We start from the raw sequence: 144,179 nt of genomic DNA, 5'->3' as shown, positions 1-144,179 counted from the left end.
AATACTAGAGATGAATATAACTCTGTTCCATACCAGTCTTCATTTTATATTAGAGATTTTTTATTTTATTGACAGCAAAGGTGATCTTTAAAAGCACTAATCATTTCAAATGTAATCTTTGGCAAATCAATATCCACTTTTCATACTGTACATTGTAATGTGGTGCCTAAATTCTCTTCAAATTCAATTATAGCATTTAAAATGAATAATTCAAGTTTTTAGTTGTTTATTTTGAATTTATTTAGACATAAAAACCTTAAATATCTTAAATTTTTCAGTTATCTGCTATAACTTGAAAATGATAGTCAGCTTATCGGTATCAGCCAAAATTTGTATATATGTGCATCTCTGTCAAATACATTCTGATTTATATACGTATTACAAACATAAAATAATTAATGCAAATATTTTTGATTTCATAGAGTGCTAGGTTATTACTAGATATTGCCAGTGTTTTCCTTATATAGTTTATTCCTCTTGGTAGTGGGCTGAGGCTTTGGCGTTCACATATCTTCTGAGGTTTCTTTGCAGATTTAAACCCTTTTAACCTCAGGCTGTTTTTAGTAGGCAGTGATGGAAGTCTACTGATTGCCATCCGTTGAGAGAGAGAGAGTGGGTGACAGCAGTCTAGATTAGCATATTTCTGAAACCCAGCTAGAACTGTAATTTCCAACCAAGCACATTTTCAAGGCTGTCTGAGAGGACAAAAAGAACATTTCTTCTTCTGAAAAAAATTTCCATATCAACAGCTGTCTGAAAAGTGGCTGCCAGACTCACTGTTGAGGAAAATAACCTGCCACTATTGATTTTACAGAACAGCATGATCGCCAGCGGTCTGTCGTGGGAAAATCTGCTACACCCTCTCTATCAGAAATACAAGAACCACATCACATGGGGAGACCAAGACCTCCTCAACATCATCTTCCACTACAATCCAGGTACAAAGATATGCTTGCACAAAGATATACTTGATTATGATGAGTAAGATTAGACAACACAAGCAAAAAATAATTTAGTTTTTTTGGACATGTACCATGGTGTTTTTAAAGTATCATTGAAGTATGTTGTAAATACAATGGTATGTATCAAAATACCTTGTTTTTTGGACAGGCACTATATTAAAACCAGGTTTTTGGATATGTGCCATGCCAATACCATTGTATTCTTTGAAGCTCTTAAAATATTTTGTAAAATACAGAGGTATAGATAACTTGTTTTTGGTACTACACTAATTGTATGCTTCGAAGTCCCATTTATTAATTACATCTTAAAGTACTTTGCATTGTCTTATAAATGCCATGGTGCATGTCAAAATACTTTGGTTTTTACCATGTTTTTAGACATGTAAGGTAATAATACTATTACATTTTTCAAAAGCTGGTACATACTATGGTAAATATCAAAATACCTCTGTATTACCATATTTTTTTAAATGTACATCTTTAAATTACCTTGCATTATCTTGTAAATGACATGGTGCATTTCAAAATACTTTGGTTTTACCATGTTTTTAGACATGTAAGGTGATAATACTATACATTTTAGCTGGTACATACTATGGTAAATATCAAAATACCTCTGTATTACCATGTTTTTGAACATGTAATATGGCGCTAATAAGTATTATGATATTAGCATATGTGATATCATCACTGTACGTTACACTGGCACAGTAGAAAAAAGAAAGGGAACGTTTTTCAGTGCATCATTTAAACTCTCATATAAACCTGTCTACTTTCTTTGTTTTTGTTGATTTGCACTCTACATTGTTACAGCACTAATTTAATAGATACTGACAGGTGTGATAGATACTGACAGGTGCAGTAATTAAAGTCTCTAAATTGGTGAGACATTTGGCAAGGGTAGTGCTTGTTTGACAACTGTAATGGTACAGGCCCAAAAGACTACAAACACCTACAAATAGAAGAAAAATGAAGATTCTCTGCACAAGTGCTGCGTAGATATGCTATTTGCAGTTTGGATAAAACGTTGAATATTTTTCTTTGTGTCTACAGAGTGTCTGTACATATTTCCGTGCCAGTGGAACTACAGGCCAGATCACTGCATGTACGGAAGCAATTGCAAAGCTGGTGAAGAGGAGGGAGTGTCTATTCTTCATGGTAACCGTGGAGTGTACCATGACGACAAGCAGCCCGCATTTAGAGTGGTTTACGATGCCATACGTGAGGTGAGACATTTTCAGGAGACATTTATAGGATAGAACTAATAGAATGGCTGTCAGATTGATGACAATTATATATGTACACTACCATTCAAAAATGTTGATGTTTTTTAAAGGGAGCATCTTATGCTCATACAGGCTGCATCAAAAATACAATAAAAAGCATATTATTGCAAAATATTCTTATAATAAAAAAATTAAAAAAACTGTTGTCTATTTTCATACATTCTTAAATGTAATTATTAATGTGATGGCAAAGCTGAATTTTCAGTAGCAATTACTCCGGTGATCCTTCAGAAATTATTCTAATATGCTGATTTGGTGCTCACAAAAAATGTCTTATTATCAATGTTGAAAACAGTTTAATATTTGCTGATTAATAACTGCTTAATATTTTATGGAAACTGAAAAATGTTTTTTAATCAGGATTCTTTGATGAATATTAAGTTCAAAAGAACAGCATTTATTTTAAATAGGAATCTATTGTAACATTATAAATGTCTTAACTGTCACTTAAAATAAAAAGTATTAATTTCTTTTAAAAATATCTTACTAGAGAGAGAGAGAGAGAAAGAGAGAGAGAGAGAGAGATTATACACACCCGCATTAAAAATGACAAAGATTAAGATTAAAAAGTATAATCCATTTGTCTTTGCTTGCTTAGGCCACTAATTCTTCAGTGCTAACAAAACAAATCCTGAGGGTGTTGAATCATATGAGAATAAATAGAAGTGTTGCAATGTGCATTCAGAGTGCAGTTTACTTGAATCTCTCCTTGAAGGCTAATAGCAGGAAAGCGTCTCCCCACGAGGAAGCCTTTTGTATGGTTGAGTCACGTGGGCCCCTCTGCTGTTCAGAATTCAGTCAGATATGTGGACCTTGTTCATTGTGCCTCCACAATACCAAAGCTGTTCCTCACACTTGTATTTTATCTTCTCTTTCAGTATCCCTTTGAGGAGAACATGTTCCAGTCTTTGTTTTATCCTCTGCAGACTAAGTTCCTAGACACAGTTAACACCCTTTGTGGAAGAATACCACAGGTGTTCCTCAAACAGATCGAGAAGACCATGAGGGTTGTTTATGAGAAAAAAGTGGTGCGCCATGTCCGACTGCCACATAAGAAATGAGCCTCAGCTGCATTTCAACATCGTAAGGAAGAGTCTCTGCCTGCTTCTTGGATCAAAGTGTTTTTGTTTTTTGTTTTCATTGAAGATGAGCAATGCCAGAACCAAGCTGAATTTGGTCCATTAGGCCCAGTATGAGCTTCATGAGCCAGCGGAGTTGGAGATTTAAGCAGGAATGAGAAGCAGTTTTGGTCTGCTGGAGGGAGATGGAGATAGAGATGTAACCAAATGCATTGAGTGCCTCCAATTGCGGGTTATCAACCATCTGATTGTTCCTGAAAGAATATGAGGGACTCGTTGGCAAAGCTGATTTCAGCAAATCCAAAAATATGGATTCAGAGCTGTTTATTTACAACTGTGTTGTACCATTTTTCAGCATCTAGTTTGTCATCATGTCTAGTATTACAAAATTGGAGCATTTGTGTCTAAGTACACTTTATCTGATTCTTGTACTTAAGTGGCTGCACCAATTTGTTTGTGCATTCTGCTACTTAATAGCATGTGATAACGCCTTGTTTTCAAGCCACAAAAATGAATGTAGCATGCAGAAACAACCAAAGAGAATTAGCCTGTCAGCCTTTAGAACTCAGCAAGAGGTACATTCAGTTTAGGCACAGCCTTAATGGTGGATGTTCACACTGTTTACATTGAAGATGACTTGTTAGTGAGATTAGAAAGGAGTCTGATATATATATCGTATCACAAAGCCTTTTTTTGAGAATTCCAATCAAGTCAGGTGTCCTGTATTTTGATGTGACAGGCCTATTCTGATGGACATAATGAATTTGATGTTGAATATGTGGCAGAATGTCGTTTTAGGATAACCTGCTGCCCAAAAGGTCTAAGTGGTTAAATATATTTTTTAGCAATATTCTGTCTGGTCAATTACAGAGAACACATTTGGCTGTTTTATTCTGTGCTTTGTTATTAGGAACTTTTGCCATAGTGGGATTAAATTAAAGTAATCATTTAAAATAAAATACTGCCAATTAGAAAGGTTTGTACATCATGACAGTATAATATGAATAAAAACAACATTATAACAAAACCGTAAAACAATACACAGATGTACAGTTTGCAGTTAATTGCACTTTTTTAAACAAATACTGAGTTTGGAGAAAGTAATATGAAAGTTAAGTTAAAAATGGCAACAAGGTTAGTTTAACAAAACAAACTCTTTGGACCCAGTATGATCAGTTTACCCTTTTTTTTATTTTTTTTATGTTACATTCTAAAATCATTTTAAGTTTGTGTAATCGCAGCCTTTTAATTTGTTTGTTGACTTTGTGTGGAAGTACAAACATAAAAGGGAAAGTGTGTTGTAAGTGTTTTGATGTGTGTTTTGATGTTCATTTAGCACAATGTGCTTAATTAAATGTGTGACCAGTTTCCAGCCTCCTGTCACTGGTCTGGGATCAGTGATGAGATTTATTTAACTGGAAACTCAGGAGACTATTATACATCTCATGTTATCTCTGTGTCAAGAGATGCACCAGCGATGGTCAAGTTTGAATCAAGTGTGTTTTTCTGTCTTTCTGAATGTCTTCTATTATATGTATTATTGTCCTTTTATACAGAAGTGTGTATGTCAGAAATGTAATAAATAAATAAATATGCATTTAATATTAATTTGACTTTGTCTCACAATTCTTTTTGCATTATATTTATGTTATAAAAAATCAAATTTCAATCTATTGGTCAGACAATATATGTTTATGCAAGATTTAGGATTACTTTCATTAACATTTAAAAAAAGATATAAACCATTAACATTGTCACTGTGTGATATTTTGGTGGGCTGGTGGTTACTATAGTAAAAAGTACATTCAAATTCCAGAGCGAGATAATACTTTAATACTTGTTTTTAAATAAATAGGGAGATGAGCGTTCAATTATAATTATAAAGAGGCAAATAATTCCAGTCAGACTGCACAAGACATTGAGACTGTTCCAAACCGTGAGCTCCCCTCTTTCAATGCATTTATGGATATACACTTTGCTCGGAACGCACCTGTTGTCCTTCAAAACTATGTCTACGTAGGCAGCTCACTAAGTTTTTTTTTTGCACATCCACAAAAACACTAAAATTACGTTTAGGTAGGCAGCTGGCTGGATTTTGAGGCGCAGACAGCTGGGACTGATCTCTATACCACACCGGCAGTGACGTCGTACTCGCCGCCATATTGAAATGTTTCCCCTGTCCTCTTCTTCACTGAGCTCAACAGCAGCCATCAGCTCACGATTTTCAGTTGGAGACAGGGACAACAACACAGACATGGAGATAGACACTCTTCTGGAAGCTCTTAAAGGTACCCGATTGTGTGTGTTGAGGTGGTCTGCGCGAGTTTAGAGAGGAGTTATATGTGCTTATGAGCTTGTAATGTGAGTTAGCTCATGTTAGCATGGCCTGTGGCTAAATGGCTTTTACTGTTTTTCGAGGTCTGTTGTGTGTTACGAGTAGATGAACAGGTTACATCCTTATGCTTTATGACTTCTGTAATATTTGCCTAAAAATGACGGGATAGTTAAGGAATACGTTAATAAACAAGACTATTTTTTGATTGAGATAACTAGTTAACGTTAGTGGTTTGGCATGATATAGAGCTAATTCAAGTATATTACACATCGGTTTATCCAGGGTTAACTCCAAACTAGTGAATAATTTAATAATAAAGCCTGATTCTTTATTATTTTCCTTTTATAACGTGATTTTTGGGGCATTTATAATAACTAAAGTTGCACTCTGAACTCTACGCTTAGGCTATAGCGTAAATAATCATAATCATCTGCGTAAATAATCATAATCATCTATCTTTGTGTTTATGTGTCTATGTGTTTGCTTATTGTCGTATAGTAGTGCAAATAGTTTTGGTGATTAAATGTCATAGGCTAAAGTTCAGATTTATTGTACCTGTATTATCTCTTATATAAGTGTCAGGAAAAGGATTTCATATTTTCTCATATTTTTAATGAAAGTTCAGGGCTGGGCTGGTTATAGTTATTCTCTTGAATGGTGCCATACAATATCACACTTGGAACTTGAAAGTGAACTAAAGACTAGAAACCAGATGTTAAGGATACATTTTCTCATAATTTTCATAAAAGCATGCATGTTGTTCCAAGACTATTTTAGTTATTTTCTGAGTGCTCTAAATAGCTGTTGAAAAGAAAATGCTGTCTAAATTTGAAACTTGTAGATGACCTAAAACTAGAAACTGGTGCATTGTAGTTAACTATTATATTGGATATATAGCTAATTAAAACATGCACCCTTTTTCATTAAAATGGATATAGGGTGAGAACTAGAATGGACTTGCCTAACTAGATTTAGAATTGAAGGTATTACTAGATTGTGCAGTTAAATGCACTCTAGAACTAAGATGATCGGATTGTATCCATTACAGATTTTCACATGAAATCTTATTATTGTGTTTTCTGTAGATTTTGACAAGAAGGTGAAGAAAGAAGCGTCTCCACCGTTGGACCAGTTTTTGTGCCATATTGCGAAGACCGGGGAAACCCTGTAAGTACCTCCAGATATCTGTGCGTGATCTAAGAGGGGCACAGAAACCCCAACTACCTTTGTGTGACCTTTGTTTTAGTGGTTTGTTTAAAATCATCACTGCTTTTCTGGGTAACCCCACAAAGTGGTTTAGTATAACACCACAGCACTTTTGGTTTTGTTCCAAAACACACTGAACCTTGTCCTTATCGACTAGATCTGCTTTAGACGACCTGCCCTCGTTTCATGAAGTGATTGTGAGTCAGATGCATATTGAGAGATCAAATGTATCTATGTCTCTGAAATACCTGCTTGGGATTGTTGCATTGAGTCCTGTGATGAAATATTTTATGCATAATGACTTCTGAACTGTGTCTTTTTTTCATCCTACATAGCTGTGCTAGCTTCATGTCTCTCTTATCAGCCTTGTATTGTCTCACATAATAAAACCATTTCAACTAAATTTTCAAATATGAACATTTCATGCTTATTATTTTGGTTGCTGGCCGTATAATAGAGAATCATGACCGGCGGATCTTGTGCCTTACAAATTATAGTTGTCTGTGTGACTGAGTTACTTATTCTCCATATTGTCACATCTCCAGGGTGTCTTGGTCTCAGTTTAAAAGCTATTTCATATTCAAACTGGAGAAAGTAATGGAGGATTTCCAAGCGTCGGCCCCAGAGCAACGAGGGCTTGCCAACCCAAACGTGGAGTCAATTCCCTTCGAAGAAATGAAGGAGAGAATTCTTAAGATTGTCGATGGATACAACGGGTTAGTAATACTCTTAATTAATTGCATTGTGTGGCGCTATCACCATTTTACTTTTAGAAAGGCACTGGGGTTTGTCCTTGTAATAAGTGTAAGCTGTTTTGGATAAAGAGCAAGCCGGTCTCTTTACCCCAGAGCAAGTGTGCCATCTTCTGGCTGTTGAATATAACCAAGCCTACATCATTTCTTGTTATTTGTGTGTCAGGATAGAGTGGAGAACATTTGCTACTGGTTTGTTGTGGAGATTTCACCAGCTAATTCAAATATTATTCAAATATTTTTTCTCCATCCAGGATCCCATTTACTATCCAGCGCTTGTGCGAGCTGCTCACGGAACCTAAGAGGAACTACACAGGAACAGAGAAGTTTCTCAGAGGGGTAGAGAAGGTCAGTGCGTGATGCATTATTCAGTTTAAAATCGAATAAGGCTAATACAAATGGTGCACTTGTTACAAAATACTTTTGTCAGGTCAAGTCACCTTTATTTATATAGCGCTTTTTACAACAGAGATTGTTTCAAAGCAGCTTTACAGTGATAACAGGAAAATAATGCAACAAAGTTTGTTTCGGCTATACAGCAGATCTAGAAGAAAATAGCGTCGTAGTCCAGCTTAAGTAAGTTTAGTGATGGTTAATTTTTGTTGTAAAAAAGTTAATTTAGTTAAAATATATAGCCGCTATGGAGAAAACGGTGATGTCATCGTCCAGCTCAGTTCAGTTCTCCTCTGGCCAACGAACGAACAGTGTATGATTATGATTCAGGCAGCATTACAGGGCAGAAGTCAGGTTGGATCAGAACATTCAGAATATTTATCCAGTTCCATCTGGTAGAAGATCGGAGTCATCACGCGGTGTGGAGACGGGTTTGTTGAGGATCAGTGCCACTGGCTGTCGTGTCGATGCGTTGTGGTCGTGTCTAGGTGCAGGTCCACCATCTGATCTGGATACGGCCCAGATCCGGCTGACTACATCATGCGTTGTGGTCATGTCTAGGCGCAGGTCCACCAACTGATCTGGATACAGCCTGGATCCGGCTGACTTTGAGGCTTCTTCTTCACCTTGCTCTTATAGGGGTGACAGTCCCCGTATGTTCCCAGTATGTTTTCTTTGTCTTTGCATTTTTATTGTAGTTTTGCTACTTTCCATCTGAAGTCAGATGTGGGATATTATCACATGCTATCTCTGACTTCCATAAAGGTACTCTGTTGATTTCATGGTCGCTTGCATTTGGTTTGCAAGTGTGCGATTATCGATATAGAAATGTTTACATTGCTTTACATAATTGTCTCTTCAATGTTGGCTAAATAGGTTTTATTATAATGTGATGATGGAGGAACTTTGACACATTGATGTGTTTTGTGCTTAAAAGTGATTTGATTATCATTAAAAGGCCCACATCTTAAAGAAATACAAGCAAGAAGTTAATTTTTTAATGCTTTATTTATTTATTTATTTATTTATTTATTTTTCACCCAAGTAGGTTGTAAATATAGAATTTATGTTGCTTGTTATGTGATATTGATTTTTTTTCTTTCTCTCTCTTTGTCAGAATGTGATGGTGGTCAGTTGCATTTATCCTACATCTGAGTAAGTAATTACTGCTCAATATTAAAATCATAAAGCTGTTACATTTTAATTTGATCACCTGGATTATCTTTAATTACTGTAGACAAATGAAGAGCTATTTTTGACCTTTGTAGGAAAAATGGCTGCAGTGGTGTCAACAGAATGAATGGAGTCATGTTGCCAGGGAACACATCTGCCTTTACAGAGAGGTTAGGAAAATTAGCTTAGGACCAGTCATTTAAAAAAGAAAAAGAGCTTAACTTGATTTTCCTGTATATTACAGGAAAGTGAATGGTCCAGGAACACCCAGACCATTAAACAGACAGAAACACTCCATGGCCAGTTCGTTGGCCACAAACGGCCTTCCGGACAGTAAAGAAAACAAAGAGACAAACTCACCACAAGGACATAGCAAAACAGCCAGGTAGTCTAAGTTTGCCATCATATCTCATCTTTCATGCTTTTGTTTGTGTAAAATGCTTATGGTTATATCAATGAACATGTTCACTTATCTCTCACATGATGAATAATTAAACGGCTTGAACTTCAGCAGCCCAAAATGTCCTTTACATTAGAGAAATCCAGAATATATCTTTGTGTTTCAGTGATGCATCTGTATCAGGCATTGGTGGGCCTCTCAGCAGCTCTGTTAAAAACAAACACTTAGATGACGAGGAAGATGAGGGAATGGAGGAAGAGGAACATGAAGTAAAGAGACTCAAATTCAACGAGGATGGCAATGAAGAAGATGAGGATGAAGATGTAGATGAGCAGGTTGTCGAGAAACCCAGATCTACGTCGTCCAAAAGCTCCTTAGATAAGTCGGAGGATGCCGAATCACCGTCATCCATGTTGCAGGAGGGGAGTGAAGAAGAGGAGGAAAGTAAACCTCATGTTCCAGTTGAAGGCCCTGAGGACCAAGGTAGTGTAATCTGTTTCTCCACTTTTTGGGTTTTAACACGCTAAACAATGCTCTAATGTATTCTATTCTTTGCTAACGTAGAGCCTTCCAGCACACAGCCTGAGTGTCCCGCCGCAGATTCCAGAGAGTCTTTTACTGAGAGAGAGGTTCCTTGTGGCTCAGATGACTCTCCAGAAGAGCCCAGTGATATGGACCAATCAGAGCAGAGAGCCCCGGCGGGTGTGGCCTCTAGCCCTGAGGTGAGAAAAGGGGAGGAGCCAAGCGAGGAGGTCAGCAGCAGTAGCACTGATGAAAATGCCTCTGCACCCACATCCAGCAGCAGTAGCGTAGAGTCACCCACAGAGGGCGACTCCGGGTCAGGGGCCCTGGACTCAGAGAACGCAGAGGAGGAGCCTATGGAGCAGGACTGAAAGCCTGCAGACTACTGCCCTAAACAATAACTGCGTTCTTTTGTGGAGATTAAAACGGCACACACTTAAGTGGCCTTCCACAAAGGCCATCAGAAGCAACACCCAATCTACCACCATGCGCCTTTTGGTCGAGAGTCCACCTAACTTCTCCAACCTTCCCAAACGGACACTTTATGCAGATGTACATATGATTTTATTGCTGAAGTCAAGGTTTTAAACTCTCTCTCTTTTTTTTACAGTTTCTTTCCTTTAATTTCATCCATGTCATCGGTTTCTGCCAGTCTGTCAAAGTGGTTCGACTGAAGTTCTTTGGTGTCCAGTAATCACACTGTCAACTCTGACACCACTAAACGGCTAATTAAAAGATTATTCATGGCTAAATACAAGTTAAAGTCTATTGACAAAGCTGTTGGATTCTTTCAGTTACTACAGGAAATAATTCCGACTCATTGTTCAGTAAGAAAAAGCAAAAGAGGATGTCGCTTGCCCTTAGACTTCTATAATGAATGCGTTTCAGAGACAAAATATTTTGTTGTAAATGACAGCATGTCTCAGCTGTTGTTAAAGCTTAACTTGTATTTAACCATATTTTAGTCTTTGTTAAGGAGAAATTTGATCTGTATCCAGTCTTGTTTCTAAGTTTAGGACACCTGCTAGGACGTGTCGTCTCTGCATGGGTGTATTCATATTTTAGTCACAGTGTCAAACATCAGGGCAGTGGAGTTTATCATCTTGCTCTCTCTGAAGAACCATAACTGGCTGCTTTTACAGTTATGTTCAAAGCAAATACAAGCCATAGCTATCTTTGTTCTGTTAAATGATTCAGGCCTAGCGTAACATCATTTCTTTCTGGTCCTTTGTGTGTAACTGACAGGATGTAAAATCTCTTTTCTCACACGCTACCACCTTCGCTTTTGTATTATTGTGCAGTCTGCGCTGCATTGAAAGTAAGTGGTTTATGTCAGGTACATTTACCTCTTGATTTAAACTGATTTCATGATTCAAGTTAATTTATACCAACATTTCAATCTCCTGTTTTATGAGAAGTTGTTTTCATTTGTTGTTTTTGGCAGGTGGTTATTGACTGCTCCGACTAGCTCAATTACAATGTCATTTGTGACAGTCCAACCCTGAGTTGTCCCACCGATAACAGCTGGCTGCCGTTTTGCAGCTGTGCGATTTTTGATATTTAGAATTTTTAAATTTCTGTAAAGTAGTGTTTTGTAGAGCATTGTGTTCACTGCCTTTTGTGCATCCATGTATAATTTTCTTTGGTGTATTACTGAATGCGTGTGGTTTCAATACAGTATTCAGATGAAGCAATAAATGTTATTGTTTTAAATGTTTGGAAGACCCTTTAATTGCTTTGCCAACATGTTCTTATGAACCTATTGCTTTGCTTTTGGTCGGAAGGGGCTTGCTTACTGGTCCAAGACAAAAGAGCCCTCTAAGTGTTCATGATACTCTGGTCTCTAGATATGACTTGGGTCCTTTCTTCAATGTAAGTTTTGCCTGTTTTATGGACATCAAAAGATCATTGAGGTAAATAACACAACTCTCCTCAACAAACCACACAATTTGATGCAGCCATGTTCACAGTTTGTGTTACGGGCAAGTTCTACAACAAAGTTTAATACTTGGTAAGCACCACAAACTAGTAGAGATGTTGTTCATAGGAGGATTATCGTTACATAACGTCTCTTATTCTTTCATCCAGGTCTTTTCATAATCCTTAATCATGTTCCTCAAATGAATGCATGCTAATTCATTTTGCTGTTACTAAGCTCTTGCACAAATTTTTCTGCTTCATTTCCCAAATACAAGTTTCCTTTTCTTATGTCGCAGTCATATGCCTCTAACAGGCTCCTGCTGACTCAGAACAGATCTCACACTTACCTGTGCTCGTATTGACTGGATAATGTCAGAGGTCGTACGAGAATGTGCTACTGAAATTTACCCAGCCCTCTCGGAGGAAATAAAAAGTGGATTTTCTAAATCCTGCCGTGATGCGCAGTGAGAGGTTACATTTAACTGACGTCTTTGAACGCCCGTCTCTTGGGAAATAACCCTGCACGCTGTGGGAATAGAAACAAGTCTTTAAGTAAATGAATTGTAATTTGATCCATGAGACCAGGACCCAAGCTTATTAATAATGAAGTCGAGTGACTTTTAAGACATTTCTTGTGTTGTGTGTACTCGAGGAGATCAGCTAAAAGATACTACTATTTCAGGCTCTAAAATATAACATTTTGTATATAGGTGAAATCTGAAGTATGGCTGTATGTCCAGGTCATTTTTAACCCAAAATCAAAAGAAAAATATTTATTTAAATCAAAATGAAGCCTATCTTTCAGACTATACACTATTAAAATGGCATCGCTGTAAAATCCCCCTTTTGGAACCTTTATTTTTAAGTGTTTTTTTCTTATTATTGACATTTACCATAATGCATACCATAAATTAAAAATGTATTTGTAACATTAAGAGCTGTACATCAAATACTTAAATGTGGGGGGTAAAATGTGCCTAACTGTTATTAGGATAAGCATCGGAAAAAATAGGCTTCATTTTCTTGTAAGGAATATGTTTTCAATTTAAATATGTACTGGATATGTTCTGGTCAGGATTCATGAAATTATAGATTGAAATGATATGACATGAAGTGATGGGTACCCTAAGCTGTATCATATTCTGTCATAGCAGCATATGACAATTAACATCAACCCTTGTGTGCTGACTCCCAGTCTCATTACTTGAGGATAAAGGGATATGAGTTTAAACAACCTCAATAATGTCAGTTTTGCATGAGAAAACAAAAAAAAAAATGCTAAACATGATCTAAAACAACATTTGCTCATTTCTAGTAAGCTGATGCATTGACTGAGATAATGTGAGAATTATTGACTTTCTCTTGCACTCTTTTATTGTAATTGTTGGTCTGCCCCCATGTTATAACTCGAAATGAAATTTAATAACCCGTGAAGTGCCTGTTATTTACAAAGCTCAAGACAGATGCCAGTCATAATGTTATTGTCAATGGGTGGCAGCTGATGCACAGTGACAGGATATTGGTGGCCAGACATTGGAGCTTGATTCTAAGCTTTCCAATGCACCTCAGAGCATAATCTAGAAGGTGAAACAACATGTGTGAAGTTCAACATTAAAAACCGTTGAACCCACTGCAAACCCGAATAATTTGGCAAAACTCAAATTTAAGGTATAATCAGATAAAAAAAATTTTTAAGTTAAGAAAGTCAAAGTTTAAGAATTGTATTTTGTACTCATAAATTATAATTGCTCTTAACTTGTAATATTTAAGTAAGAAAATTCATACATTTAACTTAAAATGATCATGTAATCTCAATTTAAATATTTTTAGTAATGGATACTTGGCTAGCTTTAACTAGCTAATTCAGTAAATGTTAACTTGCTAATTGGTAACACAATGCTTTAATACTCATCCAACAATTGCTATGCTTTGCTAATGCTAAGGCAATATAGAATATTTAAAATATATCTGTTCTCAAACCAAACTCATCACCATGATGGTAATCCCCCGACACATAATTATAGTTGATTTTATAGTACATGATAACTAGAGATGAAATGGCATGAAAATTTCATTTCATGATTATAGTGACCAAAATGATCACGGTTATCACAGAATCCTGTTCAAAAAGTACTAATACTACACAATGAAATCAATTCACCAAGTTTTATGTCGAAAATCAGCAAATAACAAATAAACTTATATGCACTTTTTGTTTACATAAACATTAAAATAATAACATTAAAAATGATGGCCAGATTTTAAAGGAGTGTTTTGCAACATGTTATCTACTAACATGTAGGCTACAAGTTCAAATAAAGTTTTGACAGAAAAAGTTTTTATAAAAAGAATGAGTCAAAATAGATAAATCACTGACATTTACAATGCACATTAGCTTATCTTTTATTATTAATAGTAAAATTCGGTCCGATTTTCCAGTTGCGTCTGTCGTTGCTATACAACCGTGCACTGCGCTCTCCACAATGACAAAGTTTTAGTAGCTAATGGATTTCCACCGCCGAAAAAAATATTTATTTACGGAGAAGAATAAAAACACGTAATGTTTGGGTGCACTCCCATCATTCATGTTAACTCGCTGCGCCTGGAAAAATGAGCGCGTCGCTTCAACTATTTGAAATAACGAACTTGAGCGCGCAAAAGACGCGATATGTGAACGGCCCTTGGCGAGCTACCTCCAATCAGGCCACGAGCTACTGGTAGCTTGCGAGCGACGTGTTGGAGACCCCTGCTTTAGAGTGTCATGGCAAAGCATGCTGGGAAATAGGAATCCCAGCCCAGTTTCTGTTCAATTTAAGTTAGTCTAAATTAAAAGAAACAAGTTCATACAACTCAAAATAATGAAACAATTTAGATTACTTAAAATGTGTAAATTTTGTGAACTTGAAAGAAAAAAAAAAAGCTCTAAATACTCCTAAAAGTTAATTAGTTTCATTTAAGTTAACCCTACTGAAACCAATTGATTATTTTAAGCATTAGGGTTTACAGCCCTTAATAATTCACTCACTGGTGTCTTTGGTACTGAAGTAACCAAGGAGACCGTCTCTGATCTTAAGTCATAATTTGCAGTTACCATGTGGGCTTCATAAGAGGCATGTCTAATTTTTTATCCCCAACAGAGGACATGTTAAAAGTGTCTGAGACTTAGAGAAGACGAAAAGTGTTCAAAAGTTCGAAACAGGTCATTGTGGTGAAGTGGTCCTGCACATCTCATATTCTAAAGCAGAAACCATTATCCAGAAATGAGGACCAAAGAATAAATGCAAAATCATGAATGCATCGGGCTGTTAGTTGATGTCCACAGTTCTTTAAACTGAAAGTCCTTTATATTAAATATTTGCTTTCTTAATGCAGGTTTTTGGTCTAATTGTGAACAATTCCCAGTCATCTCAATGGGAAAAAGTGTCCCAATCAACCTAACAAATGTAACATTTGTACAAAAGTACAAAAAGTACAAAAGTTACATCACTTATCTATTAAATAAATGTCTAAATAATATGTAATTGGATATATATACACACACATTGGCTTAGCAAACTCGAATTCAGCCTGGACTGCTATGCCTAATTCATGATCCAGGATAGATGTGTCAGATAAATCAAGTGCCAATTGTTCTTTTTTCCCCTCATCATAGCCTGTTTCACTAAGAAATGTCAACTTCTGCATGCAAAACTGCAAACGGCAATTCATATTGACCTCAAAATCTGTATTTAAGAATGGAAGAACAAGAACATGATGTAAGCAAACAAGTTTGAAGAATTCTAAACCCATCCTGTATAATTTCATTCCAAAATGAAAAGTAGCTTATGTCCTTCATGCGCATTATCGCATTTTGGATTGACTTGGATCGGATCAGATTGGAAGTTCACTGCTTGGTCACTGTTCTCATTGCTGTAAACCTTACGATGGTTCAAGCGAGGGTCAAGCCTCACCATGCACAATCTCTGTGTCATCCAATAGAGGGTAGTGTTTAGTCTCCCAGCCAGGCCTAACAGGTTTACCCCTCCCCAGAACGAGGAGACCGACTGACAGCCCCGGGGCTGTAGATATGGGATGCCATCGTCCTCTGTTCCGCTTCCCCTTTATCCTTCTCCCTGGCATGAAGTCTCAATGACTGCTCAAATGCTGTGGGCACCGTGTCCAATGCAACCGTCAGCTGAGACTCCCACGTGGCCATCAGCTTAAAGAGCTGTTTAAAGTATGTGAAAGCTGAAATGAGGGAGCAATTGCAAAGTCTAAAAATGTAGTGACTTTTTGCACTTGGTAAAAGGATAAAGGGTGTGTAGCCAGACTTTAGACTAAGTAAAAGTAAAAACACACACCAATTAAATAGCAAGAGACTGTTTGAGCAGCAGTCAAAGAATGGTCAGTTATATAGTAAATTTTTACATTACATTTAATCTTGATGAATGGGATTTTTTTTTTATGTGTGTCATATTCAGCACATGAATGACAATTGGCAAAGGGCAGCCGGATAGTGGAGCGAAATGTGTTTGCGTATGGCAGTTCTAGTATTTATGCGAGACATTTTAACCTCTTGCTGAATATTCATTTGTTTGAGCAGCATCATTCTTTTTTATACTGTGTGGAGGGATGAGTTGTCAAGTGCAGTTCCCCAACAAAGCTTGAAGTCTTGGAATAGCCAGACTGTTGAAGAGGTGTGATGGAAAAAATACACTGCTCTCAGGCAAATGTTATTTGAACTACCACTGACTTGTCAGACAGGCATTGACCATGACCGTTCTGAACTTCATATCCAAGAATGAGGCAGAGCCAATGGATGAGCTTGTAGTATCTAAAGATATATCATTAAATGGGAAAATAACTTACAAATCTTCCCACGTGTGCTATTTGTAATTTCTACTGAGACTTGAAATGAAGCTTGGCGAGAGAAATTACAAGAAAATTACTGCTTTCATATTGCAAAATGCATCCGACATCTGCTTTTTGCCATCTGTTTTCTCCACATAAACAGGTGAGGGAACATATTGAACACAGTCTGCCAAGTCCATTTTCTTGGCCCAACTCTTTACAGGGTAGTTATGAGATGGAATCGGTGGCAAAATGCCTGTCATGTAAAGTCCCCTGCCTATTATGCATGGTCCTATTGGATAAACCCTTACAAAAATGTACCATTGTAACCATAGTTTCTGGCTAAATAAATAAATGAATCTTTTATTTTGTCGATAATATGTTATACAGTTTTACAGTTATACCAGATAACTGTAGTGACTTATTTTGAGAGAATCTTGTTATCATGGTAAGTTACTTGCAGTACTTGTTATATTTACAGGTGTAATCTCACACTTGGACTGAATTATTCTAAAGGAACACTCCACTTTTTTTGGAAATAAAAAAACTTCTAGATCCCTAGAGTTAAACAGTTAAGTTTTACCGTTTTCGAGTCCATTCAGCCGATCTCCGGGTCTGCCGGTAGCACTTTTAGCATAGATCACTGAATCTGATCAGACCGTTAGCATCTCTCTCTCTCTCAAAAAAAAAAATGAACAAAGAGTTTCGATATTTTTCCCATTTAAAACTCGACTCTTCTGTAGTTACATCGTGTACTAAGACCGATGGAAAATGAAAAGTTGCTATTTTCTAGGCCGATATGCTAGGAACTATACTCTCATTCCTGCGTAATAATCAAGGAACTTTGCTGCCGTACCATGGATGCAGCAGGCGCAATAATATTATGCAATGATTTATACTTGTAGCACATTTTTTAGTTTATGAAAGTATACTTTGAAGTATACTGTCATTAAACTACTAGTTTCTAGTTTAGTAGTTTTATACTGCAAGTATACTTGTAAGTTTTGTTACGTGAACTTAACATCATAGTTTACTATTTATATATTTTTTTTTCACTTTATGTATATTACTATGTTTCTTTTTAGGTATTAATTTTTATACTTGATTTATACCTTTAAATGTTCTCTTTTCCCTGTAGCATTTTTTTTTTTTTTTTGCCAGCCAAGTATTTTTGATCATATTCACAAAACTTTTATGGTCCCCAGAATAATTAGTTTAATGAATATCAGAACATGCAATATATCAAAAAATATCTTCTACACCTTCACCTCTTTCAGAAGATGCGTAAAAGCGCATATTTGCAATGAACAATTAGAACACATGTAATTGAAATAGCTCAACACAACAAATGTTTCAAGTGGTTTTCCCAAATTCAACTGAAAATGCAACTTTTAATGACTTAACCCCCTGAAAAGCACAAATCTGCAAAACAGGTGTCGTCTCAAGCACACCTGGTGCAACTAATCAAGGGCTTAATTAGTTGCACCAGGTGTGCTTGAGTTGGAACATATGAAATATCTAAACTGGCTAGGCTTATTGAGTGTCACGTTTGACTGCATGTTGGTCAAAAGAATGGGCCAAAAAGTTAAGAGAAGATATCATCGCCCTTCACAAACAACGAACAGGAAACAAAAATATAGGGAAGGCACTAAATGTTCCTAGAGACACTGTTGGAAGCATAGTTTGCAATTTGAAGGTTAAAGAAACAGTGGTTACACTACCTGGATGGGGCATAAAAAGGAAGCAACCAGATTTCTAAGAAGGCAAGTTCAGAAAAACCCTTGAGTGACTGCAAAAGACCTGCAGCAAGACTTGGTGGCAACAGACACTGAGGTTTCAGCTTGCATAGTAAGGCGCGTACTTAACGCATGGCAGAACTCCAAGACGTACACCACTACTGACCCAAAAGCACAAGAAAAGTCGGCTCCAATTTGTATAAATAAGCCACAGATGTTTTGGGATTCTGTTATGTGGAGCGATGAACTTCTCGTCCCTCTGGATCAGTGGTATGTCTGGAGGAAGAAGAATGAAGCATATGCTGAAAAGAACACTCTGCCTACAGTTAAGCATGTTGTCCTCTGGCATCGGAAAACTGCAGCAAGTGGAAGGCAAGATGGATTCATTGTAGTATCAGGAAATCCTAGGAGAAAATGTCATGCCATCAGTGAGGAAGCTGAAGCTTGGGTGTCATTGGACCTTCCAACAGGACAATGATCCCAAGCATACCTCAAATTCTACCAAGGCTTGGTTGCAGAATAAGTCCTGGAAGATTCTACAGTGGCATCATAGTCACCTGACTTAACCATAGAAGATCTCTGGTGGGATTTGAAGAAGGCGGTAGCAGCATGCAAACCCAAGAATATTACTGAACTGGAGGCTCATGCTCATGAGGAATGACTGGCTATAAGATTCCTCAGAAACGCTGCCAGAAGCTGGTGTCTGGTTATACATCTCGTTTGCAGCAGGTCATAACAGCAAAAGGATGTTCTACTAAGTACTAAAGAAGGGGTTGAATAATTTTGAGATTGGGGAAACCACTTGAAACATTTGTGTTGAGCTATTTCAATGACTTTTGTTTGATTTGATCAAACAGCTGAAATTGCCAATAAACCTGATTTGCAATGGGGGTTGAATAATTTTGAGTACAACTGTAAGTCAAGTATGCATAAGTGTAATTTTAAGTATGTTTTTGAGAAGTACATAAAAAGTAGAATGAAAGTATACTTTCTATTTTAGTCTATAAGCAGGCTATAGGCTAATAGCACACTTGAATAAACTTAATTTTTGTAAGGGTTTAGCCTTCGCATTGTCTGACACTACCTTTCAAAAATAGAACTCACTACATATTTTGCCATACTTTCTGGCTCATTATTCCTCTTAGCATTAAGATCTAGCCCTGCTTCAGACAGCTGGTGGCTAATTCTGAGTAATACACACATTGATTGGCATCATTGCTGGGTTCGTGGGCCTGTGGCCTCTGTTGGAGAATTGCAGTCTAATGAAGTGCTTTAATTGACTTGTGTGGAGGATGTTCCATCATCGCTCCATTTATAGATGTACCCTCGGCCTCTCAGGCTAATAGCAGCTGAGGGCCTGGTTTACTACACAGCTAGGCTTTTAGCAGCCATTTTGTGCAGGGAATGCTGCTTTTTGCAAAAGGCTGTTAAAAGTGTAAATGGGAGACTAATAAAGGGGCAATTTGAGCAATTTTGCCCCTAATATAACAGGAAAAAGGTGCATGTCTCTGAGTGTATTTTCACGAGGACTTGAGAAATGTTGGGGAACATTTTGTTTTGTGTTTGTGCAACACAACATATGTACTGTAATAGATATGTAAAAATAGTTTTTTAAAGTCAAAATCTCTATGATATTCTGTCCCACCTTTAATGCACATTTAGTTTTTTTTTGTGTCTGTTTTACAATCATAAGTCCAATATCTTAGAAAAGTAACAGCAAACCTTTCAGTAACACAATCAGCATGAAAACTGTGTGTTGTAATTTAGCAATGTAGAAATTAAAACCCCAACAGGTCAATTGACTGATCTTGACATCCAATTTGAGCATGTGCAATAGTTAGAGCTGATTATTGCAGCGAGTGCACAATCATGTGGACAAGTCTTTGAATCCCTCATGCATTCAATCAATTTCCCAGTGTGATTGCATAGCGGCTCATACTGTGACTAAACAAGCTACATATGAGCAGAGGTTATTATATGATGTAATCATCACCATTACAGCTATATGTGAAATAGCAGATTCATCATAATAGAGGTTGGCAGGTATTAAATGACCTGACAAGTGAAAACCAATAAAATCAATAACGTTTAAATACAGTGAGTGAATTGATTTTGAGAAAGCTAGCGGATTTAGGGCTTGTGCTGCTGTTAAACTGGTCTTTGAACCGCTGTGTTGCCATCAGCACTGCATCATCCCCCGAGGGAGCTATTATTAGTTCTGATGGTCAATAAACCAAATCTCCCATGACATATAATGTGTGAGTGACTCACTGTCGCTACACTGATCCAGGCCACCAAATGTGAAAGCCTCTAGTGTAAAGATATTTCTTAATAACATCAAATAAATAACTCAGGTAGATATTTTAGTAAAATAATGTATTTTTACCCCCCGTTTCACAGACAACGCTTTAGCCTAGTCCCAGACTAAAATGCATTTTTGAGCTGTTTTAACTGAAAGCAATTTGCACTGGCATATCTTAAAATATTTGAAAAAAGCGCAAAAACAAAAGCTAGGTTTTGGCAAACAGCACGAAATCATCCAGTAGCAAGTGCTCAAACTGATCTTGCTCTTTCAAAGGCACAACATTCCACTGAATCCTTAGAATTCCATTCTTTCCCAACACACTCAAAGGCAGTAAATCTACAACACTTTCACTCTAACATACGAAAAGAGGGGTAGTAAATTAAATGAGATGCAACACCACATTGTTACACTGTCAAAGACCTTTTAACATAAGTCACTTCTTTTTGTAGCAGTAAGGGCATTCAGCATGTTTTCTTCCATTTAAAGCATCTAAATGTATCGATTTAAAACATTTCGCAATTTTGGAAACTTCATGCATTTTATCTGCTGTATTTATTTTGGATTCCATTATGTTACCCATCGCCAAATTTAAATTAAATGGGTAAATAATTACTAAAATGTATTATGCATCATCATATAATATGTTGGCTTGCTGACTTGCTTAACAAAACTGAAATTTGTTTGGCACAGCTCATCAAAACTCAATTATGGCCCACCAAGGCGTGCATAAGTCATTTGCAATGGGGGAAAAAAAAATCTGAAAGATCTACAATACAATTCTCATAGCAACACAAAGGAAAGGCATATTAAACACTGTGCCTTTGAGGTTCAACATGATGTTTAGCTTCTCAAAGAGAGGGAAAAAACAGGTCTTGGATCGATGCCTCGAGGTACTCAGCGTAAACATGATGGAACAACGCCGTAAAGTTGCTACTGCCAGGGGAGAGCAGAGCGACTCTCACCTCATTGACAGTTCCGACACGGCAGACAACAGTGACAGGAACACCAGGAGGTTGAGTGTAACGTTTACATTGCACAGCACTTGTTTCACCACTGCTCTCACATCCAATATTTCTATATTGACCAACAGGTGTGGATGCATTAACTAATGTTAACAAATAAGACCTTATCGTAAAGTGTTACTAGTATTTTATTTTTCTCAATGATGTGCTGATTTAATAAGCCTTTTTAATGATGGGATCATGGGAATAGAGCTCTTCTGCAGCCCTATAGGGAAAAGTGCACTATGAGCTGCTGCAATACTAAGCCATAAACAACATGGCTAAACAGACCTTTGAACCTAACAAGTCCATGCTAAGTTCAAAGGTCAGGTGACTAGTGAGGGTAAATTTTGCTTGCGGTCATGCACAGGGTCAAGGCCATTCTTCACCATTTGTGTGTTCACAAAACAAATGCATGAATTGCATATTTTCTGACTTGGCCTCATTTTAATTTAGGACTGATGTGAAAGTCACAACTGCATTTGAGATATAATATATTGCAACAAAACCATCATCCACCTGGCAAACAAAAAAATTAACTGTGATGCTTGTGTTGATTTCTTGCTTTTGAAACCACTACAATTCATTCCCTGTAGTCAAATGGGGGAAAGCACTCTGTGACAAGTAGGCTGCTGAAAAATGATTGCATAAATGCAATGCTTCACTATTGAGTGCAATTCCCCAAAGTACTTGTCTCAAACAACGCTAAATGAATTGGTGGCAGGCATGTTTCTTCAAAATGAGAATCAAAGTGATTCAATTACCATCAACCCTATCATCTTTTTCAAAGTCTGTCATCATAGTCAATAGATCTTCTCATTAAAACATAGAAACAAACACCAGATCTCACTTTTTGTTGGATGTTTTGCTGTAGGCTACAGCTGTCCTCCACACTTCCTAGTGTTCAAATCACTGGTCCAATTGCGTCTACTGCCCAGAGTCTGAAGGTTAATAAGCTGTGTGAGGAATGTATGGATAATGAAAAGATCAGTGTGACTGAAGTGCAAGTTTTTTGAAGAGTGACAGATCTGTGTTTGAAGACAGAAAGATTTCTTCTATTTCTACAGTTTGGCAGAACTAGTGTAAGAACATCATACCATAACTAGTGAACAGAATAGAATGATGAGACTATGGGTGGCAGTCCTACCAATGCCCTTTTGTACTAGATCGATTCTTGATCGAATCATTATTTTAAGCTTGTAACCTATCGAGCCGGTTGTTCTTTAGTTCCGAGTTGGTGACTCAAGATGCAAATTCTCCTCGTGCAGCACCGAATGAGCCAGTGAGCATGTCCAGAAGGGTTATCCAACCAAAGAACTTTGAAATTTTGAAATTTTGAAATCAAACCTACAGGCAGTTGAAAGTCAGCTTTTCGGTCATGTCCGATTCAAAAAGAACACAATCAGATGGTTCTAACTTTTGAAGTTTTCATAGGTTATCCTTGGAAAACTTCCGACAGAACAAGCTCATTTGTTTCTTTTTGAGTCTGTTTTTTTTGTTTTGTTATTGGTTTATTCTGAATCAGTTCTTTGGTTCAATAACCCGTCTAGGCTACATGCTCATTGGCTCATTCAGTCCTACTTCGAATGTGCGTCTTGCACCATCAACCCATAACTAAAGTTCGATTCAGTGAATTATTCTTATGTTTTTAATGATGTTTTATAAACAAAGTTCGGGAGGAGCACGTTCAAATAATCAATCAATCAACTCCTCAAACAATTACCATGTCTACCCTATCAGCATGAGAGGAAGTATATATAGTCACTCTGTCAACTCACCTAACATTCCTTGACAGTTTTCAGCATCCCTCCACCACCCCGACTCCTCACTCTTGGCTTGTTCTTTCACAGCCAGAAATACGGGGGGAGTACTCTGGGTTCGGGCCGAATACCGAGCCTGGAGCCCTCTCCTCGGACAGCACGCCAAATACGCATTTATTCTATCTGACTTATTTGTAAGTGTGAACTCGTGAAATCAAATAAACAGTTTTTTTTTTTTAATCCCCCAGCACACGAAGACAGTGTATTCGAAATTGATTAAAACTATGGAAGAATGGGTGCTCATATAAAATAAAATAAAAATTCTCATAAGAGAAATTTGAATGTGTGACCAGATATTATTTACCCTGGAAATCCAGAGTTCTCGCGAGAGCACAATTTGAATTTGTTAAGCGAGTCACTCTGGCATTGAGTAATGATGCTCAGTAACTATGCCCTTGTATCCGAGCTGCACCAATCACATCGGGTTATCTAATATAGGCGGGCCAGAGGCGAGCTAAACAGATGACGACATCGCTGCGACGTCGAAGTCATTAGTAAACATTGCAAGATAGCTATGGATGAACACCAGTTGTTTGAAACGGCTTTGGCCGCTACAATGAACGAGTTAGACTTGGCTTTTCATCTAAAAGAGGAACAGAAGACGGCGCTCGAATCTTTCCTTTGCAAGAAGGACGTTTTTGCTGTTTTGCCGACCGGATACGGCAAGAGTCTAATCTACCAGTTAGCTCCGCTGGTAGCTAAGCGTATGGGGCTTATTGTTGTGATTGGTCGTAGTGTTATCCAATTGAGTGAGAGTTTCAAATGCATACTTGGTGCCGCCCCTCGAGTTGGGCGATTTTTATTACTCAATGCCAGACCCTTAATCTTTCGGATTTGGGTCTGGATTTCCAGGCTAGGTATTATTCTATGTTGCTTTGAACTGAGACTCTGAAATGGTCTCTTGCATTCCTATACTGGCTTCTATCAATGCACTCTGGAAATTACACATAAACTCTTGTCATACCGCACGTTTCAACTGATTGAAGTGTTTCAGTACATTGACAGCTGAACATTGATTGCTTTTTTATAAACTACATAATCTTAAAAATAATGAGATGTCTCTATTCAGAATTCATGGATCCGGTGAAACGCACAGCCCAGCTGAGGGGGGTTAATTGAATTGGGTGCATACTTCATGTTTTCTCTGACATCATCTAGTTGGAGCGTCTGTGGGAGTTCTCTTACGAGAGGTTCTCTCGTATTGCGTAAGTTTAGCTTACGCTACGGGTAAAGTCATCTTTTCTCGAGATATGAAGCAAAAAATTATCCTTAATTTTTATATCTTGTCAACGCAGTGCGGCAGCAAGCAGACCTAGAGCAGGCAATCTAGCGTGCTCATAGGCTGCTCTGCGGCAACTGCAGCAGCCTATCACTGAGCCCTTGGCGTGACGTCACGCCCAATGAGCGCGAGCAGCGCGCCTACGCGTCACGGCCCGAGGCGGGGCGTGGCAGAGGGTATAAATATGGGCTGAGAGGCTGCTTTCACTGATTTTTGTCTCTTCAGCGAAGCTCTAGGCATCGCTGATCTCTGAGGAAGCCGCCGTTGAAACCAGCGCCTTGCAAGCCGAGGATTCTGCCTGAGGAAGCCGGCCGCCTTCGCCGCCTTCAGCTATCCCTGCCTGCTTCGCTATCCGGCGAATATATCCTTTATTTGCTCTATGTGTGTGTGTTGTGTGCTCGCCCCGCGACACACTTTGCATCTAAAAGAGCGCGAGGCGTTGTTTCAAATGCCTCGCTCATCCTGTGGCTCGTGCAGAGCCACGCTCAGCGACGGAGACCGCCTTGTGATTGCGCTCTCTGCCTGGCCTTCTACCCGGGCGGCTGCGTACAGCGAGCCGGGTATGACAGCTGAGCGCTCGCCGGAGCCCCTCCCGCGAGCCTCGCTCTCTCCTTCTCCCCCGCCCTTCACCGACGCGCAGCGGCCGGCCATTGCCCGCACTGCCGTCGCCTCAGGGGACGAAGCAGATGACGTCAGACCCCTCTGTCAAGCCGCGCAAACGGCGCCGCTCACAAGGGATGTCAGAAACGGACGGTCTCGGGCTATAGCTTCCTTTACGTTACAAGAAAGCTACCCCCCCCCGTCACTGGCTAAAGGAGAGTAGAGTGTTAGCGGACTAACCTCCATTCCTGACATATTTCTCAGTCCCCTCCTAAGCTCAGGCGACTGGAAATACATATATTGCAGTAACGAGCCTGTTTTTATGCACGCACGCCTGCAAACTAACGCTACGCAAAACATGACGACGCTCGCCCTTCCTGCGCTCTTCCCCTCTGTTCGAGCCGCGCAAACGCGCCGCTCACAAGGGATGTCAGAAGTAGGCGGTCACGGGCTGGCTTCCTTTACGTTATAAGAAAGCTACCCCGCGTCTCGGTCGTGCGCGTCACCTACCGGCCACCTCCATTTCTCAGTCCCCTCCTAAGCTACAGGCGACTAGAAATATCTATGTTGCAGTAAACGAGCCTGTTTTCATACACGCACGTCTGCAAACTAACGATGTCACAGCTCATGATGACATCTTCCCGCTCTCTCTCCCTTTGTCCGAGCCGCGCAACCGCGCCGTTCTCAAAGGATATCAGAGCGGACGTCACGAGCACCGGCGAAAAGAGGAAGTCCCACCCAGGTCGGACTAAACTCCGTTCCTGACATATTTCTCAGTCCCCTCTAAAGTTCAGGCGGCTGGAAATACTAATACTGCAGTAAACGAGCCTGTTTAATACACGCGCGCCTGCAAACAAACGCCGTAACGAAACACGACGCTCTGTGATATGCTCGCGCTAACTGAGAGCTTATGTGTGCCCCTGTGGCTCAGTGGCAGAACACTAGGCTTCCACGCGGGAGACCCGAGTTCGAATCCGACTCTGGCGGCAGATAAATATATTTTTTCTGCTGGCTTCTCCGAGCTCGCGGCAGCTTTCTTACATACAGAAAGTGAACCCGCATCTCGCACCCTCCCACTCACAGGATGGTGCTTGAGTATTTATGAGCGTCTAAACATATGAGCCATCAAAGCATTCGCTCTATCAGTTTCCTATAACGCCAATGGTGTTATAAGTGTAGAATATGTGCCCACTCCCACGTGCTCACTGCTACACACAAACACGGTCTCCCCGGTAACGCTCACAGAGCGCACTCTCATAGCGGGCATGCGCCGCTCGAGTGCTAAGCGTAGAGAATGTGCCCACAATTCTGTGCCCACACCTACCCACTGCCCGCTCTGTTACACAGTTACCCCGGGTTGCAGATCCTCCAAAGCTCACAAACATTCCGGCTCTGGCCGAAGGTGTCATAAGTGTAGAAAATGTGCTCACCACTACACACAAACACTATCCCCATGGTAACACGCTCAGAGCGCACTCTCATAAAGCGGACACACGCTTGAGTACCAAGTGTAGTAAATGTGCCCACAACCCTGTGCTCACAACTACCCTCTGCTTGCTCTGCCACTCAGTTACCTCGGGTTACAAAGCTCCCAAACACTGGCCGTGTTATAAGTGTAAACTCTGCGCCCGCTCACGAGCACGCGCACCCACTTTCAGACATGACAACCCCCACGCCGCTCTCGCGCCAGGGGTGTTTAGCAGCAAAACTCGCTCCATCCGTAGCGATCGAGCCATCATATGCTGTACAGCCAGTCAGCACTGTTTTCCAGCCCCCGTGTTCGAGCACTGGCGGCGCGTCGCCGCCCCATCCTCTCTGATACAGGTTCCCCATCCCGCTCAGCGCGGCGATCTGAACCCAGAGACCATTCGACCCCTAGCTATGCGTGCAAAAGCATGGGAAGCTATTCAGGGCGCGTCAGAATGGGTGCTGAATACTATATAACACGGCTATTCGCTTCAATTCGCTCGTCGCCCCCCGCGCTTTCTAGCGCAGACGGAGACAAAAGTGACTTTAGAAGCAGCGCACCTGCTTCAAGCAGAAATAGCGAAGCTGCTGCGCAAAGGGGCTATAGAACAGGTTTATCCTTCTCTGAGCGAGTCGGGCTTTACAGCCGTTACTTCCTCGTACCCAAGAAGGACGGAGCGCTGAGACCTATTTTAGATCTGAGACATTTGAACAAAGCTCTCATGAGACGGCCGTTCAAAATGATCACAACCAGACAAATCCTCGCGCAAATTCGCCCGGGAGACTGGTTCATCTCTCTCGATCTAAAGGACACATATTTTCAGATTCAGATAATACCCCGTCACAGGCCATTCTTGAGATTCGCCTTCGACGGTCGGGTATATCAGTACACCGTCCTGCCGTTCGGTCTATCTTTAGCACCCCGTACATTTACGAAGTGCATGGACGCGGCTCTCTCTCCCCTGAGGAGACAAGGAATGCGGATACTGAATTATCTGGACGACTGGCTAGTCCTCGCGCAGTCAGAGGCAGAGCTTTTGTCTCACAGAACAGCGCTTCTCAGCCATCTGGAATGCTTGGGTCTCTCGGTCAACTGGACCAAGAGCTCATTACTGCCCCGCCAGTCGACTTCCTTTCTCGGAATAGAACTGGACTCGGTGGCTATGACGGCCAGATTGTCAGAGCAGCGCGCGCGCCGCATTCGACATCTCGCCGCGTCTTTCCAGACGGGCAGTCAGGTTCCGCTGAGGACATTCCAGCGAGTCCTGGGGCATATGGCCTCAGCTGCAGCAGTGCTCCAGCTGGGCTTACTGCGCATGCGCCCGCTTCAACGCTGGCTGAAAGCGCGAGTGCCTCACCGAGCCTGGACGGCCGGCCGCTTACGAGTCAGAGTGGATCATGGCTGTGTTTCAGCCCTGCAGCCCTGGCTAGCAGCCGAATGGTATCGCACGGGAGTGACGATGGGAGTTGTCTCGCACCGGAAAGTTGTCTCGACAGATGCGTCCAACCTAGGTTGGGGAGCGCTATTAGAGGGCAGACCGGTCTATGGCCCTTGGTCAGACCAGGAGAGTCACCTTCATATAAACTGTCTAGAGATGTTGGCGGTCGAGAAAGCGCTCAAGCACTTCCTCCCATACCTACAGGGCCACCATGTACTAGTCCGCACGGACAACATGTCAGTGGTAGCCTATGTGAACCGTCAGGGCGGTGTCAGATCCAAAACACTCTGCGCCCTGGCGGAACGCCTCCTTGTGTGGGCTCAGCACTCACTGCGCTCGCTGAGAGCCGCGCATGTGCCGGGTCTCCTGAACGAGGGTCCAGACAGACTGTCCAGGGACTATGTTCCCCTGGGGGAGTGGTCTTTGCATCCCCAAACAGTCCAGTCACTGTGGCGCCGTTTCGGCAGAGCGGAAGTCGACCTCTTTGCGTCAAAAGACAACGCGCACTGCCCACGGTTCTTTTCCAAGAGCGAGGACGCGCTGGCCCAGCGGCCCGCTTTACGCTTTTCCCCCTGTCTCTCTGCTGCCACAAGTCATCGGGAGAATCAGGGAAGCGCGCCACACGGTGCTCCTCATAGCCCCGTATTGGGAGAATCAAACGTGGTTCCCAGATCTAATACGGCTGGCGGACACACCCCCCTGGCCGATACCGGTGAGAAGAGACCTTCTCTCTCAAGCCCGCGGCTCGATCTGGCATCCTCATCCAGAGCGCTGTCTCTGCATGTATGGATAGTCAACGGATACCCGTTGACTTGCCAATAGGGGTTGTGAACACGATCACACAGTCTAGAGCTCCCTCTACGAGACGGCTCTACACATCTAAATGGTCTGTGTTTAATAAATGGTGCACCGCCCAAGGGCTGGATCCACAAACATGTGAGGTGTCGCGTGTGCTTTGTTTCCTCCAAGAGCTGTTGGACATGGGCAGGTCCCCCTCCACGCTCAAAGTATATGTTGCGGCCATATCAGCTTTTTCCGACTCGGCGCTGGGCCGCGCATTAGGGAGGAATGAGTTCATTATCCGCTTCCTTAGAGGAGCTAGGAGGATGAACCCCCCGCGACCCCCCTCGGTTCCTATTTGGGATCTTTCCCTGGTCTTAGAGGCCATGAAAGCGCATCCCTTTGAACCCATGGAAACTGTGGATATGAAATACCTCACGCTCAAAACCGTTTTTCTGATAGCCCTATCTTCAGTCAAACGTGTGGGTGACCTGCATGCGTTATCAGTTAACGCGGCATGTCTCGAGTTCGGACCTAATGACTCTAAAGTCATTCTCAAACCGAGACACGGTTATGTCCCCAAAGTGTTGGGCACACCCTTCAGAGCACAGGTCATTTCTCTCTCAGCTTTGCCGGCTACCGGCAGCGAAGTTGACAGTAATCTCCTTTGCCCTGTCAGAGCGCTGAGAAATTACATTACGCGCTCCGCCGCCATGAGGCGCTCGGAGCAGCTTTTCGTTTCGTTTGGTGGGCGCACCAAGGGTCTCGCCGCCTCGAAACACACTCTGTCCAGATGGATAGTGGACGCTATTGCAGCTGCTTATGCGTCTAAAGACCTGCAATGCCCTTTGGGCATCAGAGCACTCTACGAGAGGCATGGCCTCGTCATGGGCTTGGACTAGCGGAATTTCTATTCATGACATTTGTACGGCGGCGGGCTGGGCCTCCCCGTCTACATTTGTTAGATTTTACAATCTAGAAGTTCCCGCCCTGCAGGCTAAACTTTTATCAGTCTAAATCTCGCGTAGGCCGGCCCACTTCTGTGCGCGGGCTACTGCTGTTTGATTTAGCCCTCCTGGTTGAGCTGTACAATATAAGGGTTGGTTAGTCAGACCGGCCGCGCCGTTCTGTTCCCCCTACTATGTGCTTATGTACTTGCGCTAGCCATATCATTGGCCGCCTGGCTCACACTCTCGTGTTCCCCGGGCTTCCCTGGGACTCATTCAGTGGATGCCGGGCGCGCACGGCGTTGACAAGGGAGTTCCCGTAGCGTAAGCTAAACTTACGCAATACGAGAGAACCTCTCGTAAGAGAACGTACTCGGTTACCTAACGTAACCTCTGTTCTCTCTAGAGAGGGAACGAGTATTGCGTAACCCGCCGTGCTCGCGCCACGAGCTCACTCGCTTCTGCGACAAAAACCAGTGAAAGCAGCCTCTCAGCCCATATTTATACCCTCTGCCACGCCCCGCCTCGGGCCGTGACGCGTAGGCGCGCTGCTCGCGCTCATTGGGCGTGACGTCACGCCAAGGGCTCAGTGATAGGCTGCTGCAGTTGCCGCAGAGCAGCCTATGAGCACGCTAGATTGCCTGCTCTAGGTCTGCTTGCTGCCGCACTGCGTTGACAAGATATAAAAATTAAGGATAATTTTTTGCTTCATATCTCGAGAAAAGATGACTTTACCCGTAGCGTAAGCTAAACTTACGCAATACTCGTTCCCTCTCTAGAGAGAACAGAGGTTACGTTAGGTAACCGAGTACGTTTTATATGATGAATGATCAGATGGGAGTCTACATTCCTGCTATCAGTCATTGTTATGTCTGATGCCATTTCACCTGCATAAAATGAGAAATGATATAGTTTATGGCATCATATATTTACATACATGTTTTTATTTTCATTCTTCTGATATGCCTGGTCCATCGTGCGGTTTTGATGACATGCCAGTGATGTTGCATTCGATGTATATTTGCCAACAAAGAATGGTAAGCTAGCTTTGGTAAGTCAAATAATTAACAACAGACAAAAAGAAACCAAACATAAGTGCAGTTGCCTACGCCAATGTAATAATGAATAGGCTTAAGTTAATTAACATTCACTACATTTTCATCTTGTACCGTGCGTGACCTTTTTGGGACTTGGAGAAGTGTGAAATAGAAAACCATACGGGGTTTGAAATGTGAACAAACTATTAATTTTAACGGAAAAATTACCAATTATTCAGGGTTGAATGTTTTTTAATTGACAGCCTATATTATTATAAAAAGGATCGTTCTGACTTTCTGATAGGACCAACCATGTTTGAAGTGGTTGTAAATAAACACACTTATGACAGCATTCTACATGGCACTATTAATGCGCCAAGTTGCTGTTGCTTGTTAACCTTAAATAATTTATAGTACTAAGTGGTGACTACCACAAAGTGACAATATTCAATGACAAGTGTGCATTTTTGCCAGTCCAGTCTTTTTTTTTTTTTTTCTGTGGTCCAGTGTTTTGAACGCGAAAATGGGGCGGCGAGGTAGATTGTTTTATTTTGATTGGTTAATTTGAATCCGAAAAGTAAGACTGATTATATTGCTGTTGCCACCTCAATACCTTGTCTTACCGTGATTTTACCACAGTTAAAAGTGGTAAAACAAAAACAAAACAATAAGCTCACTATTGCCGATCTCCCAAGCGGAGAAGGCCCACTGGGGTTCATTCTCATTCTTAACACTAAACCCATCCCGACACGGTTTCCTCTCACAAAGCTGAACAAGAGCCAAGGACGCAAACAGTGGTCTTATCGGTCAACAGCCGATTTACTCTAGAGCTTCTCCTTTTATTTTGCCGTGGCATTTAGACAAATGAGATGAGCTCCAAAACTAACAGCGGAGGACGGCCGGCCGTATCACACGCTGCCCACCTTCATTCATTACCAATATAAAAACAAACCAGAGAGTGTGATCAAAGCAATCTCCACTTCGCCCCTCTTCCTGGCCCGGGAAGGGAACAACTCAGAATTGATTGCTGTTGCTTCTTTTTGTTTGTCTTTGCATAGAACGCTGTTATCTCCTATTAAAAGTGTGTGTGTGAAGAGATCTCTGTGGACATAAATCACATAAGCAGTCCTCCTTTAGGCAAGCAGAAAGGCAATCAATTACATACAAGCAGACAGAGAGGAGGAGGGTGACAGCATGTTCCTTCTCCTCCCTTATTAACATAATTATTCCCTTAACGTTTGCACAAAGATACACAATGGTATGGGCTTTTTTGTAGATTATATATAGCCTACTGTATATATAACATAGAAAGAGACAAATAAGTGGCTTCGATTCTTTATACCCTCATAACTGTGGTTGTGTGTTATTTTTGGGGTGTGTGGGGGGAGGATGTCAAGGGAAGAAACAGGTATTTTCGGCTACATAAGTCTTTAGATAATACAGTGGTAAATCGTAAATGCCTAAAAAGCCTATTTGCTCCATACACAATGCCATCACAAAGTATTCACTTAAGCCATGTTTAAAAATGCATGAATGTTATTGTAATAGACAATAAAATGAGTGGCACTTATTGATGGCAAGATGGCACACCTTTCAAGCCCAAAATAATACACACACACACACGCACACATAATTTGGAAACTTTCTGGTTATATAATATAATCAACTTTCTGAACATCCCTCCACTAAAAAGACTTTGACAACTGTTGGTTAAAACAAACTACAAAATTAACTAAGAAAAAAGTTCTGAGAAAAGTTCGAGCATCATTTGTTTGCACTCGATTTGATATTTTGTTATCAAATGCAAATACAAAGTTTGCCAGAGAAAGACTGAGCTAGTAAGTGTGTTAGGAACAGAAGTCTGCGCGGCTCACTGCAGCTGTGGCATCGCAGACCCTTCAGTGTGATTGTAATGAGATAGAGGTCTGTTCACTGACCTGAGCTCTACATTTCAGAGCTACACACAGCTGGGGACAGATAAGCAGAAACAGGGGCTTGGCTGGGTCAGTGGCCCTGAGGTCGAGTGGTCACTGAAGTGTGGACATCATCCACCCATAACCCCCCTAACAGACTTTGACACCAACAGAAACTCACACATATCTGCAGAACCCTTTCTTGCAGTCATTTCAATTGGTTTGAAGAAAAACCCAACTTACTGTGGCTGCAAACTGAAACCTCTTTTTAGTAAAAATGTACAAAAAAACCAACAAAAAAAGTTCACAACAATATTTTGAAAGCTCATCAAATATAAAACAATAATTTATTATTTCTCTCATTTTACAAGACATCAAATTGCATTTCTAACTAATGATTTGTTAAACTGTATTATCTTGCTGTAATAGAATGGAAACCTATACAAAAGGCTTTTTGTCTACAACAAACATTGATATCAACAATAATATGAACAGATTTAGATTTTAATAAATGGTTTCACTTTGATGCATGTCTAATGTAACAGTAGCTGAGTGAAGTATGAACTTTAGGAATAACAGCACCTTTTCTTTAAAATCTGTAAAGCAAAGTTATTGTTTTTGTTGTAAAACCCTGTCATAATGACTGCAAAGTATATAATGACACATGACAAATATTCTGTGATGACCATGAAGCTAAATATCTGCATTACTTTAATAAGCAATATGTATGCATACAAAAGTACAATACTGCTGACTGTTAGTTACTTGTTGAAAAAAAAAAAAATGCTGATGGTTGTTTATGGTCCTTGTATTGTTTTCCAAAACTTTTAAAGAGACTGAATGGTCATGAATCAGTTCCTTAATATAATATTTCAAACCACAAGCTCAAATATAGAAACAAACAGAGCAAATAAGAAATCATTTGTATAAATCCATCGTCCTATTCAATCTCTGAGACTCTCATTGTACCTACTCTTGGCAAATGGCAAAGTTCCTTCAAACAAGGCATTCATATTTCCTATTTACAAATATTGCCGCATTGAACGAGGCAGGATTGTCTACCCCAATCGGTAGTGTCCTATTTACAGAACGTTACAGAGCCTACACCGTGGTCACTGACAGTAGGGAGTTGTACACTCGTGTCCCATCGGGGGACTTTGTACCATGGGTCAACAGTTCCTGGATAGTCATCCAATTGTCGAAGATTTTCTTGTTCCGCTTCTTCATCATCTTTTTGTGACTCAGTTCAATGATGTTGAGCTCCTTCTTGTCTTCAGCGCTGCCTCCTTGCTCCTTCAGACAGTCAATACGGCTCTGCTTCATAAACTCCCTGCGCTGGCGCTGCTCTTTGGCACGAACGGCGTGTTGCTTGCGCTCCTCTTTGCTCCAGTAGCGACCCATCTTCATTTCGCTGATGGCATCGTCATCTGTAGTCATCCCGCTGCGCTCCTCTCGGATCCGTATGGCTCGCTCTTTCAGGAGCTTGTCCCGGACGGGCCGCTTGGTAATGTAGCGTGTACCGTCACTCCGGATCTTCACTTTCCATTCCATCTTGGGTCCCAAGTCAGCAGAAGCAACGGGGTCCCGGCACATGCTGACTAGGCTCATCTGGCTTTGGGCGTACTCCACTGATTTTTGCTGGATCAGTTGCATGTAGCTCTGGTAATGCTGGGCGTGGGCCGGGATGTGTGCGTGTTTGTAGGGAGATTGGGGCTGGGCATGGCGACCTACTTTGCGCTCTCGGACTTCGGGCTGGATTCCAGCTTCAGACTCTTTCGATAAGGTTGGGCGACCCCTGGTGGGGCTGCAAGCCTCTTGGACGGGCGATAGCAGAGGTTTAAGAATTCTGCTGCCACCCGATGTACCGCTACTTGCCCCTGCCTCCGCCTGATTTTCATTTCCACGCCGCAAGGAGTTGTCCGGGGAGAGCTCCAGAGTGAGTGGCGTGCTACGGCAACTTTCTCCTGTGTTGTACGCGCTGGAGCTGTCCTTGTCTGACTTTTCTGGGAGTTCGCTGATGTCCGCCAGCTCGTGGCGTCTTGCATCCACGCTCGTGTTGTAGTTGCGGAAGCCGCTGTTGTGCAGCATCCAGGACTGTTCGCGGCACTGCTCACGCAACTGCTGCATGCGGTGCGCTCGGACTATGCTCAGGCACTCAAGCTCAATGCTCCGGAGCTCCTCGTTCAGAAGCTCCAGCTCTTTGTCGACACCCTCCTCGCCGACGCCACCCTGTCCTCCACCTACACTGCCACTGGGCCAGAACAAACTCTGCTCTGGTGTACCACTGCTGCCTGTGCTCTGTATCTGGCACTTGAGCTCCAAAAGCTCGCGAAACCGTTCACATTCGTCAGCAGGAAAGTCACCCAAGAAGTCTGCGTCCCCATAGTCTGCGGAAATGAAAGACTCGCTGCTGAAGGGGAGGTCAGCACTACCTAGGGTGTCCTGACTGTAGGCGAGCATGCGCCGGCTGCCTAGCGTGGTGGAGGCGCTGGTTTGGTCGTCTGCAAGATTCTCCTGCTCAGAACTCTCATCGTTACGAGTGCTGTCGTCAGTGCGGCCCACTCCACTGTCCTTCTCATGGTGGTGGGAGAGCAGCGTGGCAGTGTCTGTTGTACCTTCATCTTCCTCATGCTTCTTCTGAAAGAAAACAAGTCAGGGAATGTCATTACCCTGATTTGTGTAACTACATACTGCAAATTTGATGTCAGTCAGCTTCATATTAATATTAAATATTAATAATTATCAGTTATCATATCAAATATATCCATATTGGTGCATCCCCATCAAAATATATGTTGTGCATACAATCCCCGGCCCCCCAAAAAAAGTCGGTGTTTGGATTTAAATAGGTAAATGCTTAAGAGTCAATGATTGGATCATTATTGTAGTGATTATTATGTTTCTAGCATGTTATATGTTAGAGTTCTTCAAACCCTATTTGCTGGAGTGTGTAGCTTTTTGTTTCTTAAACAACCATGAATGAAGACACATAATGGCCATATTCCAGGATGACAATGCCAAGATTCATCAGACTGAAATTTTGAAAGAATGGTTAAGAGTGATAAGAGGGGCATGAAGAATCATTTTCACATGTGAATTGGCACCTCTGAGTCCACACCTTAAATTCATTGAAAGTCTTTGGGATGTGTTGGAGTAGACTTTAAAGAGTGCTGGACTCTTGACCAAATATGGATGCACCTCTGGATGGAAATAACACCACAACATTTATTTCTATCAAGAGGTGAATCAATTTTTGGTCAAGATCTACAGTAAGTACAGGCTTTTCCAGATGTTTTAGAGGATGTTTTTTGGAACCTTAGGTGAACTGGCAAAGGTTCTAGTTTTGGCATACATATTATAAGAGTAAGCAAGAGTAAACAATCATTCATTACTGTTTGGGATGAATCAGGACACATTAGTGCTTACAGTACATTACAAAATGTAATGCAGCATATGAGATCTGACACCTGATCAAGATGCATTTGACCCTATTTACACATGTAAATTGCACAGTCCACTTCAGATCGAATCACCTGAAACAGATGTTAATGCCAGGTGCAAATGGGGCCTAAACTAGTCATGCTTTATTTAAACCAAAGTCCTGGCTTGCCTGCTTTATCTCCAGCTCAGTGACGGACACAGAATTTATGATTGATATGTTAGATGTCATGCAATGACAGGCTGAGATATGATTGACTGATATGCCTCCTGACGGACTCCACGAGTGACTTTGTGATGGATTTACAGTACCTGCTGGAGCATGCTTGCGGTGAACTGCATCGCCTGATGGTGTTGTTGCTCCAACATATCCATGTGGAGGTCATCCAGGTAGTCGTTTCTGTCATCATCCATCCAGCCTTCATCCAGCTAAAACAAAAAGGACAGGAGAAAAGCTATCAGCTATCAGCTGTCCTTGAAAGTAGAGTAGCTTGGTCTCTGACCAGGGTCTCTGACCTGTATCTCTGGTCGAGCCAATAGCAGGCACACATTTGGGTGTTCTTCACTGGTTAAAAGAGCCACTGCTTCCTCACGGTTCTGGATCTCAATGCCATTGATCTGAATTGTGAAGTGGAGATTTTTTTAGACAATGCCTGAATATGATGGAATAAGACGTATGACAAATTAAATAAAGCAAACCTGGATGATTCGATCTCCCTCTCGAATTCGTCCATCTCTTGCAGCAATGCTGTTCGGATCAATCTGCAAAATGAGGAAAAAAGACTATAAACTCGATAAAAAAAAAAAAGTGATCCACAATTGAAAACACCGATGTTTTAAAGAACGTGCCTCAGACATTCACAATCACAAATATGGCTATTTTCATGATACAACTCACCTCACTGACATAGATCCCCGTCTCATCCTCATCATCGGTCCTGTAGCACACAGTAAACCCCAATTTATCTTGGACATTAGTTCTGTATAAATCCACTTCCTGAAAGAAGAGAGTGATATTTTAATGCATAGAAAAACAGAAGTCATTTGTAAGTTGACTAGCCGAACAGTGTAAACAAAGCAGTTTAATCAGAAAAATGTACACAATCTGTTGTCTTGATCTACACATTTGAATAATTTGCCCAGATTTAAGAGTGCTGCGACAGAACGGCAAACTGCCACAAACATGTACATGAACAGAGACTCGTTCATCTTGTGTCAACACCTGTAATCTACAAGATACACATGGAGATCACAGCTCTCATGGGGCGGGTATCACAGCAGACATGAAGGAAGAGCGTGAATGAAGCTGTTATTGAGCAATCAAACAGTTCACTACAAACAATCCCCTGTAATCTACAACACCAACCAACAAATGCTCCACCATCAGTCTTCGTCAATGTAAATAGGTAACTCACATGAACACATGCCCAGGCAAGGAAACATATGTATATGCTACTCTTCAAAAAAATGTAGAGTTGGTAAGATTTTCTTTAATGAAGTTTTTTTTTTTCATATGATAGTACTGAGAATAAGACTTTTTTGTATTGTGGTAATGAGAATAGGTGGTAGAAATGTCACAATGTAAAAAAATCTTCATGGTCCTAAACATAGACTTAATTCGTTTTTAAATATAACTCCTTAGTTATTATTTCCTTTGGGTTTGGGGTGAAATATAATCATAACATTCTTGACAAATTTCATGAGATTTGGCCAAGCAATAATTGTCCATTATAAATATCTCAGACTATAAAAAAAAAAAAAAAACTCAATCTTTTCTTAGAGTATGGATTTGCTCGTGACCATGCTGATGAAGTATTTGATAAGCTGGTTAGTTCATTACATAACATGATTATAAATGTTTTCCAACACTACACTATGGTACGAAAAGACCCCAAAACATTTAATGCATTAATGCATTTCTACCTCACAGCTTCTAAAACTATCTTTCCTTTGTCCTTCAAGTGCAATGGAGAGCATTAATAAAAGAGGTAAACAAGGGAGGAGGGTGGTGGTGTTGTTGGGCATTCAGATTGGCCCCATCCTGGTCGTTGATCTGTGTCTGCTGGGTCCCCAGTGCGGCACCTGGAGGCCCTCAGGGGCCAATGAGAGGTCGTTAAGAGGGCTATGTGCAGAGCATCTGCTGTTACAAGTCTCTGAACTTCATCTCTTTATGAACTCACTCGTGACCCCTCATGACTCACTGCCTACCACTCTCATTACAGTGTAATCTGTCTATGCTCATTGTACATTCAGATCAATCATGCCAGTCTAATCACCGATATATAAGTCAATGACAAAAGTAAATAATGATATCCTTGTCTCGCATCTGTTCAAGGGAACAAGGCTAAAAAGGCTACTTGATATCGGTACAGCTGACCACTTCAATGTCTGTGTGAGGTAATGGAGGGTATGGTTAGTCAATTCACCAATAGATCAGTGGACACAGTTTGCATCAGGCCTGGCGTCAGCATGTCTTAATTCACATTTCAGGGACGACAGAAGATGGAGTAAAGAGAGAGAGATTCTGTGGCATCACCTCATATTCTAGCTCCTCTCTTTCCATCTCATGCTGCATTCCCTCGAGGAAATCATTGGGGTCGAAGTATTCATGAGCAGGAGAGTGTCTAGAAAACACAAAACCAAAACCATATCATACTGTAAAGAACAATAATATAGAGGCACTGTGCTTATCAAATGAACCCTGTATTCAAGTTTTAGACGGTTGATTAATACATACGTTCTATGAAATGCTACAAGGCTGGCGGAGGTGCCAATTTCACATCTCGCGTCTAAGGGATTTTACTCTTAGTAAATCACTGGAATATGTGGTTTCTTTTGGATAATTGCTTTATAAAACAACCTAAATAGTGATAAAAATACCAATGTTCAATAAATATTTTAATTTATTAATAATAATAATAATGATAAAAACATTCTTTAGACAATCGATTTTAGATCTGTAACTATCAACTTTATAAAATGATGTTGAACAACACCGGTCATAATCTATTTTGACAACTCAACCCATATCTTTTAATAGTAAAATAATTAATAAGATAAAAACAAGCATCTGCAGAAATTAGATATCAGCAAGTTATTTTTTAATTTTGATGTGTTGGGAAAAAAATCAATTCAATTATTTTCTCTTGGCTACCAAGTCCCTGTCAGTAACATGTGAGAGACAAACCCTGAGGACACATGCAGTGAGATGTCAGAGGACAATGTAAATCCACATAAATGAGAGCAACTTAATTTCATCGTGTGCCTTGGGCCAAAACACTGTTAGTGTGACAAGTATATTAAACTCTAGTTGGGTTGGTTGAGCAACTGCTGAATTATGTGCAATGGCACGTAAATGCTAAATTTCCAATTCGTCTCAGCACTCTCTTTGCTATAAACAGCACCATCTTCACTAGTTAGGAGTCATTCATAACTGAAATCTGTGATATGCATTCTGATTGGTCCAGAGGTCCGAGACTCACCCCTCTGGGAGCAGGTACTGTTCAAGCACATCCCCAGGCGGGGAGGACGTGGGCAGCTTACTGAGGGCCATGATATGTTGGAAGGTGATGTCCGTCTGGGTGCAGATGTCCACTACCTGCGCTTCCCCAGTTGGGCCTGTAGGTTTGGGTCTGGGAGCACGGCGTAGCACCTGGACCATAATAGGCTCTTTAGCCATACGGAAGGCCTCAACTGCCTGGTCGTGCGTCGCCTTGGACAAGTCCTTTCCATTGACCTGTTGAAACGGACAAACATAACAGCACTGGTGTTAAAAATCGTTTAAGCATTAATGTGTGTGGAGTTTTGCATATGACTGAGCAGGCTGCATAACACAAACTACTCCATTACAAACAGTAGAGCTGCACTGAGATGACAAATTCAAGGGAGCAAAGCAATAAAAACAACCGTTACAACAGAACAAAGCGTCTGTAGAGCCTCTCGCAGCTCTCGGGGGTCAAAGATAGACTCAGCAAAACAACAACATAAATTAGAAAGCTCTCTCTTGCTAATTAATCAGGGTCATTAAACAAACTGAACCAGGGGAAACGAATTTAGCTAAGTAATTTGAAGACGAGGGCCCCCCTGGAAGATGATGTGGGAGCTGTACAAGAGGAAATGAATGCGAGCTTCAGGGCCAAAGCATGACACACCAATCAAGAGCAGAGCACTGCTGATGAGGGCTGAAAAGAAATGAGAAAGAAGAGGTTCAAAGCAATCTTTTAGCGCAGAGAACCAAGGCCAGATGGGGTCTGAGCTGTACAATTTTGAAATTTCAAAATGGATTTGTACAGTAGGCCTACTGATTATTGCTACCCTTACAAAGAAGCAATATGGAGGCAACATAGTGATGCTAGTACTTTGATGTATACCATTGTAAGAGTTATTATTTATTATTACCATATTCTTTTAATAATTTCTAGTGCAGATATGAATAAAATACATACATAACTAAAAGTTTAGGCTATATAACTGAGAACAAATTAATTAAATCAAATGACAAACACATGTCCAAAAACATGCTGTCAAGTAGTAAAAAGTATACATTTTATTGCTGTTGTATTGCATAATTTATTTCCAAAAAGTGTCCTGTATGGGCTGATGTGATGTCAAGCTAAACCGAACAGCTAGCTCACCTTCATTAGGTTGCAAAAGCATGACAGTTTCTGTTAGTGTGTTTGCTAACAGGGTGTTTGACCTTGGGTGGAACCGTCTTTCTTATCTCAGAGCTTATAGAGATTTTCCCCGTGTTCCCGTCTCAACAAACACAGCATTCCCATTTGTTCATTCTTGATTTCTAGACGAGAGACAGCTTTGATAGGATCTTTGCTTGAGGCATTCACAGCATCGTATGTAAACCCCCACACACACACACACACACACACACACACACACACACACACACACACACACACACACACACACACACACTAGCACAAGGGTGTGATGAAATTCAACGGAAAAAACCCCAATAAATTGGGTGATGCAATGCTTGAGAATGCACAAACATCTCATTAGTGCACACAAAGTGAATATCTCAAAATGCATGCACACATATTTTTACATACAAATACTCAAATAATGGTTTAGCCTTAATTTTCTGAGCCATGGATGGATTTCTCTAGTTGTATGCCATATTCTTTTACATCAAACATTTCTGCAACTTGTCCGCAGAATCACACCTCTCACACAGCTTTTAGAAATGTATCCACTGAAATCCACTGTGCATTCCATTTCCTTTATAAATAAATAAATCACTTGTGAGAAATATATAGAGTCTAATTCACAAGCTGCTGGATCCAATTCTCGGATTTTCAAACAGGCAGGACCGGAGCACTTCAGCTTTGAAGAGGGAATATGTTAACTAATAACCAAGAGGATTAAAACTAATCCCAGCTAGAGGGATAATTGGAACATCCAATATGAATCCAAACTCTGAAACTTCCGAAACAGAAAAAAAAAAAAAAAAAAAAAGAACACTAAAAAGCCTTTTAATTTTTTTTTTAACCAATATTCAATATTAACTTTAAAAAGTATGGAGGTTTAATAGTACAGTGAGGTGTATAAGATGGTTAAACCATGGTACATTCATTTTACAGATAGTATGGTCCTTGAATGATTATGGTATTTACAGCTTGTGGTACTTCAAACATTATTTAAATCCTTAAAAATTTTTTTTTTTTTTTTTAAATATCAAAGGTATGTTTTATTGGACATGATAACATGGTGGTACTACCATTATAAACTAATTTCAGTATAGTATATTTCAAAGTACCACAACATAACCATCTCATATCATGGTACATTTCAAAACCACATGGTAGTCCCATGGTATATATTTTTGAAAAGGAACTAATTAGTAAATGCTAACCTAGAAATAAAATCGTCAGTACAATGGTACATGTCGGAAAAAAACACACCAAGGTACCTTTTTTTTTTTTTTTACTTTACTGCTGTTATTGAAGATGGCAAATCTTTTTTTTTTTTTTTTTTATCTTTCAACTGTTAACTCCTTGTATTCAATTCTGTATAGATTTTCTTTTCCTCTCTCTTTCTCCATCAGCTAGGTCAATAACACAATCATCCCTTTTTGTGTGTCCGTCTGGTTCACGGTAAGACTCAAGTGTTTAGGAATCCCTCTCCTCCTCGAAGCCCACGACCCCGAGACAAAGCCTCAACCCTGGAAACGTTCTGCCTCACTGCCCCTTCAGCAAAGGGAAGGGGGGAACCGGGACCCCCATTCACACAGCTCACCTCTGACACCGTCTCACTGAGGAATACACACCAGAATAGTGCAAACTGAGCCTCCTCACACTCTGTTTAACACAGACCCAGTGGAACGACCACTCACGGATGACATGCTGTTGCATTAGACAATTCATTTGGCTTAAGCCTAGTCTCAGACTAAAATGCATGTTTGAGCTGTTTTAACTGAAACAAACTTCCTCTGACATATCTTAAAATATCTTAATATATGCCAGGGCCATTGTTTTGTCCCAACATGCACACCAGTATGTTTTTTTTTTCTCTAAGGCACGTTTATAAAAGCTACTTAAATGTCCTAATTGAACTAAGGCCTAATCCTGGCTTAATCTAAGCCCTGTCTGTGAAACCAGGTGTATGAGTTTAAGAACATTATAAAAAATGTGACAGACAGCTTAAAGGGTTAGTTCGCCCAAAAATGAAAATTATGTCATCAATTACACACCCTTCATGTTGCTCCAAACCCGCAAGACTTTCGTTCATCTTCGGAACACAAATGAAGATCTTTTTTATTAAATCTTAATGATTTCTGTCCCTCCATTGACAGATATGCAACTACCACTTTGACGCTTCAAAAAGTTCATAAAGAGATTGTAAAACTAATCCATATGAACTGAGCAGTTTAGTCCACATTTTCTGAAGAGAGACAATCGCTTTATATGGTGAACACACTTAATTTAGGCTTTTTATTCACATATAAACATTGATTAGCGAACATAAACAGAAGCTCAACCGATCCTGCTTGACGTGTGAGAATGAACTTCATTGGTTCTTGCTGAAGCTCAAACATGCTGCGTAACACAGGAATGAACCTCATTGGTTCTTGCATGTTAAGAGAACATGCTTGAGCTTGCGTTTATCACAACTGACGTGTGAGTTGATACATGTTTATATGTGAATAAATGTCTAAATTCAATCTGTTCATCATATAAAGCGATCGAGTCTCTTCAGAAAATTTGGACTAAACAGCTCAATTCATATGGATAGTTTTACAATCTCTATTAACTTTTTGAAATGTCAAAGTGGAAAATTGTCATCAGAGGGACAGAAATCTCTCCGATTTCATTAAACATATCCACATTTGTTTTCTGAAGATGAACGAAAGTCTTACGAGTTTGGAACGACATGAGGGGAGTAAATGATGACAGAATTTTCTTTTTTTTGGGTGAACGAACACTTTAAGGCATTATTCCCAGAATCCCTGAAAGAACATTCTCACCATGTGTTAGTTCTGTCCAGAGACTTAATTCCTCTTTTCTTCCAAACATAAAAGTCTTAAAGAAAAAATGGGGAGGGGGGGTTTGCAATCTGGCAGGGTTTGATATGGTCTAGAAGATGTGTATGTCTGTGTGTGTGTTATGTCATTCAGAATGAGGAAACCTTCTTACAGTTCTGACTGACTTGAAACACAGCAACCTTTATACACTGCGGCATGCCATCTCAGTGTGGATTAAGCAGCAAACAGAGGGAAACTAATGCCCCTGATAAGCATGGACGCCTGCTAAAAGACGCCGCTGTTTACTTGCTCTTAATCCTGTTTAAGCATGAGACCTTCTGTTATCCACAGCGGATCAATAGTAGGAGGCTAAATCACTTCCTTCAAGCTTCCCGTCTCATATAATGAGTTGTCTGCTACTTTCCGTTTGAGGAAATACAGTTTCCCAAACTCTACCACCTATTTCCTTACCTTACTAGCAGTTTGAGGTTATAACCAGGCTCACATGAAATCATCTCCCACTGAACTTTCTGCAGAATTTAAGGCCATATTTTGGGTACTTGAATATGCTTGAGGAATAATGCAACTGTCCCCAGTAAAATCAGTGCAACAAAATGTGGGAAAAGTCCAGATCCCTTCTGGGCCTGGTCCTAACCTGGTCTGGTAAACAATAAATGAATTCCTATGGAAAAATACAGTATAGACATATATAAGTTATTAGTGAACATCCAGAATTAGTGAGAATGCAAAGTGGTGGAGATGAAGAGAAAGCTGGTTTACATGTAGTAAAGAAGAAGTGCAGAACCGAGAACTTCAGAAACATCTGCCAGGCTCTCTGTGGCACCTGCATGGACTCATCTTTTAATGATAATTACTATCAAAGAGTACACCTGTGAATAATTAGTTACTGCCTTCTAATCACTGTTGTTTAGTTTGCTTTCACTCTTGAGCTTGTGCTCATCTAGAACCAATCTGTAGATAATCCTGTTTATACAAGAATCATGTAACCAAATATATGCGATCAGAGAGGAAAAATGAATAATTGTTCATTGCACAACGGATATGGATAATCTGAATATTGAAATTTGCTCAATGTCTAAGGACTTTACAACCAAGGTTTGAAGTTATTTTATTCTACTCACATAACATTTAACAGACCAATAAGTTGCAGTGGTACAGAGCAGTAATAAAGTAATATGGGATTTTGATGCAAGTGCAAGAGTAAGAAAAAAAAAATACAAAAAATTAAAAATTAATAATAGCATCACTGCGACCCCACATAAAGCAGTTTGGAATAAAATGCATGGTTAAAATATAAAATAAAATAATATCATGCAGACAATTGAGATGTATGCAAAATTGCTGACACTCACACACTCTTATGTTCTAGTTAAATGTTATCTGTGGGGATTGTGGGGAATATATAATGTTACAAAACATATATTTGACAAATGATGCCATCTGGGCAAAGAGAGCTAACACTAGAAATGCTGACAATACCATCTTCACACTCTTGCACAACAAGCTTTTAGTGCCCATGAATGTGTAAAGCACTTATTTAAGACACAGCAGCCCCAATATTTTTAAAGCGAGCCGCACAGCAAGCAGTATTTGGCCACTATGAGAGTGCTTATTCTGAATATAAATGATATATAATAGCTCCATCATCAGCATTCATCAGCCAACTGCTCTAGCCTAGAGAGTTCAAACTTCTCTGTTAGAATGTTTTATTCATGACTCAGCATGGACACCAGGGAAGCATGTCACCATTCCCCCCAACATGCATGCACTCAATTTTATGCTGTTAAATTGTGTCTTATCACATTCTAAAGAATAAAAAGTCTCTGGAGTGGAAGTCTGTTCTCTGATGATGGAAATGTTAACAGCAGTTTAGCTTCTCAGAATTGGGTCTATTAATATAAATTATTCAGAATTAAGTCATTTCTTTGGTTAGAATGGATAAAGGTTGACATGCTTTGCTTTTAATATTTCCTTGTATGTAATTAAAAAACAGACAGCAAAAATATTTGACCCCTAGCATTAGACAGAACAAATGGCAGACGTAACATCACGAGTGAAAACAATGACAGTTGGGACGCTTAATCTGGTCATATTTCATTTTAATTGCAAAGAATCTGATGCATCTGTGCAAATAAAGCTGTCCATAAAAACGTGTGGGCACACCTGTGTTTGTCCATCACCATGCATAATCATGTCTGCGCCAGACTTATGGAGACTAATGACAAAACAATGCTCATCTATTCATATTCTCCACTGAGAATCTACTGCAAACTATGTATCCTACGTCTCCCTGTAAAAAAAAGAAAGAAAAATAGACAGCAAAAATAGTAATCTCAAGATGCATTGGAAAAAAATTCAAATTCTATCTGATATTTGTGTTTGTTTTGAGTTTTTTCTGGCCAGAATTGCATTTACTTGTACACATTTGCGTATATTATTATTTAATTATATTACAGCAAACTCTAGTACAGTTTATTTTCTTAGCGTTAGTTAATACATTTTTTCAGAGAATTTACATTATCTTGAATTAAGTTCATTATATTTACCTAATTGGCAAAGCTTTTTTGTCTTACAAACTTTTGCGCTTAAGAAAATATTTCAAATCAGCCATTTATGAGGTTACAATTCAGTTAGGCTACTGTCTAAGAAGGCAGCTTCCTATGTAGGCAGAAGACAGCAAGGCACGACACAAAGCTTTCAAACTGAATTCCTGCTTCTTCATGCTGAATATGTTTTGTCTGTACCTTAACATGTTTCGTCAAACTGGGTCTGTGAGCAGCTTAAACAGTTCATGTTAAGTCCTTACTTTGCTATGGTAAATTAATATTGTCTACAGCACTGTCAATGACATGTCAATATTGACATGTTATGTCTGTATTTCATCTGCCCATTTGTCTCATTCCATCTGTTTCATGTCACTTTGTATATGTCTTTGTCATGTTCTGTCCATGCTTTGTCTACCCATCAATGGCAGTCGAGGAAAGTGTTAGCATGTAAGCCAGCAGACTGTCGGCCACCTGCTACAGCATGAAGCAGCTGTGGAAGCGCTGTGGGGAGGACCTGTCCCTGATTAAGATAACTAGACTACGCTCAGTCTATTTCCCCACAGCAACGAGCGTTTTCCATCCCATCAATGTAAAGACTTATTAGGGGAAGAGGGGGATAGCGAGAAGGATTGTGATAGCGGAAGCAGTTTGGAAAAGACGATGCAACTAAATGACAAAAACATGAACAAAATATTTGCAATAAATCCTTTGTAACAGAATTATTAAAGTCTGATGCCAAATTCAAATTTTCATATGGATGGATGTTCTGTATTTGAAGTCCCACCATCCATCCATCCATCCATCCATCCATCCATCCATCCATCCATCCATCCATCCATCGACATGGATGGATGGCATGATATATTTAATTCATATTTAATATATGAAGAGTTCAGATGCAAAAGCCTCTAAGTGCCATCTGACATTTTCTTATAGAATGATCATTTTTATCAAGCTCGTATATTTAAGTTCAGTAATTTCACTTAAATGACAATTAATAGGTAATCTTCATTGCCATATAAGTGAAATTATTTAATTTAAATATACGAGCTTGATAAAAATGATAATTCTAGAAGAAAATTTCAGATGGCATTTAGAGGCTCTTGCATATGAACTCTTTATATATTATATTATATATATATATATATATATATATATATATATATATATATATATATATAAATCAATATTTATATTGTTTGATCTCAGTGACTTTTTATTGTTGATTTAATTTCTTAATAATCTGTTATGATTATTTTGAATTCCTTTTTATGTAGAGCACTTTGAATTACCATTGTGTATGAAATGTGCTGTATAAATAAACGTGCCTTGGTTTGGGGGACGTTTAATTTCTGCAAACGTTTTGAAGAACGTGATAAGTCTGCCAAAGTGTGTAAAGTTACTAGCAAAAATGCATTAGCTAGCACTCATCCAATGCAAACCTAATCTGTGTCCGAGCTTCAACAGTCTGACTGTTTTGATACTTTAATTAAAACGAAGGTCTTACACGAGGTGCAGACAGGCGCCATGGCCATTACAGGCCACTTCTAGGGAGATTAGGAGCCATGGAGCTGTCAAACACAGTCTCCACCAACATGATGGGCCAACATGAGCCCATCAGGGACAAAGGAGACTAGATCTCCACATGGTGCATACCTTTCCTGTTTGAAGCACCGAGTTCAGCACAGTAAGAGAGAGATCAAGTTTACTCGGGGATGGCGAGGCAAGCTCGCTGCGTCCTCTCTCGGTTCTAATTATCTTAACTGAAGGGGAAAATGACCTTCTCTCGACCTGTAGCTTCACAGGGACTAATTCTCTTTTCCTGTGAGCAGTTTTGTTAAATGGGGCCGCTACACTGAAATCAATAGGCCAACTGAACCTGTTTTTAAACACAGAATTTTGGCAAATGTTGCCAGAATACATACAACATAAAAGCACAGTGGAAGCTAAGCTGCTCTTCCAAGATGAATGCTTGCCACTAAAAAACTGAAATGGATTAAAAGCACGCTACCATTCAAATGTTAGGGGTCGATAAGATTTTGTAATGTTTTTTTGGGGGGAAAAAACATTAACTATAGAAATAACCATAGTTCCCCAGTTGATTGATTACATTAAGAATTGCAAATATATATATATATATATATATATATATATATATATATATATATATATATATATATATATATATATATTACAAGTATATTATATTTCTTATATGTAAATATTCATTATTTACATATTATCCAATTAAATATGCACCAATTTGCAAACATTTCCAGTACAGAAATCTGAACACTGGTTTAACCCAGGTTCAAAAGTTTTGTTTCATTTTGTTGACATATTACAGTTAAATGTTTTTTACAGAGGGGATTTTGGAGATCTCTTTTTATCACTTTAATCACCATTTTTTTAGGAATACAATTTTGTCTAAAATCTGGTGAATTATATATAAACCAACCCCTCAGTGAAAACCTTCAGAATATAGACAGGAATAAAACTGTAAAGTTTGGTGTATGTAAGTGCTACTGCATTGGAGATTTCTGAAAAGTAACACTTAAAAGTGTATTTTGGATGTTTTCTTTCCACTAGTTTGAAACAACACTTTATGAAATGCCAAATAGCCCAACATTTCTAAATTGACCGATACATAAACCGATGCATTTGCTTAATATTTTGATATCTAACTATTTTAGATTCTTTGATAAACATACATTTCAAGAGAACAGCAATTATTTGAAATAGAATATCAGAGTAAAACAGAATATCATAAAATACTTTGACAGTGCACTACTTCACTAGTTCAATACTTCATTGCACTATTCAGCAGTAAAACAAGATAAAATACAAAGACAAAATAGACAACAATAGGAATAAGCATACAGCAACCAGTGTAGTCTGATTCACAAATAAAAGTAATCTCATGAACTGATTCTTTTGAACGAATTAGTCAAAAATATCATGTGTTATCAGTTTGAATTTACTCCTTTCACCATGTCCAACTCAAGAGTTTTGTAATAATAAACGGCACTATAATTAGAAAGAAACAGTACATTTTGGGCTGCCAATTGATAAAATAATCAAATTAATCACAAATGTCAATACTTGCACTTAGACAAAGCTTTATGCTTGAATTGCTCCCATGATATCAGAATTCTTTCTTACAGAATTTACATACAAGTTGAAGAGCATGATTAACCCTCTGGGGTTGACGAACGTGCCGGCGCGTTTTGGAGGATTTTTTTTTTTTTTTTTTTTTTTTTTTACATAGCAGAAAAATCGACTTGCAATACTCAGTCATTTATGGTCATACAGATAAAAGAAATGCATGTGTTAATTTCAGATTCCCATGTCTAGAGTTATTTGTAGTGTATCTTGGTGCACACGGCCTGTGTAAATATTTCTGGGCTCCCATGAATCTCTCTCTAGGTGAGTATGTGTTCATGTGAGGAGGAGGCATCCCTCTCCATCAGTTAGCCTCTGGGGAGCTCTGAGAGAGAGAGAGAGAGAGAAAGAGAGAGAGAGAGAGAGAGAGAGAGAGAGAGCGCAAGAGAAAGAGAGAGAGTGCCAGACACCCTAATGAAGAGGATCTGTGTGTATTATCTGGGGATGGGCCCAGTCAGAAGCCTGATCCCCTCTATATGCCATCCAATGAACCACACACATTCTGACAAATCTCCAGATCTTCCCAATAACATCTAATTTTCAGAAAAGCTGTTTAAATCCCCAAGACCAATATCAATCCATTGCAATAATGCAATACCATGTCACAATCTACAACACATGTGTGTTTACACACATGCTTGGAGAGGTCAGCTGGACACATGGGTAAGCGGGCGCCTGGGAAAGGATGAGTCAACAGATCACTTTCACACTTCAAATGAGTCTTTCACTCTATTCATTAAAGCCCAGCGACATCCTGCCGCCACTCACAGGCCTTAATTGTGAGTGACCCCGACGCCAGCCAAAAGCACTCTCAACATTACCCCACGAAACAACAACCCCCTCTGCCACATACTTCTCCAGGCACCTACTGTCTGTGTGAGACGGACCGATCGGACATCACAAAGACTCCATTATCTGTCTGTGGTATACCTTTGCAGTATACATGAACAATATACTTTCCCATCACGATTGTTGATTTTATAATATTACAACATACAGGCATAATATACTGTATGTATATAAATAGAATAATATACAATACCATAACATACAGAATATATACAATTTAATGACGTCATGCTGTTTGTGGTTGCTGCACTTTTTGAACAAAGTTCAAAGTTATATGATTTGCCATGACTTTTTAAGTTGATTTCTGGAAAAGGATTAGAAATTTCAAGGTTATTTCCAGGTTAAAAAAATGATAATTTATATTATATTATATATATATATAAAATTGCTTAAATATACTATAAATATATCAATTGTATTAACATTAATATCATCATCATCATTATACATTTTCATAATGCATAATTTTTCTTGTTGTGTAATGTTGTAAAAACTACTAATTATTAACAATAATTATTAATCGGTTCTGTATAACAGTTATCAAACATGCTATAAAAACTATATTAGTCCTGGAAAGCCTGGGATAGAGATTGAACGATTCAGCGGTGCTCTGTCTACCTGGTTTTAAACGTGTCCTGTGTTAGGAACAAAAGAACGCGTCCTATGCTGTTGCTTTCAGCAGGGACGTCTTCTCTCTTCTGAAATGTCTCTGTTTGATGCTTGTTTTGGTAAAAGTCAACTGCTCATCATGTCTAATTTCAGCAATGTCACAATGTCTCATTCAGCCCAGAAAAATGGTGTCTCTCTTTGACGTATTACCCCAGACAAAAACGGCAAAAACAGCTGCAACATCTACAACCAGTACAGATAACAGCAATATCAAATCTTTTCAAATGACACATCAATATCATGTGAGGTGTAACGAACGCCATCTGATGTTAAACATGGATGAGCATCTTTGTCTGACAAATCTTTTCTCAGGCATGTGATGATCCGACTTCGAGTAACTGACAAAATGAAAGTACCAATAGATAAACCAGTATGGTTCTCTTAACTAACAGCCTGTCAATCAAAAGTAATTGACTGCAGCATGACAGATGCAGTCGAATGGAGGAGTGGGTCGAATAAAGAGCCCATATGATGGGCCCAATATGTCTTTGTCTCTTTTATAATTTCATTCAGGGTATTTTGGTGTTTTTTTTCAACAGGGAGTGATTTGAAAAGGCTGACGCTTCCTTTGAAGCCCAACATCGGCTTTTGGGTTGTTAACAAACAGAGACCATTTATTGTTGTAGTGCTCACACAAATACACGTATATATTCGCTCGGCCCTTAGCGGGAGAAAAAGCTTTTAGTCCCGCTTTCACACAGTCTGTATGATCAAAGCAAAGTCTTTCACAATAGTGACTGCTCTGTCATCAACAGCTAATGCAGAGAAACAGCCACTGTGGAATATAGTGAAAGGAGAAGACGAAGTGGCCAGGCCACTCATTAGATTTACTGAAAGCACCTTCCAAACACCATACAAACACCAAGAATGCATCCCTTAGTAGGCGAGGAAGTGCTAAAAATGTGGTTGTACAATCTTCCTGGATGCTTTCATGCCTGAGATCCACAAGAAGTAGCGATTCTAGGGTTCTTTTATCAGGAATTGAATAAATTAACATGCTTTAGTTTGTGTGAGCTTTTTAAATCAACAAGAAGCCCCCATTTTGGAACATATAATTCAGGTTACAATTTGTTGATAACTGTCAATTTCTGTGATAATGTGTTTATGGGTGCACATTTACATAAGTATAAGTAAGAGCATGTGTCCTGCCGTGTTCTCAGAGGCCCCCTACTGGCTTTCATCTACAGCCTCCCGGCGATATTGTGTCAGACATCCTAAAGCTGTAAGCGTCAGGATAAAAAAAACCACAGGAAATTAAATCAGAGCTGACAATGTCAAACAGTAACACACTGCTCACAAGGACACAGTTCATACATGATGCACGACATGGCACAGGTTCAGAAATATCTGACGAATAGAAACCAAAATGTGTGTCAAACCAAATTAAAATAAATAATTTATTTATTATAAATTAATATATATATGCATATATGTTAATGATCTCACCAATAAAAATTCCAGACACCTATGTTGTTATTGAATATACAAACCACCAGTGTAGCTTCAGAACTTATAACAAACACATAACAAGAAACAAAAGCAACAATAATTTTTGCATTTGGCTCAAATCTAACCACACCAAATAGATCATGGTCAGCGATTTACAAACAACAGTGACAATCAGCCCAAGAATGGAGTTCGCTGGTTTAAACAGAGAAGATGGACTGAGATCTATCCACACATCAACCCTGTAACATGATGAATCATTAACTGTCTGTCACACTCAATTCAAGCTATCCCAACATATCCTCACATAACTCAAGAATATGGACTACACAGTGTCACATCATCACTCTTCATTCTGTCAGAAAATACTTTCATACATATGAATGAATTAAATGTTTGTATATTATTAAAAATGATTGATAATCAAAAGCAACTCAACATGACCATGAAATAAAAGTCCACTAAGATTCATGCATGGCGCCACCTTGAAGTTATCATACATTATTCATAAAATGATTGAGATTAATTCCAACGAACAACTTCCGGTTAGAAAAAAAAAAGAGATCAGTTACCTGGCATACTTCATACAGGAGTTTGTATTGCTCTTGAGGCTTCTGTAGAGTACAGACTCTGCACCCCATTATGGACAGATCAGACCATCTAGTTTTTCTCTTGGAGGAGAGCAGGAACTCAGTGCGCTCCCTCCCTCTGGCTCTCTCTCTCTCTCTTTCTCTGTCACATGTGGCTGCCCTCTTGACCATACACCTTGTCTTTTCTCTTCCTCCTCCTTCGTCAGTGTTTCTCACTTCCTATATTCTGTAAGATTTTCACAAGCTCTCCAGCAAGCATTATCATTCAGTATGAGTGTGTGCATGAAGGTCTGAGTCAGTCCCCCTCTCTGGATCGGTCTGCTTACATCGGCAACACTCTACTACTTATGCACGCCCACTCATGCATATTAAGCACCACCTCATTGAATATTCATAAGAGGGCTGTCCTACAGTGCCGCTGTGTGTAAATGGTGATTTGGGTGCATTTAAGTCTGCTCAAGATTAATTTATTACTCGTTCCACCTGATGTGTAAACGCAAAGGCACTATGCCAACAAGAACGACTGTCGAATGGGGTCTGATAATTATGCAAATTGAAATCATTTGAGACAACAATTGTTAATGCAACAAAAGAGAAGCACTCAAGTAAGATTTTCTTTTCTCCACTAATATAATTTTTCAATAAATTATAAAAAACAATGAGCAGAGTAAATATTCAGTTTTGTCTTTATTTCTGTGACCTTTGGTATACATCATGCATGAGGACTATAAAATAATAATCGGGGGCAATCCTTGGGTTTTTTTAATAAGTGGGCTAACGGCCAAGCAAATAAATCTAAAGACCGAATGTTTCCTTTCACCCCAACGACCAGGCTGAGGTGACTGATGCAAAACGACACTGTGCTTTTGGTTCCATGCTAATGTGTGAGTTGCCCTTTACGGCACCATAGCTGACAATAGGGCAGTGCAGACCTGGCATCGGCCATGTCCAACACTGTGGTGCCAATCAACCAACCAAACATAAGTGCCAATTACAAGAATGTTGAACTGTGCTGGGGCAGTGTTCCTTATTCACGCAAGGGGAACTAAGATATAATTTAATTCACTAATGGGGCACTGCTGTACCACAGGTTGCTAGTAGGCACTCTTACTTGACAAAGAGATAATTTGCATACTCATCTTTGTCAATCATGTTGCCAATTCTGATTGAAAATGAATGACTACTGCCAAGTGCGCCCCTTAATCCAAAAAACACAAACCGACCTATTCGAAATAAATAAATCATTCATTTTAAAATGATACAAGTGAATTTAGGCATTACAACATTATAAATGTACAGCATGATTTGATAAAGATTTCAGTTATCAGTGTTATTAACTTACTGTTTTTAAAAATAAAATTTAAGCAATGACACAAAGATCATCTAAATGCATTTGCACAATTAAATATCCAATATCATTCAACATTGGCCAATGTATTGTGCATCTCTAGTGGTAATACAACATAGAAGTCAAGAAACAACAAGAGTTGATATCAATGGGTATTTCGAATGCAATATATAGAGGAATAAAGAGAGCATGTTACTACTTCATGGCATGAGAGCTGAATGTCTGTCCACATTCCACATGTGTCTTTGTATTTTCATTAACACGTTTTGCAGTCCAAAGATATAAAAAATGGCTTGCCTTGTTGTATATTCAGGGTTATCAGATTAGAAAATATTATTTCAGACGCGAGTTTAAGCTGCCTCTGCCCTGTTTGAGCTGTCATCTCATTGACCGGGAATGTCATGAGGGAGCAGCACAGGAAGGTAGTTGGCATGGACCATCCTTTCCTACCAGTCTCTGAGAGAGGAACTAGGATGAGAACTGAAGTGTTTCTATGTATGTTTATGTTTAATCTGGTGGTGGGATTTCCTTTGACCAGATGTTTCCATATGATACTTAACTCTCCCAGTTTCCTGCCATTTCACAGTCTAGCTCCATAGGATTATTCCACTTCCAATGTTTACATCATTCCTGGACCGTCCTATTGTCCTCTCCCAATGCAAGCATAATCCCTTTCCAACATCTCTGGTTTTGGAATGATTGACAGCCCTGAACGCTTGAGATCAAATGATATGTTATAAAAGCTCCTGGAGAAAACAAAGGACTGCAAGAAGCATCATGCCGAGCAGATAATAAGGGTTTGGTTTATTTGAAGGCACGGTACCATCATTTGGATGTCATTCTTTCTTTTTATCATCTTCATTTTTCTATCTTCCATCCCTAGAGGTATTGTTTGGCCTTGATAGAAGCGTGTATGGATTACCCTCTGACCTGCTTAAGGCTGAAATGATCGAAGAGATTTACAGACTCTCGATTGATCTCACCTCCAGCAAGAAGATTGCAATATAGGCACGACTCTCATACATTCAAACTTATACACTTGCACTCACAGAATAATGCCAGTGACAAGAACGACAATAATAAATAGCATATATATATATATATATATATATATCAGTTTGCTGTTGTGCCAGCAGAACACTTCGCCTCCTTCCCTAGGGAACTTATTTTTTTACCAGACTCTTGATCTTTAAATTCTGGGGAAAAAAAAAAGAAGAAGAAAAAAAAAAAATATATATAAAAAAAGGCCATTAGTGAAAGTAGGACTCCTGTTGCCTGAGCCAAACAAAAGAGGCAGCCCAAGTCCCAGATAATGATGTTTCTCGGGGTGTCACGAGCCACATGGGAGGTGGAGGAAGGGCCAGAGAGGAGGTGAGTTGACAGGAGGTGGCGGCGGCTACATCACCCCCACTTTAATTAAGACAACACCGGCACTGGGAGAGCACTGCTGTCCTGCCCGGGGTTTAAGCTCTGATGCAAACATTTATATTCATCGCCTGTTCCTCCAGATGTCTCGCTGTGGCCCCATTGGACCCAGTTTAACAGTTGTCTCTGTTGATGTTTTAACAGCCACAACAGGGGGGCAAGGATTCTTTGTTTAAAAAACACACTTTGAATCCAACTCTAAGGAGGTACTTGCATTCATTTCAGGTTGAATTTTTACATCAGTCATTATTGTATTCTTTTTATATAGTTTTATATAACATTTAAAATAAAGAGAACTGTTCAATATTTATATATATATCTTTATATTGGTATAAATAACAGCAATACAATTATCATATAACAGTAACCACAATTCTCATTTTGAAGAACTGATATCGATTCTTAAATCCCAAGAATCAATCTTTCAGTCTATGCTGTTTTCAGTTGATGAATGAACAAAATTGTAGATATCAGTGAGCTTTGTGCTTTGTTACGTCTGATATGAAACAACTTTCAAATTCTCTCAATTTTATTATGAATTTCAAACAATAAATACCGTTTTGGCGCTCTATAATGTGACATTACAGATCGCTGATCAAACAAAGCGGCAGCACAAAGCGCACGTGAACCGATAATCTCTGTCCCTTTACTACTAGTTACAGCACAAAATAAACTTCAATGAACATCAGAAGGTATGTTGAAAGATAAAGTACAATTTACCGAAATCTGTACACTGCCAAAAGACATCAATAAAAAAGCTTGTAAAAAAAAGTCACGTTACATTTACCTCAGAATAGCCATTCAAAACATGTTAGTCAGCTAGAATTTTATTTTAAGAAAAAACTAGAAAAATTATTTTAGCTAAATATATAAATAAAAAATATTTTAAATATTTAAATATTATTTATTTAATTATTAGCATAATTAAACTATTAGTTATTTATAATAAATATATTAGATATTTAAATATATATATATAAAATATATATATATATAATAAAAAACTTCCTTATGTGCAAAATCAAGTGAGGTTCCCAGTGTACTTTACAGCATTAGTTGAGAGAGATTTTTTTTTCCTTGAGGAAATTTGCCATGTACTGTACTTGATAGGCCCCAATTAATCGATATTGAATCCAACTGAAATGAACTGAATTGTGAAAATTGTCAATGCCCGCCCTAGTAACCACATAATTTCCTGGTATGTAACATAATTTGCATGCAGGTAACTCTCAAACCCTTAACAAATCAACAACAATGTTCAGTATGGAATTGTTCACACTATATTAGACTAATGGGGGAATTGGAAAAATTGTTGGTCTAACATGTGTTTAAGTTGATTCAAAGTAATTAATATATCTTTTAAACTAAAAAAGTCTACTAACTAAACTAGTCTGGAACACCCCTTGTTTCTCAGTGACAATACATGACAAGCTGTATCTCCCTGCAACTTGAGTTGGAGATCAGAGTTCAGCCCAGGTTTGGTTGGGAGTTAATGGAGCCGTGCCCTGGCATTTCTGACGTACCACTAGGCTAAATGTCACACTATCACTCTCCCTACCGGACAGTTTAAGCTCTGCGAGGAAGAAAGAGAGATTCAAAGGTGCTCATCACACTTTTATAGCGGGGTAGAGTTTAAAGAGCAAGATACTGTTAGACATGGTGGGGGAGGAGAGGACACTGCTGTGATGGACAAACACAAGATGATGAGAACACGATAAACATGAAAGAGAAATCTCAGCACCATATCACTCAGGGAGCATTTTTAACAGTTTCTGAAAGTTTGAACGACGCAAGCTTGTGTTTCAATGATGCAGAATTAAGTATCATTTTATATATAAATTATATTTCAGTATCATCAAGTAACAGCCAGTCATTATCAGAAAATAAACCTTGACCAAATAAAAAAACATTGCACAAAAATATTCTTTTAAGATAATATGACATTGAACTGACACTTCTACCTTGAATGAAGTACCTCATTCAGTTTTGACAGTCTTTGCTTGTTTGCAATGCACAGGTAAATGAAGATCTGGTTATTTGAATAAGTACAGCATTTCTTTCTTTACTCTAGAATAATGTTATGTATTTATGTATATTATGTACAGGCTACTGTTTTATGTATTTGAGAAACGGAGAAGAGTGTCTTAAGTCTAGAATCTGTCGTCGAATCAAAGTCAATACCGTCTTAAATAGCCTGAGTGTAGCACTTCAGTTTTAATAACATGAGATTTTGGCCAAATGACAGAAAAAACTGAGCGCCCTCATAGCTACAATAAACTTAATAACCTGCAAATTGATGAAAACGAACAAGATTCGCCTCATAACGCCATTTGAGCTTGATTTAGGTCAAATGTTAATAATCTAATGACACATGCCAGTGTCTGACTACTATATATACAGTATAAAGCCTTAATGCCAACTTTGACAACATAGTTTAATAATTTTTAAAATGCAGTGTTTTTTCATGAAAAGTAGCATTTTTGACACAGCTATAAATGTAACTCCATACATTCATAAAAAAAAATTGCAATTCAAACCTGATTGATTGATGGATGATGGATTTGTAGCTTAACACATTCTTGCTGATGCTTATCAACAGTAACTTAAGTAATTTTGAAAAAACAATGTCTATGTTAGCGTTAACAATTGTTGCAAAATTTGCTGATGTCACCAAGATGATGTAGAAAAAAAATACAGTATATATACACCCATAAAGAGAGAGAAGGAGAGAGAGAGAGAGAGAGAGAGAGAGAGAGAGAGAGAGAGAGAGAGAGAGAGAGAGAGAGAGAGAGAGAGAGAGAGAGAGAAAGCAAATCCTATCTTCAGAAGCCATCAAGATATCTCACAACCGAGGCACAAAAGCACACACCTGAAACTATTAAGACACCGGCAACCATTTGGAAGGATTTTTCCAGTGACAAAGCCAGAAAAAGTCCTAAAATGGGGTTGAGGACTCATAATAAATGAAGAACTGATAGTGAAAAGCTGTCAGACTCCACGCTGAAAGGATAAAAACGGATTTAGATGTGAATAAATTGGCAGAGGTGATGACAGAGGTGGGACTTAACTGAGGTAAGTTCATTCTCAGCCTCTGACTGGCACATCTAATATGTCTTCGGCCATGGCTGGATTCCAGCGAGCAGTCATTCGCCCTCGCCGGCACAAAGCGGAATTAACGACTATAATAAGGGCATTAAAATCAGGGTCTAACCTTTGCCACGATAAAACCTCCTCTCTTGCAAACCCAACCCTAATAAAACAATATTTACGGTTCATTATCTAAATGCCATGACATTCCTAACTCCCAGTGCTTGTCACCACCACTATTAGACAGGATATTAAAAGATTTGATATTCAGCTTGTGGCTCTTAATGCGCTGGGGCTGGGAGCGAGTTTTATCAAGCGTTTCACAAAAGCAACGTTGCTTCTCGATCAGATTTGCAGTATATGAAGTGAAAGTGAAAGTGAAAGTGACACGTTACGGCCAAGTATGGTACGGCCATACTTGGAATTTGACCTCTGCATTTAACCCATCCAAGTTAATGCACACACATTAGGAGCAGAGTAGTGAGTAGTTAACACACACACTGCAAACGTGGATACACACACCCAGAGCAGCGGGCAGCCTTTGTGTGGCGCCCGGGGAGCGATTAGGGGTTAGGTGCCTTGCTCAAGGGCACCTCAGTCATTTCCCACCGGTTCTGGAATCGAACCAGCAACCTTTGGGTTACCAGTCCAACTCCCTAACCACTAGGCCATGACTGCCCCCAGAATATGGAGACAGAATATGGACAGAATATGGAGAATATGGAGAATTTATGGAGTCACTTAATCTGATTATACGGCAGAATCAACAACATCTGATCTTAAATTAGCACAGGCATGATCTGTATTTGTTGAATGAGGTGACTTATGAATTTAGACCTTGGCATGACAATCAGTGGTCCTCATTAGATAGAATCTGCTGTCTTCATTTAACATGTGTTTTTACCCAAAGTGATTTAGAAATAAGCAAAAATTCAAGCAATTTATCATTAAGTTATAAATCATTGTTTAAATATCCCAAACAGGACAGCAGAGGCCATTGAGGTTACACAAAAACCTTGTCAACATCTGAAAAAAAGATTTTTTCAGAGATGATTACATAGAAAAAAGAAGAAGGAAATAATCTGTTTAGTCTTCCAAGCATTTATGCACTGCAAGCCGATCAGGGAATTTTAAGGAGATATGTTCTCTACTACAGGCTTTTGGGATTACCTCTGACATGCCCTGTACATTTCTATTCTGATTACTTATATATAGGATAAAAAAAAAAAAAAAAAACTTAAAATGACTGTAAGATGTTGTCTTTTATGAGCTCTATGGGTGATAGAACATTAATTTGAATCAAATTTTTTGAAGTTATGTTTGCAATAACATAAAATAGTAACACCATAAAAACTTTATATGTTAACTGTGGTCTTACCAGGAGTTTCTTTTTTAATTCATTGAAGTATGTAGAAAATAATTTTCATTCATTTCAAAGAAAAAAAGAAAAAAAGAAAAAAAGTCGCTGTTTGGATTTAAATAGGCAAATGCTTAAGATTCAATGATTGGATCATTATTGCAGTATTTTTTATGTTTCTTGCACATTTTATGTTTGGCAACAGTTCTAACCCTAACTGATGGAGTGTGTAGCTTTTCATTTCTTAAACAATCATGTAGGAAGACACATCATGGTTATATTCCAGGATGACTATGTCAAGATTCATCAGGCTCAAATTGTGAAAGAATGGTTATAAGAGGGGCATGAAGAATCATTTTCACACATGAATTGGCACCTCTGAATCCAGACCTTAAATTCATTGAAAGTCTTTGGGATGTGCTGGAGGAGACTTTACAGAGTGCTGGACTCTTGCATTGTCAATACAAGATCTTGGCCAAATATGGATGCACATCTAGATAGGAATAAATGTTGTGATTTCATCATTGACTCTTTAAGCATTTGCCCATTTAAATCCAAACATCAACTTTATTTTTTTTAACTTTTTTTTTTTTTGGCCAGGCAGTGTAGGTCACAATAGAAAAAAAAGATGATCACAATATCAAATTCAAACTGAACATAATTGCTCCAACAGGGTCAACAATATGTCCGCTCACTTTGTGCTATCGCACTTCCTGTTTGTATTTTTCTCCAGACACATCCCCTTCAGACAATACAAATCTTGTTAGTGAGTCGCTTCCAATTAGATAACATGTCAAAGTGTAATCAGATAACGATCAAAGTGCAATTTATCAAATCTTCACCCCGGATTTGCCTCTCCGCACTGAAACACAGTCGTCTAGGGGTTTAGACTGCAGTCTCTAATCATTTTAGCATTCATGAAAAATTCATTTGTAACAATTTCCATTATTCAATGTCTTATTTTCCAAAAGGTTAGCCAATATTGACTTCTGAAGAACATGCATGAAAAAGGATAATGATTTTTGTTGAGTCAAATGTATTGTAAATCATCTCTAGATTTTTGTTAAAAAAAAACATTCAGATTAAACAACCTTATTAATTCACGAGTGCTAATTGTGCGAAACTGTGTGTGGTAAAAACGAACAAGTGCTTTAAAGACGTTTTCAAAAGCAGAAGAACAGCGACAAAAGCTAATCAATACTGTCATTTGGGAGCTTTTGAGTGTATTTGTTGTTTCTTTCAAATGTCTTTAAGAAAAACCACCAGCAACAAAGCGCCGGTTTCCCCATTAGCGAACGCCGCAGTGTTCCCTTACTCCAGGGTTATTAGCGTGGCTCTAATTCCCTAAGAGCTGTTGTCCCCATACAGAGCTGCCTGTTTGTTTGAAGATAATTTTACCCTAGACTTCACATAGCCCCTCTTTCCTTGCTGAGAATGGGGGGGGGGGGGGGGGGGGGGGGGGGGGGGGGAGATGGTTGTATGAGGCTTTTAAAAAGACCCAGCTCCTATAATTTTCATCCAATTCAAACTTCATTTGTGCTGAAGTACTCTGCAAATGCTGTCATTATGGCATACAATACTATGGCTCAGTTAGAGGAGCATCAGACTCCATTAAGAAGGGGAACAGAGGAGTGTCTTAACCTTCGGCTGTCAGACAAAGAAAGAACGTGAGTGAGTGAGTGAGCCAAAGAGTGAGAGAGAGTGTGTTTTGCAAATAGAAAAATGAGCATCTCCACCAGACAATATGTGCCACACAGTTGCTAACACATACACAATCAGTTCAATGCCTAGGGGAGACAACACCTTTCTCTGTGTGTGTACTAACAGACCGATGCCTCCTAATGAGTGTTAAGACATTAGCCTATAGATAGGACAGTTTTTATGTTGTCTGAAGAATCACAGGGAACAGTTTATGTGAAATATAGGTTTATGCACAATGAACTCCTCTAACACACAAACACTAGAGAAGAGGGTAGACATTTACCTCAAGAATACAATCTAGCTGTAAATGAAAGACACAAGAGGAGACAATACAATTCATTACATTTAGATTTTACACACACACACACACACACACACACACACACACACACACACACACACACACGAAGTTTAACAATTAAATTAATAAAAAACAATAATAGCACATAACAAATTTCATTATTTCCATATGCTATATGCTATATATTTATGTAAAGCATTCTAAACAATATTATATGTTAAATATAAATTAATAATATACAACAATTAATAATAAAAAGAAAATGTAAATAAAAATAAATTTGAATAAATGTAATGAAATATAATATAATAATGTAATATATTTAAATTAAAATAGATCTTAATATATACTGTATTATATTAATTTCTTACATAAAATATTATATTATTAATAAATGTAATGTATTATCATATTTAACAGTATTATTTATTAAATCATCATTAAAGGACAATGAAATAATAACATTTATTGTATTATTTTATTTTACGTTCCAAATTAATTTACTGTATTTTGCTAAAAAAAAATTCTATACACATCTCGTTGCAATTTTGCAAAACATTGGGAATGCAAATATAAAGTCTTTAAAAAAAAACTAATATAAACAAAATGGACTGGAAGGGGTAAGAGAGACAGAGAAACAGACGGAGAGAAAAATTGAACGTATATAGCGTACCACACTCAACTTTTACCCATAAGCCATCAAACACTTTCAGTTCAAGGCAGGTTTAAGACCGAACCTCATACACACAGAGGATTCCTCACGTAACCCAGTCTCTATGGAATATAAATCACTGCTTCTCTCTCTGAATTTGCCTTTTCTAATGGAGTCATAGTCAGTGAGGCATATCCTCTCTCTCCTGACTGCTTTTTCTGTCACATGTTTTCAATTACTATTGCCAGAACACACAAAGAGAACCAGTGCCATAATTCAATAAGGACACAAAGGGAAGAGGGCAGGAGGAGCCCCCCTCATTGTCACCGTAACGGGTGAGTGACAGTGGCCGTTCTGCATCTTTCTCCCAGAAACCATAACAATGAATTCTAACTTTGTACCCGCCATTCAAATGTTGACACTGGGACCTCACAGGGCCTTCAGGGGTTGTGTTATATGCGAGGGTGTGTGTATAGATGTGTGATGGGGCGGAGAGAAAGGGTCTTTGACCGTGGCCCTCTAAAACAGCATGCCTTTTAAAAAAAGACACACACTTGGCAGCTGATCCACAGCTCTCACATATACTGAGGCAGAACAGCACACAAAATACAATAATTGATGAAGGATATATTAAATGAAGCTGAAGCTCAACACTTAAAATAATTAATATCTCATGCTAAAATTCCCCAATCAAAATTTCCCCAACATGTATATTTAGTTCAAGGGTGTATTTATGAATTACAACTAAATTAGTGAACCAATCATTTAACTGTAGTGTGCAGGTCTGTTCAAATCTTGTTTGATGCAACCAATGTAAACCCTTACGCTCAAAATAATTAACTGGTTTGAGTAGGACAAACTTAAATTAAACTAATTAGTTCAGTCAAATTAACTTTTATGAGTATTTAGCACTTTCTTTTTCTTTCAAGTTCACAGAACTGATATATTTTAAGTAAACTGAACTGTTTCATTGTTTTGAGTTTTATGAAATGATTTATTTTAATTTAAACAAACTTAAGTTTAACTGAAACGGCTGGGATGTCTAGCAGCATGCTTTGCCGATGGCACTTGAATGGGAGAGTAAATGCTAAAATTAAGTGTAATATAATGGGGTTTTTTTGTGCAAGATTAATGTTAAGTGGGAGATTGCGTATTGATTAATGTTTTGTTATGCTAATTTAGAAGATTTCTGTTAATGTTGGTTTTAGGATAGTTACCATCATGGTGACAAGTGGTGCATGCGGATTGATTTGAGAGCAAATAAAATCTTTATATTGTTGCACTCATGCTGCAAGTGCTGTATAACATACTATTGTTAGCATGATAACATAGTAGTATGTTAGCAAACTAGCTTGTTAAAACTATAAGTTAATACAAATAAAAGTGTTCACATTGAGATTACATGAAGGTTTTAAGTTAAATGTATGAAATAGTGTAATCTGATTTTAATTGTTCTTAACTTGAAATGTTTAAGTACAAACTTAAAATCTGCAAGTTCTGCTTACTTAAACTTTGAATTTCAAAACTCAAAAAAATTGAGGCAATCGATTGCCTTACATTTTTTGAGTTCTGCTAACTTATTCGGGTTTACAGTGAATGCAAACAAATTTTTGCATATTTGTTTTTTTTTTTGCAGCTACTACGTACTATTCATGGCAAATCTGATCTGTCCAGGTATTTTTTAAAATACCAGAACAAATTGTTCGGCATTAAAACAAAAGTATTTGAATTTTGAATCTGAATTATCATAGTATAATAATACATGAAAGAGTTTAGACACTTACAAATAAAGGTTCTTTATTGACATCCATAGTTCCATAAACGACCTTTAACATAAATGAAAACTTTCATTCTTTATAGTGGAAAAAGGTTCTTTATATCATTAATATTCTCTATCATTAAAATAAGGTTGGCATTGCTGTGAAAACCCACTTTTGGAACCTTTATTTTTAAGAATAGAACCAGCTTGATTAAGGTGCTAGCCAGTTTTATATGGTTTCTAACTGGTCAAATCAGGTCATTAATGGTCTTTATCTGGTCTAAAGTTGTTGATCAGCGAGACTACCTGTACCATGTGGACTTGGTAGACAATCTTGAAGAAGTATATCACTTTGGATGAGAAAACAGCTACCATGTTACAAAATACAGCTTAAACTATGGTCTGAATTATCCAGGAGAGGTGTGAATGATGCAGAAATATGAACAAAGTAAACTGTTCAAATCATAATGCCTAAGGATCAATGAAAAAACAAACAAAACATGTATCTATGCATACTGCATATTATCCATAAATTACACTAGTCAAAACTAGACTAGAACAGGTGTTTCATTGAATATGGGATCCATCATGATTCAGAAAGGATATAGTGTGTTTACAATCTCCTAAACCAACCTGATCCATTTGCTTAATCAAATTCCCTCATCCTCTCTTTCTTTCCTTGTTTTTTCTCGTTCTCTCTCAGTGGGGAGTGAGGAGTGCTGTTCTGTTCAGTTGTATTAGTGTCTTGGGCATGATGGAGATTCATTACTAAGAACTCTGCCTTGATGTTTCTTCACAGCTCACCAAACACCAGCCCCCTAATGTGACAAACAGGTGAGCAGTGATCTCTCTCTCTCTCTCTCTCTCTCTCTCTCTCTCTCTCTCTCTCTCTCTGCTCAACATATTCCACTGTTCACCAACAAAACCAAGTGAAAAAGAACCATAGAAACGACATGATGAGGGCTTCAATCAAACTAGAAAACATATACTGTACCTCTAACCAAAAAAAAAACAAAAAAAACTAACCTAACTAAAAGAAAGTCTTGTTGCTACTGTGGTCTTTATGCAAGTGAGAGCTTAAATTACTTCCTCAGAGCAGCCTTTATGTCGCTGGGTATTTAGAGAGAGAGAGAGAGAGAGAGAGAGAGAGAGAGAGAGAGAGAGAGAGAGAGAGAGAGAGAGAGAGAGAGAGAGAGAGAGAGAGAGAGAGAGCTCAAGTGAAGTGGGCCTTTTGTTGGTCTGTAATGCGATTATCATGACGGCTTCACTGTAGAACCAGGTTAGGCAAAATGGCAGGTTCAGCCATCATGAACTGACCAGTGCATCAGCAAAAGAAGAGGTTCAGCTGAACAACAGAGATTAACTCAAGATTATGTCACAAATCCAATCGGGTGACCTGTGATTTAAGGCATCCATTTCTTTTTATCTTATTCACTGCTCTGTCTGTACTGCAATTTTAGAACGTTGTGATGCATACAACTTCAGAACTGACTTGTTAAATGTCAAAGTTACGATCTCTCCCTGACAAAAATCTTGGTTTCACACTCAATGCACATTCACATAAGATGAACTAATACAAAGAAGATGAATGGGCATGTCATTATCAGTACTTATATGAATTGTCGATGTAAACAGAAGCTCATGCAGAGTACATGGAAATATAATTTTAGTTCATAATCAAATTATGATCAATATATCACTTTAAAGTGTTAAGATTAGAGCTTTATAGATAGTAATGTAGATAGCAACTTATTTTTGAAGTTTTAGCTCCCCCTATAGGTAGCAAGCTTTAGCAAGCAAGCACAACAACCAGTGGTGTGACCAAATATCCATGATTGGGAAGTTAAGGGTCATTACAAACACATTTGACTGACCACTATTGTGAATACTGGGGCAACTACAAGCCCAATAGTAAAAAATTGGGAGGAGAAAAAAAAAAGGAAAAAGAAAGTTTTAACTCATGTAATATAATATTAAAGGGTTAGTTCACCCAGAAATGAAAATTCTGTCAGTAATTACTCAACCTCACTTTCGTTGAAAAAAGTAGGACTTTTGTTCATCTTCTGAACACAAATTAAGATATTTTTGATTAAATCTGAAAGCTGTCTCACTCCTTCATAGGCTTCTAGGTAATTTCTTTCTGCCGGTCCAGAAAAGTTAGTAAAAAAACATCTTTAAAATAGTCCAAGTGACTACAGTGGCTCAACCTTAAGTTTATCGAACTTTAAGATTTACCTAAAACGTTATTAGAAATTGTGAAAACATTATTGATTATTTACCCATTGTATGTTTTAATATAAATACATAGGGGTGAATTTAGATTGATTTGGGACCCTTTTCCCCAGCCATCTCAATGGGAAAAAGTGTCCCAATCAATCTGAATTCACCCCATATGGATTGTCGACCATGCAGATGTGGCTTGTCTGTAGCAGAGCAGGCTCCAATATTAATCCAAAACATAGACCTATAAACTGAATCAAAAATGAATTGTAAATGTGTTCAGCATTCTGTAACAAATATTTTCAGATTTTCTAGACTATTTTCAGCCGTAAAGTGAGCAGGACATATTCATTTAGCGTATGGCTTCGTCAGGCATGTATCATGATACTAGCGGGGATACTAGTGGGTGCCTGAGTTTTCAGTGATTAGAATATAATTTATAATATGTTTATAATAAATAGGGACGCACCGATGCATCGGCTGAACATCGGTAACGGCCGATATTTGCCTCGTTAACTGCCATCGGCCATCGGGAAATAAAAATGACATTCGCCGATGTCACATGGGCGTCAGTTTGGTTTGATATGCTGGGGACAGAGACGCATTCGGAAGTGCATTTTCAGAAGTGCTGGGTACAATGACGCATTTATTTATTTATTTTCTATGAGAAAACTCCTTTTCTCGAGAAAAGAACGACCATGGTGTGTAGCAGAAGAAGCGGCGGAGTATGCACGATCCGCGAGTGCTGAAGACGTTCTGCACGGCTTTGATGGGTGCGCAGGAGGACACAAATGGGCGGCGACTGCTTCTTCCAGTGGCGGGAGCTTTTCCCTCAGCGCCGTCAACAGATAGAGCGTTAACTGTACACACCGCCGCCGACTTGAGCTGCAAAGAAACTCTGGCCTCCCTGTCAAGGACTCTTGTCAAAAAGTACGGGGAAGCTTGACCGCTCTGAATAGTGAGTGAGAGCGCGCGCGCGGTCGGGGCTCTCTCTCTCTCTCTCTCTCTCTCTCTCTCTCTCTCTCTCTCTCTCTCTCTCTCTCTCTCTCTCTCTCTCTCTCTCGCAGAAGAGCGCGTGCGCGCTTAAAATTTAATATTTTGGTATGAACATTCACCCGTGTTTTTTCCCTCATAAATGCGAACACGAAAAATAAAATGAATATTATAATGTTTTTTTTGTTGGGTCAGACAATGATTACCAAATTTCTCTCTCATATTGCTCTTCATAACAACTGAAAAAGAACTTATAAATAAGGTTATAACTGTCAACCAGAAAGTGACATTAAAGGTTTTTTTTGTTTCATAAATTGGTCTGATTGAATTTGTGCTCATTCTAGGATAGTGTGATCAAGAGCCGAAAGACTTGTATGTTTCCGTGGCACAAAAGAAGGAATAAATAACAAAAAGAAAAAACATCGGCATCGGCATCGGCCATCGGCCAAGTTGTTATGTTAAACATCGGTATCGGTATCGGCCCAGAATTTCCCAATCGGTGCATCCCTAATAATAAACTAGTACTAAGACCCAGAATCTAACCTACCTAAATTTATGGCCAGGAGCTGCTACTGCTACCAGGCATCGCTGATAAGTTTAGACCGGCTAAAGACCAATAAGGACCTGATCTGACCATATAAAAATCTAGCACCTAAATCCAGTTCATTTTCGCAGTGATGCCATATGAACCTCTTTCAATATAGCCTATATACACGATGCTTCTTGTGGGGAAAAAAATATTTGACTAATCCTCTTCTAACCAAGGTGAATCATAGGTGTGAATATGTTGGGTGTGAAAGAGGGTGAGAGAGGGAGAAAAATGTATGTCTGTGAAAAGAGAGTGGAAAGTTGACAGTGTCTGGGAGTTTATAGCAAACTGAGAATCTGTGCAAATAGTATCAACAAGAGAGCAAATCCCAGACATAGAAAGACAGATAGAGAGAGAGAGAGAGAGAAAGAAAGAGAGAGCAGGTGGAGGAGTTCTACTGTTTGCTTGCTACATTCAACAGCATCTCATAAATCTTCCCTGCACTCATCACAACACACACACCACTCCGGATGTCTGTCATTCCCTGCTCTCCCATGTGATTCCCTCTTTATCTTCATTGAAGGTTCTTTCTTTACCTGTCTCGAAGTCTGTGATCTTTTTGTCTTTCTCGCACTCTTTCTTTCTATGCTGTTCTGTTCTGCTTTTCCCCTTGCTAGGAGGATTTTTCTCATCTCTACCCACTCCACTTCCTCTGAATCTCTCTCAGATTTCGTTCTCATGAACCCCCTCTGAGTCCATCTGGACATAAGGTGTGAATCATCCAGTGTGTAACTCGGCTCTCAGAAGATGTCAGACCGCCAAATATCCAAACAGGTCTTCCTCTCATCAACACTCACTTTCCCAAAAGCTACTGTACCTCTCATAAGAACAATAAGAATCTGTAAGTGTGTTTGTGTGTCTGCAAACACAGAATCTCTTCATAAGGCAACCAGGAGCAATACCAGTTCAAAGGCAAACTGCTGTGTTATCAGCATTACAGTCAAAAAGGATACAAATCAATTGAAATAATATTGGATTGCGCTAAATATGGTGTAAGAGAGGTTCATAGCTCACAAAAAAAACATGAAATCACCTTAAACATGATTATATTTAAAATGATATCAGGAATAAATCAGAATATTCTCCCTTGTTCTAAAACTTCACGGAGAAACAATTGTAAAACCATTTCTATCACTTCTGCCTGCATTCTTCTCAAACATCTTTAGACAAAGACAAATGTGCTCCTCTCCACAAAAGCACGGCCGATCTTTCTCTTTACTGTTTGCCGAGTTAAACACAGCCCTTGAGGCAAGCAAAAGAGCATTCTGTGATGTGTGCTGGTTGTTTGGGGTCAGATACAGAACAAATGTCAGCGTCTGCTCTGAGCTTGACCCTCAGATTCCTCAAACCATACAATTGTACATTACACTTAACAAACACTGTCAGAAACCGAAACAGTCTGCCTGACAATTCAAGCTCTTCAAACACAGACAGACCCTATATTAAACACAATGACTCTCAGAAAAGAAAGTCAGCGACTAGAGAGATAAAAGCCTTGTGAATCATGCAGAGTAAAGTGAATCATGTCACTACAATGACAGCTGCACTGAACTGTTCTGTTTTCTCCCCCATATGTGGTGATGAGCTTTGTTATTGATGAACTGAATTGTTAAGGCCCGTTCTCACCAAGAACAATAACTATAACGATAACTATATTAGCGAATACACCAGCGGATGAAGTTAAGAGTTTAATGTAGTAGTGACCTTTACTAAATGTAATGTGGTGATTTCATAACACGATGGTATCATCATGATATACTGCACATTCATATGCAATGGTATTTATATGGTACTCCAATGTAATTCAAAAGAATACCACAGTATCACATAATAGCATTTCCCCGAAAAACATGGCAGTACCACAGTAATTGATTGGAAAGCGATTATAAGTGTTGACAAAAGCAAACCAGTGGCAATTTGCAAAAGAGTCAAACTGGTAAGTGATACAAATGTAAGGTCTTATATCTTTTAAACACTCACTTAAATAAATAAATGGTTGGTCTTAAATTTGAAAACACTTTCTAAAATAGATAATAAAAAATAATAATAAAATAATACATATTAGTAAGTTACTATGGTAACTTATTACTATAAGTTTGTTTTATGGACATGGTAATGGTAATTTTTTAAACAAATATTTTTAAGAGTCATACATTTTGATAACTCTACTTTTTTTACAATATGGTTATTCAACCAAGAATTAGTCATTAAACTACAATTCAGGTAAATAAATTCTCCCTGAAATAAAATGAATTCTGCATGTACGGGTGCTGTGAGTGTTTGAGGTTGCTGAAAAACTGATTTGTCCACTAGAGGGATCTCCTCTCCTCCGGTCTAATTCATCTCCAGTGGAATGGTTGAATCCAGCCAGTCTCTTGGCAAAAGGCAGGGCAAACAACATCACATTCTCTCAGTCTCTTAAAAACAAGACATTGTAACAGGTCAACGGAGACCTGCCTCAACAGACAACAGCCCAACTTAAAGGCCAAAGCACATTTTTCAGTGAGCACATAAATGTTTTACAGTAACGGCACACCTGGCACCTGACAGCCTGTAAATCCTCTCGCTCTGACAGAAACAGTTGTGTAATGTACAGTTGGGTCCACTTTGTTGGAAAATACACATGGTAATGCAATATTTGCCACCATAATGCTTAAACTAACTAGTGTTTGTGTTTTGGCACAGATGAGGCAAAAAGGCCTGATATGAATGAAGCATGAGCATTTTTGACTGAAGCTTCATGGCTGTGTTCAAGGATACACAAATTCTTTGAGCATTTTAAGACCTTGAACCCAGACACATAAACTTGTGACAAGTCTGATGTCACTGATTTGACACAACATATGGAAAGAGAGAAAAAGAGCTCTCAAATGTCATTCAAAGTTTGTCCAATTCAAAACATTCAATCAGGTTGTCAAACCATTATAAACAAATACATTTCTGTCTGTTCTACATAAAATAGTCACATGGTTTAAGAACAACTGGAAAAGACTTGGAGACCAAGCAATAGCACAGAATATTAAATAATTTACACTACCGCTCAAAAGATTGGGGTTGTAAAGATGTGCTAAGGATACTTAAAAAAAATAAAAAATAAAAATAAAAAAAATAATAGTAAAAATGGTAACTTTATGAAATGTTATGTTACATAATTATATAATATATAATAAAAAAAACTATATTACATAATTTAGAAAAAAGAATAATTTATTCATGTGATAAAAAATAAATTAAAAATATATAAAAATCAGCAGACATGACTCCAGTCTTCAGTGTCACACGATCCTTCAGAAATCATTCTCATCAACAGTTATGCTGCTTAATATTTTTGTGAAAACTGATTTTTTTTTTTAGGATTCTTTGATAAATAGAAAGTGAAAAAGAACAGCATTTATTTGAAATAGAAATCTTTTGTAAGATTATCTTAATCTTATCTCAGGAAAAGAAAAATCTTACTGACCCCAAACTTTAAATATGAATATTGAATGTATCCAAGACAGATGGGAGACTATGAATATCCTTATATCTCAGTTCATTTCAGGTTTATTACATTCTTCCTTAAGACTAGAGCAGCTGGGTGCAGGGGCTCTAGCAGAATGTTTGTGTGTATGTGTGTACAGTTACCATCCCACACCACACAAACATCTCTCTCCCATCATGCAGCACAGAGACAGCTCTGTCTCCTATGGAGCTTATCATATATAGAGCAGATTGTGCATTTAAGCAAGAAGACAAATTTGAAGGAATTATAATATGATAGAAAAAGAACAGTATGAAGTACTATTAAAGCAATCTCCAAAACTGGGTTAGAGTTCAAAACCTGCTAGCCAATGAAAAAAGACCATTTTACTGAAGCTAAGTTGCAAAAACATCTTGTTACAACAACATCAGACATTGAAACATTCCCATGTCCGCCCACATTCAGATGTTAGAAACACCTATTCAGTGTTTAAAAACTTGGCCTGCAGTCTTTCTACGGTAAAGGGATAGTTCACCCAAAAAACAAAGATTCTGTCATCATTTATTCATCCTCGTCATTCCAAACCTGTATGACTTTCTTTTTCAGAACAAAAATATATATATTTTGAAGCATGCTGGCAACCAAATATACGTGAGCCGTGCAGGAAAAATTAGTCGGAAATGCGCATAGGCTAATTACGAGCTACAGGCAAAACAAGGGAAAATGTCGAATTTTAGGTTTTCACAAAAAAGTACCTTTATTTGTACATTTTCTGAAAGAGTACTCTTTTTCCCTATGAAAATTGCAGTTTTTCTCTGCTTGCTTCTTGACGACTGGCGTTTTCCCTCAGCACAAGTTCGGTATTGTTTTAAAGTTGTTCGCATTACAACTTTGTGAATATTCATAGCGAATTCTCAAGTTTGAATGAATGAAATGGGATTTTCAAACTCATGCTGATGTAAGCAAAATTATTTAACGTGCGCTGACTGACAGAGACGAAGTGTGCGCACAAAGACGAATCAGACGTGCGATCCCGTTAAACACATATACACAGAATTACAGTATTTCAAAATATCTGTCTTGGCGAGTATTCACCCAAAAATGATCTGTTATGTCTTAAATTAATATTTGGTTAACTGTTGGGGGAAAACATCTGTTGTGTAACATTATATTATATCCGTGCAGTACAGTAGGTCTTAAGGCTGTACATGTCTCATTCACGTTAATCAAACAATTGTGGTATCATGGGGAAAACAAAGTTGAATATAGATTTTTCCTAAAGATATTTGGGTTTGTTTTGTTGTGTGCCAAATTTGGTGTTATTACCAGGGATTTTACGGTATGGTTGCAAGGTGATTTTGTTTTGGAACCTTCAGAAAACTTTAAATCTATTTTTCTCAAAACTGACTTTGCTGTCTTTATCGACTTCAAACAGGTGTAGCTCATTAATTTTTTTGACATATTCCAACAAATCATACATCATTTGAGAATGTGAAAATAACAATAACTGTTTTTTGATAATTTGCTCATTGCGACTCATTTTCCCAGTATAGGTCACATATATGTTCAACAGAAGAAACAGTGTCATACATTTTTTTGCAACAACATGAGGGTGAGTAAATGATGACAGTAATTTAATTTGTGGGTGAACTATCCCTTTAAGGAAGAAGAGGGATATATATTATTTGTAATTATGAGCAAGAAAAGTCCAGCAAAGATGTGCTCTCAAGTCTCATTCACGCTAACATTCATTTCAAAACATTCAAACAACATCAGTCACAAGAACCAATGAAGTTTCAGGTACCATCTTTAAATATGCACAAAAAAAATTTGAGAGCTACAGAGGGAAGGCTTTTCAGTCATCTATTCTGTCAATTTTTCTCTATTCTCTATTTCAAAGTAAGCTTCAAAAGACTTGGACTATTAGCACACAAGTCATATGCACAACCTTTATGCCTCGTTTATGGCGCCTTTGTCTTTTTTGGAGCTTATTCTATTGATTTTCATTGTATGGAAAAGAGCAGCCTAATCATTCTGCTAAACAGCTCTGAAAATAAATAAATGAATACAGGTCTAGAATGACATGAGGGCGAGTAAATTATAACACAATTTTCATTTCTGGGTGTCCTATTCCTTTAATAGGCTGAAATGCCATGATCCCTGTTTTTCTTTTGTCTCTGTGTGGCATTAGAACTCTGCCGCTGCTGTTGCTAGTCTGCACAAGTGTGGGTCTATGCATAAGTGTGTCCTACTTGCCGTATGGTGTGTGGCTTGGCCTCACAGAGACAGGAAAGGGAACCAAATGTGGCCACGGCAGCACGGAGTCCAGCAGCCTACAGTAAACAGCTCTTTCCCAAACAGTCCTGTAGAAACACCAGTAATCCCCACCACTCGAAGACAGGCCATCTGTGGCATAGAAAAACAGCATCTACAACGACAACCGGAGCTGTGTGTGTGTGTGTGTGTGTGTGTGTGTGTGTGTGTGTGTGTGTGTGTGTGTGTGTGTGTGTGTGTGTGTGTGTGTGTGTGTGTGTTACGCCGTGTTTCTGTGAGGGGGAGGCTAAGTATACAATACCTAGCTTTGCTAAACTTCTCTTTCTTGGAAGAGAGTTCGGTACCACAGTCTCTGAAAATACCCCTCATGTGTGAGGCACTCGGATGAAGCCAAGTGCTGTAAAGACAGTTTGGAAAAACTATGTTTTCTTTGCTAAATTAAAGTCCACACAGTGACATCACTACTTCTTTTGAGACAACTTTATTATTGGTGTGTGATATTGCCATTCTTCATAAATATGGTTTGAGGTATGTTCAAATCCTAAGAATTAAAGTTGTGATGTAGTAGTGATAGTTCTATTCATTGGCTGTTGATTAGATGAAAGCAGATCCAATCCAACTGTGAGTTTGCAGTTGACTGTATGGGGCAGGGAAAGTCCAAAATAAATCATGTGATAGGAGTTTCCTTTCACCAGAACAAAGAGTTGACATTTTGATTCAGAATTCAGAGGTAAGTTTCTTTTTTTCACCCCATGAACATTTAAATGGGAAAACAAATCAGTCTCAGACACTGAAGAATAAGACCAAGATATCACAGAGACTTGGGCAACCACCTCACAACAAACTGCGTTGACAACCACTTACACCACCCTAGAATCATTGTGCGGAATTTTGCATTGGCAAACACCACATTTTCTTCATAAAATGTAAAGATCTACTTCATTATTTGAGCCTCAAACAATAAGACTTTGTATACCATATGCAAGGCAATATATTCTCTGCAGTTTACCTATATGTTTTGCTTTGCTTTTGACTAAGTTACATTTTAACTTGGAATAATAACTGCACTAACTAGAAAGGCTCTGATGTTAGTCATTTCGCACAGTGATGGAGGTTAATACGGGCAGCTCATGCAGTCAGACAACAGACCTCCCTCTAAACTTGAAGAGAGACATAAAATGCAAGAAATCAACCAATAGTGATGGCTTTTTATTTGGATAACACAAAAAAAAACATAAAAAATAAATCACAATTCTGTCAACTTTACTGCGTTTGATGTAAATTCAGTAAGAATTAGAGTCAAGAATTAGAGTCAAGAATTCATGAGCCAAAAGTTTCTCAAAGGGAAACACTTTTCACTTGCTGCGTTGATTGATTAACATTGAGTAGTTCAATAATCACAAACCTTCAGCTCTTGCAGTGTTCACCTCAAATACATGTCCATCAGCTTTGAGTGATTATATTGCCCCTAGCTGGCATGGGTCAAAGGTTGGCGCGGATCATTACATGTGTGAGCACATATAAGTGTAACGAGCAGGAGGCAAAGATCAATGTCTGATCCAGATCAGTCTGTTAAGTCTTAACACAAGATTACGCCCAGTGCGCCTGCTGCGGTGAAAGAGAGCGCAGATCTAAATCACCCCAGAGACATGAAACAGGAAATGTGTGGACACTAATGATTCTAGTTATGCAGGCCAAATGGTCAGTCACGTGAGAAACAGACAAAAAAAAATCCTTCACACTGAAGCTTCATTTTTATATTTAGGGATTTAAAAAAAAATATTATGTAAACGCAATAGTTATAGCAAGGGACGCATGCATATAGTAATTTTGGATACTATAAAGTGATAATTAAAGATATCTTGAAGCCGATAACCAATATGATGGTTGATATTTGATCTCAAAAAAAAAAAAAAAAAAAATCTTGTTAAAAGTATGTATGTGCTTAAAAAAAAAAAAAAAAAAAGATATTTATATATGAGGCTCTAAGTAATCAAATAGAATAATATAAAACAAAATTAATACACTGATTACAATGGTCAAATTTATCTGCCTATACCCACACTTGCTTTTATATCATGCATTCCTGCAAAGAGCTGCAATGTGAAAGAACAAGTGAGGTAATCCTTCTATCTGTGTAATGCCCAGTAGATAGCTTTTGAAAATGATACTTTAATACTGTACTTATCAGCATCTTACAATGCTACTTATCCATTCTCCTTTCCCTAATTCCCCATGTGTCCAATTAACAAATTAACCGCTTTGCACCTTGATCTCTGATCAGGTCTTGAGTGCAGTTGGTGCTATGACCTCTGCAATTACAGTAATCCCCCTTTACACCCATACTACAGCCGCTTCCCATCCGGCAGTGCAGGGGGAACGTCAGGTGTGCTCCAGCAGATTAGCGCTAATCTGCTTTCTAATGAAAGCTGGGGTATACAGCAGGGGTGGACCACGGGCCTCATACCGCCTTTGAAGTCAGATCAGTGGGGTGGAATAAAAGGCATTCCCACTGATGGAGGAGATCCAGGGGGGCAGGAGCCTGACTCTAGACCTGACTCAAGGGCTGATAAGGCATGTCTGGGATTAGCAGATCCTTTTGCACCCCCTGCAACTCTTAATTTCGCCGTCTCAGTTTGCCCGTCTCCCTCTACCTCGGCTTTTAATTGAATTAATGTTAGAACATCTCAAGATCTTTGATGTGCCCATAAAGGAATTTCTGAATGAAGATTTTTTTTCTTGGATGACATCCAACTTCTTTTATAAAGGTCAGCGAGAAAAAGAAAGGCTAAAGTAGAGAGAGAACATATAAGGAGGAGGGGAATATCAAAAAGCCTAAACAGAGCCCAGAGCTAGCACAGAATGAAGGTCATAATAGTACAAAAACAGAAGGAAACTCAAGACTCTACAGAGACCACCGTAATAGAACAGACCCCATAACCAGAAGTATATCACTGGAAATGTAAATTGTAACACTAGCACACCATCTTAAATAACCTTAAACAATCCACCAGGGATTCCAAAGAAAACTCGGAAAAAATTCCGTCCCGTTCTCGTTCCCTGCAAAGCGTACTTGTCTTGGACGCAGCGCACACACAGGCAGATTTGTGCTGCGTTAATGCACAAATGACTGCATTGCCCATATGCCTCGACCATTCGGTCTGCAGAAGAGGTCAAGCATCATATCCGCCACCTAAAAAAGTAATCTCATTCACCTTCATGCGTGTCTAAAATTAAATTGCCCTTAGCTGTTTTGTGCCATTTTTACTTTCTCTTCTTCCTAAAAACACCCCAAACTTACCTACAACTCAAGCATTTTTAAGAAACTTTAAGATGCTTTTTCAATAAAATGACAGTTTATAGTAAATATTCAGTTTAAGGTTAATGTTAGGTTAATATTAAAAGGTTAAAGGTTAAATTAAGGTTTACATTTATGCATTTGGCAGACGCTTTTATCCAAAGCGACTTACATTGCATTATCCTATACATTTATACATAGGTATGTGCAATCCCCTGGGATCGAACCCACAACCTTGCGTTGTAAACGCAATGCTCTTACCACTGAGCTACAGGAAAGGTTAATATTGTTTAAGGTTAATATTCAACAATATTATTGATCTGCCTGCATTGACACCATTATATGAGAACTGAACTGAGCTGGACGATGACATCACTGTTTTCTCCAGAGCGGCTGTATAGATGAATGAACTAAATTAATCACTTTTTTACAACAGAAATGAATCATCACTGAACTTAATGACAGTGGGCAATGACACTTTTCTTCTAGATCTGCTGTATAGCCGAAACAAACTCTGTTGAATTATTATCACGGTAAAGCTGCTTTGAAACAATCTGTATTGTAAAAAGAGCTATATAAATAAAGGTGACTTGAGTTGGGCTGTCAAGCTCAAAAGAACACCATGAAAGCACAATAACGAAGTCTAAATTATACTACTAAAGTTGTTCTGAACAGATACAAATTTACATCACTGGTCACTCTGAAATCAGATTATTCATGCAACTCAGTATGCAGCTCTCAAATCAAATATTTCACGCGTTGTACTTATTGTTTGACATCATGACGTTTGGTCACAAGACAGCAAGAACTCACTCATTTGATGTTGTAGACATGTTTCTTTTATTTCTTTAAATTTATCCTTGAATTTGTTGTGAAAAAAAAATAGCATACAGGTTTGAAATGACACGAGGGTGAGTAAACAATGACAGAATTTTCATGTTAGGATGAACTGTCCCATTAACTTGAGATTCCAATGCCACAGTTCAGGGTTGATTCCTCAAACATGATAGAAGGACAGATAAAGCAAAATATAGGGAGATATTAGAGCTCAGCCAAAGACATCAAGAGCCTCCCCAATGTTCCACTCAACCAATGCTATCCTCGGTTTCTGTGTTTCTCGTTGCATTTACAATCTTCAATCCACACGCTCCTGTCCACAGTAAATTACCATCTTTGTACAGAAATAGAACAGGATGGATGCTAAGGACTCGTTCTTGGAAATCAGAAGTGCTGGTCTGAGCAGAGCTGGATTGAGGGCACAGTGGAAAAAACGTAAGGGAAACCAGCTGACTTAAGTTTCATGTCAATCAGAGAAGAAACTGTCCATGAACGCTGCCCAAGCCAGCAACAGTAAAAGAGTAAAAATATTACCTGACCTGAGGCATATACTTACTTCTAAAAGAACTACGGTTTTATTTCAAAGGATGACTGAAATAAACGTTTTATATGATATATGCAGGGATTCTATTTTTTTTATATACTGTATACATATTTTATTATTTTTAATCATCTTAAAATTGCAGTGCTCCATCTTAGAATTGGAGTTTGTTTGTCTTTGTCACTTAAAGGGTTAGTTTACCCAAAAATGAAAATTATTACATAATTTACCCCCCCTCAAGCCATCCTAGGTATATATGACTTTCTTCTTCAGCCAAACACAATCAGAGTTATGTTTAAAAATATCCTGGGTTCTTCCAAACTTTATAATGGGAGTGAATGAGAGATTTTGAAGCTCCAAAAAATGCATCCATCCATCATAAAAGTAATCCATACAGCTCCAGGGGGTTAATAATGGCATTCTGAAACTATAATCACTGGCTTCCGGTAATGGCTGTTGGCGAGTCTAGTTTCCGCGGAAGAGTGACCTCTGACCAGACGCATGACATAGGATGAGGAGTAGCATAAGCTTAAGAGTAAGCATCATTTTCATATTTGGGTGAACTAACCCTTTAAAGCAGACAGTAGATCTCAACCTTTTTGTCTTCATGTAATGGCCGCTGAAAATTCAGCTTTGCTGAATTTGCTGAAAAAAATCAGCTTTGAAATAATAATAAGTTGCACTTTGAAATATATTACAATAGAAAACAGTTATTTTGAATTGTAATAATATGTCACAATATTACTATATATACGTCCGACTATACTGGCCCATCACTACTGCACTACACTGACTACAAAAAAGAGAAAGAATGAGAAAAATGAGAAGTTCATATGAGCCAACCATGGCAGCAGATGGCTATGGACGGAGTGAGTTAACGTAATTATCTTCACTATGTGCACCAGTAGGCCTCTTATTCAATCTCTTCTCACTACATACAAATATAGTCTCACATCTTCTATCCTGCTGATTCCTCTTGTTTCGGCCTTTTGCCTGGAGCTTTGAAACTCTTCTGAAGCTTGCAGGCTCGTTTGTTCGCCCCATGAATTGTTATTTTCACCCTCAAGTTCTTTGAGTTCTCCTCTTAATAAACCCAACCCAATCCATCATAATTCTACACAAAGCTTCAGACACATCCTTCTGTTTGTCTCGACCCAGAGTACTGAAAGTTCAACACCACATCTAGAGAAGCATGCAAGCAGGAAGTCCACATGCAAGTCACTCATGCACTCTCCCATCAACCCCTGCTCTCTGAGAAAACAAGACCAGTTCCAAAAACTACTGCTCAGCTGCCACTAGTTATCTTACATCATTAGAGCTCTTGCTATTTTATTTTTTACCTATAATTCTCACTGTCACGGCCCAGACCAAACATTATAAACACAATTAAGTGAGGTGACCATCTGTTCTGTTTTTACTCTGTGAGGATGTTTATGCCAAACTGGCTGACTATGACTATTCACAGAACATTTAGTTAAACAAATAATCTAAAATGTCTCTAAATAATGTGGGGTGAAATGCTCTATTTGAGAAAACTCGCAAGGGTTGACTGCATTAAATTCTACAATTATAATATATATACATATACATATATGTTGGTACAATGGAACAAAAATGAAAAATCACAGCAATTAACAAAGCATTTATGGTCTGGAATAGACGCATTTTGGTTTGGAAAGAAAAATAAGTCCGGGCGAGGCGTGATAGTTTTGTGGCATTAAGACGTTGGTAAGCAGGAAAACATACTTTTCCAATCCAAGATTCAAATATTAAGTTCCAAGTGGCTCATTGATGTGGGTGATTTCATCAATAAAACAATACGAAAAAAGAAGAATTTAAATAAGTTAAGAAGTTGGCAGGATTTTAACCCTTTAGTTAGTAAACAACCCTCAACAAACTGCTAGTTGTAGCTAATTGCAAAACTAACTAAAACCAACTAATTAAGCAGAAAAATAGACAATGAAGTACAACTTTCCTGAAGCCTACAGTGACCTCACCAAGTAGGACACATTTCTGGATCAACATCTTTGTTGGTCCTGGAACAACCTTAATCAATTTAGAGTTTAGGGTTAGGTTTTATGGTTGGGGTTAGGGTTAAGGCTGAGGTTTGGGCTTCAACAACATTCTTATCAACCTATCATTTGGTATAAAGAGTAGTTATTGGTTATGGTTAGGACTATGTTTGTTTGACAGGAATATAGTTCCAGAACTAACAAAAGATGTTGATCCAGGAGCACATCCTACTTGGCAAAATCAACTTTCCTAAAATACAATTTAACACTATTGAAGAAAGCAAGATTGGATTTTCTGTTAAAATCAACATGAAATGAAACCCATTTTACTTCCACTGTGTAATGCATTTAAAAGAAAGATATTCAAAAAGAGAGAGAGAAAGAGAGAGAGAGGTTGATAGATCGATCGATAGATAGATAGACTATCTATAGATAAATTAATGAAGAATGGGACTTGATTTTATCCATTGGAAATTGAATTGAACAGTGCAAGGGATCTACACGATCGTTATAGGGTTTCAAATGTGGATAAAGATGAAAATGTTCTAAAATATATGTATATATGTGTATATATGTGTGTGTGTGTGTCTATCTATCTATCTATCTATCTATCTATCTATCTATCTATCTATCTATCTATCTATCTATCTATCTATCTATCTATCTATCTATCTATCTATAATAACCGATCACAGTAATGGACAGGAATGTGCATTAAAAAGTAAATATGGTTGATTTTTATTTCATGTTGACCAAAAAGTAACTGTGCACTATTTAATAACAAAGAGAAATTTTAGATCATTAAGTCTCTCTCAATCAATCAACACCTTGCTTTCTTTCTTCTGTCCAACTCCAGACAGCAGCACGGTGTGTTTTTTTAGTCCTCCCTGTTCTGAAGGCCTCTTATCTCTCTTGCTTCCCAGCCAAGCATGTCTTCCCAGGTAGCGTCTGGTTGAGATAACGTTAGCCAGGCCGCGAGCGCGTGTGCAGCTGCATGCGGAGGCGAGGGTCTCTGAGTCTGAGGTTAAGTGCTCAACATAATGCTCCCCGTGACCTGTTGCTCGCACACAACTAGTGCTTTCACTCTCTCCCTCTTTTGGCCCTAGAAACGCGAAGCGCACTTACCCTCTCAAAGCCATGACTAAAAGGCCTGCTCTCGTTCTTTTATTCCTCAAATCCTGACACATCGTTTTCACTGAGCCTGAGTATTCCCCTGACAAATTACCTCCAACGTATCACTTTGACAGCAATTACAAAAAAAAAAGAAAAACCCTGGGAGGTTGCTTTTTAACCGTCGATTAGGCAAACGAGATGGTCAACACAGGTTGAGGATCTATTATGGCTATGCCAGTGGTGGTTGGGAAAGATTACAAGTGGTTAAATGGCTCCTTTTTGCAAAAAGCAGAGGAACAGAGAGAAAAGATGGTATCAACTCACGTCCGCAAAGGGGCTTTGTTTGCCTGACAGCAGGATTACAAGATAGTGGAGAGGTGGGAGGGAAAGCTTAGCTCCCGATGTTTCAAAAGACATAACTGCTCAAGGGTTTGTCAAAACAACATAATCCAGGGTATACAGTATTACATATCTGCAGGGTGAATAAAGTGCAACAGAAACTCAATTGCTACTTACATGAAGGATTGCACACTTTATAGGTGAGAAGATTCAGATTTCAAGTCTTACCTGGGGAGAGAAAAACAAAAAGAGAGAGGAAAAAAGAGATTAATAAACAAATGGCAATGCATTACCACATTTTATATCATAGCACTATTGAATGCTTGATTCTGATTGGCTGACAAACTGTAAAAGTTCCAAGTCTATTAACCGCACAAATACGACATTACATCACTCTAAAACCACCTGTCCTCAATATAAGAATGCAATATTTCACTTAGATTAAAATGTATATTACAATAAGAAAAACAGATATATAAATACAAAGAAACACTACTACTACATTCTGGCAAATAGAAAAAGGTTTATTTAAAAAATATACCTATTTTCTTACATATATCAGTTCAACAAGGTCACATATACTCTAATGAGATTCACAGATTTTATTATTTTTATTTATTAAGTATAACTAATTATAGTTTCTGTCACAAGCATGAGTCAACACCAAAAAAAAAAAATGTCTTCTGCATTTAATACATGTCCAAATTATGAATATTTTGTCAACATCATAATAGTTTCTGATTATGTTGACCAATCGATAAATGGAGCTCTAAGTCAATTTTAAATCACCTTGTAGTCTCAAATCTAGCCTTCACTTAGGGGTGGGCGGTCTTCCCAAAATTTCCCATCACAATCTTATAACGAAACAATCACGATCCACGATCTGAATCACAATCTTCCCAATTTTATATCCAGACTGGAACAAGCCAATGGACTTAATCTATTTGAACAATTTAAAACACAGTATTGCAGTAAACAATCAGTTGCCAAAACAGTCATTAAACCCAGAGTTAAACTTTAAAACACAGCATAGTCTTCACTGTATGAGTTAAATATACATTGATTCTTATTAAAACTACTAAAGTTATTCAGTCAAGAGCAGTGACTGATTTTGTCTTTGTCTTTTGTTTAGGATTAATGATACAGACAGCAGCAGGTATTTCCATTAGGCTTTAAGACCTAATGCATGGATGTAATATAATGGCACACATCCGATTTCTTACCCAACTGTTTATTCACTTAAGACATAACAGACTGTCTTTATGTAAATACTCCAGCCCGTTCTCATCCCAAGGCGTCATATATTGACGCTTTTGACATTTCGTCTACATCGAACGCACATGGCACCCTTTAGCGTCAATATGAGACCCATAACCGAACAAAGCTCTGTGCGTCTCATAGGCTACGTTCACACTGCAGGGCTTAATGCTCAATTCCGATTTTTTGAAAAAATTCGATTTTTTTGCAAGGCCGTTCACATTTCCAATTAAATGCGACCTTTTGTGATCTCCTGTGTGAACGTGAAATGACCCAGAAGTGACCCGCATGCGCAGAAGAGTACTCAACGACGTCACTTATTCTTTGCGGAAGTAGCTAAACTTTTTTTTTTTTTTTTTTTTTATCCTTCTCACGGTCTCCAAATATACTTTAAATTCCTCCTTAAAAACCACTAATTTTGGAGGGATTTTGAAAAATTTACATTTGTGTATATAAAATTTCAAGTAGCTAAACTTTAACTGTGATTCTCTCTCTCTCTCTCACACACACACACGAGCGCGCGTAGCGACCGTTACACAAGAGCCAGACAGCAGCCGCTGACCTATCTAATATCAGATTCAGCACAAATAAGTTAACATAACGTATATATAATGGCCGTGGGCTTTTATTTATTTATTTATTTTTAATTAACGGGCTCGTCGAGGTCGACCCGTTCGGCAGATTTACCTCAGCTCGACGAATTATGCAGTCCGTTTTCAAACCGACGACTACTTCAACGCAGGATTATGACGTTTTTCGCGTATCAATGACGTGCGGGTCGGATAAATGCGACCTGGCCGTTCAGACTGAAGTCGCATTTGAAAAGATCGGATATGTATCGGATTTGGGACCACATACCCAAGTGGCCTGGGTCGCATTTGAAAAGATCGGATCTGTGTCGTCCAGACTGTCATGAAAAGATCAGATACAGGTCGCATAGGGGCAAAAAAATCGGAATTGGGTCGTTTCAGCCTGCAGTGTGAACGTAGCCATATTGACGCTAAAGGGTGCCATGTGCGTTCGATGTAGACCAAGGGGCAACATTCTGATCTGAAAAATTAAGCCTACCCGGAAGTGCGAAAAACTGCAATACATCGAAAATCCGCTAGGGGAAGGTCCCAAAAGGGAGCAAATGTCCATAGCCCCCATGTTAAAATGTCCGTTTTCACAGCATAAAATCATGTTTTTACAGGTTGGTCCCATGGACTTTTATTGGATTTTTCGATAGGTTCCGAGTGCCTGACAACGGCGAGGGTAGTGAATTTTTTTCTAACTCGTTAGTTTAGATAGTATTTAGATATAAAATGTATGACAATAAGGGCGTGGTTAACTTTGATTGACAGCTTGATTGACAGCTGAAAGGCAGAATGACAACATAAGAAGCGCCATTTTTTAATACAGTTGACATATAATACTACTGTTTCTGTATCATGAAATGTAGTTTTAAGAGTTTTTCAGGCGAGAATGTAGTTGTTTAAAGCTCAAATCTGTGGTTTATTTATAAAGATTTATGAAAATTGTATCCAGTTGTGAGATCCAGCGATGACCGGGCGCTCGGCGCGATGTACCCCGCCTGGAGCAGCCTTTCATCGGCTAGACGTTTTGAGGTTTGCCGCTGACTCTGGCGTCTCTGTAGTGGTTAAACATGAGATATAATTCGTCTTGTCTATATCTAACGGGCGATTTTTGGTCTCGTGGGCAATCGTTTTGGCTGAGGGGAAGTTTCATAACTTTATAAGCTATATTTAACTTGTACCGTTGTATGGTTAGACTAGATCGAGCGCATGACTTTTTATGTTTGACTGAATTGTTTGCTTTATTTGTATAGCTTATTGTAACTTTACCTTTTACTTATACTTTTATAATAGCTAATATTGATAAAACTGAAATTTAACAAAAAGAGACTGGGTTGAGTTTTGTCATTTTAAATTTGAATACAACGAAGATGATCTGTAATGTTGTTTACTGCAACATCTGTTGTTTAATACAAATGCACATATTGCCTGGACCATATAAAAATGTTTAATATTTTTATATTATATTTAAAACGAAAAGAGGCAGGTTTGTGTTTTATATTTCGTTTTGTTATAAATAGGCAAACGTTATGTGCAGTGAATATAATCAATACGAGTTGCCTGAACCACATTTGTGTGGCTATAATGTTTAAGATTTCTTTAAATGAAAACGAAAAGAGTTAGTATGGTGTTTTATAACATATTTCGTTGCCTAAAATATACACAGAGATAACCGGAGTAGCAGAGCGAGCTGAGTGACGCGCGCTGCGTCAGAAGGTGGGCGGGGTTAGGGTTTCCCAAGATTTTCCAAGATGGCGCCGCCCATACCCCCCATAAACGGCTTCAAACCCGTTCTTCAGAAAGTCTATGGGTGACGTCACAGACGCTTTGTCCATATTTTTTACAGTCTATGATGTAGACGAAATGTCAAAAGCGTCAGTATTATGACGCCCAAGGATGAGAATGCGTTGAAATACTCACCAAGACGGACATTTCAACATATTTTTTGTATAGTTAGCCACATAGTTTAGCCTCGCGCCTGAAACCAGTACACTTTGCATGAGGCACAATGATCATTTTATCACGTTTTAATGATCGTCGGAAGCTAAAATTGAAACTGAAACTAAAATTTGATTCATCGCACAGCCCTACAGCTTTTGAATTGTTTTTCAAATGCTTCACAACACATGAAAGACATGATAGAGACACATGATATAACTTGGCCAGTCAGCACAGCCATCTAGTTGGCAGTCATTGCTGTATTTTAACATTATTGCAAGTACATACAAATTTAAATCTCTACGATTCGCTTGAAAAGTAAATCGCGGACTTCTCCAAGATCGATCACGATATAAAATCGTCAGATCGCCCACCCCTATGAACGAATGGCAATATTTATGAAGAATTTGTTATAACCCTTAATTTAACTAAACTTAAGTATGTGCAATAATAATAGTTAATCTTGCCACCTTAGCAAACAGCACTAACAATGGCACTTTTCTCTTGATGAAGTTTGACTGTAAAGCATTACAGTGCTCCAGTATTTGGAGGGTCTGTTTTTATGCTGGTGTTAAATGCACGCTTGTTGGCAGTACAGCAGGGGGCTGGAAGAGTATGAAGGGCACAGTGTTTGCCTTATTTGGGGATGACTGGCTGTGTTTAATGAAGGACACTGGCCTTTACAGAGTTGGCCGAGGGAAACTTCACTGAAAGGCATGTGCATACATACAGAGGTTTTCAGGTTTTCTATTTGTCAATTGTAAATCTTACACTGAAATTCCTACCTTCTCTTTGCTTGCTCTCACAGCACAATATAAAATATACATGCTGTGAAAAATCTCAAAAGATCTTTTTAAAATGTCCCAACTATCTCTCAGGAGACATTTAGAGCAAACAGAGGCTTTGCTCAAGTATCCTGCAACTCAGACGTGAGAAAAAGACGCCATAACATTTCAGAGGAGATTTCAGACTGTGCTCAGATTGGTCAAGATAACGTCTGTAAAAGCCAGATATTTCAATTCATATATTTAATATACTGTATAAAAGACCAAATTATCGGATCTATGCTGTCTACATTTCATTTCTACCTCTATACTCTTACTTCATGTCAACAATTGCCTTAACTCTGCATATTTTTATTTCTCCTGAAGAATTTTAGAAGAAACATCTGAGGCAAATACGATACTTAGAAAAACAATGAGCATCATTGTTTTTTCAAGAGTCTCTTTAGTCTTGAAAGAGCAGCATCTGAGCCACAAAACTTTGCTCTGGGAATCAACACTGTTTAACAACACGCAATGTAGAATCTTATATTAATTTGCAGGTCTACTTTTAGCATTCCAGTGTACACACTCACACCGAGGCAGGTGACTGCACATGTAATGGAGTGTGTCAGCAGATGTCACATTAACAGCTAACTCTATGAGGACGATAAAAGCGCTGGAACACTCTTGGTTCGGGTCAATGCAGTGATTGCAGATTACTATTGAGCTTTTTGTTTAACAGACATTAGGTCAGCAGTACTCTCTTAAACCGTTGTGTCCTTTGTTAGTAAAATATAGTTTTTCCAAAGTCAAATAATGCACAAAGAGACTGTAGAGGATTTTTTCTTTTAAAGGTGAAGTGTTCAGTTGTGTTTTTTTTTTTTTTTTTTTTTCAAGTTTTCAAACACACTAACTATCCTGTCTTCCATTGTTTGGGAAAGGATACAATAGACGTATTTTAATATTAAAAGAAATTCATACTTCACGTTTAAGTAATGTTTTTCAAATGAGAAAGGGGGACAATTTCAAGGCTGTTGAATCAGAATAACAGGAAAAACAAAACCTGAGAATAGTAAATTAATAGTGTCCAGTAAATGTAATGTTTTGTGAAGCTCACATTTAAAAGCTACTGCCTATCTGGATATATGTCCTACTCACTCCTGACTACACACACACACACACACACACACACACACACACACACTGACTGATGTTATAACAACAGGGTTCGGTTTTAATCCCTGCCGTCATCTTCAAAGACAGATTAGGGGTCTCGTAATGAAGAGGCAGAGACAGAGAGAAAAAGAGATGGAGACTGAGACAAAGAAATGAGGTAGAGCTGTTCATGTTCTCTAGTTATACTATGACTGAACTGACTGAACTCTTCTGAACTATGACTGAACTGACTTTCAACACTATTCCACACGTGAAGAAATAGTTCACCTATGGTAGAAGTACAATAACTATAGTAAATGACTCCAAACTGGTGAAGTACTGAAAAATTGTATGTAGCCTAGTAATTAAATTTTATGTATGATTGCCCGATAATGGATAATTCTATTTCTGACTAAAATATAACTATAAAAATTTACAGCCACAAATGGATATACTGTATAATATAAAATAAGTAATAATTCTATTTAGTAATATAATTCTATTTTTAAATAGAAATTAGAAAACAGAATATATTATATTTAATAATATACTACTACTACTACTACTACTACTACTACTACTACTACTATTATATACTTTAAAAAAATTAAATCACTTTATAGGAACAGCACTAATAAAAGGCCAATATTCAATATAATATAATATAATATAATATAATATAATATAATATAATATAATATAATATAATATAATATAATATAATATAATATAATATAATATAATATATACACTTGATATGCAATAACATGCAACAAAAATCATTAGAAAACAGTAGACGTGCTGATATTTGGTAATTCAATATTTCACAATAATTCACATGCACGGTATTAATATCGTGGGCAATTTAAAATACTGTGAATAATTCTTTATTACGAACTATTTAGATTTTAAGTGCAAGAATAATAGCGGTTTATTTTCAAACTTAATTTTTTTTATACTTTAATATGGACTAAAACATTATAGTTCTTTATAGTTCTTTTGTTCTGTGAAACATTTGTTTACTTCATACATTTTTGTGTATTGTTTTATTGTATTTAAATGTTCAAAGTCTATTTGTTATAAGAAAAAAAAGTTATTAAACCAATTAGGAGTAATAAAACCAATTTTTTGTAACTCAATTTAATATCGTAATAATACAGTATACCGTGAAAAAATTATCGTAATGTGAAAATTTTATACTGTCACAGTTTGATACTGTAATGCATAAATATACTTTTTAAAATTTAGAATTTTCAACCCCATTACTCTTCTCAGACATTTCCCCCCTACTTTACTTATGCTGTTAATAACTCTCTGCACAGGTCCGGGAATACGAAAAGTTTTTGCCTCATTCTGCTAATTGTAAGCACATTACGCACTGTAACTGAGAGCAAAATAACCTTTAACTTGCTGTAATATTACACAAAGCAACATACCATAAGACTATAGAAATGTACAGAGTCACATAGTGAGCTGAGAGTGTAATGGAGACATGCACCGCTGGCGCGCCGTGTCTGTCCACGGGTTTAAATTTAGCCTGGATCAGTCTATCTCAGACGTTTGAAAGGAGTATTATCATCTCCACTGGACGAGACGCTACTGGACAAATTATACTTCAAACCTTGCCTTTGCAAAAGAGAAGAAATCCAGTTATTATGTCCAGACATGAAGTGAACATTTTGAATGGCAAAGAAAGTTTCAGCTAAATTTAAAAATTGTGTATAATCATGCCAAGATGCCTGCCAAGTGATAACGTCTTTCTACATGAGAAATCCACGTCAGTTTTAACAATAGTGTCTCCCAGCCTTTATGAGTTTTACATCAAAGTACACTCTCCGAAGTGTTTGTTTACTAGCCATTTCTCATTTCCTGCGGCACCGTCCCGTTGTCAGTGTGCCTCTATCTCTATCTTGTACATTATTATATAGATGAGATAAAGGCGAGTGAAGTAGCGACGCTGCCTCTTGCGTAAACATTTGGACGTGATTTTCCCCTCTTATCTAAGCTTTGCTGGTTGCTCTCTTTTCACTCTCTCTCATGGTCTCGCAGCATGTGAGCGTGTGTGTTTTGGAGCGCAGAGGGGGCCTGGCTCTAGCCTGGTCTTAACAGACTCAGTGGAGTCATTGCAGCTGTTTCGGGCCGGCCACAAAGGGGAGCATTTAATTGGTACTGAATGCAGGGACAGAGGCTTTCAATTTGGTCAGGGCTGTAGAGACACGCACTCTGCTTGCTGTGTGTGCGTGTTTTGTTTTGTTACGTTTGTCTTACCTTCTCATATAACACACTACAACCCCCCACAAAGCCTTGAGAGCCCCACACCCCCCACATACAGAAAGCTATAGCACAGTCATGCACAACAAAACAGCAACAGCTTCAACCGGTGCAGCGGTTAATAATTGTGCTGTATGCGTTAGGGATTGTAAAATGAGGGCTGTTAAAGTCAAACCAGACAGCTGCACATCCAATGACTGTTTCTGGTTTTCCATCCATTCAAAATATCTTTGTTTTGTCTGTTCTTTGGGATTGGGAATGTGGTCTGAAAATAGTTTTACAAGGTTTTGTTGTCTAATTATAAATGGACATAATAGTATAATCACTCAGTTAAATGGATAATGTGAGGTTATATTAATCCTACCTCCCCCGTGACATCTCTCTGTTTCAACCCAACTCTCGGAAAACAATGGAAAATTTTTCATGAGTATGACACAGAAAGTAAAACGCTGGTGTAATTTTATGATTCTGTAACGTCGTCAAACATCATATGGAGTTAATTTGAGGCTCTGCTGTAGGTAAGAGAAGAAGAGATACCCAGTGATGTGATAAAAGTATTTTTAGGAGCTTAGCGGCATGTTAGTAGCATACAAACATACACTAAACCTAGCCTAGAAGTCTCTCTCTCCTAATTCCCTTAACTGTGGGACTGTTAAACTGTCCTGATGAGCTCAGTCTGTTTTAATGGCCCCTCCTCTCAAGAAAGTAAGAAACACATACATACTTACACTTCCATAGTCCTTAGTGTCAATAAGGCACCCACAGTGTGAGACACTGACAGACAACTACAGACAGACCATTTTTTATGGCCCTGCAAACACAGAGGTGGTCATTTTTCCTAGCCAGAGGCTGAAAGGGGGCCACTGGTATGCAAACTGCTGTTTGCAATGCAATGCAATGCAAAAAAAAGAAAGGATTTGCTTAAACATTTTTACTAGTACAAATCAAGGATAAAGCATATAGGCTACCTGTACTGTACATACCTGTAGAAAGATATAATTTAACATCCCCTTTCATTTCAATGGAAGTTGTTGACAAAGAACTATTAAAACGAAACGGTTTGAAATATACCATTTTTGTTCACGGGAACCACATGACTTTTGACATGACATAAGTCATCTGATTCATAAAAAAAAAATATATAAGAAAAAAAAAAGGCACTGGCAAAGGATCAAATATATTATAATGGAATTATTACATTTATATAAAATATAAATATATAAATTAATTATATAAAACCATGATTTACTAATTAACATTAATATAATAAATATATTATACAATTATATTATAATTACATCATATTACAATACAATACAATACAATACAATATAATATAATACAATATAATATAATATAATATAATATAATATAATATAATATAATATAATATACAGAATATACAGAATATAACAGAATCTATCTTTAGTCAGCATAAAGCTAATTATGAATTATCCATCAATGGTGAAAGATGTTTTTTTATAACCAGATGGTGTAGTTACAGCAGCTACCATTAGGGGCTAATGGGGCCATGCTGGTTAGTAAACCCCCTTCTTTAAGCTAAAGACGCTTCTATGCTTGCATAAGTAACATCCAAACATTGCCTTCACAATGAGGAAAAATAAACTAGGAGAATGAAAATATTACAGTGTTTTTAAGTTATGGTGAATATTTGTGAACGAACTGTGTTTTCCTTTGGGTCCTGACTCTAAACAACGAAACGCATCAAGATAACTGCCAGCAGAGAACGAAGAAAGATCTCACGTCTCGACAGCTGATGTTCAAAAAACGAGAGCGTGAAACCGCAAAGCCTCCAGCTAACGTTTGTGCCACTTTATTTTCGAATTGCATCTGGAGATGTTTAAATGTTATTAAAATGTGTGCAGTGTGAGGACAGATCAGGTTACATCCACACACACACACACAAAAAAAACCTGGTGAGAGAGTAGAGGGGATGCTGTTTCTTTCAAGCGAATGAGAAAAACGGAGGTTGGTGAGGAGGAGACAGCGATGAAAAAGAGGAAAGGGAGAAAGAGAAAACGAGGGGTGAAGACTCTGACAGCAGTTCTCTGTGAGTGTCTCTGCATGGCCCGTGCCAAGAAAAACAAGGCCAGAGCAAGGTTGGGAATCTGATTTCAGCCGAGAGCTGCGGCAGGAAACGCTGTTCCTCCGGGGGGAGGGGTGCAGATCCACAGCCATGGAGCACTCCCAAAATCTTTTCTCCCCAAAACACCTCTGTTTCTTCCTCTCTCAAAAGCCTCTATGCATCTCCTTCAGTCCCATTTTGACCTCCAGGTCGGGACCAAAGTTTATCATCCGGTCTCTGTATCTTCTCAGACTTTCCAGGTTATTCTAGTGTTCAGGCCAAAAAAGCTTTGTCTGGGAGGTATCACATTTCACACTTGCGCTTGCTTACAGGGTGAAGGGCAATGAAAACCAGGTCCCACATGTCACAAGAAGGTTGTGTTGGTTAAATCTAGCATTGCTAGCAAAGGGCCACTATCTTCATATGGATCACATAACCAGCACGGTTGACTACAGAACGAAGGGTTAGAAATGATCAAGCTGCTCTGATGGATGCAAGAGAGCTAGATTCACACACTGGCAAAAGGAGCAATCTCAAAAGGATGTCCGCTTTTTGTGGTCTAAATGTGGACGTAATGATGCCAGATGTGGCCAATCAAGGCCGTGGACTGCTGCGGCACAGCATTCAGCTGCAAATACAGCTGTGCTGATCCTTCTTATTTCCCCCCAAACTCCTCCCTCCGCCTCTTCCATTCTTGCCTTCTCTTTTCAGGTCTGACCAAGCAGTCAGTTAACAAAATATCCAATTCGGACAACGGATTAGGCTAAAATGTGGCCATTAAGGTGACTTATGGGCACTCTGGATCTGCAGATTTGGTGGGGAGGGATCATGCTGATCCCTTTTGCAGACTACAGGGAAATAGAGCTATAAAACTAACCTGTCTCTGATTAGCACCATTCCAAAGCAGGACACAAGACCTAAAAACAGTGTGACATTGATGAGGTGAAGACAACATCTGTCCGAAAGGAAACGGATCAAATGTCCCCAAAAAGAATCCCGTTGACACTTGTAAATATCTCATCGCACAGCATATCATGGGCAATATGTATGTAGATTGAATGTCCAGCACATTTGGTCCACATGCAATATGTCCTTTGGCTGGTCTTTTGAGCTTTTAAAAGCTAAACCTTTATTTATATAGCGCTTTACACAATACAGATTGTTTCAAAGCAGCTTTACAGAGACCACCTAAATATTTTAATGAAAAACTTTTTGTCTCGCCTCTACGCTCTCAATAAAAATGTGCAATAATTGTACCTTTAGGGGTACAACAGCTTGTCACTGGAGTAATACCCTCAAAGGGACTTCTTTATACGTTATCTTATTTACTCCTAAGAGGTTCATGGTAGTACTTTAAGAGTACATTTTACTACTCTAGGGGTACAAATATGCACCTTGTAGGGGTAAATAAGGTACAAAGTTGTCCCTTTGAGGGGACTGCCACAATGACAAGCTGTTGTACCTATAAAGCTAAAATTCTTGCACCTTTTTTGACAGTGTAAGACAATGTCCTTAGCAGAAAACTCTCTTAACTCTCAGTCCGAGACATTTCTCACATTTTTTCCCATGACAGCAAACACGCTCACACAGGGCCGCACAAGAGTCTCTCTGTTCAGAGCCTCTGTAAGGAGCTAGGGTCTGCTAGGCTCCAGGCTAGCATGAATGTGGACATAAAAAAAAAAAAAGAAAAAAAAACATTCACAGACTTGGCCATAATTAAAACCCCATGTCACAAGCAGCAGGCTAGGGGTTTGCAACAGCCTGTTGCTGGTGAGGAACACATGTTGTAAACAAACACATTGAGCCATTGAGCTAGGGTCTGCTAACCACATAGAATGAAGCTAAGGGTTCAGAAAAGTGACAGATGCAACATGTGGACGCTCTGCTCTTCGCATTATACCATTGTTGAGCCTTTCCCAGAAGATTGCACTTTAGTAAACTTTCCGAAAACAGCTGTAAGCATTTGTGCAGATGCATTCCAACTCAATGCGATTGGATTTACTAGAACAACAGGATGGCGATTTTTTAGACATGTCAAAAGCACAGGCCCACCGAAGACATGCCAGAAACTGAGGTCGGCTAATAATAAAATCTGTTAATGAGCAGTCAGCAAGCTTCTCAGATGTTCACTATAGCATCAGCTATGCCAAAAGACTGAACCGTGTCATTGGTGGTTATCAGCATAACTCTACAAAGTAAGGCATGCATGTAGATAATATTACACAGCGTGCCAGTGTGCCCTCTTCAAACGTATTGGCTTTCTAGCGTTGGTGACTGGGAGAAGGTAGAGTAGCTTGTTTCCCATGACAAGACCTGAAGCCTAATAAATTACACATCTCAGAATCTTGATGTTAATGTGGATGAAATAGTGCACATGCCAGCTGGGGTTTCAAAGAACATGACGGCACTCAGAAATCTACTGTGAGGGATCACAGGTTAGATCGAACAAATATTGAGCTCTGTCTGAACATGAGAACTGAGCCTTGCAAGCTAGCCTTATATCCACACTTCAAAACATAGTAAATCTCTTTTTAGATTGAACAAAATATTAACGTGTGGGCTAAAAAGTAGTTCTAGTAGTTAATAGAAATTGCACATCTAAAACAGATACATTTTGTTTTAAAAGATAGGAACACTGCTTTTACGGGTTGACAATTCATGTCAAGGCTAGTATGTGGCAAATGAACTCTCTGTCATCCATTTACAATGGACGCTGCTGCAGTGGGGGGTTCGAATGTTTGAAATGCAGCAGCAACAAGAGAAAACGCAATGGAAGAAACGTCTATAAAACATTGACCTGTGGGCCCACCTTGTAACCTCAGTTCAAATGTCATCTCTATAAACATCCCAAGAACCTGACAGTCAAGAAATTAGGCCTTGTTCAGACAGGCAACAAACATATTTTTTTTCTCCCTTAAATCTGTTAAGTTTACATGTAGTCTGAACAGGGGGGAAACATGATGAAGGCCAATCCAACGTTCTTCCATCCAGGTTCACAGTGGTTAATATATTTAATCTACTAAAGTATTTAAATCAAAATAGATAGCATTTCAAACATCCATCCATCTATCTATCTTTCCACCTATACATGTATCTATCCATCCAGATACAGTCCAAGCCAGCATTCGTAGTAGGTCTTGACAAACTTTGTTTTTAGTAAAAAATTTGTCATGAATTTCATAGTATTTCAATTCATTTTAATTTGACTGAATTTAACTATTTTAATGGTATTCTGTTTCATTCTGAATGGTTCACAATTTCAGATTTGCATACTGCCCTCATGACCATGATCAAGTCTCACAAATGTGGAATGTGTGCTAGCAAAAGTGACTAAAAGTGACAAAAAATTGATCTGGCCACATGTAACTTGTATATTTTTTTTTAAAGAAAAAGAAAAGTCACCAGATTTCCCCTGCAGCTGTAAACTCAACAAATGAACTTTAAGTGTCCATGAATGTAGGTCAAGAAACAGAGCAACAATAACACAAAAGTGATTTCATGGATAATACGCAACACATCCTCTGACCTAAGTTAGGTTTAGATAGCATGTAATTCATATAAAAAAAGTTGCTGGGTGGAGTGGTCGGTCAGTTTCTAGGTGTTCAAGATGACTTGGCTTCAAACACAGAGGCCACCCACCAGAAAAAAGCTTAAAACTAGTCTGGAATAAATGATGTTAATGTACCTACAGCAAAGCCAAAAATAAGATCATCTGCTTCTCCTATTAAAAATGACTCGTCAAAGAGCTGTCTTAGCTCCAGCTGGACGTAAACTATTGCGGTCATAACTCAGGCCTTCCACTGAGCCTGGCAAAGTCAGACCACATGAGATGTCAACTCCGCAGATACGTAAATCAAAAGAGTAAAAATTGTAAATGAGAGAAAGAAAAAAAAAGTCTGAATATTTAATTTACATGTTATGTTTCCAGTCCATGCTGTGACTGCCGGCAACAGACGGAGCGGAGGCTGGTCTGCTAATGAAATTAAAGGCAGTAATCTGTGCGTGTGAAGTAGTCGATGCTTCATGTTCTTTTCCTCACACTGACGGCTGGGCTGTTCAGCAAGATTTATGGGTTCCTGATGGGGGGAATGGGTGAACTTTTGCGTGAATCTAAATCATGACTGTAACAGTAAGTTTCTAATTGGGAAAACAGAAATGGATGTTATTTTTCTTAACTGTGTACAGCTTTGTGGTCACTAATGTAGGCTGAAGGTCCCAAACATTATGCCAAATGCGGAGGAATTGTGCATTGGAGATGACTGTACTATTCTCATCTGGGCCATTAACAGATCCAAATAGCAGTGAGCTGTACTCTAACAGAATTTTTTTTTTTCACATTTTCTTCACATCTTGGTGTTGTCATCTAGCATATTTAATGGGATATCCCAAAATTCACAAATATTTGGACTGAAACTCTTTCTTTGTAATAAAGAGAAGTGAGAAGTGTATACTGTGTAGAAAATATTGTCTAAAACGCAAGACACAAGTAAACTCACAGACTCTTGCTTGTTAACTCTCAAAACCTCTAGGCCTACTTCAGGGCTGAACCAACATGGAAATCACACTTTTCCAGTTCAATAACTTTATGGTGTCTTACAGTCTTCTGTGTGACTTACAGCCACTTGCTTGGGTCCCACCTCCAGCACTAAGTGAGCAGCATGTGTTGGTAATTTGCAGGCAGTTGATGTTGATTAGTGCAGGCATGACATCTCTGGACCTCAGCTGTTATTGTGTACAAGGAGAGAAGCCCCTCTCAATTAGCTGCAGCATGTTAGCAAATCAGGGTTTACAAGACCTCTAGGAACACCTAAGCCTTTGGCGAGAATAAGGGGGGTAGAGAATTTTAATAAACTTGAAGAATCTGAAAGTCCATGATCTTCTGAAAAGAATCTGCTTTTACAACTAAAATAAATAAATATTACACACATATACATACATTACCATAGAATAACTATATTAGATTATATTTAATTATATGTAGAATTATTATACTTCACTAATATCTGAAATCATGAAGCTGAAATAGTGACTAATTTCTTCCCTCCCTTCCATATCCCCTGAAGGGAATGAGGTTTGATTCCTAAGAGAGATAGACAGCCTACATGAAAGCTCAGTTACCACTCCCACTGTTTAGATGTGATAACGTCACAAGAAGTCATTTGGAGCCGAGCCCCTCAGCTTTGTAAATGTAGGGTGATGCATAATCCTTAGTTTTTTGCTCTATTTGCATGGAGATAAGAGTCTGATTTAATAAACCGGACATGACATGCTGAGCGCATATGTGGAAGTTTTACGCTTGATGGCTCGAAACATTTCCGTTTGGTTTATTTTCCATCCAGCTGTTTGCGTGAGTGTGTGCTTGCAGCAAGGCTCATGAGAACCTGCATTTGTGGCAGAACATCAAACAGACTTGCTACGTCCCATTGGGGCCAGGCTTGTCTCTGAAGTGGACCCAGCCCCACTAGGCTTTCCCTTTCCCTCAAACCACTTCCTCTTTGGCTTGGAGAACCTCTGCCCAGTCTATAGGGACAAGACTCAATGACATCTCCATGCCTAATGCCCAAGACTTTCTTACATCAGTAACATTCAGCCTTTCTCTTTGTTCCTAGTCTTTGTGACCAGCTCACGGCTGGGATATGAGTAAGACTCAGGTCAGTGAGTTACCCCTTCATCCCCCCCACCTCCCTTCCTCCCTCCCTCCGTCACTGGCACTCAGACCTCTTCTGATAGACAGATAGCTTGAAGGTCATCCTCAGAGAACAGAGGCTAAGGGCAAGAATGCAAAGTATGACTCTTTTTTGAGCTGTCGGACAGAAAGGCTATCTGTGAATCAACACATGGCTGGTACAAGGGCCTATGTGTCTGACCTGTCATGCATCTGAGCTGCTGAAGACATCTGATGTGGTGTAGGGGGCCCACTATCTTCCACAGAGTTTTCAGTTAGGGACATGTGATGCGAGACTTATTTTCCACAATTTGGTCTGAGCCATTTATGCAAGCGAACTTTCGCAACCTTTATTCTAACCAAAGGCAACAAACAGTAATAAATCCAACAGAAGAAAAAAATGAATAAAATCTGCAATAAAGCCAGAAAGAGAGAGAAAGAGAGAGAGAGAGAGACAGAGAGAGAGAGAGAGAGAGAGATTTTTGTAAGGAAACATGTTGTGTTGCCTGACTATAAACAAGCTGTTTAGCAATCTTTTTTGACCAAAAATGTAAGTGGAGCTTACCCATGCAAAACAGCACAATTCTAGGGTGTTGACTTTGAGGGTGGAGGTTGTTCTGAGTGGATAGTTGCTACTTGCTAGGGTAAAAATACTATATTCATTACTCCATGCTTTCCATATGGAATACTCAAGGCACCAAATGACAATCTCATATTGGCTTTACCTTACAACAATTTAAAAACAAACCCTTGTTAGGCTATATGAGAAGCACAGCTGTGAGGGGAAATGTTAGCAGTGTGCCAGCTGTCCCTATGCCAAAGTAATGGGGAAAAAACAGCAAACCACCATTTTCCTTTGTAGGAGATAAATTAGTTATACAAACATAAAATTCATTAAGAATGAATTGCACCTGCTGATAGTGTCGTTTATATTTGCACACATTTTCTACATGTTAAGAGTGCCAGATTCACTATAGGAATAATGCAAATCATCTAAAGGTGCAAATACCGTATCAACAACAGCAATTTAAACATCTGAACTGGCTCTTTAAAATGATGAAAATGCAAGTGTTTTCCATATTTTGATCATCATTTCATGAATTACTGCCATTATCACTACATAACATCACACATAAACATCAATTTTAAACAAAATGATGTCTACTGCCTGTTTGCTCCAGGCAAATGGTGATGAGTTTTGAGAATGAGGAGTAATCTATCCTGAGCCTAGTAAACATAGAAAAGAGGTGGTTTGCGATGAAACGAAAAAACTCAGTATTATTTCAGTGCATTTAGCATCTGGAAAAACTGGTTTCAGGTTTTTGCATTGAAATGCGGCTGTTTAGTGAACTTAAGAAACAACTCTACAAACCAAAAACACATTACTACATGGCTGAACTTCAGCTTGTACGAGTAACACTCAACCAAATATGTTAGTTTTAGCAAGAGTGGGTATCAGCAGGTCAGAGTATTGGAAAGGTGTAAGTGAAGAGTGGCTCTGTGATCAGTAGTAAATGCTGCTCCATCTCTGAAAGCACTGCGAGTTTGAGTCGCTTATAACGTGCATTTGAAAAAGCAACACGCGTCAAACATCTTCCCAAACTTGTAATGCAAAGCGTTTATAAACCTGCTGTCCAAAAAAAGATAAAATTTAATAACACGTATATATTCAAAACTGAAGTAAACATATGATAATCCATATGTTTTTCTCCAGTGTGCAGAAGTGTACAAGAGTTGTTTTTTCACAGTGGATGCATATTTAATATTTCATATTAAAGACATCAACATTGATTTTGCATACCGCCTGACAAAAATTAAGACATTATTGTCACAGATTTTTTTTTATTGTAGCATTGTGTACCTTTCGGCATTCCCATTACTCCAATCTGCAACCATCCCAGGCTCTGATTTACAACAATTAGTTCTCCTATCAAATGGAAATGCTGTAAATCCAATAGCAACAAACAATCCTTCAAACACTTTATCTTCTGTGTGTTGGAACAACTAGCTGGCAGTGAGTTGGGCATCTTTCCTTGTTACTGGTGGGTCTATTGTGCTGCGTGTCAATGTGGTAACCGTGGACCACACAGTCAGCTGAATAGCAGCTGAGCTTGGCTTCAAGTGAGCAGCGATTCAAAACTGAATCCGATATGAGCAGATAAGCAAAGCACAGAGAGTTTGGCTGGGCTGAGTGGAACAGCGGAGAAGAACGCTGGGCTGGTGTTCAGTAGAGGCTGGATCAGGACATCTGGTGTGATTATGATGATTTATCCCTTTCTGAGCAGTATTAACCTCACTGTGACTCAATCACTCTCATTGTGTTCCATTATAAGGTTCAACGTGCTACATTTTGATGTGGGTTTTTGCATGTGGTGATGCCTTTAGAGATAAACATCTGACAGCAATCAAACAACTGGAGTGAAATCCTTGTACTTCATCCAAAGCTGAAGGACAAAGGCATATTTAGAACATGATAAACAGTTGAAACAAAGACAGAGAGACAGAGAAAGTTCATGCTAAAAGACAACTGTACGGTTTTTAGTCTATGCTTAAACTTTTTATGTACCAGACAGCTGTGTGCATCAAACCAAAACCTTAACACTTGATATTTTAAAAATTACATACAAATGAATGGGAGAAATAACACTGAATATGGCGCTCTAGAAGTCCCGTCTTCCTAAAAAAGCCATCAGCTTGCTAAGAGACTAGTTTACTGTAAAATGAACATGCACATTAGCTGGACCCAGCAGCAAATTATATTACTGTTTTATATACTGAAAAAGAGTTTTGGAGATGTCAGTCTTTCTCCATATAATTACATACCAAGTTGTACTTTATACCCATTAGTTACAAAGAAAATGCCCAGAAGCATTCCCAAGATCGCCACCATGAGGAATGACTTGCCTTATAGGAACTTTGGCCTTACCCTATGCCCTTCTTCCCTGCCTCCAAACTTAGAATTTGAAAAGTGACTATGAAACTTGCTTTTTGCTTTTCCTTTCCCTCTTTCTACTCTATTCTTGTGGTTCTCCTACATCCACTTAAAAAAGAAAAGAAAAAAAAGTTGCCATGTTGGCAGTTTGACCCATCATTTACCCAGTGATGGAGGAAGTATTTCCAGTGACTTTTCCCAGCATTCAGTTTGAATTCCTGAATGATTTTCTCATCAACAAGGTTTCATCAATCACATCAATGATCAATCAGGGAATTTGAGCAAGAAAAAAATGGACACTTGGGTCTTGAGATGCATTTTCAAAAGTTCAAAATATTTTTAGTAAATATCTGATATACTACCGTAATTTATTCCTGTGATGCTAATACTGAATTTATAAAGCCATTACTTCAGTTTTCAGTGACACATGATCCTTAGTACCCGCTGTCAATTTTTATAAATAACTATTTTGATTGTTATTAGTAGGCTAAAACATTCAAATTAACAGACAATGGTGTGAGAAAGAAAAAAGAAAAATTAAAAAGAGACAAATAAGTTGTTTCAGTGTTGCATATCTTAACACTTGAATCATCCAATCCTCTAAATCCCTTCAAAAAAGCTAATAAACATCCTCTGAATTTTCTAGTTAACATTCCTCCACTATAATGTCTTTAAATAAGTCTATTACACACGATTTCACCTTCTTCCACCGTGGGGAAAGCACAGGACAGATTTCTGATTAAGTTTAATGTACTGAGCTAATCACTAGCAGCGGTTCAGGGGCTTTAAGAAGCTTTGTTTTGTCTCATTGTTAAAGCTGGGGAATATTCTGCCTCATTAGGCACAAGTCTATGCCTTAGGTGCTTCACAATCGAGAGAAAGTGTAATTGTGTTTTCGTGTGTGTGATGTATTGTAAATCTGTTTAATTAATGAACTCCCTCCAAATGGTCCCAGTGTCAGGATGTTGTAACTGGTTCACTGCCCCTTCTATCCCAAGAGTTTGCTTGTTTCCAAACTCATTTTCTCTCTATTTCCACTCTTGTGTGCGCCCAGAGATCAGCAGCTTTGGGACCGGTGTGTTCATCAAACCAAGATCTGTCTATTAGCATATCTGTGGTATGAACGAGGAATGAAGGGAAGGCATCATGGAGATGAATATACAAAGAAGCACTCACAAGGCCTTAATTGAGTCAGTGAATCATGTGTTTTCTGACCCTAGCTAGTAATCTCTGGCTAGACTGTTTCTATGCAGCATAACAAAAGTTAATAATACAGAGAAAATGAAAAATATTTTATATAAGAACTTGTGCTAGTGCTGGGCAGAATGACAATATATGCTGAAAGAAAGAAGAAACGTGAAAAAAAAATACTACAAAATAAATAATAAATAATAATAATAAAAAACATTTTATATTTGCAATATATCAGATATTGATTTTTTTATTGTATTATTTAAAGTATTTATTAATTATTTATTTTAATTTTATGGCCGAAGAATAAATCGCTAATATTAAAATGTTATAGCATTTTGCCAAAAAAATAAAAAAATAAATAAGTGAATTAAGGCATCACAACAGTCATAAAGTACAGTATACAAATTCATGTTAATTTCTAAATATAAATAATATTTAGCTAAAATTAACACTTAACAGTGTTATATTATTACTGTTTTTAAACAATAACTTAAATTGAGAAATGACAGCAAAGGTAATGTAAATGTAAGGGAAATTAGTATATATGATAATGCACTGTTCTCCTGTAGTATAAACACCTTGAGAAAAACCATAAAATAGGAGTCTCTAGTATGCGAGTGAATAAGGTAGGGATGCACAGTCATCTGGGAATTTAAAAGTGCCACCTGATTTCACAGAAACAACAGCAGTGCCAATGAAAACAGAACCGTCAAATGTGGCCAATCCACGTGCAGTCCTGCTCAGAAGTTACACAACAGACTTGCGCCAACACCGACAAGCCCATATGGGCTGTACGCAGCTGCTGTGAGAACACACAAGCATTCCCAAACATCTCACCACAAGCTGACCTGAAAACAGACACAATCTCTCCTTGCACAAAAGTTCAGTTATGACAGAAATGCCCACTCTGACCCCGAGTACTGGGATCTGTTCACATCAGAAGTGCAGCCACATGTGAAATTCATCATGTAACAACTCGATGAGCATGTGTAAGCGTAAGTAATGTGCATACACCGCAACATGTTCATCCTTGTGGGATTAAAGAACTGTGTGCTGATTCCTGTGCTAGGTCAGGCAATAATTCTTCAGTAAAGTCACATAATTTAGATAAATGGATTGTATGCAGTGAACAGGATGCATTGAAGATCTCAATACCAATCTAAAGTTTTTAGGCTTTTAGTTCATGCCAAATATATGCTCATATACACCATAATAATTGTTTCATAATTATTGACTGATATTAAAATTCTTAATATATTAATTAAAATACAATTTTGTCTAAATAAATCAAAACTAAAACTCTGGAAACTAAAAACAATCAATCAAAGTGAATTTAGCAATCACAATATTATAATGTACAGTGTGAAAAATAGATTAGCTAAAGATGATATTAAACTGTGCTACTTAATAATAAGTGTTTGTAAAGATTGACTTTAAGTGGGCTTTAGATGATGGTTGAAAAGTATTCTAAAATAGTTTGTTCTTTTAAAATAGTATAAAAATAGGGGAAATCATCATGCATAATAAAATATCCAATATCAATGAGTATATATCCGATATCGGCTGATAGCAATTCATTTTTAAAAACAAGCAAACATACTTTCTCTTTTGTAACAATAGACCAACCAACTCGACATGAATCATGACATTACAAAACAAAGTACATAGTATTGTCAAAACAGAGGTCTTTGAGGTTTCTGTCATTAGTTTCTGTAGACGTAGCATTTAGGTCAATCTGTTTTGGTCTTTTCAATCGGAGAACCTCAAGGTTGCACATTTCCTTCCAGAAACTTACCTCATTAATCAAAAGTACAGTTTCCAAAAAGGAAAAAAGAAGAGAGAAAGAAAGACAATTTGGGTGAGTCAGTGAATTCTCCGGCCATTTCAGAGACTGGAATGCAAAGACACACATAGACGCAAAAACAAAAATGTATGGGAAAAAAGATGTTTAAATTTGCACTGCCCCCCCATACGGTTGCAACACACAGCATATGACTGAACTGGGTCCAAACTGGAGTCAGGAGTCTGGATCCCCACAGCTCGTGAATCACGTCATCTCATTCATCGACCGCACGTCACCGCCAGCACCCACATACTACTGTGCGGCCAGAGAGTTAGACTAGAATTACCTAAACGCAAGCATTTGACAAAGGACTGCCTCTCATATTCCTAAATTACAGTCTCTTCTACTTACCAAGCCAGTCTGTGGCCTTCTATCTAATTGACTTCATGATAAATGAGCCCTTCCAACCACAAGCAAAACATTTCCAGGAGTTGCAAGAGCATGTTTCACCCTCCTTATGGTTGCCAAAAATTTCTAAAGGACTTCAGTGGTCCTCCTAAGCCATTCTATGAAAATATATGACCTGGTGGATTACACATTCTGGAGAGAGACTTTGCCACAATGGAATAAGTGAAGCAATTTGCACACCAACTTGTGCCTTTAAACACGACACAGTCCAAGTTTGATACAATCATATGGAGCACTACACCTTTGAGCACATTGCAGGACCCTTTAGCAAGAATTTGTAAAAACTACACATTTAGCATTGCTTAACATGAGCCAAAATGGACAGTCCTCTGCTATATAGTGCATTTCTAGTCAAATAATAGAAAAAAAATATTTTGAGTTATGTTTAAGGAAACCATAACACATCAAACATCAGCCAACATTTGGGACATGTATGTTTCTAGATTCTAGAAACCTGGCATACAGGCAAGACTGATTTTTTCCCCCATTCAATCAGAGCTCTATCTGAAAGGCTGGTGATTCGAAGGCCAGTCGCCCACCTTGTCATCTGATTACCCTCAGCTTCGTTAGGGCGTCCTGGAGAGCAGAGTCGTCCGAAGGTCACACATGAAAGAGCTGTATGATCACACAGCAATCTGCTCATTCCTACCACAAATGCTTACAAAAAATTTGAACGACGTTCTAAGGACCGTGCAAAGTCTTCCCAAAACAGAAGAGATAGAGATAGTCAGAACATGCAAGATGTTATGGTCTTTGAAAGTGCTGACAATGATTCTTGAAGAATAGCTGGACTGCCTCCAAAACATCATCTCTCTTCCGAGAAGTCTATCTGAGGTAGTCTACTGTACACTGATGTTTTGTAATAATGGTAGATAAAACAAAACTATGCTCTGAAAACAAACCAGTCATTGACAGATTCCAATCTGCCAAAACAGATTTGTTATGGATGGACTATGCAAGGTAACAGTTCCATAAAGACTACTGTTATACCTTCCACCACTGACTAAAACCCATTCCAGTTGGCTTTGATTGGAAAGGTCACAACCTACTGTGCAGTGGATTTTTTTTTAACACGTCAAAGTAATCAAAGCCCTAACATCCTAGGTCACTGCTTGTGGAATGAAAATTTGATTTAGCTGTTAAGACATGAAAGTCAAAGCTCAGACGCTTATAGATTATCGTTTCTTCCTTAACTGACGACATTAAAAACATTACACCAGAAACAAGGGCCTTCAGAGAGGAATGTGGACAAATCTGCTGAGGAAAGGTACAAGTTTGTGAAGAACGAGTGTCTTGGTCTCTCTTTTTCTTTAACACACATACTTTTTACCTTCAGAATGTGGCCAAACATGTGTTTCTCATTTTATAAGCCCTGTAAAAGTGATAATGTTTGAAAATATTAGAGTGATGGATTCCAATCGCATTAAAAATAAAACAGGAAACTTAAGGGGAATTAAACGAGAGGGAAAAGTACAGACAAGCATTTCTCATATTAACAACGCTAACAAATCAAATGGCTCGTAACCAGTTTACATGAAGTGCTAACTGAAGAAATGTTTAGGGAACTAGCACATTATCTGTAAGATTAAGCACATTTTAAGATCTATAATAGTAGATTCTGATCTTTCTCAAGGCATTAGAGAAAATTCCAATCCATGGTGCTGTTTCCTGTGCTTTTCTGCTATGTCTTAGATCCAAAGCAGACGCAGAGCCGGAAGACAGCTGGAAGAGGATTTACATTTTTCTGGCTCCAAATCAAGGAATTTTTGCAGCAGTTTCACATTGTTAGGTAGCAAGGTTTTCTTAATATTCACCTGATAAAGTAAAGTCTCATCTGAAACAAGACTACTAACATTAAAAACACTGGAACTTTTGATTTCCAGGCAACATTCAAGTGAAAGTTCAAACTCTACCTAGGATAGGATATCTTATATCTTATAACAATGTTGACTTTATAAGAAAGAACACATCAACACACATACTCATCTTGCAAGACAATTTTGTCATGCCTCCTCTCACACTGTTTCATAAAAAAGGGATTTTGCCTTAATTTCTTCTATTGATGTTTATGGTATTCATGGATTAGTTCCACTCTGTCTCATTCTGCATTTAAAGTGGGCATCTCTCAATTTGGATTAGAGAGATTTGTTCCTCTCCTGTTCGTTCCTTAAAATCATATTCCTGCTAATAACCTGTTTGGAAAAAAAAAACTGACTATAGGATGTCATAAAAAAATATGTTAGGACCATCCTTTAATGAAAGACTATGGGAATTTTGAGAATTTCCATACAAAAATCAGTGAAACAGTGTCAAGAAAGAAAGAAAGAAAGAAAGAAAGAAAGAAAGAAAGAAAGAAAGAAAGAAAGAAAGAAAGAAAGAAAGAAAGAAAGAAAGAAAGAAAGAAAGAAAGAAAGAAAGAAAGAAAGAAAGAAAGAAAGAAAGAAAGAAAGAAAGAAAGAAAGAAAGAAAGAAAGAAAGAAAGAAAGAAAGAAAGAAAGATATTGAGGATGAAAAGAGAGGAGAGGAGGAGAAAGGGACATTGCAGGAGAAAGAGGGGAAGAAAAGGACAGTGGTGCGGAGAGAGTGTGAGGTGAGGGGAGAGAGTCTACAAAGGAGCACTTGTCAAGCTGCCCGGCGTGTGAGAAACCTGATGCCCTGCTGCAGATGTGGCCAGGTTTATTTAACACCACCTACCTAGTCCAACAGAATCCATTATATCCATTCTCATACTACTCCACCCTAAACCACCTCTCCTACAGCCACTAAACCCACCATGGCAATCAGCAACCATTCAATCCATCCATCTGTTTCATATCTGACCTAACGTTTCTTCGACATCTCCAAGGTCTGACCCTCAATATGACTCCCCATCACACTGCCAAACTCCATCACAAAGGCCCGTCTGCAGTGTGAGGCCATACAGCTTTGCCCAAAGAGTACAAGACTTTGACCAAAGCCTCTGTTGTTTGCCTCTCTTTGACCCTCAAAAACCAGTCACAATGTGTCCAGAGGTTCTCCTGTTCTTTATCCAGTTCCACATCGCTCTGAGGTGCTGCCAACTCAAACACAGCAATGATTGTTTTCACACAGTAAGAGTAACAGATGAGGTTGATGACAAATGGAAAAGAAAGAATAAAAGTGAAATGATTTGGCTAGATTTCTGTTGGAAAACTAATAAATTAAAACTTGCCTGCGGTCAGGTGAAAGTTTAAACTGCGGTCCACAGTGACTCATTGTCTGAAATGGTCTTGGAGGACAGTACTGCCCTTGGGTTGCACATTTAATTTCCAGAACAATCCAAAATGGTTAAAATAACCAGTTCAACAAGAAACATGCACTCTGTCACCAGGCTGCACATCTCAATTACGCAGTGTCTGGTATGTTATAAAAAACTGCAATTGGCTTGAACCAACTTGAAATGAAAGCCTTTACCCATCTTATATGCCACAAGTAATTATGCAAGTTCAACTTCATGCTATTCATTCAAGAGATTCATAAAAATCCATCAAGTAATAAAACATGAAGTATTTACAAACGAGTCATTGAATCATTCATTCAACCCAAGTTTTTTATTTTTTATAATTCACATTAATTAAGCATTTTAAATAGACTCCAGCAATTAACATTTTGTCAGAACTTCTAATAAATTCCATGTTATTTTATTTAGTTGTCTGTCGGGAGAATTGTGATCTCTGTTTGAAACAATTTTGTGATTCTCAATTTATCCAGAATCTGATGTCATAACGATGTAAACGATACAATCGTTATTTGAAGTGCCAAGTTACTTTCAAAAGGTGGTTTTCTCTATTGTGTTTTTATCCCAGTACCTATGTGATAATGTGAATATTTGTAACAAAAATACTGAGTAGTTGAAAAGACTGTTTGTTTACTGGTTTCATTCATGACAACGTTCCGGTGTGATTTTGTTTAAGGTTTAATAGACACAGGCGAATTATTGTCATTTAGGAACAAGATTGCGTGGTTGCTAGAATCAAGATTGTGATCTTTTAACATTTAATCGTGCAGGTCTACTTCATATATTGTTGAATTTCTAAATAAATCAGAACACAATTCATAATGTAAACAAGTACGTTTTGGAATCTCAGTCCAAGGGCCAATACAGAAGGCATTAGTGTAAACTTCTAGTTCCAGGATGACTACCATAGGCAAAGCAACAATTGTGCCGAGCATGTTAGTTACAGCTAAACTGTCGACATGTTTATAGCTAGCCAACTGCACCACACATTGTCCAGTCCTGCTCCTGAAGGTCAACTTTTCAGCAGAGTTTATCTTCTGTTCCAACACAACTGCCTGGAAGCTTCTAGTAATTCAGTAGACATTGAGTAGCTGGTTCAGGCAAGTTTAATAAAGGTTAAAGTTAAACTCTTCAGGAAGGTAGCTTTACAGGATCAGGAATGAATGGACACCCCTGCATTTGAAGGTCTATCAGTAAGTAACAAAAGAACACACATCAAGAATACACAACAGGACCATGAACTTGCCCAGGCATCTGATTACTTGCCTAGTTTCTGGCTAAAACCTAGTAAAAATTCCGAGAGTTAAAAATGATTATACTTTTGCCATCTTAACTTTTATAGTTGGTCTTGACGTAAGAAGCTCAGCTGGTAGTCCATGGCAACTATCTTGATGGTGTATCCCTCTTGTTGAGCAAACGTTTGAACAGCTATTGAGGATGGAGAACTTTAATGTGTATTTATAATACACAAAAAGAAGACTACCTATACTGTCACAACAGAAGAATATATTGGACGTCTTCCCAGACTTTGATGCATTAAGTCAAAACAAATTTCTCTGTTGACTGAAAGATGTAGGAAGTCTACAATTAAATGGAGAAGGTACGTGTGAAAGGACTACCTCTCTTTCAGTGGAACAGGGACGCACACAGTAGGTCCACAGGGACAATAACATGACTTAGGAATAGTGTTTTCTACTTGCGCTCATTTGCATGAGAAGTGTGCACAGCGGTTGCTGGTTCCACTTTGTTTGGTGTGTGAAAGACTGCTTTCTTAAACGACTCTTGAAAAGAAAGCTTGTCAGGCTAGAAACGAAGGAATTCTACACCAAACCATGTTGGCTGGATTCAAAAGGAGTTTGATTAGTGAGGCCAGCTAATACAAAGATCTAAACCATCAAATTCAGACCAACCATGTGTCAATTGTAGCCAAAGAGAAGACTCAAATGGACTAATATTGACCTCACTTGTCCATGAGCCAATACATTAGGCTGGAAACTCCCCAGAATGACAATATATCTGGCTTTTGAGTTCAGGACAACTCCTGAATCTCATCTGCCGTGAAATTCTGGAAAAAACCTTGACGTGAGACATAGGCTACAATATTCACAGTAGAGTATTCTTGGGCCAAAACAGTGCAAATAGGTGTGTTTTTAGCTATGCCAATTCAGTTTCATAAAATGTGCCAAAATGCAATTTGGAACACAAAGCAAGTAGATTACATTGCTACATTTCATCACTGCCACAATTGTCTTCTATGATCAGTTTACATGCCAACTACTGCCATGCCGGAATTAGTGTGAAAAGGATCTTGCTGGGAAAGTTAGTTAAACTGTTGACAGCTAACTACCAGAATGGTATACACCTTTAATGTCTAAAGCACTGGAAATCAAATCAATAGGCCCCTACTGGTGACTGTTACTGGAGCAGTAAACACAACAATGCACACTAGCTAGGCCATATGTTTGCATTGCACTGGCCAAGTATTCAAGTCTGCATATGTTTTTGGCACTGCAATAGTCATGTTGAGCACAGCAAAACTATATATCTGTTGGGAGGAGGGACAAAGAAGAATAGTCTTGTACTTTGGTGAGTTATGACAGGAAATATGACTTCAATTCTCGGCTTGAGCTTTGACATGCTTACTTTAATCATGAGCTAGCTGCTGAAATATGGTGAAAACCAAGCTTAAATTACAGAACAGACATTCAATAAGTACATTTACAAGATCACTGTGGCTGTACACCCATAAAAAGAGGTAGTGAGAAGAAAATTACATTTACATCCAAGACTTAAAACAGGAAGACTGTGTTCATGTGTACTCATAAAAGTGAATGGATTCATAACTGATCTGACTCCCTAATACCATATTTGGTGAAAATCACAGACGATAAGATGTCAACTCAGATACCTAGCCAGCCACTGAAAAAATTACAAGTTTCCTTATATGCATAAAATTAAATGATGATTTGTCCATTACTACTGATTTACTGTGATATACAGAGCCAAGAGTTGAAAGCCTAGCGAAAGTCAACAAGTGGCCTTACCGCAGAAAGTGTTCTGTGGTAGCATTCTCTTCTTAGATCCCATTTTGAATTACAGATGGCTGAAACAATCCATAATGCAGACATGTTCTTTTTCAACATCCACCACACTTTCCAGACTTGGACAGGCTACATTTTCTTAGGTCCTGCTGAGGGCACTCAAAGTGGGCTGTAATTAACAGGCCCGGGGCCTGGTCTGCATTACTGAGGGCAACTACAAGGAAACGACTGCCTATTACTTCACGACCGAGGGTCTGTTAATCAGCCTATTAGCGTTTAATTGAGGGTAGTTAATTAGAGAGGCTATGGGGGTGGGTGGCTTGCATGGAGGGTGGGGGGCTAATGGGGTCTGACTGTGAGAGCAGCTGGCTAGGCAACCTGAGACTATTGTTACTGATATGTTTACACAAGCCTGGTGATTGATTGGGAAGACAATTAACCTTAATTATACTTGCCTATTCCCCTCTCCAAAAACATTTTAGATGCTATAAATTATACCTATGGCTTCTATATATAGGGAAAAGGCCTGCTGAACAGAATTCACAACACATTTACAGTAGGCTAAGCCAGACTAAGCGAATCCTTGACAGCAAATATCAAGAAGTTGTATATTGGGCTAAAAGGAATAGTAATCGACTGATATCTGACTGGATTAATCTGCCTATTTTTGGCCCGATTTAAAATGAACAGCATTGGAGTATGATAAAGTGTATGTGGCCAGTTAACAGATGTTTTAGAAATTGTTACAATACTACTACTAAAACTAATATTATTATTGTTGTTGTTGTTATGCAAGTTATTTGTCATTATAAAGACAGTGTATTTGATTGATGTATTTGAAATACATTTATTTTATGCTAAGTATACTACAAATACATTTACATATGTACTTAATATAAATATCCTGCAATTGTACTTTAGGTATACTAAATTAATATATTTAAAGTCTGCTAAATTGGAACAACTAATTTTGTACTTAATGCACTTTAGTTATCCGGAAATAGTGCTGAGGTCCAACTAAAGATATATTGAAGTATATTTGATAATATTTGTGCTAAAGTGGAACTATTGCAAGTATACTTTAGGTGCACATTAAATATCTTCATACATGCACCACAGGACTGTCCATTTTAACCATGCGCTGCTATTACAGAAGCTGAGACCAGAAGCCTATTATATCCCTTTTAAAACTTCCATTGGATTTAATGTCCTGTAATAGCCAAGTCAGCCATTCCAGTCAACTGGAAAGCAACTCACCACTGGGACTAACAGTCTTACTTGCCTATACTCCTCCTCCCTGCTCACTTCCATCTAGAAAAAAAGACAGGGGCACAAATCCAATAAAGTCCTTGACAAAGGCTTTCTTCTTGCAATCAGATGCCAAATAACATGTGATACTGCCCACAGTGAACTAACTGCCACCTCTGGACTGCTCTGTTGGACTCAGTCAGAAATAACACAAGACCTTGTGACACATTCCAAACTAAAGATGACATGTGCTGTGATATCTTAGTTGTCAGTGGAAGAAAGGTGAAGACTGGAGGTTGCAGGGCGGCCCCATGCTGGGTTGACCTGACTTCATGTCCCTGAGGAAACTAAGAACAGGGTCTCCTGATTTAAAAATGTCCAAGCTGGTCATAAAGTCCAGAGTGCGACAGATTAAGGTTAAGGCCTGTTTTAGTGGAGGGTATAGTGGATGAGTCAAACAAATTACAAAATAGATATTTTTTCAACACAATTTCATAACTGTATTGCAAAAAAAACAAAAAAACATTTTGTATTATATGTACTGTCTCTAATTTAAGTTCAATAAAAAAATATTTATTATAAATATTTAGTTTAAATGTTGTATTAACTGTACAGAGAATAATCAATAAGCATAGAATTACAAAAAAACCTTCAATAAATAAATCAGTGTTTAGATTAGACTCCATGCACGAGGCATTACGATAATGAGAATTGTGTTGGGAAATTTGTTGTGCAAAAGATATACAATATTGCACAATTTAACCAAAAAAACAAAATAGACCATTTCTTTTGCAAAAAAATTAAAATATATATATATAAGGTTTTTATATTTACCCAAATAACACTTCAGAAAGAATTAAGATCAAAGAATGACAGGTGAATTAAGGACAACCACACTGTAAAAAGGTTTTCAAGCAGTACTTCATCCAATTAATAATTTGTCTTTCAATTCAGTTTAACATTATTTGTTTTATTTTTCAAATAATATTTTTTTCGTTCAAAACATAGTTAAATATAAATATTTTTCATTAAGAGCTCAAATAAGAAATATTTGTTTCGACGAATGTACAATTTCAAGGTTACACACAGGATTGCGCATGGGCATTAAACACAAATCTTCTCGACGACAACGACCACGTCAGCAGACCGCTGTAACCGCTCTTCTAAGTGCCGTGGATCACTTTGCTGCTCCAGAGAGAATCAGATTTCATCGCGGATAAACTGAAGTAAGTGAAACAAACAACCATTTAAATGTGCTGCTGTATATTTAGAAGCCTGTACAAGACATGTTGCTCTGCCGAATTTATCTGTTAGATATCGTTATGTAACTTACGTTAGTTTAAAAATTTGTTAGCTAGCTTAGTTTACACTTGGCAAGTTAACGTTAATGTGTCGACGTTAATCAATTCCTGACCGATTACAAAAGGGAACATATACGTTTACCCCTGGCTTATTTTGATTTTACAATGGTAATTAACGTGAACGTTTAATCATTGAACATAACGTTATCTCGATGCAGCGTCATAAGAACGACGTTCTCTGGTTAAAACCATAGAAACCTGATCAACAATTAAGGAGCTGAAGTTAACTTACATGTAAAAGGACTGACGTTCACTTGTGATTAATGGTAACGTTATCTAACACGAATGACTGTCGACACTCACAATGGTCATTTAATTATGGATTGTATGCATAGAAGTATTGCTGCATTGGCGCCAATCGGTTGATGTCGGTTGGTTTTCAAAAAAGTGTAGTAGCAGCTAGAGGACACTGGGGGGGGGGGGGGGGGGGGGGCGTTAGTAATAGGATTGACACACTATTGAATCATATATTATAATAATTATTATATCAACTGATAACGTATATTGTGCTAAAGTTTGTTGACCATAATGTACCCTCATGCCAAATTTGTACTATCTTGATGCAGGATACTCTGACACCGATACAAAGAGCACTGAAATATCTCATCCTTATGGGAGAAACAGTGGAGGACCTCATCAAAGATTTCCTGGTAAGGAAAGATTACTTTAGAGATGTGAAAATGCTAGATATGGCTGTCCACTTCAAAATTAGCCATCAGACTATGTTCAGATATATGTCTGATAACAGTCTGAAGGCTAATTTTAAATATAGAAACAATTACTTTCAGCTAAAATCAGAGTCCCATGTGCTGGAAAGTTTGTGCAACTTATATTTATATGTCAACAACAAATTGGAGTAAATTTTATAATTAGTTAGAAGTATTAGTATTATGTAAACTAATTTGGGGGGAAACCCAAGCTGTATTGATTCCTTATTCTTTTTTTCTTTTTCTTTTCTCCTTCCTAAATTCTTTTCCAGGTGTTGGAGAAGGAAGAGGCTGAAAACACTTTTCAGAAGAAACCATGGAAATCTTTGTCACCAGAGATGCACAAGCTGTATACCCACAAACATTGGAATCATACTTGAGGGTCAAGAGGTTCTGAGGGACTTGCTGTCTGTCGCAAATGTTGAAAAAGTTGAAAATCTGACACGAAATTGTGGATGTGTGGAAGTAATGTATATAATAATTTAATAAATATCGATTTAATGAAAATTATGTGTCTTTTTTATTTGATTTTGGACAAGATTAATTAATGTTCCTTAATGGGAAATATGTTTTATTGAATCCATATCTTTTTGTTTGTTTAAAATAAATAATTTCTATTAACTTGTATTTTTAAAAATTAGAAATAATTGTATTATTAAATCAATATCTATTTAATTGGAGAAAACAAATAATTTCTAATACATATTTATTAAATGAGAATTTTTGTTTTGATTAAATCTATATATTTTTGTTTAGATCAAAAATAGAATTTAAATTAATTGATTTTTTTCAACAAGAAAAATATGCTTTGTGCCAAGTTTTATAAAATAGTTTTCATAGACATAGAAAATATTGGTAAAGGCAAGTTATTTATTTTTCATTGGCTCAAGTTATAAAATATAGATGTGAACCATTACCCTAAAAATTTTTAATTGGATGAATGAAAATATTTTTTCAGTGCACTCCAACCCAAAACAAAACAAAATTATTCATCGCGGACCAAAAACTGCATTATTTGAGGTTGAAATAAATTTCCCTCAAGGACATCTCAAAAACTCAGGACATCCCAAATCTCCCTTTTTATAAAACCAACTGCACATTGTATACATGTTTTCTTCCTCTGTCCTTCATTACAGCTGTCTGATCTACAAGGTTCTTCTTAATCATCAATGGCCAAGAATGCTAACAACCTGAGTTCAAAAGGGCTGAGGACTCATCTGCATGCTAGCAATGGGCCTCAGACTCTTAACATATCTATTCAAGCTGCCACTCTTTTCATGTTGCCACTCACCCCTCACACCATTTAACGCCACATCTGACAGCGAGCACACACTAAAATAACTGAAAGCACCATTGGGTGTTAAGTGGTGGACTGTGGGTAACCTTACAGCTATATGGAGACAGAAAAAGATAAGGAACCACTGGTGTTACTAGAAGCTGCTGATATTAAAGTTACATTCACATGCATTATACATCTTTGATGCAAAATTATAACAAGACAACAAAGCTGGATAATAAAAACAATGACATTTAAACAAGTTTCACAGTTTAAAACATCTTCCTCATTATAAAGAAAATAAATTATTTAACCAAGTTCCAAAAATGGTTAGCTTGGATATTGTGGGATCTGTGACGTCACATGAGCAAATACATGCAACTTACACATGACTGCCTCTAGATCAAGAAATCGACTATTATACATTATGACATTATACATCGCACCATATGCCCTGCCCGTTGGTGTTCAGTCTTTTAAATTCCACATGCTTGACTCAAATGGATGAATAAAAGAATATTAGTTTTGAAGAATCCTGTTTTAACAGCTTGCAAAAAAAAAAAAAAAAAAAAAAAAAAAAATCCATGTCAAGACCTCTTTAAAAATATCTGTCCAAGCACACTCATTTTCGTGACAAAGAAGTGAACGCAAAACTAGCTTTCTGCCATGATCTTTAGGAAACATAATAGCTAATTAAAAGTGATGTTTAATATATACTGATACTAATATTATTAACAAAATCATTGCAAATATCTCTCAAATCTCCCCAGCCATACTTAATTCTTATTTAAAGAGAACTACTCTTCTGTTACTGCTGGAGCTCTTGCTTCTTTCAGATGGCAAACACTGGCCTCTCAGTGGAGCTGCTTTTTAAAGTCTGGTTGTTGTTCAACCTCTGACCCTTGTCTGTTTGCAGGCTTTTACAAGGTGACATTTACAACCCGGTCTATCTCCATGACCTCTTCCTACTCCCAACACATCCAATGCTCCTGAAGACAGCCATGATCTACACTTGGATATCAAGACACATGGGTTTTCCATGGTTTTGTGACAAAAACACATTGAAAGCTGAAGGTACTATAGCCATGTACTGTGTTCCCAACACCCCTTAGTTTGAGATGAAATTGTTAACTGCGTCAAACAGCATTCTTAAAGGTGGTGCGTGTAATTTGGTTGAGGTTAAAATACTTTCTATCCTAGCTAAATGTTTAGAGACGACTATGAGTAAGCCATTTGCGGACTGATTCCCCAGACTAGTGTAAACACTGTGACTCTGCAGCACTTTAACATTGCTCTGTTTATTTGAGAGATCTGCAATGTAAACCTCTGGTTCAACCAATGGAGAGTGGCGCAATACTACCTGTTTTACCATACAATGGCAGACTGGGCTTCAGTATGGAAAACCAGTTTAAAGGTCCCATGGCATGAAACTTTCACTTAATTAGGTTTTTTAACATTAATATGTGTTCCCCTAGCCCGCCTATGGGCAGTGGCTAGAAATTGTGATAGGTTTAAACCACGCCCTGGGTATCCTGCTTCACCTTTGAGAAAATGAAAGCTCAGACGGGCGAATCTGGAATATTCCGCTTATGTCGTCATTAAAGAGCAATCCCTTTCGAATAGCCCAAGCTGTCAATCACACAGCGCAAGTTTATCTGGACACTTGCCAAAACTCATTATGAAATCAATAACGCTGTTACACTGCACAACGAAGCTCTTACTGTATTTACATCATGTTTGCATTGGCGAAAGCATTAGTGAGAGCGCAGAAACTGCGTTGCAATGATAAGATCTTCATTCACGTGATCAACAGGCTGTCATCTGCTCAATGCTCATCACTGCAACCTTTTATGTGATGGGAATAGATCTAAATTCGTTAATCTCGATAGCTGTAATAGTAAAAATATAACAGCTGTTTCATATGCGAGCATGTCAGCCAATCACAGCAGTGGGCGTTTACACTGAAGTCTCACACACAGACACACCCCTTCAAACAGAGCGTTCAAATCAGAGGCTAAAATCAGGTTAGGAAAAATGCCTTTTTATTTCTGAATCTTAAAAAAAACATACTAACATTATAAGGGCACCCCAGGAAACATTACAAAATAATAAAAATAATCCATGCCATGGGACCTTTAAATAGCAGTTGTTTTGTCCCCCACCATTTGGTTACGCGTGTGTATAGAAATTAAACACTTTATTTAAAATAAAAAATTCTACACTTTTTTTCTACATAAAAAATGTATCACAAATTACTGTTTTTTAAATATATACTACAGATGAAAAATAGCCTCTGGCTAACTCTGGAGCATTTACTGACATGTTTATTTATGTGCACTGTCCCTGTTAAAAAAAGAAAAGAAAAAAATATTTAAGATGTTTTTCCAATCACAAGAGCTGTGTTAAATCCAATGCATAAATCAATCTGTCGCAGGCAAACTCGGCTACTATGTGTGAAAATTTTCGAACAGTGTGGAGCGCAAACACAGCACCGTTTTTTTCTTCCCTTTTTACATCTTTTTTTATGAGAAAATAAATGTCTCCGGCAAACAAGGCGCTATTCATCCGCTGAATTATCTGAGCCTGTCTCTCTGGTGCTTACCAGGGACATCTGCCATGACACTCCTCCATCAGACGACCGTGGGAGATTCTAGATCTTTATGAGCATGTCATTTACGTGCACGAGACATCTTTGAAGCCAACATAGCCAAGAGAATATGAAGAATACGGGGCTATTTTGTGATTTTTCCCAATTTACTCTTAGTAAGACGTGAACAATAAAACATTCTAGTGAAATTTATTACATAAGGGCCAGATGATCTGTGCAGTGTGTTCCTGGCTGGAACTTCTCATGATCGCGCAGTGAGTCACCCATCACTGCTGCTGTCAGGAACATGTGCACAAAGCCCGTTGAATACCGTGATGGCCCTGCTCGCCCTATGACACAAATTCACACGCTCTGCCTGGATGCTCTCAGCCGAGATGCTGTCGCAACTCAAGAACTCATTGTTAGTCACCCAAGAGTCTCTCGCTTGAATGGTAAACAGCATAAAATTTACTTAAAGAAGTTCTGGCGTATATTTGGGAAACTACTAGACTTTTACATTTTCTGAAGAAAAAGTGGTTACTTACTTGCCAAAGAAAAAAAAAAGGGTCACACCTACTAGCCGATACCAAGCCAATAATTATTTTCATGTCAACGAATGGGTGATATTAAAGGAGCTGTATGTAAGAAATGTATTTCAATTAATCATAAAATGGCCCTGATATGTCACTAGACATTAAGAAATCATGTTCATTTCAAATACTTATATCACTGACAACAGTAGTCCGGCCAGGATATTGTCATTTAAAAAGTGAAGTTGCAGCCCTCAACTGATGTTGATGTTGTCATGTTGTGTTTTGGCCTGATGCTCCACCCTCCACCTATCTACCAATCACGAAGTCAGTAGTGTTTCGGCATCCGGGTTGCCAGCTCTGCTCTAGTTACCACATCTATGTGTCAGCCTACGTTCCTGCTGGATCCTGCAGCCTATCTGGCAACCTCGAGTCAGGGGGGAGGGGGAGGGGATACACCGCTCTACAGTAATTTGAAAGTGATTGCAGTACCAGTTTTGGCCACAATCTTACATACGGCTCCTTTAAAATTCGATAGGATTTCATCTAAATAAATCACAAAATAAGTTTTACATGCTAATAGTAAATTAAGGCATCACAACATTATAATCTACAGTCAAATGTATATAAATGTTTAGATTTGCTTAACCCTCTACTGCACGGTGTTGCCATATGGCAACATACCCTTTCTTTGGACATTTCTTGAAATTTGAAAATAAATATGAGCTCTGATTGGTCTTAAATGCATGGTAGAACCTGGTGGTAAAAAAAGATATGATTTGATGACATCACATGACACTACACACCCTTGCACTGTCATTCTTTTCACACACTTTTGATGACTCCAGTAGCTGAAGAAGTGCTTGTGAATATGTGAAGATTTTCCTCAATTTTTCATATTTCTTCAGAATTTAAAAATTACATCAAGCATCTGGGATAAGTTCTAATCTTTTTTCAATCATTGTCACATTGTTTTGATACTACTATTACCTTTTTATTCAATAAAATAGGTATGTTGCCATATGGCAACATTGTGCGGTAATGGAACAATATTTTGCCCATGCTAATGCAGAGTAGCTTTGTATGAATGACAATGTATGATATAGTTGGATGGTTGTATTCTACTCATATATTTATATATATTTGTATATATTTATAAAGTAAAGTAAAAGTAAAGTAAAATATATATATATATACGCTTATTTTGTTTAGAAAAGGAAGCCGCCAGTGTTCTATGGCAAGGCTGAGAGGAGGGCTGAAATGTACAGGGTACAAGTGGTTATACCATCTCATGAAAGTGAGGATGAGCTAGGGATCAGTGACGAGGAGTATGAGAGGCAGGCAGAATTAGGCCTAGTAGACTCAGAGGATGAAGAGACAGGTATGTATCTATTCCGGTATGTTCAACATTCAGGTTACATGTCGTCCTTTGCACAGTGTTGAGCTGATGTTGGGAAAGGTGTAAAGTAGATCAAGAATTTGAGGTTTTTGTCATTCCAAAATCTGTATGGTGAACAAAAAATAACCCCATGCACATGTGCACGCACGCACACACACACACACGCAAAGGCACAAACACATGTATGTTCTATCATCTATGAATTTCATGTCATTTTGGGAGAAAACACATCAGGCTGTTCCATTGTCGCACAATGTTGCCATATGGCAACGCACCCAAAAGTACCCCCCCCCCCCCCCCCCCCCAAAAAAAAAAAAGATGAATATGTTAATTTGAGTCTATTTTATATATATATAAAAAAACACTGTAACATTTTTTTCCATGATTGCATAATAATGCGTGCAGTAGAGGGTTAAATTTATCAGTGTTATTAAGTGATGACATGATAGATAACGGCAAAGGTAATCTGAAATAAAAAATGACGAGAAATGATCATTCACAAATAATTATCCAATACTGATGGATTTAAAAAAAATCTAATATTGGCCACTTACTAAGATGACACTAATGTCATAATGTAACATCAACAACATACTGCAAGATGCAAATTATTTTAAATGATTTATCTGAGCACAAAAATTAATGTGCCTTTTTTATCTTTTATTAAAATAACATCCCCACCCTTTTGCAAAAACATCTCATCTCTTCTCTGATGACGTGTTTACTGGCGCGAGGGCAGGATAACCTGTCACTCATGTGAGATCGCTGCAATAGCAAACAAGAAAAAACTATCATAACTCCCGTTTCATGCAGACTTTAAAGCATCTGAGCACAATCGCCAAGGAATACATGTGGATCCAAATGAGCTGGGGGGGGGAGGAGATAAATGGATACTCCATATGATTGATGAAAAAGTGCTGATGTAGCAAGAGAGACAAAAGAGTGCTGGAACCTGGAGAGTTCCAGAGGCACATATTTTAAACAGCGAAGTCCAGCTGAGTCTAACTCTCATGGGCTATAAAGGATGGGACTACAGGGTGTTGGTTTAGATAAATACAATTGAAATTACAATGGAAACAAAACTGCTGTAAGCCATTTTGCATTAATTCTTCCCCTGTGATTATATTTCTACAGAAAATCATTTCTCAAGTCAACATAATTAAATATGTGATACCACCCAAGGCGCTGACGTAAAGCTAGAATCCATATTTCGATCTCAAAGAGCACAACATTACCTCAGGTGTCACCGATAGCCAGAAAAGCATTATTACAACCTTTTCAAAAAGCAGAAACATTATTAAAGTAGTTTTAAAAGCAGCGATAAATCTCCTGAAGGAAGCAGAAAACGTTATTCCCATGTACACATGATCCAGCACAGGGTGGGAACATCTTTGCATTGTGGGAGAGAGTTTCTGACTATAAATTTTAAAGGTTTTCTCAATAGACTGACCTAGGGCTTTGTGCTTCATGTTCCTTATGCATTTACATCCTCTGGCACGCATGCTGTTTCACCTTAATTATTCAAAAGACAAAGACAAAAAGTGACTTTCTAGGTCTATTGCCATCCTAGAGCAAAATATCTTGTTGAAAAAGCTTACTGCACACTACAATGATAATACTAAACCAGTCACAGATAACCCTTCTCAAATATCTATGTATTGTTAAGTTGATGTCCTTTTAAAAAAAAAAGAAAAAAGAAAAAGAAAAAGCAGAGATGTAGGTGACATCCACAAAAACCACAAGGAACACTCTCAGATATCACGGCAAAGCAGCAGTTGGCATGCTAAGCACAATCCAAAGCTTTTCCCCTCACCCTGGCCCCTTCCTCCAAGTAAGTCATACTAGCACATTTCCGCCCAACGCATTAACCAATCTGGGACTCATACGCCCCCCTCCCCATCCAAAGCAGGGCCAGTTTAGTGGTCTTAAGTCACCAGGCGCCGACTGCATTACTGTCGCCTTTGGTGGCTCAATCTATCCATTGTCTCAAGGGCTTACGGCATATCTAAACGAACAGGAGAGTTTAAGACACTTACGGCTAGCACACTGCATGTGGCTGCTCTTAAATGTTAGTATAAGAGCAGACACGACTTCCTCATCCAACATACCGCATATACTGACGTCAAGCGCAAATTAATAAATCTTGAAACCAAAAAGTGATGTTGTTAACTAACTCTTGAGGGGAAAAAATCTTGCGGCGAAAGCTACCATTTTGTTGAATGATGATTCGACTACACGAAGTGAAAATATTTACATTAACTTAGCTAAACAATTGTACAGACCCAGGCCATAGTTTTAACACGCTACAGCGAATTCAAAGCATCCGTTGTACCATACTTGTGTTTCATGCCGCTATAAAAGCAACCTTTGTAGGGCTGACTTTCTATGCACCCTCAAAAGTGACCACTGGGAACTTTTGGCCTTTTAAATAGTCCAGATTTTGTTCCAAGGTAAAAGAGAGCCTTCTGACCTGATGCCAGCCAGGAAGGATTCCTTTATAAGTCGTTATATACAGCGTCTAACAAATTACAAATGCAGACTTTCTGAAATAATCAGGGCTCAAAGATAACGTTTTAAACAGGAATCTTGTAAAAGCGGTTACATTGAAGCCATTTTCAAGGTATAAAATGCTTTAAATATAATTTTTTTAAGGGTTCAACATAGTTTGTACAACTGTTCCTTTCAGGATGAGCTATAATTGGTAAAAATAGTGTCCTAACATGGCGCAACACAAAGGTTTCTGTCCTAATCAGCCACGATTGCGACATAGGACAGGATATGCATTACACATCTCAATGTGTTATGCACAAAACTGTGTATGTATATAAAATATGTTATGATTGGCTCTTATTGTGCCTTGGTTAGGCAACGGTATCAGGCTTAAAGCAGAGGCAATTACCTCCATTATCCTGTCATGGATCTGCAAACCTCCTTCTTTATCCGCCGGTCCATTCTCCACAATCTTCGACACAAAGATTCCTTCATTCGAAGTGCCATCTTTATTATCCTGCAATCCAAAAACAAGGCAGCAATATTTAGCCCAAAAAGAATTAAAAAAAGAATTACTAACCAATAAAACATTTTAGTAAGTATTACAGATGCAAAAACACTTTTACTGCAAATAAATAAAATGATTAACAAAGACACAGACTCCCTTAAAGACGCATCCAAAACACAAATAATTGTTTGCAGGTGTACAAAGCAATGCGCTCCATTGTTCAGCTTCTCTGCAAATACACTGTCAAATGAAAAACATATTGCGTTTGTGAGATATTTAAGGTGTTAAGAGATTAATAAAAAGATGCTCACCATTCATTATATGAAAATATAACCTGGACAGGAAGGTTATAGCAAAACATCTGCCAAAATCGTTGAACCCACCTCCCAACCACATCAAACCACATTACCTCTGTGCCATGTTGTGTGACACTGTGCTGTAATTTTTAATGGAATACTTAAGAAACCGCAGGAAGTCAAACTGTGAACTCTGCAGTTAATTACTGTAAGCCCTTCCCTCTTCCCCATTACAACGACAACAACAACAACATCTTTATTTGCCAGAGGATCCTACTCCTACATAATATTTCTTTTCTTTTCTAATAAAACGACATATAGTCTGTTCCAAATTTAAGTAACAGAACAAAAATAGTAGCTAAACTAAAGACGCAATACTCCAAAAACTATGAAAATAAGTAATATTTAAAAATACAAAATATACTAAATTAAATATACAATATATACAAATTGCCTCCTCAGTTCAGTGATTAACTAGTGATAACAGTGATTATTAGAATCAGAGAGCCTTGCAATAAAAATACACCAATATTCCACACAAATATTGGGTGGCTACTAAAATTTGAAATTTAAAAGTACAATTTCTTTCACATTATTGACAGAGCTCAGTGAAATGCATTCTGGTATCCCAACTCTGCGAATTGTGCTGCGAAATTTTTTGCTTTCAAGCCTTTGCCACTATGACATTTTAAAATGCAACCCAAGTGGTCAGCTCACTAAGTTTTAGAAACAGATCTAAGATCTTACAAGCAGACAGGATGGCTGGCATGTCAAACATTTGCTATGGAGGGGTCATGGCCACGTTGAAGTAGTTGTGCAGTTGCTAAGAGACGCAACCATTTGTGTCATTCATTAGTGACCGACCTCTTCCACTTACTTTAGGGTAAACTAACTCAGCCATATCAATTTGTGCTATATGCTTTAACTGTGGTGTACTTTTATAAAATAAATAAAGCCTCGTCATTGTGACGAGATGTGCTACATCTGGGTCTTAGAAGAAGCCCTGGAAACTTGGCTCTTGTAATAGTTTTCCTCTTTGGAAGGTTTTTCTGCAAAAGTCCAGTTCAGACCAAAGTGCGTCATATTTCTATTTCAGACGAACCACAAACAAACACTTTTTAAAGGGTTTGGTGCTCATTCACACTGATATGGATACCACAACTACCACTTCAGGGTGGACTGACGTACCAAAGTGGCACTGTATACAAAAGATATAATTTATGTCTGTATTTTCCCAGTTGCAATTTCCCACTTAAATTGAGTCATCCAGTGACACACTGAGATTCTGAAATAACCTGACATATATTGAAGGTGTCTGTGTCATATTTATGTGGCATGAGGTAATCTAAGGCCTAAAAATATTAAAAAATGCATGATCTGAGATTCCCAAACAGTTTTGTTAGGGAAAACCACTCTTGATTTCCTTTACCAAACCTTGACAATCATGGGCTGAAACAGGAAATACAATGAGCCAAAGACACATAAGATGGAGGTGCAAATCTTTCTGAACTTACCGCACATGGCCTTCCTCCAACGATATTGAAGCCTAAAGATCCAGAATCACGATGGAGTAGAGCCATGACACTTTTGGTCTCTCCGCCCTGAAAAAGAAGGAACAGTATAAATGGCCCATTAATTCACACATACGTCTTTAAAACCATGTATTTATTTCTATTTGGAAAAGTAGAAACATCTGAGCTTCCAAACTAAATATTTCAAATTAGGGATGTGCCTGAAGCCAAATACTATGTTTGGATAGGAAATGACTGGCATTTTACAAGATCTGTTGCACATTAAATCCTCCAACATCATCCTGTCAGTCATCTCTCCTCACTATCTTCAAGTGATAAGTGAAATCCGATGTACTGTAATGTAACTGACTACCACAGCAAGCCTAACCATGTCCCTTCAGGGGCTCCGTAGAATGCGTTACTCATTTTCAGTGCCTTTCCGAATTTGGATTTAGGATTCTAGGATATCCCAATTTCAAATATAACCCTTCAGGGCGTGTTTTATAGCACAAGCTCTTAAATCATCCGTAGGTATCACGATTTACATTTGACTGAGACCAAAAGTGGTGCGTGACCAAACAAGAGAAGTGCACCTGTTACAATCATTAAACATCATGCAAAATACATAAGTCATCTCAGCTTAAAGCATCTTGGAAAAGGAGCTGTCAAGTGACCAGTGGCTTTAAGGGTTAAGGCCTTGTTCCCTGCTCATTTGGTCGAGTATATTAATACATTTGCAGCAAACGGCTCTCTCGACAGATGAACGGCGGAACGTGGACAAACAAGTGGAGTCAGCATTTTATTCCTCGCTTAGGGTGCACTGCATAGAATCAGAGACTAAAGCAGCTGTCATTTCTGTGTGCCACAGAATACAGTGTCTAAATATAATACAGACATCAATGGCAGGCATGTACAGTGTCCTCTTTACTATCTTTGCTGAGTGTATGCAATGTACGTCTCCAAGTAAGGAATGTATCCCGCTGGACCAGGTCATGGGAACAAGTCCCATAATTCCATGGGAAACAATGTCCGGCACCACTTAATATAAATGCACATCATTGTTGTTAAAATGTATATAATACAAATGTGGAAATAATGTCAGAGGATGACTCATCTAAAGAATAAATTCTCTTGAATGGCAAAAACAAACAAACATATAGAAAGATAATGCATAAATCGTGTTGAAATGCTCTAGTGGTGATATGAAAATTCTTGTGATATCATTTTTTTCCTCCAGAGCAGCTGGATCAACAGCCCAGCATTCAGCAGACAGGCCCAATCCTGCAAATGTCAGCTCCCCATCATCGCCTTCCTTTCCCAGCCCTGCTTCAACTCACTTGACTGATGAACCATGTGATGGGAACAGCAAGAGAGACTTCATTCCCCTGCAGGAAGGCAGTCACTGGCACTAAGGCATCATTCAGAGCCCATAAACATGTTCACTCACTGGGAGGTTGCCTTAGGATCTCATGCTCCTTCATAGAGCGGTCAAGGGAGGTTATCTGTCACAAGTGTAACTCACAGACTTTTTCCATGCTCTGATGGAGTCCTGAGGTGAGCATATATTATAGCTAATCTGAAGGGCATCACACATGCCAGAAGATGTCATGGTACTTAATTTAAGGCATGGCAAGGACATAAAGCACACAAAAAAAAAAAAAGGTGCCATAGTAAGGTCGTTGTTTCATTATTTGGGCATGATGTATCTTTTTAGTGCCTAGACTACACCAAATTACCTTAGTATTACCATCACTTTACCATTGGCATGTACTTTACCGCTCAAGTACTGATGTAGCCTACTGACAACAATGTATAAAACTACTGTAATTTTACTTTAAATATGCTACAGTGTTCCCTCAGTGAAAAGCTGTTCAACTACCCAACTGAAGGACACAAAATACGCCTTTAAACGCCTAAAAATAATGTAGCACACTATAGGCTATAACAATATGTTTTCTATACTATAAAGTCCATACTAAACTAGAAAGTTCCATTAAAACCAATGAAGTCTACATTGCAAGCCAGCTAGTAACGCATCTTTCAGGGTAGGAACTTGGAAGGAATCATAAAAACAGCAAATGTCAAATGTAATGTCAAAGCGATCCCAGTTCACACGGATCCGTAAAAACTACTAAAATCGCTGTATTCTGCTGCCAGGCCAGTAGTTGGCGATTTCACTTTGTAAAGAAACACTAGTACGTGCCTATAAACCTTATGCGCCAGAGAAACAAGCATGCAGCCATCTTTGGAATACTGTGTTTGAACTTCCGTTTTTGGGGTAGCTCTGTATATTTCTATGGCATCGCTGTCTAAGAGTAATTAGCTGGTGAAGTGGATTTACTTATTGCGGAGTTAACTAAAGTTATCATGAGCATTGTAATGTTTGAAGCGGATGTCATAACAAATGTCAGTAGACTGGGAAGATTTAAAATGAGCGGTTCATTCATAAATCTGTAAGATCTTACCTTCATGCTGTGGAAATACAAACCGGAGGACAGAAGCGCACCGGTGAAAAGTTCCTAAATTCTACAGACTGAACACGTAATACGCATGACTTTACTGTTTTCACAAATTAGCATTTCTGTAGTTTACATGGAGACAATGGTATTGTTTTCAGAGATGTGCACTTTGAACTAGTTTGCGTTTTGTAGAGCGCTGATGGAAAAACGTCCTTTCGCTCCAGTTATAAACATTGTTCCAGGCCAGGGTTTAAGTATGCGATTGGCTTGGAGCTTGGCTTTCCTCTTTTGGAACTTTTTTTGTTGGAGGAGAAGAAATATAGCCTACCAAGTCACTGCCCAATAATTGCTTGAGAGTTACAAGTCACTGTCAATGGTTATTAATGACTTGTCCAAGCATGTTTCTAAACCAATAAAAGCAATATCACACTCACAATCGACAAGTTATATCAACATGGCTGTGATTAGTTACACAGCATCTTGCCTACCGCCCATTCACAGCCGATTTCAGTAGGCTACACTCGAGCGATGTCGCCTAAATGGAAGTCCATAAAGAGTTTAAATCTAAACAACACTGACTACAAAAGTATAAATAAATAGGTGTCCCAACATTTAATAAACAAGAGAAGAGAACAAAAGGAAGGTAAAATATAAAATTAAACCACATTGAATTTTTTATTTATTTATTTTTTTCTGAGAGAAAATTGGACCACAAATCAGGCTTCCAGAGAAAGAGCTCATTTGTAAAGGAAACGGATAGCATTAAAATGTACCAGCAAGTTTCTGCCAAAATGTGTATTGTAAAACCGCTATAAATTATTATGAGATTCCATTCACAAGAAGCAAGAAGCTTTCAGAATCGTTTCAGACTTTTTGTGTTATTTAATAATGGTAACCACTACGTTTTACCATAGTTTTATTGTAGTAGTGGATACTATGGTTAAATATTTGTGAGTGTTATTAAAGTGCTGTCATGATTGTTCTCTTACCTTACACGGTGGAGAGAGACTCTTTGACAGCGAGTCAATCCTGGCGCTGTATTCCGTGAATTTCTTCTGATACTTCAGCGCTGTCATCTGAAGCTCGTTATGAACAGCCGACAGTTGCGCCAAAAGTGATTTCTCTCTTTTAGTCGATTTCAGAGCTTGTTTCTTCAGTTCCTTATCCAGGCTGACAACTTTCCCTTGCAGCGCGCCGTTGTGCACTTTGAGGGCTTTCAAACAGCAGTGGCTGTCCAACTTCTGCTCCTTATGAGTGAGCATCAATCCGCATCCACTCTCGCATATCCCGACCGCTCTGAAATCACACGATTCACGCATGTGAGCATCCATATCTTTAAGGTTCAGCACCTCGCTGCAGCCCTTATTCCTACATTTGGCAGGAGAATAATCGCACATCTCCGCGTGCTCCGCCAGATGCTGAAGTTTGACGATCTTCTCGCAGCCCCGCGCGTGATTGTCACATTTAATGTCCAACTTTAATATTAAGTTTTTGAGAGGAAGGACGTGGTTGAGCTCTTTGGTGGAGATCCTTTGGCATTTGACCGGGCAGCTGCTCTGCTGGACGACCCACGGCAGCACACAGCCGGCGCAGAAGACGTGACCGCACGGGGTAGTGAGCGGATCCTCCAAAACTTTATTACACAAGTTGCATTTAAAGTCTGGGTCCACAGCCCCTTTGAAACGATCCAACTCAAATCCCATTTTTTATTAATATATAAAGATCCAAAAGCAGAACCTGGGCTCCCACAGAAAAGCACAGGGGTTTAAACGCTCTTCGGACTAAGTCATTAGAAGAGCTCAGAGAAACTGAGTAGACTAGTACGAGAACTTCTACTGACTGAACTAATTGCCTGAGACTTCCTATGGGGGAGAGAAGTGTTGCAGATTTGGGTACCGTAACTATCTGAAGAACTGCGCACTCAACAAGTTGACAAAAAAGTTGACTCTTAATGTATGACTGTTGTTCACTTCTTAGATAACAAAACATCAAGGCAAGTGGCATTTATACAAAGAAATATAGTGCAAGCACACTTTTCAAGTGAAACATTACATCAAAAAGTTTTAGGTTTAAATGATTGATAAAACAGTAGGCTAGAACAGAGCTAGTTGTCAAACTTTTTACTACAGTAAATATTTTTCAGTCAGATTTATTTGAAAGTCATTAGGCTACATTTATATTTATTTAATAAATTATAGTATTTAAAATACTTAATAATAAATTGTATCCTATTATATTACTGTTTTTTTTTTTTTTTTTTTGCAGCCTTAAAGGGATAGTTTTCCAAAAAAAAAAGAAAATTCTGTCATAATTTACTCACCCTCAAGTTGTTCCAAACATATACATGCATGTATGCTCAATATACATTTCTTTGTTCCACTGAACTGAAGAATTTCAGTTGATGGGCCCCACTGACTTCCATAGTACCCCCCATAGTACATGTTTTGTGTGCTTATGCAAGACAGTTTTAGAAGCTTATTTCAAACTCTAAAAGCCCCAAAGCTAAAGATGCTCCCTCACATTCCCTCAGTTTGCATGAGTGGCCAATGATGCCTCGTGGGGGAAAATAATCATCTGTCTGAACAGTTTTCTGATAAGTAAATGGGAGCTTGTGAGCGTATGATTTGCCTAAAAATGTGTATTTGTGTCCAGTGTAGTTTGTCTATAGAGAAACCTGGAGTTTAAATACGGCTCATTTAAATAATGACATTTTCCATCTCGGTTGGAAGTAGCATAGTCATAAAAGCATTTGAATTGTAAATGACAGAGCCACAGACAGGGTCACTGGCAGCTATGTGGAGTGAGCGGACAAGAAAGGCCTGCAGCTTAACTATCCTTTGTGAACAGCGTTCATCTCTCCTGCTTTTGACGGATCTGAAGATGTGAAATTCTTTTCTTTTGCTCACCAATATTCTGTGAAATCAAATTTCGTCACTAGGCTGTAACAAAGCGATACAATTCACATGTGCATTATTAAATAACAGAACTCCCAAAGTTACTGACTCCAGGGTAGAAAAATGAAAGAAAAAACTAAAGAATATGTTTGCAATCACGCATAAATTTGTGACTTCTTTCTGCTCTTTAGATGGAAATCTGTAGTTCAGAAAAACAAATGTCAGAGAAGTGGCTAATTTGATATTGCCACTGATAGAAACTTTAAGTAATCCAATCATTACTTCAAAGAAGCCAAAGATATTGAATCAGCATTATGGATGAAACATAACAAAGTGTTATGCATGTTGCCTTCTGAAAAGTAAAGCAGACACAAATTAATTTAGCTTTCATTTTATTTTTGTTTTTTGAGGTTGTGAAAAACAGCACTGGTAAATTGTCAAGTATCACACAGATAGAAAAACAAGAAGATTTTTTTCTGCTGCTTTCAAAATCAGTATATGATATTAGCCTTCATGGAGTGTTATTAATGTCTCAGCCTTACTTTAAACACCTGCCAAACTATAATTTAAACGGGTCATGTGCAATCAGATAATTAAATTACAGATGCAGAGTTTGGATACACACCATTACGTTGTAATACGAAACATTCAAAATATACGATAGTCACTGAAGTGCACTTCCCAAAAACGTAATCCTTGTAAATTAGGAAAGAACTTGAGACTTGTTTATTTGTTGGCTGTGGCAGAGAACTCAAATGACTTAGATCAAGCTACGCAAGTTTAAAATTAAAGATAATTTGTGATAAGACTTGATCTGGCTCTCAGACTCCAGGCTGTGTTGGATGTTCCTGAACCACTTCTCATGCTCTACATTTCTTCCATCTTAGCTCACATGTATAGTCTTTCACCCCACCCTTCTGAATCAGATGAACTCGTCTATTTAAGTCAAAATAGACACTAAGAGAGACAGTTTGTGCAGTGCCATTTTTAAATATTGTAAAATATCAAAATATATGTTCAATGCATCTTTTCATAATGTAGAAATATTAATTTTTTTGAGTCTTTTTAGAGGGCTTTTGTTATACTGAAGAGTAAATAGGGCCAATAAAGCAATGTATTGTTTTTTTTGTGTTGTTTTTTGCTTTGCAAATCTGTGATTAAAACATTGCCTTGAGTTGAAGGAAAATGAACTGCTCAGACATCATTTAAGATTCACATGCTGCTATATTTAACCTTTTATATCTTTTTGAGACAAAGCTCACGCTTTTGAGTCCAGGAATAGACTGAATTTCTAAGCCCATATAGTAAATTCCTTGTGTAGAAAGTTGTGGGCTTGTAATCGCTAATGCGAGAGGGATACAGAAAGGTCTACACTGCTTTAGATGAGGGCTTCATTTGGAGCTTGGATGCCAGCCATACTGCAGTCATCACCACTCTGCTATAGTGAAGATATGTCAAGACCATGAGGGCGATGCGGGATTGTACGATTTTGTAAAGACTAATTGCTTTGCATCCTGCATTGCAATAGAGTTGCTATCAAAGGAAAATGAGAGCATGCATGTGCATGTACATGTGCATGTTATTCCACAAGCCTGCATGAATATGAGTCAGTTAAATGTAGTTGAAAGCCACTGGACTTAGTTATCCATTCGTTTTATTTTATTAGGTCTGTGGCCCTCTGCCGTTGACCCCAATCAGAGACTGTTAGCGGTGAGCCCATGTTGAGTCCACCTGAGGTTGAAGCACAGATGTTTCCCATAGTCTGCTGCTTTTTCTTTGACATTCCTTTATATTCTCATACCAGTTGCGGGTTATTATAAAATGTCTGGAAATTGTCTGTGAAGTTTTTCAGTCACCCAGGTCATTCGGAGAATCATTTGAATCAGAACAGTAACTGGCTTAAAGGATTCACCATGTTTAGGGTAAACTATTCCTTTATATTCTTCATGGACATATTTAGGGTCTTTATGGTTCGTATGTGTTTTGCAGTGGGAGTTAGACATGTCCATGCGGATCTTATGGTGAACTTGTGATCTTGTTCTTGTGAACTGGTAAGGGGACGGGCCTTAATGCAGCACATGCAAGGCCACACATGTCTCCTGGAGGATGTTGATGACAGACAGTGTGAGCAAAACTCTTCATGACATCAGATTGCTCAATGCTCACCTATACATTTCGATGTTTATATACAGAAATGTGGAAATCTGCACTTAAACACAATTTTTTCAATGTTTAAAAATACTTATACTTGTCTCTGCAAGCCCATGGGCAACTATAGTTGCCGCAGTGTATAGTTGTCATTTTCCTTTTGTAAGTATTTTTCTAGATGTTATCCATGTTTTATGTCTCAATGACATGCAAGCAAACAACCAAATAAAGGATTTCAAGAAAAAAAAACAAAGGTATTCACTTTCTTCCTGTCACATGAGGCTGTCAACTTCCTACCCCTACTTCCAGGAAGCATGGCGAAGGCAAACCCTCCCAAAGAAAGGTCATTTTCATGTTACTAATAAGTATTTTTTGCTGACTTGTAATATATCTACATAATCATGAAGGTCTCTAGAATCATCCAAACAAAACAAATCTCACCAGAAATCTGTAGTTTTTTGTATACTTAGTCAAAAGTCAAAGCGGCAACTATAGTTGCCGGTGGGCAAATGACTTGTATGTACAGTATATCATGGGAAAATGGGGTATACTGTGTTAATAGGTTAATAAATCAAGGTTAGTGGTCTTGTTTAGTGCATAAACACAATTCTTTTATTTGCCTTTTTTTTTTAAAACTTTTATATAGATATAATTTTTTTCTTCATTCTATTTATTTGTATTTATTTATTTTCTTTTACCTTTTTGATACACAATGTCCTGTTATGGCTGCACTTTGTTCTACACTATGTTCCACCACTTTAAGACATGGATTTGTTTTTTGTTGTGTTTTCATATTCACGAGATTATAAGCTAGATGCAGCTTTTTTGGGTTCACATCAAATGTTCTTTGACTTTTATACATAATACATTTGTTTATGAATAAAGATTGATCTGTTGAAAGAAGTTATTTTGAGATAGATGCCAAATGTTCTCCTCCTTTTCATATTTGACATTGAGGGGGTGCAAACAACATATTTGCCCACCAGGCAAATTATTAAAATACGATTTTCAATAATAAAAAAATAAAAAAAACCTGGGGACTATTAACACAACTATATGCATGAAACCATATGCATCAGAAAAATTTGGCCACAAATGGGTTAAGCTAAGATATAAGTAAGCCAAAAGTAGTTTAATTTCTCCCAAAAAAAATGGAACACTGTGAATCAGTCTGGTACAGCAACAGCTGTTCAACCAATGATGTGAGTTTGGGACAGGGCCTTCTGATTGTGCAACCAATGGGAGATGGAGTGTTCTGTTGGGTGACATTAGTGGTGCAGGTTTAGCAACCCGATCTCACGGCAATTCGTACGTATTTTACGAGGTGGCTAATTCGTACTAATTCATACGACTTCACTCGTGCGAATTCGTACGATTTTTGCTAAATCTTTTACGAATTGCCTAATTCGAATGAATTGGGCAATTCGTAGACCCAAACCTACCAATCGCTGGGGTTTAGACAAATCGTACGAACTCGTACGAGTGGGGTCATGTGAATTTGTATGAATTAGCCACCTCGTTTACGCATTGGTCGTGAGATAGCATTGAAAGTAGACACTTCAGCTTAAGGAGGTTTTCAGGCATAATACTTTTGCTTTCACAGTATTTCAGATGAAACTGGAAACTGTTTATCTCAGTTTACATCACAAGTGCGTGACCAACACATTATTTGTATACAGAAATTCAAAAAGATTCAAAAAGCTTTTAGGGACTATCCAATCAAGGCTAACAACAAAACAGACCCTTACAAAATCCATTTGTTAGGACATCTGTGAACATTTAGTAATGTGAACGATCAAAGGTATGCATTAAATTCCACTTTATATAGAAAGAATAAAAAAAACGTGCCTGCACCTTTTGTGCAAACCACTTGCTGACGGTGCGAAATCAAGTCTAGAGGGAAATTAAATTCTTTCTGGAAAGACTGATCCAGAACTAACCAGATGGAGAGGGTGGTTAGGAGACAGCTGTGTTTTAGAAAACAAGAATGAGGGGGAAAGATGAACTGCATCTTTTATTCCTTAGAGAGTTTAGCGATGAACTTCAAGTCAGACACAGAGATGACATAAGTCTTACGTTAGTTGACTTCAGTGTTGATGTAATGCAGGAATACATGTACAATAGGTCCTGGAACTATGGGACCTCCTCCGCAATATCTTTCATCAGCGGAGTGGGTCTGAATTCCATCTCGTATTAGATGCTTTTGGCAACTGAGCTAGCATAGTGCATTAGCCACAGAGTTTCCCAAATAACAAGTGTGTAATATTAGAAACAGATGACTTCTTTTACAAAGCGGATGACCCCAACTGCTCGAAACAGAGCAAAATAAGAAAAACAACCGAAAACTGCAGTGTTAAGGAACATTGTTTTGATACATCCCTGAGAGACGAAACAGAAAGAATTGATTAGGCTTGTTTTACTGTGTGGTCTCGCATCTGTTTCTTTTTGATTGAATTGATTTCAAAGTTCAGCATATTATTCAAAACACTCGGTTGACCCTGAATAAAAATAAGTTCTGTTAACTAAGCTTGCAGTAATGTTCCATTGCTTTTTTTGGAAGTCGGCTATTAAAAATCTTTATAAAAAGTATAGTTCTGAGTCTAAAAAGTGATTAGACAAGCCACATTTGATGCCGTCGTAAAATAGCCGGTCACTGCACATGAATTAAATTATACAAATGGCTCCAAAAGTCTGAGACCACATTGAAAATCTGGGACTTATTCATTTAAACCTGGAAATAAACAGTTTAAAAGCTTTTGTGTTTTGAAATGAAAAGTTATGGGTCAAATGGAATGAGAAGTATTTAAGATTCTGCACTTGAAGTTATGTTGATAATATAAATTGTAATGTAAACTGTCCTAAAGTATGCAAAACAAAAATAGCAAAAACGTATGCAAAAAAAAAAAAGAGTAAGAGTCTGTGTTCCATGTTAAAATCACCCCTTTAATCTGGTAAAAGCACTGTAATGCACAACCTCTAGTCTTATTTCTTTTTTGCTCATTCAGCCTTCAGATCTGACCCTCACAATGTTTCTGATATCATTATCATCTCCATGTTCTTCTATCTACCTCAGGTAATTGGAGATTGTTCAGTAGGAGGCTGATCCCGATGTTTGGCAGCTACAGCAGAGACCTGAGAGAAGGTGATAGCAGTGTTGGAACTAGAGATGTGTCTCAGCCTGTTGAGATGACCAGTTGTTGTAAGTTGCTGAGCTGTTATATCTGATGAGAAATCGAAAGGGAGGCTGAGCTCTCACATTCTGCTAAGCGCTCGTGTTGAATTGGAGGAAACCATTATGTGCTTATGGGATACAATACCTTCATAAAGCATCTTCATATCTTTTTTTTTCTTCTTTTTTTTGCCCTTTGGATCACCTTTGTTAAATAATGATGACTTTGTTAAATAAATAATGGTAAAAACCATTAGGTCTGATATTGAATCGTTTGGCATATGTTCACTGTGTCCCTAAAGCTTGAAACATAATCTATGAAACAGATGCAGTGCCTTATGTAATGTTTTTATTTATTCACAGGTCCATCTTTTTACCTAAGACTTTTTTGGTGCAATTTAGCATTTTTTACCTATAGTGGTTAAAGTTCATGCATTTAGAAGGCCAGTTAAATTGAAATATGTAATAAAATGACTGAATGATTTACTTTTAGAAAATTCTCTTTACGGGCATTCCTCCGACCAGAATTCCAGGTTTAAATATTGTGCAAGGAGATCCAGAGAATATGCGCCAATCAAACACAGAACATCTCCCTGTGAATTAATATGTCCGAATATTGCTCAATCTAAAGTCACAAAAAGGGTTGGGGGAAGAACAGGATCAGCGTCAAGTCGAACCAGTTCTCCACGATGAGCTTTGGACCACTAGGACATTGAGCTCCCGAGAACAATCTTATGTAAACAACACAAACATCGTCTTTGCTGTCCTTGGTTTTGTCCTGGAGGGACTGACATGTCAAAGAGCATGTGTATTTACATGTGACTCGGCTCCGAGGAGCCACAAAGCTTTAAGATGACTTTATTCCATTTTGTTTACACTGTCAGGACTGATGCAGCATCTCACAGAATCCCTGACGACTATTCACTAAAGGATATGTTCCTTTATTTTTTAGTGATTAGATAAATGTCACGTTTATGCAATTTAGAGGAATTCTGTTAGCAAACACGAACGGCTCAAAGGCTTCTGAGAGCATGCAAACAAAAGCTTGCAGTTAACTAAAGTCCTAGTGGGCAATATTAAGCGTAATGCTCAGCTGCAGTGCTGTAGTAGTGGCTCACAGCGGTATAATTTAATCAGCACGGAAACAAGGCAACAGTCTGCCTCAGTAACATGAGGAGCTAATCGGAAACAACCCCGCTCTAATTATCCATTACCAAAATAACGAGCTGAAGTCATGACCATTGTTACTGTCCCTTGAGGGGAATTCTCTGGCAGGTCAGGCTAAATATAAATTGGCTCTACCAACAAATACATTACACTGCATTTTGACATATGTCTACCTATCTGAATTAAGGATACCTGAAAACATTTTTGTGTACACTTCTCAAACAGGACACCACTGAGAAATTCACAGTGTTTACCTGTACTTTTAATGTTATTTCTTAAAATGATCTACAGTTGCGCGCGCACACACACACACACACACACACACACACACACACACACACACACACACACACACACACACACACACACACACACACACTAACAATAAATAAAAGTCAATTTTATTAAAAGAGCATATTGAATGGATTAATTTCTCCTTTGTCTGATAAAATTCTTTAAAGACTATGGAAATGTACTCAAATTACATTTTCTAAATGAAAAGAAAAAAGCACCTGTTTCATAGAATGACCTATACAACTTATGTTTCATACACCACATCACAGGTTACCACTTTCTATTCTAGTCATTATCTGAACTCTATATTTTCTCCAAGCACACTTGAAGTATACTTTCCCTTAGGTGTGGTCAGTGACCTCCTATACTCTGTAAATTTCAAGCTACGCTGCAAGGTCGTGACCACCGCGATGCATTCTGGGAACTTTTGGTCTATTGTGGCTTAGAGTAGCAATCCGGCCTATGAGTGGAGAGTTCCTTATAGGAAGATGCCTCAGAGGCAAATACCTGGACTCCATCTTCTGCTTTCCTCTTGCCATACCTCTGCCCTCTTCTGTTAAACCAGATGAGACTAGAGATAGTGATTCTTTCCTCAATGTGCTGCACAAAGCACAAAAACAAACAACATACCAGACATGAAGAGAGTTTCCTTTTGTTGTCTGTCTACAACTTCATTTCTCTTCATTTGTGTGCCGTGTAAGATTCCACAGATGCAAATGCAAGGTATCTGCTAAAGACAAAAAATAAGGGAAACCTGACAACCCCCCACCCCCCAGCAATTATTATTAATAAAAATATTATTTTATAAAATGAATAAATAAATACCTTACTATTGCAATAATACATATATTGTACTGTAAAATGTAAAAAACGAGTATATAATAGTCATAATGACAATCATAGATTTGTAATACAATACGTGTTGCAATTTTTTTTAATATAATTGTTATTATTATAATTAATAACAATTATAATAATTATCAGAATTTTATTTTATTTCATTTTACAGAACAACAGTAAAATTACAATAATAACATTTATGGTTGTCTTTATTTCTTTGCCTTTAAACATTAAACCACTGAGCTTTTATTTTAGCAGAAAACCACAGGTTTATCTAAGACTTCTCTTTGTTGACAACAACCGATTTATAAACGATTCTTATTATGAATTTGGATAGATGTTTGGTGCACGTTACGTCCCCAAATGCAAATTATAAGCGACTCAAACACAGCACTTGCAGAGTAGCATTTACTGTGAGTCGAAACTGAAAATGAACACAGTGCTGTGCTTTTGGCTTTACTCTGAAAAATGCAGTGTGTCAGACTATATATTTACGATTTGATGATTGCATAAGCTATATCACATTTTCACAACCACGCATTGTCAAAATGTATAAAAAAGTTACTAGGCAACTGGCAAGTAACACCATTTCAACACCGATTTTTACTCGCATTTGCCACTTTGAACACTGGTAACAAGCTAAGGGTGTCCCACAGATGGCGCCGCGAGCTCTTGCAGCGCTTCAGAAGCTAACCGTGCATGAAAGTATTACAACATGTAATATTTTGCATATTTTAGTACTCTGTTTCTAGGCCTACCTTGCCACCTCATTAATTTTAAGATTTTTAAACAAAAGGAATTATGTTTATGATTTCTTTTCAGACAAAATCTGGTGCTCAATCAATGTTCTATAAAAAATCATACGCTATGGGAGTAGTGAAAATCACATTTTTGTTAAAGTGTGCTTTAGCCCCATAGTGACCTATATATACAGACACACACAGGATGTTACTGTAATGCAAAAATGGTCTGTGTCAGAAACTGTCTGTTATTTTTACTCAGTTTTGGTATCTCTTTTGCACTTTTCAAGATTTCACCTGTAGGCCTATCTGAACTTTCCACTCGCCTTTAAGTGTGAAACTGTCACACAGCCTCAGTTCGCCTCAGATAATCAGAATGACAAGGACTTGCCTCTTATATTCTGATCAAATGTGGCAGACGTCTCATCACCTTCTGCGAAGCACTGGCGAGCACATGGGCTCAGAGAAAAGTAGTTCATCCTTTCCAGACCACATAAACAGGAAACATTAACAGCATGTAAGCATGTCCTCCCTGCGTGACGTCTTATTTTCTTGTTTTATTTACTCATTTTAGTGAGTAGTGAAATGCCATTCCTGCTAGTTGCTGTGAGGTGAACGGCTATTAAATGTTGATTGTAAGGCTAAATTGTAGCAATAGAAACTAATAATTCTATGACGTGAGGTTAAAACCGCTTTACATAAAACATGCAGGTATATTGTTTAGTGTGTTCATATTGCTTGCAGGAAGTTTTCCTCCCGTTCAGATCTGTCCACTAATGTGCCCCATACGCTCTTTAAATGTAAACATGCAGACATATGGTAAAGTAACTCAAGCATAACATCTGTGGTGAATTAAAATGGCTACAACATCAGCTGTGAGTGAACGCAAGTGATTAAATAAGACTAATTAAGAGATTAAAGGCTTTTTAAAGATCTGCGCTAATTAAGTCATAACGTGTAATATTGCGAAAAACTGTACTGTCTGCGCGTAAAACGGGACCACAATAAATAATTTAAGAATTAAATACCACCGTTTTCCGGTTTTAATGAGTCTTCAATTAAAGTCTTCCTCACAATGATAATAAAAGTAAAAGCAAAACAGCTGAGCTCCCAGCTAAAGCATTTATACAGTTTTTTCCCCTGTCTTTTTTTGAATTAATGAGATTAGCGTGTATGTCAGGGGTTAGGGACATAATATCTGGGGCATGAAACATCAAAGGCTTGGAGTTTAGCAACAAGGATAAAAGCTGTGCTAATCAGCTAACATGGCTCGCCACAGTAAGACTCATTGCTGAAAGAAGGAATCATATGGTCAATGAGTGTAAATAAGTGTGTTTTGCTGTATGCAGTGGGCCTTGCTATTGAACTAAGATTCTGTAGTGGTGGATATTATCCTTACAATGACTTATTATGGCTTATTATCCATCTGGCACTAAAGTTATGGGTAATATCTCCATCATTTATTGAACTCATGTTGCTAAATGTGTATGAATTTATCCACTGTGGAACACAAATGAAGATACTTTATAAAATATGTTGGTGTTCCTTGACAGCAACGTAGTGTCGGCCCAGATCCGGCCCACATCTGGTACGCATTGAATCCACATGTTCCAGATGTGGCCCGGATCTGTGCAGACACTATGTTGCTGTCTGGGTTCTTGTCCATACAATGAAAATCAAAGGGGTTCCACTGTTCTTTAGACTCAAACATTCCTCAACGGATGAATTAAGTTCATACAGGTTTAAAAACGATTTGAGGGCAAGCAAAGGATGACAGTTGTATTTATTATTTATTTAAATTTTTTTGGATGACTTCTCGTATTTATTTATTTTGGTAAGTGCCCATAAAATAAGATCAAGATTTACAATAATGACCAACTGGCTCTTCATATTGCCATACACGTGTGTCCTTAAATCACGCGGATACTAACGACATCCCTCTTTGTATTCTACCAATAGATAGGAAAAAATATTTTCCAGATTAATAAGAAAAACTTTTTAAGGACACTTCCGAAAGCCCAAAATGTTTAAACAAGACCAGCTGTGTTTTTTTTTACTATGGATAACACATTTGGTAAGCAAGCATTTGGCCAGGGTTGATATGTAGTAGTTAATCTTGGTCTTTGTAGCTACTGATTCCAGGAATGTTTTTTTTTTGTTTTTTTTTAAACCTTTCATTACAAAGTACAGCACAAATTTCTAATTACAAACATCATTTATCCAGGACTGGTACTGTAGAAGGAAAATCTTTAGTGTCCTCCAGTTTGCTAAAGACATTTGACAGTAAACCACAAAGGATAAGCAGGAAAGATCGCAAAGCCCAGTGGTCAACCCCTTTCTCATTAACCTCTTGGATGCTCCCCAGCAATAACTGAACATTTCCACGGTTGCTTAGTGATGCAAAACCAACCATACAAAACAGAGCATTCAAATCATTAAGGCATTTGGGAGGATGAGGCCAGTCCAGGAAGTGGGTGCGCTCACATATCATTTCTATACACTTAATTACAGAACAGATATATTATCTTTGGTGAAGGAGTAGATATAAGTCCAATATATTATATAATATTTGACATGTTAACTAGTTCAACAAGTATCTTCAGATTTACCCAGAAAAATGGCTATTTACGATACAGCCAAGCCAACCAACCTGCGCTATGCTTCCCAAAAGCATTGTGAGCCTAAGTGCATTGTAGAAACCATTGGCACCATTGGCAGCCCTGATTATTTCAGAAGACAAATGTTTATACTAAATTTAGCTTGTTCTTTTTTAATTTGTTATACTACAGTATATTGGTTCCCTTTCAAGGGAACTCGCGTTGCGTCGAAATGACGCTATGGGAACGCTTTGCGTGATGACGTCTTGAAGCACATGTAAAATCAGTCCAATGGTGTGGCGGAACGTCAGAGGCGGGTGACGTCACGTACCAGGAAGCTATAAAAGCCGTCCCGAAACAGAAAACGAAAGCTTTCTGAGTCTTCAGTTGCGCTCTGTGTTGAATCTGTCCTTGTTATTTGGTGTTGTCTGTCTATATTATATATATATATTCAGTATGGCGAGCAAGCAGCAGTTTAGAGTGTGTGTCCATCCCTGCCCGCGTTATTTAACGGGAGGTGATACTCACACTCTTTGTGTTGTTTGTTTGGGTGAGGAGCATGCCCAGTCAGCACTCGAGGGTGGTGACTGTGTGCATTGCGAGGCGCTTCCATTGCGTACGCTCCGATCCCGCTTGGCTCGGTTCAATCCCGATCACGTTCCCCAGGGCTTGGGTCCCGCCGCTGCCGAGGCACGGCGTCGATCTCAGACCTGGGGTTCACAAATGGATTTATCAGTGGATGTTGAGACGGGCTCTGCCTTATCTCAACATCCTTCTGATAGATCCAGTGCCTCTCATCAGGGTGTGGAAGCACGCGCTGCGGTTTCTTCCCCCCCGATGGAGGCACCAATACTGCAATTGTCCAGCTCTGAGGAGTTGGACGTTGTTAGTATTGAAGCTGAGTCTGAGGATTCGCCACCTCAGTCTCACGCTTTTGAGGAATTGCTCGATGTTGTCACTAGAGCAGTTCACAGATTATCTATTGAGTGGCCAGAGGATAGGCAGGACGTTCGTTCGAAAAGTAAGCTCGACGAACGCTTCCTGCCATCTCGTACACAGCCTCAGCGAAGAAGCCTTCCGTTTTTCCCCGATCTCCACACCGAGGTGTCGAAATCGTGGGGAAAACCGATTTTCATACAGAGTGTATGCACCACAAACATCCCACTATTCTTCCATTCAGAAATATAAAGAATATGGTTATGGGGAGATGCCGAAGGTGGAGGAGACGCTTGCGAGCTATCTCTCTCCAGCAACGGCATCTTCCCTGAAAGCTCATTCACTTCCCTCTAAGCCAGTAAAATTCACATCATCTCTGGTTCATAAATCGTATGCAGCCGCTGGTCAAGCTGCAGCGTGTCTGCATACGATGTCTATTATGCAAGCCTATCAGGCAGAATTATTGGGGGATTTAGAGGAGGGCGGGGGAATTGGTCCTGACACAGTGGCTGAACTCCGCAGAGCCACAGATCTGTCTCTCAGGGCCACCAAGGAGACCGCTAAATCAATCGGGCGGTCTATGGCAGCCCTGGTGGCCACTGAGAGGCATCTGTGGCTCAATTTGAACGATATAAAAGAGAAAGAAAAGCACGTTCTCTTAGATGCTCCGGTTTCCACTGTTGGTTTATTTGGTGATGCAGTAAACAGTGCGGTAGCTAAATCTCAGGAAGCTGCTAAACAGGCAGCTGCATTACAAAAACTTCTCCCCCGCCGTTCTTTCATTGAGGCCACTCCTCTAAAAAGAGCGCTGAACATCGTGCCACTCAAAAACAGAGTGTGTCCTCTCGTGCTCCCCCACAAAAATCTCGGGGACACGGAGGGCGCTCTCAAACCCAGCAGTCTTCGAGGGGTAAAACGGATCTGCGGACCGTTATTACCGCCAAGAAGGCTGCTGGGAAAAAGTCCTGATGTCTGAGGGCTCAGGACAAATGAGGGTAGTCCCCCCGAAGCAGAGCGGTTAACACCTCTTTTCACGGTGCCCGTCTCTCTTCGGTGCCCTAAGGGGACCGTTCTGCCAACCCTGCCACCTCTGGTGTTACAGGGCGCAGCGGTCTCCGGCGAGCACATATCTCAAGGTCCACCCGGAAACGTAGTGGCCTCGGGATGCCCGCCCCCTCTGAGGAGGGTGCTAGAGCAGTCTGTTTGGTCGTTCCCTGCCGGTGCGCCGTTACAGGGCGACGAACCGACTACTCAACAGCAGGAGAAAAATACGGTGCCGTCTCTCTTCGGTGCCCTCAGGGGACCGTTCTGCCAACCCTGCCGCCTCCGGTGTTACAGGGTGCAGCGGTCTCCGGCGAGCACATATCTCAAGGTCCACCCGGAAACGTAGTGGCCTCGGGATGCCCGCCCCCTCTGAGGAGGGTGCTGGAGCAGTCTGTTTGGTCGTTCCCTGCCGGTGCGCCGTTACAGGGCGACGAACCGACTACTCAACAGCAACAAAATCCTTATCCTAGTAGGATAAGTAGTAGAATCCTAGTAGAATCTTTGACAGCGTGGAAGCTACTGTCAAATGTTTCTCGTTGGGTCCTGCAGACCGTGGAAAAAGGGTATTAGATACAATTCTATTAACGCCCACCGCGGTTTATGGGGGTCCTGCCCACAGTGGTGGGCCCCGAGCAGGTTCTGGTTATGGAACAGGAAGTAAACACTCTGTTAGAGAAAGGGGCCATAGAATATGTACCCCCCTCCAACAGGGAAACCGGGTTTTACAGCCGGTACTTCATAGTTCCAAAAAAGGACGGGGGATTGCGTCCCATTTTAGATCTTCGAGTTCTGTACGAGTCAGCCATGCAGCTCAAGTTCAAAATGTTAACCTTGAGACAAATCGTGCCACAGATCAGGTCCGAGGACTGGTTTGTCACGATAGACCTCAAGGACGCATATTTCCATC

General features: G+C 38.5%; 3 protein-coding genes across 5 annotated transcripts in view; 2 read left to right on the top strand and 1 right to left on the bottom strand.

Moving 5' to 3' along the window:
- The window catches only part of gxylt2 (glucoside xylosyltransferase 2), a 20,491-nt gene extending 15,556 nt beyond the window's left edge, over positions 1–4,935 (top strand). The window contains exons 5-7 of the mRNA XM_082190182.1: positions 815–938; positions 2,016–2,188; positions 3,127–4,935. Coding sequence (XP_082046308.1) covers positions 815–938; positions 2,016–2,188; positions 3,127–3,309 — 480 coding nt within the window. The 3' untranslated portion in view covers positions 3,310–4,935. The remainder of the gene's footprint in view (positions 1–814; positions 939–2,015; positions 2,189–3,126) is intronic.
- Positions 4,936–5,458: 523 nt separating this feature from the next.
- Positions 5,459–11,825, top strand: ppp4r2b (protein phosphatase 4, regulatory subunit 2b). The gene is made up of 9 exons (XM_082190057.1): positions 5,459–5,615; positions 6,748–6,829; positions 7,414–7,584; positions 7,875–7,968; positions 9,131–9,168; positions 9,282–9,356; positions 9,431–9,571; positions 9,753–10,069; positions 10,151–11,825. Exons 1-9 carry the CDS (start codon positions 5,495–5,497, stop codon positions 10,477–10,479), a joined length of 1,368 nt encoding a protein of 455 aa, XP_082046183.1. The 5' UTR covers positions 5,459–5,494; the 3' UTR covers positions 10,480–11,825.
- A 21,680-nt stretch (positions 11,826–33,505) lies between these two features.
- pdzrn3b (PDZ domain containing RING finger 3b) lies at positions 33,506–129,294 on the bottom strand. 3 transcript variants are annotated; one of them, XM_082190163.1, is made up of 10 exons: positions 128,433–129,294; positions 124,988–125,074; positions 123,079–123,186; positions 40,103–40,356; positions 39,157–39,244; positions 37,519–37,617; positions 37,320–37,382; positions 37,137–37,238; positions 36,933–37,049; positions 33,506–35,819 (listed from the first exon to the last, which is right to left on the bottom strand). In XM_082190163.1, exons 1-10 carry the CDS (start codon positions 129,144–129,146, stop codon positions 34,284–34,286), a joined length of 3,168 nt encoding a protein of 1,055 aa, XP_082046289.1. In that variant the 5' UTR covers positions 129,147–129,294; the 3' UTR covers positions 33,506–34,283. The 3 variants fall into 3 exon arrangements, with proteins under 3 accessions (XP_082046289.1, XP_082046291.1, XP_082046290.1); XM_082190165.1 differs by lacking the exons at positions 124,988–125,074; positions 128,433–129,294 and adding an exon at positions 82,864–82,914 and having other exon boundaries at positions 123,079–123,093; XM_082190164.1 differs by lacking the exons at positions 123,079–123,186; positions 124,988–125,074; positions 128,433–129,294 and adding an exon at positions 53,363–56,999.
- Between the last annotated feature and the right edge of the window lie 14,885 nt (positions 129,295–144,179).

Source organism: Leuciscus leuciscus (assembly GCF_965113295.1).
Source record: "Leuciscus leuciscus genome assembly, chromosome: 14".
NCBI classification, from domain to species: Eukaryota; Metazoa; Chordata; class Actinopteri; order Cypriniformes; family Leuciscidae; genus Leuciscus; species Leuciscus leuciscus.
This window is presented reverse-complemented; position numbering and strand designations above follow the sequence as displayed.

Excerpts from the sequence above, each read along its gene's own strand:
- pdzrn3b (XM_082190163.1), bottom strand. The coding sequence starts at position 129,146 with ATGGGATTTGAGTTGGATCGTTTCAAAGGGGCTGTGGACCCAGACTTT. Across the intron at positions 125,075-128,432 it reads GTCTCTCTCCACCGTGTAAG|GGCGGAGAGACCAAAAGTGT; the intron begins GTAAGAGAACAA and ends CTTCTTTTTCAG. Across the intron at positions 37,239-37,319 it reads AGGGAGATCGAATCATCCAG|ATCAATGGCATTGAGATCCA; the intron begins GTTTGCTTTATT and ends TTCACAATTCAG.
- ppp4r2b (XM_082190057.1), top strand. The coding sequence starts at position 5,495 with ATGTTTCCCCTGTCCTCTTCTTCACTGAGCTCAACAGCAGCCATCAGC. Across the intron at positions 6,830-7,413 it reads GCGAAGACCGGGGAAACCCT|GGTGTCTTGGTCTCAGTTTA; the intron begins GTAAGTACCTCC and ends TCACATCTCCAG. Across the intron at positions 7,969-9,130 it reads TTCTCAGAGGGGTAGAGAAG|AATGTGATGGTGGTCAGTTG; the intron begins GTCAGTGCGTGA and ends TCTCTTTGTCAG.